This window comes from Drosophila sulfurigaster, chromosome 3 (genome assembly GCF_023558435.1).
Source record: "Drosophila sulfurigaster albostrigata strain 15112-1811.04 chromosome 3, ASM2355843v2, whole genome shotgun sequence".
NCBI classification, from domain to species: Eukaryota; Metazoa; Arthropoda; class Insecta; order Diptera; family Drosophilidae; genus Drosophila; species Drosophila sulfurigaster.
The window spans coordinates 19,896,163-20,018,058 of record NC_084883.1 but is presented as its reverse complement, the minus strand read 5'-3'; the positions used below and the strand labels follow the sequence as shown (position 1 = coordinate 20,018,058).

Genomic DNA, 121,896 nt, shown 5'->3' with positions numbered 1-121,896 from the left:
GCATGCACACTTTTCTGTAGGTTCTTGAGACACTGGAATGCATATCATGATCATATTTAGTATAATTAATATTCTTTTCTTCGAAATATGATCGAGTAAAATTCACTTATAAAACTGTCTGTGCTCTACATATTATAATCGAGTGTGTGTTTTAGTGTGTGTGTATGTGTGTGAGTGTGAGTGTGGCTAGGTACTTTGTATAGGCTAATTAATAAATTTCCTTGTATTATTGGGACGTGTCTGGGTTCAGCTTAGTTAGGTGCCTCCTTTAATACTTCTTACTACAATTACAAATACAATACAATTAGTTAGGTGTGAGTTATACATAAAAGTATACATCGTTACTATATATACATTTATTTGGGGAGGTGCTGGGTTCTTCTTCTTCTTCGTCTTCTGTGTATAGCTCATGGGGATCTTGGTACAGTTTTTTTTCGTATAGCTATTAGGCTTAGGCTTTGAGCACGGCCCTCAACCGAACTAAGTGCTTATCTACTAAATACTCGTACATATTTCATTTACTATATTCATAATTTATAGAACTAGTTTCGTTTGTTTTGCGCATTTTTTTGTAGTTTAAGTTCTAATAGTTTGTTTTGCAGCAGTTCCTTGAAATGCTTCGATCTTAAACATTACTCTACTATATACAGCAACTACATAGTATAGTTTTTGTTTTCTTTTCGATTTTATAATTTTTTAAATTTGTTTTTTTTTTATATACTTTGTTGTTGTTTCGTAAAGCATTAGAGTATACCAAAGCCGTTCTGAAAACCGTTTTTCTCGACACATTTTCAAGTTATACATATTATATTCCAAAAAAAAAGAACAGAATTTTGGTGATGTGTGGTACGAAAACATTGATAGCACCTTTCTTAAAAGTAATAAAGGGAAAATATCAAACTGTGATAACTGTGCAACATATGAAACCTAAGGAAGTTGCTGTGAGAATTGTATTTAATAAATATTGCATAATAATCTTAAATAAAGTCAATAACAAATGGATCAATATAATAATATGCCTATAACTAAGTTATATACATAGTATAATATAATCTTATTTTTTTTTTAGCTAAAAAGCCTTTCTTTTTTTTTTAAATTTATTTAATGCCCTTGAATTTAATGTTGAGCCTATTTTGTTCAGGGGGCAGCTAATTGTCATTAGAGATATGCTAGAAATGAATCGACTTTTGATTAAAAACTATTTTGAATGCATTATCAACTAAATACACATACATACATGGGTGATGTATGTGCATATGTACAGCTAGCTAATTGGTTAATACCTCATTCATATGCCAATAGTTTAACTACTTTGTTGTTCCCAAAAACACAATTGCCTCATTTGAATATAAAGCATACCGAACGAATTTCGAATACAATTTATTGCTACTCATATACTTATTAGGCATAGTTTTGTAATAAGCAAAATGATAATCATCATCTTTATCATTATCATTATTGTTATTATTATCGTCTCGAGACCACACCCTATGGATATTGTATTATAAAGGCTACGCTTCACTTGGCTATTTACGCAAAATAAATAAATGGGAAATTGGTGGAGCGGGGGTGCGGGGACACGCCTCTACAGGCGTAGATACTAGAATTAACACATTAGCTGAGACACACACCACAGACACTGACAGGCTACACTGACTGCTATCGGGTGGGTTGGATAGGTAAATATATCATATTAGCTCATTAGCTTAGAGATGGAAGCGTGACACGATAAAAGGGTAATTAATGGATAAATGAATAAAAATCTGACTGAATGATTTGAATTAACATTAAATTTGATTTTCCTTTCGTTTCGTGTTTGTATCAATTCCTAAGTCGAGTCACGCAACCATCGCTAGCTCGTTCATACAATGTTTATAATCTAATTAGCATTGAGATGGAAGCGTGACACGATAAAAGGGTAATTAGTGGATAAATGAAAAAAAATCTGACTGAATGATTTGAATTAAAATTCAACTTGATTTTCCTTTCGTTTCGTGTTTGTATCAATTCCTAAGTCGTGTCACGCAACCATCGTTAGCTCGTTCATAGAATATTTTGAATCTAATTAGCATTGGACTGGGGGTTGTACAGCAGTTAGCCCTAACATTATACAAGTTGCCACCTAGAACTTATCTCTACGTCTGTGTGTGCTGGCCGTATTCTATATCCACTTGTTCTTCGACATCGATGAGCGGAGTCGGCGACCCCACATAAGGTTGTATCATACAATTGTGCCCTGCAGATGCTGCGGCGACGACACCTGCGACGACTGCGGCAGCGAATCCTGCGCCTGCAGCGTGGCACCCGACGACGTGCTCGGTCCCGGTCCAAGATCTGCGGTGTTGATGGCCAGCGATGAGCTGGCACCCAGCATGCCGCCGCTTGAGCTGCCGCCCAGCGCTGAGGGATTGATGCCACCGACACCGCCGCCTCCCAGGACACAGGGGACACCCAACATGGGCGTGGGCTCCTCTGGCGGCGTGACCTGCAATGAAATTTGATTCTAAACGGGGGAATTAGTTGGAAAGATGATGCAAGAATGAATATAATGGGATTTAGTTTACCTCCATGCCGATGCTGCCGTTGAGGGAAATCTTGATGGGATTACTGTGATTCGTTGCCTGCATGAGCGTTGTGAAGTGACTGATGCCGATCTCCTCCAGCGATGACTTGCGTCTGCCATGACTAACCCCAACACTGGGCAATCCCTGACGCAGCGAGGAGGAGCGACGCAACAGAATGTCGTTGTCGATCTGCAAGAGACAAGAATGGAGAAGGGATTCCGACCAGAAATGGCGGATATTAGCCAACGTTTTGTGGCAGCTTAACAAATGGCCCAAAACTCAAGACACACACAAAAAATTACACATACAAATTTAGCAAATTGGCTACAATAACATTTGTTTCTTTTTTGTTGACTTTATATTTTTGCAAACAATGTGGCAAGACACATATTCGAACTCAATTGCGTGCTGCACGCTTCTTCTTGCGGTAATATTTATTTTCTTTCATTTTTTTTTTGTGGGGTGCAACCAACACGATTAACGGAAACGGAAACGTGATGTGGATTTATCCGCTGCGTGCGTGCTTTATGGTTATGAATGCTTGCTGAACTTGTTGCTGAGTTGTTGTTCTTGTTGTTCTGGTTGTTGTTGTAGTTCATCGCATGGCTGTTGTTGTTGGAATGGTTGTTGTTGTTGTAGAGTTGCTCTTGCGGCTGTCGAGTGCTGCGGCTTTCGAACGCGACTTTTCGTTTTCGATATTCGATTGTGAAATGGATTTGCGAGACTTTTACAAAAAACAGAATGCAACCAAATTTTGATGTATTGCTTTGGTATGTGTTTTTGCATATGTGTGTGTGTGTGAGTTGAGTGATTGAGAGCGATTGTTGCCATTGTGCCAATGTGCTGCGACATACAACAATTCTGTCTAAGTGTCCGTGTTAGCCAATTGGTTTTTCGAAAAGAGTCAAACAATAAGTTCACTTCGACAGGCCGAAGCTAGTAAATGAACCTTTGCAGACATAAGAGAGCGATCGTAGTTAAGTTGATGTGGGTTCTAAATTAATCTTTTAAGTTCTCCATGTGGTTTTAAATTGATTATTTTTGTTCCTTTGTTCTTATTATTTTCCCATTAATAATTTGATTTATAAGTCCTTATAATTTGAAAAATCTAAAAATTACCCCTTACGTATACTTAATTTTGCAACTTTCATATTTTGTGATCTGATATTCTAGAAAATTTAAAATTGATTATTTTCCTTTTTCCTTTTCGCTGACCCCTTTCCCATTAATAATATAATTTATAAGTCCTTAAAATTTGAAAAACTAGAAATTTCCACAAATGTTAAACATTAATTAATAAATTTTTCAACTCTAATTTTTCTATAAACTTATATATTTTCTGATCTTGTTCTAGACGATTTAAAATTGATTGTTATTAGGCTGTTCGCTGACCCATTTAATTTATAAGTCATTAAGATTTGAAAATACTAGAAATTTCCCCTAACTTAGACTTTAATTACTCAATTTCGAAACTAAAATCTTTCTAGATTCTTCTATATTTGATCTGACCTTCCTTTAGATGAATTTAAAATGATTTTGTATGTAGAAAAATCTCATTATTTTGTATTCCTTATATTCTCGGAAAATATTCATAATCAATCACTTTAATTCGTTCTTTTAGTTTCTGCAAAGGCTGTAAAAAAATGATAACAGTATGTAAGGAGTTTTTGTTATTGCTGCTGATAGCTGTGCATCTATTGGGCGCCAGAGTTGCTAGAGAGTGAGCATGCTTGAACATTGAGAACGTTGGCAACTCTGGCGAATGATAAATACATTCACAGTTATCGGCTCGATGTGAACACAAAGTGAACGTTAAAAGTGTCAATCAAACGTGAACAGAAACCGGAAAGAGGTTAAAGGCGAACCGAACGTGTCATAAATTGTGGGGATAGGTATAGAGATCGATAGTGATAGAGATAGAGATAGATAGAGAGAGAGAGAGAGAGGGAGATAGAGAATAATAGCCAACCCGCAATGAGTTACTCCTGCCGCGCTGTGAGCCAACCACCGTCGGACTGTCGGGTAGAGAAAGAGAATTCGATTTAATTTGCTGCATCGGGGGCGTACAGCGCTGCGATGATCCATACCCGGCCAATGTCTGAACGCTCTGCATTTGCATGGGGTTCAAACCGGCGATGCCGGAGCCGCGACGCGAACCAGCTCCGACGGCGGTGTTGGGCATATTTGGCATTTGTGGACCGCATGTGGCTCCCAAGTTGATGTTCGAACAGAACGAGATGTTCGACTTGCGCCTCGAATTGTGGCGTTCGAATGTCTTTTGGGCCGAAAACGGTGAAGGTCGCACCAAATAGCTGTGAAATGAATTTAAGCAACGATTAATATCGAATTAAATGAAATTTAAGATATATTTCAAATTTAATTAAAAAGTATTTATGCTTGTAGAGAAAGGAAATTACTTAAATACATAATTCAAAAAATGACTATACAAACTAAAAAAAATATAAAAATAAATATTAAATTAAATAAAATAAACTAAATAAATGAAATTCATAAAATAAAAAAATGAATAAACTGATTAACATTAATAAAGTAAATAATATATAATAATTAAAGTAAAGTATTATAATTAGCGATTTTATTGCCTCTGCAACTCACATGAGATCGCCCTCCTCCAGCTTCAGATCACAGCTCGGATTGATTATCACATAGGACAGATGATTGCGCTTCTCGCTGACATCGTCGTAATCGATGGTGGGCAGATTCAATGACTCCATGCGACTGCGCACCAGATTCGCGATTTCCGCTCGCTCGATCTGCTGGGCATGATTATCGCGTGCCTCGTCGGCCAAATTGATCGAGTACTGCAAGAGATGTTGATGATGATTTCAATGCAAAGCAGCTTCAAAACAATATAAAATACGAATTCAAATAATTGCTATTCACACTTGTTGATGTGTCTCTATGTATGTGTTCGACTGTGTGTGTGTGAGTGTGCGATTGTGTGTGTGTAGAGGATAATATATGTTTGTGCAACTAATGAGACGATCTCGTTGTTATTGTTATTGGGGGTAGAGTCAGGCATCCATATCCAAGAGCATGCTGAAAGAAGCGTTCAAGAACCCAAAACCAAAATCCAAAATCCAAACCATAATCGTAACCAAATCGAACCTACCTCACGGATGTGGCAGACAGACAGAGAGAGAGCATTTCAGCTATGGGATGGGATGAAGAGATGGGGCATGAGTGATACTTACGGATGATCCCTTCCGCTCCGAGCAGCCACCGAGACAGTTGACCGACTTCTGACGGGGACGGTAACTGCCTGTGCCTGTGGCGCCACCTGACGACGGCGGTCGATACGTAACACCTCGCAGCATTTCCGTGCTGTCCTTTGTCGAATCTGGGGTGCCAGTCTCCTCATCATACTGTGCACAACACCCCAACACCATATATAATCGAGATTGTTGTTGTTGTTGTTGTTGTTGTTTGTTGTGGTATGCAAATTTGATGAAATTTCGGTTAAACACAAAATGATTTACATATTTAATTGATTTTTAATTGAAATGGCAGATTGTTAAAACTTCATTTATGCATGATGGATTTTTCGTGTGTTCGTGTGTGTTGGTTTTTTTTTCTTCTTTTCTTTTTTTTGTTGTTAAAGTATAATTCGGGCGCTGCTTTTATGTTCATTTAATGTAAACGATGTTTTCATTAATATTATTTTTTTGCATTGTTTCGTGTGCGGCCAAACAATGTAACATTTAATGTGTGTGAAACTGCAAACATGCCAGTTGCGAGTCAAGTTTAAACAATTACAACTAAAAGCCATAAACATGTCAAACAAAGTTTTGTATTTAGCTCACTTCTCAAATAAAATCCAATTAAAATACAAATTAATCCCAAAAGCATTTTCACTTTCTGTATAAAAAGCAATGCACAACAAAAATGAATAATGTAATTGAAATTAAATTCATATTGAATTAAAGGTGCCTGCAAAAGCGCATATTAAATTTATTTTGTTTTTTGTTTTTGCTACTATCACTAAACTCTACACTAAATTAATCTATAGATAGATTCAACTAATTCGAATATATTACCAATTAGCTCTTAATGAAACAGTTCTCTAAGCTTTTGCTAAACTTTGCTAATTACTATTGATTTTTTTTTTGTGTTCAGTATTTTCAACTGCACAATTTGCAAAGTTTGTGGAACAAATTGCACGCAAAGTGATTAAAGGCGAAAAAGTTTGGTGCAAATTGCAATGAAAATGGAAAATTTCTGTTGTTATACAAAATGAGCAACAATGTTGGCGAATCGATCATCAAATTTGTTGCCGAAAATTATATTTTGAGGTTATTTTAATTAGAGAACATAATTATTCAAATTAAGACAGGAGTTTGAGGAGAAACTGGCTAGCAAAATTGATTTCGTTCGAAAATCTTAACGGTGCCACAGGACCTCAAATATTTTCAGTACTTTTTCTTTAGCAGTTACATCAAAATTTTAGAACTTGGCTGCTCTGGGTTGAGTATTTGCTAGTTAAACCTACCCAAGTGTTCAATTTTCATATTTGAAATTGTATTTGCAATTTTACGGCCAGAATCTAAATATAGACATCTTTTTAAGCCTAACATGAAGCCAATTGCTATGGTTGAAGAATCTGTGGCTATGAAGAACGCATTATATCGAATTATATTTGGCATTATTGGGAATTATTTTTGACAATTTCGCTGTCTAGTCTGCAAAAGCTGATGAGGTTTATATGAATGCAACAGGTTTTGCATTAAACCGACTTTAAAATGTAGACCAACATGGGAAGTATCGATTAACAACCTGTTTGTTAAAAACTGGGGAAATTCACAACAGAAAAGCGGAAAAAGAGAACTTAAAATATTTTTATATTCGGACCTGGACGGTGGAATGTGAAATTCGCCATGCGGCAGGTCACGTAAACTAAACACAGACACGAGATTACAACAGCATGGGACACGAGGGCAACGGTCAAAGATAGAGTCTGAGTGAGGGAAACAGCGAGAAGGAGGGAAGTGTTGTGTTTGATGGTATCAAAAGCACCTATTGGTAATGCTTTCTCTATATTGTGTGCTGTATGTGAATGAATATGTCCGAGAGTGTGTATGTTAGTGTGTGTGAGCGTGGCCAGCTTTTATCCTGTGGTGCAGGAGACACAACAAGCAAATGCAATCAACTAATTAAGGGGCGCATGCAAAACTAAACTTAACAAACAGAAGCAACAAAAAATAGAAGAACTGAAAAATTGAACTAAACAAACAGTAAGGAACAAGAAGTAGAGAGAGAGAGAGAAAGAGAGAAAGTCATGCAAGCGCTCCTAACAAACTGTAACTAGGAACTATAGAGAACACTCATACACATGCACACACACACACATGCACGCACACATGCGAGCGTTCAACACTCGTACGATAAGCAAAATGCATTCAACACACAAATATTGGCCATAGAGATAGATAGCTAAGCTAAACTAATGTAGCACTAAGAGTTGTGGACTAATGACTAATGAGGCAGGCAAGTGACAAGAAGTATTGCATGATATGTTTTTTTTTTTTTAGATATTTAGTTTCCATATTAATTTGTTTGTTTTGTTTTGTTTGTTGTTGTTTTTGTTTTTTTTTCTAGTCTATAAAAAATACATGTTTTTTCATCACTCACTGCGTGCGCGTGTGCGTTTTTCATTTTCAAGATTGTTTTTCTTTTTTTCAAGTTTCAGTTTTTTCTTTTTGATTTTAATAGCTGGTCAAGTCCAATACAAACGCAAATCAATTAGTTTAGTTTAGTCGCTTGAGACATTTGTAAAAAATGTTAACGGGGCGTATGCGTAATTTGTTATCTCAGTCAATTTGATTCATTTTTTTTTTGCTCACACAAAATCAATTGTTTTTGGAGGGGTTCAGTGAATTTTCAGGGGTAGGTTCAGTGTTAATTTGTGGGCCACTTCGATAATCATATCATTAGCTAATGCATTGATGGGAGAAGGGGGGTTGGCAGGGGGGAGGGGTGGAGAAAGGTAACGCCAAGTTCTGAGAGTATGTTCATGTAAAAGAAAAACAACTATTTCGACAATATTTTTTTTGTTTTGGGTTGGTTGATTGATAGATATATGTACAAAAATTGATACTAAATCAGCACGCTATGCTTTGGATTAATGATTGATTCATATAATATGTATATAGAATATTTGGGGGTACTTGGGTGTGGGGATCTTTCGTCTAGGTACTTGGAATAAAAATTCTAGAAATCTTTCAAAAGCAATTTTAAACTTTACGTTAATCGAAAATTAGTTTGTATATGTTTTTTTTCTTTTATTTTTTACGAGTACGTTTCGAGTATTAGTTTGAAAAAGAGTTTGTATATATATATATATTAGCTGAGTAGTAGTATAGTATAAGAGTACTTATAATAGAAGTATATATTTATATTTATATATATATTGTATAATTATGCAAATGAAGTTAAGTTAAGTTAAGTTAAGTTAAGGATTGTTAAGGCGCAGACTCGTCTCAAATGCAGTTAGTATCGAAGCGTAAGCGTGTGATTTAAAAATAAGTGGAAAAAAACTAAAGTGAAATTAAGTAAAAATATAATTTTTATGCCTGTTGAATTGGAAATGATAACAAATATTTTAAAATGAAACGCTAACACAAATTAATTAAGATTTGTGTACCTAATTTGTTAAGGCGAATCAAACAAGTTTCGATTAGAAATCAATCGAAATTATGTGAGCAAGAGAGGTAGAGACAGAGATAGAGAGTTAGAGAGAGAGAGAAAGAGACAGGCTGTGTGTGTGTGAGAGAGAGATATAGAGAGTGGGAGTGAGTAAGAGTAGTAGATTGTGTATGTGTGTGTGATTGGATTTGTTTAGTTTAGTTTGTGCTGCCAAAGATATTTGGCTAAATGGAAAATTCTTTTTCTGTTCTACTTTCTTTCTTTGTTTTTATTTATTTTTTGTTTTGAGGGCCCAAAAGTTGAAAATTTGTTGTTAGTTTAAACTGATTTGATAATCTCTTTATTTAGCAGCTATTGCTGCTGCTGTTGTTGTTGTAGTTGTTGTTGTTATTGCATTTGTTTTGGACTCACCGATGGACGCAAGCGCACACAATGCCTGCTGAAGGCGGAGAAGGGTCCCCATCTTTCGACCGGCGAGTTACTCACATGTGATGTGTCCGCATTCGAGGTGTCCTGTGTGCGATAAATGCCAATGGGTATTTCGCAGGTGGTCGAACAGAGTTTCTGATACAATCGCCCATAGGTGCGTATCCACATATCGTCTTTCGTGATGCGCATCTACAGAAAGAAACAGAGCAACTCGATTAAGTCATCCAATTCCATTAGGCAAATTAGGCAAATTCAGACTCCTCAGCTTACCGAGGTGAGAAATCCGCTGCCTGGAGCCTGATCAATGCCCAGCAGCAGGCGCACAAAGGTAATCACATAATCCTTGACAAACGCCTGATAGAGCAGAGTGTCCAGCATCGAGGCACTGAAGACCGCACCGGCGGCGAAGGGGAGACGAAACATGTACGAGATGTGTGAACCGCGCTCCTTCTCGCGCTGCAATTAAGTGAGCGACAAATTAACCAATGACAACTGCAGCGAACGCAGCTCTGGGCCACCTCTCTACCGACCTTCTCCATTTTGCTCAGATGCAGCGCGTATTTGTCGTGCGCCCGGAACTGCATGAATCTCATGTTCGAGCTCTGCGACAGCTCCGTGATGCTCTTGATGCTCGGAAAGAATCTGCAGAGGAATTGGATTGAAGTTCGAATTAGTTTTAAAAGTGTTTGATATATTTGAAAGACTTAAACTGCAAGAAGTCTCTTTACGTATCCCGAAGAGACTAAGAACTTGTTCTAATTTAAAATTGTAATTTTTATAATATATATATATTTGTTTTTCATTTAATACGATAATAGCCAAGAATAAAGAATACAATTATAACACATAATTTCAATTGTATTTCACAAAAAGAAGTTCTTGATGCTCGGAAAGAATCTACAGAGAAGTTCGATTCAAGTTCCAATTCGTTGTAAAAGTGTTTGATATATTTGAAAGACAACTTAATAGTCACATCATACAAATACTTTCAAAAGTAAATAGCAAATATAAATAACAATAAATATAAATTGTAAATAGGCAAAAAGTCTCCTGAAGTATCTTGAATAGACTTAGAAATTGTTCTAATTCAGATTAAGACTTTTTTATTAACTTAATAAGACAAAAGCTAAGAAAAAAGAATTAAATTATAATTCTTAGTTCACATTTTAGTTAATTTAATTTCAAAGAAATTTAATTTAGTAAAAGAAGTTGATCTTGATGCTCAGTAAAAATCACCTTAAGAGTTTGGTTAGTGTTCGACTTAATTTCTGTAATGCAAAAATCAACTCGATAGAGAAAAAATGTCACAATGTCATGAGTAATAAAGTGACTAATTTTATTGGCTCTTTTTGAGCTGTTGAATATTCGAAATATATTGAATTGTATTGAAATGGACAATGAACGTTTCTGATAACCCAATACTTTAATACTTTCTTTATCATAAGAATTATTTTGGAAATAATTATTCAATAATTTGAAATGAAATTGGCTTTTATACTACGAATAATATTAAAAAAATATCAATTGCAATTACTAATTTAAATTCTATATGCAATCACTTTCATTGAATTGTTTTTTTTCCCACTTACTTGAACATATTCTGCACTGCCACAATTGTGTTGCAGTCGGAAAGGGGAATCCTCCTCGGCGGAATTGGAAAGCTCCTTGTTGACCACAACGACGCTCTCGGCCAGCGTGATTCCGGCTCGCAGCAGATCGTCAAGGCAGTCGATGGAACCAAGCATCCAGTAAACCTGCAAAAGGACACTTTGACTTACACAGCTGCTCCTCGAAGGAGCTTCAGCTTAAAACTTACCAGCGGGAAGTAGGAAAGGGCATCGAGAAAGGCGACATCGGGACGACGCTCGAGCAGCAAGATGATGGGATTCAATGAGGTCTTCGAACGGAAGTGAGCACGCAGTGGAATGATGAAGTTGTAGATGCCATTCGAGGCATAGTCAGCGGCCAGAATGATGGTCTTGTTCTGCCACTGATACTCCTTGGCATTGCGATAGCTGCAGTGCTCGCAGACCTGTCCAGAAAGAAAGTGAAAGGGGGAAAGCAGAACGAGGAATTAAGAATTGAAGTGTGGTTAAGTGATTGGACTGCCACTCACCTGGGCCAACTGCAGGCAGCAGAGTGGTTTCTTCTCTTTGAGCAGGTAGCAGAGAGTCGGACTGACACCGATGAAGGGCGACACTGGGGGAAATCCTTTGACAATACTGCAATGGACAATCGGAGCGAATACGAGTGTGAAAAGTGTCCCCGATTGCAGATGGGAAAAGCGCTTTTCGTGTTAGCCCAAAACCAAACCAAAATCAAAAGAAGGTGCAGGGAATGAGCATTGACAGGCGACAGGCGACAGGCAACACTTGGAGGCAAGGAATATAGTGTCTGGGAACAACTTGCAACAAACTACGACAACAACAACAAATAACAACAAGAGCTTGCAACTTATTCTCTATGTTATTTTTTCTGTACAATGTTTCTTGTTTTTTTTTTTGTTTGAGGTATGTAACATGCAATTAATGTGGGGCAACGTAGTGTTTGTCTTCTCTGGACCCTTTGTTGAGACTTTGGCCTATCCTCGAGTTGCGTTCTTATTGTGGCAAACAACCTAAATGCACAACCAGAACAAGAAGAACAGCAACAACAGCAGCAACAACAACAACAACTACAGCTGCCTACAATAGATAACATGAACTGAGGGAAGCGACAACTTTTTGGTATGAATGCAAAATGCAACTCAGGCAAAGTAAACAAAAACCAACAACAACAAAAAAGGAAGCTTGAGTTGCAGTCAAAGCAGAAGCGTGGAAAGAAGCAGAGGAAGAAGCAGATGCAGATGCAGAAGCAGAAGCAGTTAAAGCGGTAACAGCAACAACAACAATAACAAGCGCAACAATATAGTTAAAGTATGGTGGTTGCTGCTCGACTACGTGATACGCTGCAAAATGTAGTTGAGATAAAATCTATGCAAATGTTTGAACAAATTCACTAAGATAAATGTTGCCATTTTCCATATATCTTAATCTGTTTGATGATTTATTGATTTATTTGTGCTATTAAGAATAATAGCATTTGACATTTAATTCTGATTTAAAAAAGAAATATATCACAATCTTTAAATTCTCTCAAATATTTCTTTCTAAATTAACGTTTAATTTTAGTTTAGACATATACTTGTTGCAAGGTTCTTCTTCTATCTTATAGCTGCTAAATTTTAAGCTTTGAATTAAACATTCTCAAGTTGACAATTAATCTTACTATGTCGATGCTGATTGTAAATTATATTAAATTTGACAATAATGACGTGTTCACTAAGATAAATGTTACTTTTTTCTACGACTCTTAATTTGATTTGATGATTCTGAAGTGCATTTAATTATAGTAATAAGAATAAAAGCACTTAATACTTAATGCTGATTGAAATGATCAGAAAATCGCGAAGTTATATTTTCAATAATGAATTTCTTTAATTATGTTTTGCATAATATTTATACAAACCTATAGATAAGACTATTATGTGATGAATATTCCTGCTATTATTTTAAAGATTAAGATTACAATCTAGAATACAACTTTCTTGAATCAAGATTTTAATCTTAAAATACGATTTTGATCTTTAAATGCAAATTTAGTATTTAAAGGTTGTTCCAAGCTATAAATCTTATTTTAAGATCGGTCTTGTAAGTATGAAAAAATTTTAAATCAAAATATTTTTTAAATCTATATTTTTCTCTCTCTGTGTATAGATGAGTTTCGTTATACTGAATTTGACTATAATAATAATAGCACATGATGGAAACCTAATAATAACAATATGTTAGATTTGCTTTCGTTAAAACGAATATTTGTTTTAATTATAAAATCCCTAAAGTTGAAATTGAACAGCTAAATCAAAGGATTAATAATTCATAAATTATTAAGTGTTTTGGGTGCTCTTCTCAAAATATTCCTTTTTATAAATGTTAGATGTTGTATTCAAATCGATTTCAGATCTGTCTTGGCTATTTATGAAAAAGCTAATCATATCAGATTTGTATATAACATTTATGGAAGAACAACCATCAAATTAAACGAAATGAAAATATTTATAATCTAACCTGAAACCATTGTTGGTTAAGAAAATGTTTTCAATTTTGATTTAATTTAAATAACATACTAATGTTAGTATTATATAGAAATAATAGTTTAAGCTACCCACTATCAACACTCGTCCCTTTTGCAGGGTATGTGGACAAACAAGACCAAGAGAAACTTAGATAGAGAAGAGCGTCGTCAGCAAATCTCAAGTTGTTGAGGGGGCCACGTTCAAGGTAAACGTTGCAAGTCATTAAAAAATAGCCAGCGGCAGCCAACTAGCAACTGTCGCAACTGGCAAACAAAACAGCGACAGCGACAAACTAACTGCAATAGCAATAGCAAAAACGAAAGAACAACAATGAGGCAGCGAGACAACGGTAAAGGCAAAACGGATAACAACTCTTCAACAATGGAACATTTGAATAAAAAAAACTGTCCAGCTGCCACAGAGATACACACACGCACACATACTGATACAGACTGGCACGTTTTGCCTTCACTACTTGCCACAAAACGGCGGCAACTTACCCGGAATAGTCGGCGGCCCACACGGGACGCGCCAGACGCCGCGTCTCAATCGAGCTGCTTGACGTGAATGAAAATGCTGGCGGCTGGCCGAGCATTGAGGCGACACCGCCACCGCCAACGCCACCACCACCACCAACAGCTGTGGCCATTGCAGCCGCTGCGGTGCTGGTGGTGGTGGTTGTGATGTTGCTGCCACAGCTATCGTGCGAGCAACTGCAGCAGGCGCGTTGCAACTGACGTCGTCGTGCCGCCAGCACAGCCAACGTGCAGGTGCCACCACCGAGGCCACCGAGACCACCGAGACCGAGGCCAAGACCGAGATTGAGACCCACATTCAGCCGCTGGCTGGTGGGCAATGCGCACTCGCTGTCGCAGCTGTAGCTCTTCTTCATGGCGCGTCTGCGCAGCGGTGCTGGCCACTCGTAATGCGGTGGTGCTGCTGCTGGTTGTGGTTGAAGTGGCTGTGATAGTGGTTGTGATTGTGGTGCTGATGCTTGCCCCACCATGGTGGTGGCATTGCAATGGCCACAGGAGCCAGCACCGCGCTGATACGAGTCCTCCGAGGAGCTCATGATGAGCGAATAGGTGCGCGATTGTGGAAAGTGCCCGCCCAAGCAACTGCGAGGAGTTCTTGGAGAGTTAGTTGGGGGTTCGTTTCTAAGCTACACTTCAGTTTAGTTTAGTATGGGGATCGGGGTTAAAGGTTTTGCTAAACATCTTCGGGTACATCGAATACGACATTTACAAGTACATTCAAGGGAAGAGAGTTCGAGAGCAATACTTTCAGCAAATTTTTGGTAGAAAAAGGTTTAAGTCTAAATTTAGTTTAAATTGGAGAATCCATACTATCACAATAGAATAGTATTTTGGAAATACTTGTTTCAAATGAGAATCTGATTTTTAAATAAAATAATATTTAATTTAAATTTGAATGTTATTTATCTGATATTTTGCCAACCAGATTTTAAAAATTATGTGTATGTTAAATTCAAAATTAAAATATATTTTATAAGGAAATATTACTAAAGTAGTTCATAAGTTTAGTTATAATTGGAGTGTTTGCTTGCTGAAAATATCACTCAATTTCAAGGCTGCAAACTCTATTCAGAAATTTTTTTGAATTTGTTATGCTATTATTCAAAATAAATTCAATTTCTAAGCCGAAGGCCAGTTCTTTAGAAATACGTTAACTTTTATTGCACTTCAAGCTAACCTTTTTAAGAATAAATTTATTTTCTGTGCATTTCATTGACTCAACTGATGTCCTCAAATATTCAATTCAATTTTCAAAAGAATGAAAGTTGATATTAAAAGCACAACCTAATTTTAGCAAATCTAAATATGCGAAATATATTTATTAAAAGTTTTCGTTATTGAATTTATACGACTACCAAGTTCAACCCTTGCATAAATTATGATAATAAAATATTTATTGAAAATAGTTTCATCAAAAGTAAGGTAAGAGATAAAAGAAATTTTTAACTTTTTATGACAATTTTCCAGAGTGAGGGAAAAGATCAAAGAAATTTTAAACCGTTTAGGAAAATCAGTTCAGAAAGTTCTAAAGAGGAACATTTAAAGAGCAATGGAAATTTTACAGGTTTGCAGCCTTGATGGATAGAGTTATGTACAAAAAGTAGCTAAACTAAGTTTAGTTTTTAGGGGACAGCTAGAGTAACATTTTGGAATACACTTAAAGGGTTTCGAGCTAGATAGTTGTTAACTATGTGAGTTGCACAATTGGATTGTTGGGTGTACACAATACAGTTATGTATATTTTAAGTTAGTTACAAGAATGTTAGCTATACATAAGGAGGAAAGGGGAGGAGAAAGTGCCTCGATTATCAATTAGTTAAATTCAAAAAGTTTAAATGAAAATTCCGATTTAGACTTTTAGACGCGCGACACACACAGAAAAACACAGACTGAGTAGAGTTTATTCAGAGTTGGAAATTTGGATTCTGGGGTTGACTTACGCAATCTTCTCGGAAGGCGAACGCCAGGGCATTTCATCATCGATTTCATCGTCGCTCTCGTCACCCTCCTCGCCATCATCGTTGCCGGCAATGCTGAACGACGACGATGTAAACATATCGGGGACAGGCAAAATCGAGGGTCGTCTGCTGCCTGTGGCCAAAGAGAACGAGAAGTAAAGGAAGAAGCTAAGTTAATCAGAGTTCCCCCAATTTTTCTTACCTCTACGCTGATTGAGCACATCGGGACTGAGCAGATTGGGATTGTTGGCATACGGCACGTCCAGATGATTGCCCGTTGTGGTCAGTGTGGCAGGTGTTACGCTCAGCGAGGTGCCCATGTTGAGGCCGACCCCTAGGCCACCGGATGTGGGTCCTGCTCCGCTGGCTCCACTGCTGCTGGATCCACCTTGTCCCATACCTGAGCCACTTGCTCCGCCCATTGTCAGCGGGAGCGTTGTTGTTGTTATCGCTGTCGTTGTTGTGGCCGCCGTCGTTGCCAGTTGCGTTGTACTGACCGTTGTGTCCTTTAGATTTTGCCTTGAGTCCGATATTATCACAGCCGTTGGGTTGTCGCTGGCTACGCACAGCACAGAAAAAGTTTGCAAGTAAAAGTAATGAATTTTTAGTTTCGCTTTTGGTTTAAGTGTTTTTTCGCGGTCGATTTGACTTCAGTGCACTAAAACGCAAGGAGTTATTATGTTAAGCACAAAATATTTAACGCTACTTGAATAAAGTCTTGCTTGCTTAGTACAACAAAATTTAAAAATTCTCTAAAATATCAACCGAAATAACAACAACAACACGACGGTAAAAGAAGCAGAAGCAATCGACGTATACGTAATCGGAAGCAAGAGAGAGCGAGACCAAAACAGAGAGTAAGAGAAAGAGAGAGAGAGAATGAGGACTTGTAACGATGTGCAAAAGAAAAAGGACCTGTCGAACTCATTAAAAGTCCTTGCGAAATGCGACCGAAATGTTCAGTTGGCAAACTTTGCTTACTGCCAAGTAAGTTAACCGGCATCCTTGTCAGCTTGCTTGAGCCAATGACATTAGCTGAAAGTGGCACTGAAATGCCTCAACGGCAATCGGAAGAGAATAAAATTTTGGTAGCTTTGAATTTAAATTGAATGCTTTCTATTATAAAAGACTTTAATCTTTAATTTGCAGTGAAAACTATTCAATTTATATTTAAGATACTAAAACATTAAAAGCGATTATTAATTGTTGTATACAAAGAATTTAATACTTTTAAATAGTGAATGCATTAATATGACTTGAATTTGCATAAAAAACTATTTAGTTTTTATTAAGCTGCTGATAAATTGAAAGCAAATCGTTGCTTCATTTAAATTTGTTTAAGTTGTGAGAGCTTAAATGTATTCAGTGGTGAATTCTATATTATATATTAATTTAAAGGAATTTAAACAAAGGAAATTAGAAATCTATTCAATTTGTATTGCAGCTGCTCGAAACAATGAAAACTGAATATTAAATCTTCATGAATTATGTACATTTGAACTAACTCCTTCCTGAAAACCTAAATATGACCTAAATTTGCAACAAGAATAATTTGGCTTGTATTGAGATGCTGTAAAATGGAAAGCAAATATACCATAATAATATTCTGTACATTTGAATTAATTGCTTAAAGCTGTGAGAGCAGTAATGTATGTATACATTTTTAAATCAAATATTAAATTTGTTATATTTCTAAAATAAATCAATATTAATTTAAGAATTCCTTGTTTAATGGCATTTGTTATGTACAAAGTCCGGAGAATTCAAAATTACTGACTTATTTGAACAATACTTCAGTTTTTCGTTCGAAAAGGCTTCAAACTAAATTTTGTTTTAAGTGGAGAGCATGTAAAACAGATTTTTAAATAATAACAATTAATAATAATAATAATAAAAACTAGGACATTATTTATCTGAAGCAGAGACAGTTACTTTTCAGGTCTTTAGGATGGCAGTATAAATTATTTTATAATTCAAATGATTTGCTGAAAAATCACTTAATTTCAAGTTGAGGAATATGTTATAAAATATTTTTTAAAAATAAACTAAATTTATACGTCGAATGCCTTTGAAGCCAATGCTGTATATGGTGGCATTTATCAGCTAATAATGAAATATATTTAATTGAAAAGACAAATATATTTCAATTAAAACACCAACTGCTGATTTGCTTCCATTATACATTAAGTTCAAAGCACCATATTAGAATTTTACATTGCCAGCAAATTTTAATTAAATGCATTACATTTAAAATGAATATATTTTAATTAAAATATTTCACAGTTAAGTTCTCAGCCATAAGCCTGCTTCATATTAGCATTTTACATTCCCTAGCTGGCATTTATCAGCTAATGTCATTAGTGCTTTTGGTGTGGCAAAAGTTTTTGCGAAAATATTGACTTTCAGTTAACGCTAGTTTTCGGCTTGTAGTTGGAGCTGAACTTAATTACGGCTGTCCACACACACACACACTCACACAAAATAGAGACCGAGACCAACTAAGGCAACAAGCAAAAGAAGAAGAAGCAGCAGCAGAAACCGAAGCGCGAAGAGAGAAGTTTTTTGGCTTGCTTAATGAGTTGGACCCAGGCTCATTTGTCGTCGCTTGTTGTGCCTTAATTATACTTACACGAACAGCGACAGCGACAGCAAACTAAATATATTTGAAGCATTATTGTGACACGCAACAGTTGGCGTATGCGGCGTATACGCATTATTATTATTATTGGTGAGGCAACAAATTGTTGCGTGCGCGGTGCGTATAATTTACAATTGACAGGGGACTGGACAAAGGGGACATCAAGAGAGCAATAACTACCATCCAATAAGAGACGCAGGCAAACACAAATAACCCGAAAGTAAAATAAAGAACGATAAGAAGAAGAAGACAACGGAGTGCAATATGAGAACATGCGATAAAAGCGAAAAAGTACAAAAATGTAACAACGAGTGCAAAAGCAAAATGAAGCAAAGACAAAAATAGCATCGCGGAAGTAACTGAAAAAATATAAAATTTGTGTGTTGTTCGGCCGGATGTGTAATCACAAGGTGTGTTTGCTGTGTGTGTGAGAGTGTGTATTTGTGTGTGTGAGTGTAAAGCGCAAGTGTATGTGTGTGTGTGTAACGCTAATGGCTTTTGAATGGCGGAAATGGAGTCGGGTCTAGACTCTAGAGGCATTTACAGGCGCAAAACTAAACATAAAGACAGAAATAGAGAGCGAGAGAGAGACAACAAGAGAGAGCGAAGAAGAGTTTTGCGGGATCGAAAAGAAAAGTTAGTGTATGCTGTAGTCGGTGTGATGGTGTATGTATATAGTAGGGCATGTGTGTTGTTGTGTTAGGTGTGAAGTTTAATAAAAGGGCTGATTATATTTTTGTTTTTTGCTTCATTTATGTTTTGAGTTTCTTTCGAATTCATTCCTTTTGGTTTTTTTTTGGGATGGGTTCGGGGGAAGATTCTTGGAGTCACACTCACGCACAAATAGTGTTGTAAAGTCACTGTCACTTGTTTGTTGTTGTTGTTGTTGTTGTAGCAGTTGTTGCGGATACGAATACGGTGACGGTGACGGTGGCGGATACGAATACGGATACGGTTGCAAGTGTTGCCGCTCGGTTAGGGGCGTGCCTCCGGCAGACTCATAACTGGGACTGTGGGGCACACGAACACAAACAGACGGCACTGGTGCAATTGCCGCTTGGTTCAAAGCGGTTGCTGTTGTTGCTATTGTTGTTGCTGTTGCTGTTGTTGATGCTGATGCTGATGCTGATAATAATGTTGATGATGTGAAAGTCGTGCTAATTGTTGTTGTTACTGTTGTTGTTGTTGATGTTGTTGTACTGGTTGTTGCTTGTATTGTTGTTGATGTTATTGTTGTTGGTATTGTTGTATTGGCTACACATACATTATACGATATATGATCATTTATATACTTTATATATGTGTATCTCTATATTTGATATTTTATATATTGTATATGCAACAACTAAGCTGAGTGCAAGTGTCTAAGTATGTGTGTGTGTTGATGTGTGTGTGTGTTGGTTGTGTTATGTTTTTATATATTTTCTAGTTCATTGTCGCTCAAATGCTCACAAACAATTACCCAGCAAATGGTTTTTCATAGAACAATTTCAGCTATTTCTAAATGCTTTTTTAGTTTTACTCTTGCGTGAGTTTCTTTATTTGAGTTTTTATTACTTTTTACGATAAAATTATTATTATTGTACATACAATAATAGTTTTTATCACTCTTTTTGTTATGTTAATGTGCAGTCACTAAAAATTTTGAACCTTTTTATTTCATTAGCCATTTTCCGTTCTTGGATTCAAGAACTAATTTATTTGACTTCAATTTGAGTTATTGTATCAAATATTGAAATCATAGGAAATGAAAATAATTACTAATAAACAATTCTTTTTTAATTTTGACTTCATAATTTTAAATGAACTTTTTGATTTTAAGAATTGATCAGAAAATGGCTCCAATATTGAATGTATTAAGCTTTATTATATTATATATTTTATGTATTATATTTAGCTATATCTCGCTAAGATCTATCAGGAATGTAATATGTACTTTATTAGTTTAAAATAAGAAAGAAATAGAAAAAATTGTTGAGTAAAGCTCAACAGGCAATTGAAAGTAGAAATTTTAAATTATAACAAAAGTTAGAGAAATTCAGAGAGGCAGAAAGAGAGATAAAGACAGATTCATAAAGATAAAGAAAGAGAGAGAGAGAGGTAGAGAGCAAGAGAGTGGATCCAGAAAATTGTACAAACATAACAAAGCTGTGTTTTTTATTTTTGTGGTTTTCTTATTCGATTTAGTCAGTTTTGTCTTCGAGACGAGTTTTCAGCACAAGATAATTAATTAATGGAAATAATAATAACAATAATAGAATGCCAAACCTTCAAGACTAAATGAATAATATTAATTAGAGACGGGCACGCGCACACACATTGAAAGCATTTTGTTATATATTTTTGTTGGTATTTTGTTTTGGATTTGCTTGCCAGACAAATTGACAAAAACGCGCAACGAGAACAACAAAATGAAGAAGAAGAAATAATTGAATAACGAAACGAAAGAGACAGATCAAATTGTTTGGTATGTTTTTTTCATCGACAGATTTAAAGGCAGCCTTAAAGAAATTGAACTGAATGAAACTGAAAATGGAGAGCAAAAAACTTGTTGCTAAATAATATGAGTAATGTTCACATTTTGCACAAGAGAGACCATTCAGCATTCAAACTCATTCGTTCGTGTTCGCTTTAGTTTGTAATTTCATTTGATGGCACACACACACTTACGCACACACACACACACACACACATACACTTAGAGAGTGTGTCATTGTACCCACCAGTTGCTGGGCCACCGCCTCCTCCGATGGCAGAGCTGCTTGTGGCGCCTCCATCTCTGTTGCTGGCTGCCGTTGTATCCGTAGTTTGATTTTGATTAACGACAAATGCCGAATTCTCCTCCTTGGTAATGCTCATATAATAGCACGTGTCATCCTTTTTCATAATGTGCCTGGGTCCCGGATTCAGCAGTATGGTGTCCTCATAGAATTCCGGCAGCTCAGCCGGACGCACGCCCACCAAGGCCACGCCATACCTTAAGTAGTTGTAGTTGTAGTTGTTGTTCGTTGTTCGTTGTTCATTCGAGTTGTTGTTGCGTGCAAATAAATAAATATGAAAATATGAAAATGTAAAGCAATTTTGGCATTTTACATAAATTTGTATTTCAATGGGCGTCTAAATAAATATGAAAGAAAGAGAGAGAGCTGCAAGTTTTTCGTTGTATTATTTATGCCCAGCAAAGCATTGACTCCCACTCTCTGGGAGTCCCATTCAAACGTCAAGCTATTCAACACAAATGTTAAAGAGGAGTTTTCACTTACTTGCGATGCGAATGAAAGCTGGCATAGGTGAAACTTTTACCCTCGTACTCCCCAAAGAAGCGACTGTCGCCGAGCACAATGTGATAGATCTCATTGCCCGAACACTTGCCATAGAGTCGATGCCATTCCTCCGGCGATTGTTGTCCCTCTCTGTGTGTCAAAACGAATTAAAGTCGAGGAATTAAATGTGTATTAAGTTTACAGATTTAACTGTGTTCTCCCTCACTCTCTCTTAAGTTCAAATACTAATTAGAAATTCCCTACTTAACTAATGCGTCAAGTTTTACGCGGCGTATGATTAATCTGGCTTGCGTGTTGAGCGCCCCACAAGCCTCACATTCGAAGCCACAAAAGAACTCGCATTATCGTGAGCATTTTATTTATTTATTTACCTTTTCGCCACCCTGCCTGCCTTACAGTATTATTTTTAATTTGCGCACTCGACGACAAGCGAAATTTGCATAAAACACAGTTTGATGTTAGAAACATTTGCGCATTAAATTTAATTAAAACTCTCGCACTTCATACAGACGCAACGCAACGCAACACAACGCGACGCCTCCCCATTTTCATTTTCATGTTCGTTTTCATTTCCTTCGTCCTTGTGGCACACACACACACAGCTCTCTATCGTCTATAGTTGGAATACCCTAAGCTAATTGTTCAGCTAATCTGCATAAATCATTTTCTGTTAAACTCAAGTTTAAATTGGGAATATTTTGTAGAATTGAAAGAAGTATTTGTTTACGTTTACAATTTTTGGAAAAGTAAATCAATTGATAAATATGTATTTACTTTAGAAAACAAATCACAAAAACTTTTTTCATGCTGTGAAAGTTGACCTAAATTTAGAGTGTAATATCATAAATTAATTCCACTTTTAATCATAAAAAATTAAATTTTTTGCTGATTTAAAGAATTTGTTTTTTCACACTGGCTCCAGATTATTAAGGAATTAAGAATCAATGGAAAATATATTTTTTTGTTATGCATTTACCTATAATTAAAAGATATTCATCGATTTTCATATTTTGCTCTATTACCAGATTAAATTTGCTCTGCTCCTATTGAAAAGGAATACTCTAGTATACATATTGAAGATCATAAACACTGAGATTGCTTAAGCTTGTAGATATTTATTCTCCAACTAGAAAGTTTAACAAAGATGCTTGAATCAACTGTAGCTGGATACAAATTATAAAATATATTACAGCTCTCAAATTTGATGGTTTAGTTAGTTTCTAGTTTTATATCTAACCTTCTAAAACTATAAATGAAACTACTAGACTGTAGTTGTATCCTTTAGTTTATTCTTTCCTTATTAAAAATGAATAGTGTGAATAGTAAAATAATACTAGATGTTAGTTTTCAAAAGCTAGTTGTTGCTTTAGTTTGTTTACTCAACACGAAGCTTCAAGCTATATACTCAACTTTTGCCCAAGTGTAACTAAATCCCAATTAGGTTAGCGGTAATTAAAAAATTGTGGCTTAGATGGAGCAACTATCGTGTGTCTGCTGATTAAGTCATTGCGACCATCTTAACCTAAATACTCGCTAAGCAGTAAATACGCTCTACACTAAAAATGGCACATAGCAATGTGTGTGTGTATGTGTAGATAACAGTTGACAGCAGTTGCCAGTTGCCGTGAACTGTGACGCATCGTGGGGACAAAGTTTGCTGACGCATGTGAAGAACTAAATGTTATACTCTGTGTTTTTTATTGTAGTTAATTTTTTACGTTTCTTTTTTTGTGCTGCCCATTAACAGTTGACTGGACATTACGCGGCTCTTGGGTGGATTTCTGTGTATATTTGTATATGTGTGTGGGTAAATACGTACTGTCCCCGTGACGTATGGAGCAGGAGGGTGACCAAGGTGCTGGCGCCGGGACAGGTGCAGTTGTTGGCCAACAGCGCGTACTTGAACTCATCCTCGCAGACCACGTGTTCGGCGAACTTCACATGCAGCTTGTGCTCCGGCCTGGCCACAGCGAATTTCCGCAGGATATGCAGTCGATAAACACAATATATATATGCATATATATGTATATATAGATGTATGCATGTTGGTTGTGTGGCACGCACAGAGCGAACACGAGCAAATAATGAAAGAAATGGAAATCGAATTAACTGAGGCGTGACAAAGTGTGTTCGACATCGCGCTGACATCGAGTAGACGAAACTCACCGAAATATTTGAACATACTGCGGCACATTCGGCGCAAAGTCCTTGACGGCCCACGACCGAAGTATAGTGTGCTCATCGGCCGCCGTTTTATCCGCATAGTTGCGAGCAGCCAATATGAAGCATGCCTCCGCTTCGTTCATGCGTGCTCGCGCCAAATCGCCGTCCTTCAAACACGAGCCCTGCACACAATCCCCACAGAAAACAGTTGCAAAATTCAAATGGTGAAATGTCAATGCCAATCTCGGAAATTGTGGAGACGCAGCTCCAAAGCAAAAGCCGAAGCCAAAGCCAAATCAAATCAGAGGCTTGTCAAATATTTGACTGTGCGACAAACCAAGCAACCAACCTGTATGTAGATGACACGCTGCGCCCAAATGGGCACCTGCAATATCATACGCATCGTTGTGTCCAGTTCCATGGGGCTAAGCAGCACCACATAGAAGTCCTGCAGCAGGGGATGTGCATAGAACTCGTTGAGAAAGTCCATTATTGTGTCCGCATGCAGCGTTGTCGAGCACACCACAACATGTTTCTCGCTCTGCGCTCGATGCGATGAGTAGCTGCCTCCCAACTTCTGTCGCTCCATCCACGTGAATGCCAATTGCTCAAACTGCCGAAAAGATTGAGAGAGAGAGAGAGAGAGTGAAGATAGTCCAAGAAAACAGTTAATAACACAGCCAAGAACTTTAACATGTAAAAAATAAAAATATACCAAATGCCATATTTGATATAACGAAAGAATGAAAGAAAGACCAAGTTCTTCTAAATAGGAGAAACATGAAAGAAAGTTGCAGTTCGGTGAGTTCGTTACCCGTAATACACTTTCAGTAAAAGCAGAACATAAAGTTATATTGTTCTTAAAATATACCGAATTAACATAACAAGAAATACTTAAATATCCTGATAGCTTCATTTGGTATAAAGATATACTATTAATATTAATACTTTATGGTCTGTTCCCTACATTTCTTGTTGGCACAAAGAAATAATATACCTTAACCTTTTATATAGACTGATAGTGATATATTGCGTTATCTTTTTATTTGTTCTGAATATGCGAATCGTTTATTAATGGCTGTTTATTATAACTATCATTTAATTAGCATACAATCAATTAGTGAGTTATGTATATTTGCTGAACGCTCTACCTTTCGATATAATTATAATCGCATCGCAAAGCGTCTTAACCCAGAACCTGCTCGGACCATAATGAATAATGGTTCATGACAGCTTTACTAGCTGAGCTAGACAATAATTTTTCAGTGATATCGATTGATATGAGAATGTTGTAAGCTAAATCTAGTATTTTTTATTTTATTTTCAGAAATTTCGAGTGATATGAGGATTATGTACTCTAAATCTAGTATTTGAGAACTTGTCATTTTTCAGATTAATGATCTTAGTATACTATAATATTATAATTACGTACTAAAGTTATCTTATATATATGTATATATATCTCATAGTTAAAAACTTGTTTTTTGTTCAGTGTATTCGACTGTTGATTTTCTAACTTCAGTTTAGGTTGCAGTTTTGCCTCTGTCAAATGTTTGTCGCCTAGGATGATTCATCACCCAAAACGATTGACAACAGCAAGCGTTGTATTGATATTGATTGATATATTGAGGAGAATGCAACATGACAGCATTTTGCACAACGCAATTGCATTTTGGAATTGCAGCATTAATAATTTCAATTAAATTTAAGTGCTTTCCGTTCAGGGCACTAAACACGCCTCTCAACAATTTGCTTACATTGTAGCCGATGCTGCTGCTGTTGTTGCAGTTGTTGTTGTTCATGGCTGGTCATAAATTTTTGGTGCGCGACTCGCGTACATTGACATGCAGCATGTTTTGCTTGCTGCTTGCTGCCTTCTGGTTGCAAACCCCTAAAAGTATGCTACGCAAAAGTCGCAAAAAGCGTTTGATTGATGCTCTTGTTTTGGGGCGGCAGCCATATTGACTGCTGTATAGAACTTTTGAGCTGCTGAGAGTACTAACACAATTGCTCCTTAATTGTGGAAGCTACTCGATGTTGACCATGACTCATATTTATACAGATTGATGACCAGAGAACTTGTCTCAGTCTCATCTGTTAATAGTCGAATTGATTGATGAACATGAAACATGGCAGCTCTAAGCAGCTTAAAGTTCGTGTGTTTATCTAACAAACAAACGAACGCACACACAAATATTGTTATCGTTATAGCCAGACATGACTGTACTCATAACACAGCTCAGCTAAGCCTGCAGGCTTCGACTGGAGTCGACAGACTCCAGTGAGGCATTAAATGCATTCACTCACCTGCGTGGGCAGCACAATCAGCGCCACACAAATCATGATGACCATATAGAGCTGGGATGGCCAAATATCTGGCACTAAATCGCCGTAACCAACCGTGGAGAAGGTCACAACCACGTAATAGGTGCTCTGAAACAGATTCAAATGACGATGTCCGGCGCGCTGAAAATGCTGAATGCCGCAAACACTAAAACGAGATGGACATGGAGAGAGAGAGATGAAAATAGTTTGTGGAACAGAGAGCTATTATTAGATTCAATGGAAGGGTCGCTTACCTGGTGAAGACAAGGCACAACAACGTTGCCGACAATATTGTCAACTGTTGCGACAAAGCCGATTGTGATTTTTGCATGGCTCGATGCAAATCGTTCTGCAAAACATATTTTGTAATTTATAGAAAACAAGTAGGTCGAGCGTGCTCGACTCTGAGATACCCGCTACCCATTTTGAATAAAGGCAAAGATGTGCATTATACCAAATTAATATATCCCTAAAAATACTGGAATATGTTGAAGGCTATATATTGTATATTTACATAGAACTACACTCAAATTATACTGTAGAGTAAGAAGTATACCAGGTATTGATAAAGAATTACACTCAAATTATACTGTAGAGTACAACTACACTAAAATTATACTGAACAGTACAAAATATGTATACCAGATTGTAAGCCAAAGCTACTAGGTAGGCGTTTTTTTTTCATACTTCACATAAGTATTTCTTAACTAACTTTTTATCTGATCGCAACCAAATTCTCAGTAATCATTAATACTGTAGTTATTTTTGTATGTACCAAAAATAATGAGTCTAGCTTCAAAATGACGCTTGTTATTCGACTTTAGTCGATGTGTGGGAGCGGACGTGGGTGTGGCAAAAATTTGATCTGCGAGCAAACACAACAAGTACTGTCAAAAAAATTATAACTCTATCTCTAATAGTCTCTGAGATCTAGGTGTTCATATGGACGGACAGACAGACAGGCGGACACGGCTATATCGTCTCGGCTGTTGACGCTTATCAAGAAAATATATACTTTATAAGGTCGTAGATGCTTTGTACGTATGTTTCCTGTAGTTATAATACCCTTGTACCCAATTGGCTAGCGGGTATAAAGATAAAGAAAAACTTACAAACATGTTCTCCAGCGAACGTTTGGCCAGCCAACAGTTCAGGAAAATAGGTATGAAAAGATTGCGCAGCGGCGGATGCACAATCTGCATAATAATTAATCATTAATTTACAAATTTAAAATTGCAATTAGCGGCTCACTTACCGTTAGTGCAAAGGGTATTGTCGTTACTAATTCTAGTATAAAGTGAAATGAGAGTATTTGCTGCCATATGTTGCCCTAAAGAAGTCATTAGAATCATTTATGTATTTGAATATAATATGTTCATAAGTTGAATTACCTTATAACCTAGATATGTTAGAACCAAAGATTGAGTTAATGACACCATGGCCAGCAGTAATTGTAGCACCCAGAGCACCGTGGGTCGATTCACCCAGAGTATTGCATCCCAGTTGATAATTGGATTCTCCTGGAACTCCTCCTCCGTCAGCTTGGCAGAGATGATAAACTCTGTCTTATTGGCCACTTCGCAGCCATAGCTGAAAGCGCATTGAAAATCAAGCATAATCCATAATGTTTTTAGCTTACCTTTTTAGCTTACCATGTTATAAATGTTGGATTTTTATCCAATATCACACGTATTATGTAGAGAACACACGACAGTAACTTAAGGAATAAATCGGCAATTCGTATGCGTAAGCCTTGAAAGAGAGCGAAAGAGAAAAAAAGTGGCACATAGAATGATATTTGGGTCAAATGACTAAATTACGAGTATGTTGCAAGGTTGCCTCCATTTCTATTTCCACTTCCATTTTCCCCAATTTCTTTTCCTCAAGGTTCTTGCTAACTAACCCCAAAACTCAATGTTGTATTTACCTACGCATACATACATCGAAATTACATATATTTACCTGTCCACCTTTATCCAAGTTTATGCTTATATCAACCCATATCTACCCCACGTCTCTGTCTCAGTGTTTACTCCTACAATTATTTCCTGTGCTCGAATCAATATTTACTCAACTATATTGCGTCTGCTTTGTAATGTCATTCGCTTTCTTTCTGGCCTTCTTCTTACACCTGTTATTCCAATTGATTCATTTGTTGTTCTTGCTCTTGCTCTTGTTGCTGTTGCTGTTGTGGGCAGCCAAACAAAAACTTTAATCGGTTTGACATAGGTTTATGTACAGCAGAGACAACTGCGACCAGCATGAAGTTCTTCTTCTCTCTCTGGTTTTGTTCAACTTGAGGGCAATTCAATTAACTGCTTGTAATTAAGTTAAATAATTGTACAGTCAAGCTTATCTAAGATAAAACTATCTATACTCCATTATAAAGCTATTCTAGGTGACATGAACTATTATTGCAGTTGACGATGAAGAAATTACAAATAATATTATTGATATTGGATGGAAAAAGTTCGAAATAGTCAAGCAACAAGAGAAGTTATTATTTATGAAGAAATTACAAATAATATTATCTTATTGGATGGGAGAAGTTTCCAATAGGTAAGCAACAAGAACTGATTCGCAAATTAAAGGTGAAAGTACAATAAATATTATTTCTATTAGATGAAATAAGTTTTCAATAGATGTTCTAGCAATTGAAGCAGTTTCCCAAGAAGTTGTCCCTGAAAATAAATTCCATTAAGCAACAATCTGTTTTTCCAAGTAGTTTCTTTTTGTATTTTCACCATTTAGTAACAGCAACTTGCACTTTGCTAATGAGTTTAATAATAAGTTGTTTAATGAAACATTGTCTAGACAAGTCAATTGAACATAAACAAAATGCTTAAAATAATTGCATATAATTAAGTAAACATTACAATAGAAATACTCACTTGAACGCTGATTCTTAATGAAATAGAGTTGCAGTCTTTCTTTGAATGTGTTTTCATTCACATAGTACTCCACACGCACTCTGAAAATGATAAAAGACAAAAGCGAATCGTATTAGAGTCTGCTATAAATGTAATTCAATCGGAAAGCCGCTTACACAATGTACATTGGCTTGGCGCTTTGTGTAACACAAAAAAAAAAGAAAATATAAATTGATGCATTGTAAAAATGCTTTTCCATTGATTGAACAGCGATAAAATGGCAATTGAATTGACGCATCTTCTGCACTCGACAATTGATGCGCTTACTTATCACATTATATGGAGCATAAAACCAGGTTGCCAATAGCAACAGCAGCAACAGCTACAACACGGAGGCATGCCTCTTAGAAGGTGCGTGCAACGAGCATCAGCCAAGTACATATTAAAATGTCAGTCTAGATGCGAATGCACACACACACACACACCCACACTCGAGCATGTGTCTGTTGCAGCACGTGGCAGCTGGCTGATGTGGCATGCAGCAGGAAAATCAAATATGATACTAGCATAAAAATGATACATAAAACTCACAAGAAAAGAATTTAGTTTTGCTGAGCGCATGAAAGAGTAGAATATAATATCAACACATAAGTCTTGGCTTATATTAAGCATCTGAATAGTTGAAAATGACAAAAAAAAAAAATTAAATCGTAATTGCTTTTTATAGAGATTTAGTTTTATGTGTTGGTCTTCAAACATTTTTCGAAAATTAAGCTTATTATTAAATAAAAATTTTTTGTACAAAATAACGTTCTACATTTTTCACTTTTATCGACTTTTTATTATACTAAGTAAGAATGAGAATAGCTGAAATAGACAATAATTGAAACTGTAATTGTTTTTTATACAAATTTGATTTAATATGTTGGCTTTCAAAATTTTTTAAATATATAGTTTATCATTCAACGAAAAATTCTTGTATAATATGATGTTCTACATTTTTTTCCCTCGATTGCAGTAGGCGTCATTGCCATGCAGAAGTATTTCTTAAATAACTTATACAATTTTTTATCCGATCGCAATCAAATTTAAATCAGGAATAAATAACTGAAATTGGAAGATTCCTTTTAATATATTGTTGCTTATATTTTTAGGTAATGCAGTTTATGTTAAATTGTTCAGTTGTTCAATCGATTAAAGAGTATGAAATTAAATTTATAATTCGTTATTTTTCGTAAAAACTGAACAGCTAAAATAAATAATAACTGAACCCAGTCTAAATATTTTTAGTTAATTTCGTTTATTTTAAATTTAAAATCATTAAACGATTTAATATTTTGTGCTGAATTAAATTATTTTTGGAGAAATGTTTATTATGCGCTTATTATTAAACGAGATGTATTTAAAGCGTGTTTTAAACTTAGCAACTCAAACATCGAGAGTGGTTTTAAAGCAAAGATCAAGCCAATGATATTTGTAAACAAATTGGATTGCAGCACGTTCTACGGCAACTCGAAATTTGTTTGAAAACTCTTTTTGTTTGCTGCTTGTTGCCGCACAGTTGTTTCTTTATTTATTGGCGCAGCTGTTGCTAAAGCAATTTAAACATTGCGTTGCGCGTGCAACGTGGCGTATGGGTAACGAAATAAAAATGTTTTTCAAGCAATTGCACTGCAGCTGACAAGTTGAAGGCTAAAATGCACTGAGTACAACACGCTCTCGTATATAGACCGCAGAATACTTGTAAGTTTATTCAAGCCAAGAGACGCACTCGTTTATTTGACCATAACTCGAGTCGAGCTGCGTCGAGTGCTGCGTAAAGACAAAAAAGCCATTTAAGCGGACTGCAAATGAAAACACTTGACTGCTCGTGACAGGATTTGGTTGTCCGCCTGTCTGTCTGTCGTGTCTCGAGATGAAAGTAGTCGGACTCGACTGGACTCGACTCGCCTCGCCTCGAGTTGAGTTAGGACTCGAGTAATTAAAGGTGACGCATTTGCCTGTTTTTGTTCGAGACAAAAGAGCATTCAATTTGGCACCTTTCTGTGTGTGTTGTTTCATGGTTGTTGCTGTTTCTGTTTCTGTTTAACCACTCAAAGATATTAAGGCTGAGAACTAGACAAACAAACAAGTACTCTGTGAATATTCATGTCAAGGTTAACGCACGCTCAGATAAAGCGTGGGTTCGGTCAGCTTCTTCCAGCTCCAGCTCCTTCTTTCTGTATGCCGGAATAAATGACACCCATGGGGAGCTGAGCAAGTGGCAATGACTGCAGTGCGTGGCAAAATTAACAGCTCGCTCGCAAGTGACCAATCAGTTATGGCACACAGCCACACTAAGAAGAAAGAGAGAAACCGCACTGCATACAATCAACTCTGACCTTGCCAGACGGAAATTCGCTGACGCTTTTGGCGGGTTCATTCCACTTCCAGTTTGGCCATTGAACGCGGCAAAATAATTTCGTTGCAGCTGGTTATAAATTTTCGGTTTGTGTTCAGTTTGCAACGCTTCGCACACTCGCAATGCCAATCAAAGGGCAACAAGCTGATCCCAGCTGACAACACAACATGCAACATGGCATCTTAAGCATTTGATGCTGCCACCCTTTGGGGGTGCCACAAACAATGCCAAAGTTCAGCAACATTCACAGCATTCAGTTGAACTCAAGTCGGAGACTTTGTTGTGGCCCGCAGCTTTAATTTCAGCAACTAACCAAAATGTGTAAGCTTACAATAATATTTGATGGTCCAATGACATTTGTCTTGAATATGATTGCACATAAGAGCACATAAAAGGCTTTAAGCAGCCGAGGAAGCGCAGAGTTGATTGTGCTGCCAGCTCGAGAAGTTGATGTCTTCTTAAGTCTTTAAGTTGCCTTTCAACTTTCAACGCAGTACAATGACACTGCTCACAAGTGGTTGATTACAATTTCGACAGAGAAGTGTAAACATAAGCTTGTTAGTTTCCAAAAAAGAAAGTGCTCTTTATTATGATATGTCTTGAGGGTATATCCTAAGTAGATGGAAAGAAAATATAAAAAAAGGTTATTTTTCCTCAAAGAGTTGCTCGCTTAATTGATTAACTTTTGGTGACTTTTATAAAAATAAGAATAAAGTATTAGTGCTGCCTTTTTTTTATACACCAAGTGACTTGGCAAAAGTTTGCAATCCGATGAGGAAAAGCTTTGAAAGAGTTATTTATTTAAATGTTTAAAGCAGGGCTTTATTTGCGCTTCGTTTTCCGTATTTCAATCGATGGCAGGCAACTCGAAATATTTGTTTGGTAAATAATTGAGTAAAATAAAGTTTTGCTGCCAAAGTTTGTGGGCAAACGATATGTGCAAAATTTGATATTTGCCAACAGTGCGTATGCGTAATGTGAGTTTGGCCACAGCATTTGAAACTCATCGCAATAATTACATACACTTGTTTGCCTTATCAAGTGTTTTTTGTTGGCGACTGAAAACATTTTTGCCTCGCGCTTTTTTGACTGCGATTTTTTCGTTGAGGCTCATTTTCGAGCACTTATCGTAATGTTTTGCCTTGCGGCTCTGCAAATTGCGTGCTAATGTGTTTTTGTTGTTTCATCATTTGATTATGGCGACCAAATTTAATGTTGATATTGAGTTTAAAGCTGAATCTGCCCAGAGAACTCCGCTGCCTAAGGTCCTTTTTTCTTCGCACTCTCTCTCTCTCTCTCTCTTGTTGTATTGTTTTACCTTTATTGATTTTTAAATGTGATTTACTTTTCGTCTTTTTTTGGCGTCTTTGGCATTTAGGGATAGATAGATTGAGAGGCCGTGGGCTCACATTTCTATTAGCAACAGCATCATGTTTACGGCCGCATAGATTTGATTACAAAACTTGATTAAATTTCACTCAAAACGCAATTTCTTTTTTTAAAGCACCCGGGTACCGAAAAATCAAAGCATAACAAAAGCGTTTCCTCTATGAAATACCTGACATAACAAAGGAGAGGCTCCGTTTTTCTCTGTGTGTGTGTTGTTCACCTCGTAGGCAGCACAAAAGGTCCACGCAACACAAAAGCCTAACCAGAGCTCAGGCAAAAAAAAAGGAGTTTTTGCAGCTTGTTTCGTTGCTTGTTCAATGGGTCAAAATCCAATTGAGATGCGTCCGCCTGTTTGGCGGTCTCAGCTGGTTTATTACGTCGCCAACAACTCTCGTTGAATATGATATGCTTACGGACACGGACTTGCTTGCAACGCTCGTTGGACTTGTGTGTGGATCATTAAACAGTCTCTCGAATGAGCTCAGCAAGGATATAAAACAAAAAGCGCGTGCCTCTTAAAAACATCCTGAAACGAAACTCAACTCAACTCAGCCGAACTGAACTGAACTGTTTCGGTTTTGCGTTAAGTGCCCAGCGTGCAGCCATTGCCCAAAGACATTCGCATTGAATGTGGCTCATAAAAAGTTAAGAGCTCTCTCTTATAGTAAAGACGCCTCAGCGAGCACATAATTACCGCAGTCGAAACTGCAGCTAAAGATGGACGGAGAGTGAAGAAAGAAAGAAAGTCAAGCAATGAAATATTTTTAATGTGCTGCTTAACAAATGCTTCCCCGCCTCCCCCCTCCAAAAGTGCTTTAAACAAACTGAACGATATTTAATTAACCTTCCAGGCAACATTGAATTCGCATTAGATTTAATTTGTAAAAATGTTTTGTAAATGAAACGGGGAAATGTGATTAGTTTTTGTTGATGAACTAAAAATAGACTTTTGTTCTCGAGGCGTCAGACACTTAGCTCACTATTGACGTTCTAACAACGCTGTGAGTGATGTGAGCGCTTTTAGTTGGCATTTTATTAGATTTGATTGCTAATGGCAATCGAGTTATGATTGCTACTTAAATGCTTTTCTATTTTCTATTACATTTAGTTGACGCGTCGCGCTCTGCTTTAAAATCAATAGAACAACCAATTGAATTAGCTCCAACGCAGCGTATACGTAATTCGATTTACAGCAACAGCAGCAGCAGCAGCAGCAACGAGGGAGGAAAGACTGCTCTGCTGTTCACTCTGGAATATACGTACCTGGGTATACGATCATAGGAGTCCCATGAGGATAGACAATTGTAGGACGAGTTGCGACTGTTGCCGGCCATATTGCATAATAGATGATCCATTGGCCAGTCGTTTTCAATTAGATATCACACGCACTCAACTCGCACTCACACACATATGGACTATCACATTCACCCAGTCGTATGCGTGATATTAATTCAATATTTTAAGTTTATAACTTTTTCGCGCTGGTTTGTTTTTTTTTTTTTTTGTTTAGTTACAAATTTTTGCATGTGGCAAATGGAGCTTTTAGTTTAATTGCCATTTGAAAGGGCCGGGGGGGTGGAGAGGGGAGGGAATATATATTTTAAGTGCAGTTCGCTGTTAGCGATATTTGATTGATGTGACTTGATGTATTTGTGCGCATTTGTTATGCATGTGTAGCGCGCATGAAAGCGCGCCGAGTTGAGTTGATTCGAGTCTAATGACTCCCTTAGCTCAACTAACACTTAACTCAGTTGGTTGTTGTTTCAGTTGTTTCTCTGTTGTTTTAGCCAATTCTTAAATAATTGATCAGTCGACGCGCGTTTAAGCCTTAAGTTGCAATAACTACACACAATACATCGATTGGGTCTTTAAGGCAAGCTATGTTGGCTGTCTGTTACTTCAGATGCTTCAAGTTTAATCAAAATTGATTGCTTGCCTGCAATTAATTTCTTGTTTGAGCACGCAATTCAGAACGCAGTGTGACGCCTTCACCCAAACACACACACGCACACAGATTTTGTGTGTGTGTGTGTGTGCGTGTTTACCAACACTTGTTTGTGCTTTGGCCATTTAATAAATTTATTGGCGTCACAGCCTTGAAACGAAATGGAAGCAAATGGGGAACACTCCACTTCAATGACATTTGCTGAATGTTAAACACGAGCTTAAGCTTAGCAAGATTCTCTTCTTTAAAATGTTAATGAAAATCCTTTTTATTGCTATTTTGCTGTCCTTGATATTTCTGATAATATTTTGCCATTTATAATAATCAATTTATTTTTTGTTCACTTTATATTATTGCACTTGTTAATTGCTCGTGCTTCGGTCACGTACGTACTTAATTTGTTAAATTAATGGCATTAACACATGTTTTTTAATTACTTGTTAAAGCAGTTTTCCATAAATACTTTTTTTGTCGGTTTCATAAATCAACGTGTCACATTTATATTTAATTTTGTTTTAATTGCAATTTAATTGCTTGGCTTTTATAAAGTGATTTAACAGCCAACTATGAAAGAGATAAATTCACAATTTATGTAGCATACTTTTCAAGTGTGACATTTAATAAATTGACGGCAGCAAAAGACTCATGATTTGCCTTGGCGAATGTCTTTGCAGACGACAAATTTGTTGTCGAGATGACAATGCAAATTATATGATTTCTCTTGATTTTTGACACTCAACAGCAACGCAACCACAAAGCGAATTTGGTGTCAAAGTGGAAGTCATCAGACGTGATCCACGGCCACTTAGAGCTGCTGTGAAACAATAGGCGACTAAGTGACATATTGACAAATGACTAAAGCACTGTCAAAGTCAACGCAAATCAAAACGCAAATGCTGAGCCAAACAACGCAACAGACGGCTTTCAATTTGTCCATAGACCCCGGACACGGACCGAAGCAGATGACGAGAAGTATATTAAGGACATTTGGCGTTGAGCTGAAACCATGTTTTGTGGTCGCTTCCATAATGGTTTTTTCGAGTTGACTGTTTAAGAAGCATCAAGCAGCAAACAGAAAACAGCAAACAGCAAAGCAACAGCAGGGAGCTTTAATATCGTCGGTATTTCCAATTTACATTTGCTGTCTCAAGCAGCTGCAGTTTACGACCAAGACTTGAGTTGGTTTTTCAATTAAAAAATTCTAATCACTGCGTCTTAAGACTTTTTTTTTGGAGAGGAACGGGAGCTGCAAGGTCGATATGCAATGGCCAATGGACTCATGCATATTTAAAGCAAAAAGCGAAACCGACAAACCGACAAACCAAACCCAACCAAAGCAAACTGAATTGCAATTTGCATACTGTGTACACTTTGCGACATGGCAGCGTACATATTTCTTTGTCATTGTCAATGACTGAATAATTGATGAATTTCCTGTGATTAATTGAAGTGCTTTTTTGGTTTTGATAACTCAGGCATGACACAAGCCGACGCAGCCACAGAAACACACACCACACTCAACACACACACACACACTCACCCATACACGTGCTTGTCGCACTTCCACGCATGAATATCACGTATACGCAGCGTGTGCTTATGTTTTATATTGATGTTAAAAAGTTGTTTGTATTTTTTTGCACATATTTTTATTGTTATTCTTCCGCAACACAAACAATGTGTCAATTATTCAACATTTTATACAATACTCTCTATATATGACCCTGAAAAGGTAGCATGAAAATTACGAAAGATCCTTTCAATCATAGCTCAACTTCCACTCTACAAAATTGCAGTCCCATTGCGAGTAGTCGAAAATGATAACTTAAATGAAAAAACTTGTGTATTTTTTTTGTAGTTGAGATTGACCCACATGGCGTATGAGCTATTTGTGGATCAGCTCTGGGTTGACAGTTAATTTTAGAACAAATATTTGTCTATGCGCTGTGGAACTCTGTGCATAGCTCATTAGGCATATCGATTGGTAGACAGACAAACAGACAGGTGTTGTAGTAAATGTATGCAAACATTTTAAATTGCTGTAGAAAATGCTTTTGTGAAGAGCGGAGCATTGAACTGATACAGAAAAGTCCCTAGATTATCTGCCACAAAAGGGAGCAGAAAACTACAAAGCAAACAAATCAATTTGCTGGCTAGCTTTTGATTGCTACGCATAAAATTTAAATATATACATATGTATGCGAGAGCTTGTTACGCTTTTCATTGTGTCCAGACACTGAGGGCCTTTGTTTCGCCTGCCATTTGCATACATCCAAAGCGAGAGAGAGCAGCAGAAAATGTCTTAATTCTGCTGTACGGTCTAAGCCGCTGACCTTTGGTTGCAAGTTGCCATTTGCCATTTGTCTCGGACTGAAGAGAAGCGAAGAGAAAACGCACGGAAGTGCACAACAGACGTCACAGTTCGTAGACCCGCATTTCGTTTTGCTTTTGCCTTTTTATCTATGCATAAATGTATCCAAGTAAGCGATACACATAAAGCTGATAAAGTTATCTTCAAGAGTATTTGTCAGTCGCTTTTGGGAGTTTATTTTTCTTCTGTTTTTGTGCTTAATGTTTTATGATTTGTGCAGCTTTTATGAGTTGACTTTGTTTTATGTGCAGCACATAAATTTCTTCATTTAATATGCTTATAAATTTCTCCGTCTCACTCTAAATTCATATTCAACTTAATGGGTTTACATCTGCTTCCGTTTTTGCCTACATACTGCTGCACATTTCTCCTTTGCCTTTGATGTGGATTGCTCATTGAACTGCGCAGCTGCATTTTGCCAGTGAATTTCCAAATGTCCAAATTAGCATTACTAATAGTTAGCTGGAAATGCGAAGGCTAGAAAGAGCAACAGACACACGTTGGCATTTCCCACGCGCAGTTAGCCAACAAATATGACCAAGTTGGCCAAAGTTGCGTGTTGCCAGTGTCAAAGTGAAAAACACTTGGCAGGCGGCCAATAAAAAGGCAGACAGACGACTGGCGGCACGCCCAGGCGCAACAGTTTAAAGTGGGAGGAAATACCCTCAACAAAAAAAAAGCGAAAAGAACAGCAGAAAATAACAAACAGAAAAAGTTGCGCCCTCAACCCACAGTCAACTGTTGCTGCTTAGCATATACTTGCGAGTCGTCGTATTTAATCGTGCGGAAGCAATCGATGCCCGTCAAATGGGCAATTTGTACAAATGACGTCATTATGTGAAACGACAAAACTGTTTAAAGCGAAACGAGGACCACGACCACGAGCACGACCACGACCCCGTCGGGCCACAAGGAGCAACAGACCCTTAAGTCCCACACACATAAATCAATGCTGTAAACTTGGCCGAAACCGCACGCGACCTTTCACAAAAGGAGCGCAACAAAAATGATGAGGCCAAAAACAGAAAAAACAAGTAGGAAAGCTACAGTCGTGCTCGACTCTGAAACACCCGCTATCCATTTCGAATAAGAGTATAACAGTGCTGTATTATTCGTAAAATATACCATATAATATTTCGCAAAGGTACTAAAAACTATATATATAAACGAAGGCTATATTTGTTATATCTTTGAAATACTACATTCAAAAGTGCTATCGAAAAAGAATAACTCTATTTCTATCTCTAATGGTCTCTGAGGTCTTGCTGTTCATTCGGACGAACATAATAATAGAGATAATAATATATCTTCTGTTAACGCTGATCAAAAATATATATTCTTTATAAATTTCGGAGATGCGTTCTTCTGACTGTTACATACATTTCCAACACGCACAAAGCTATAATACCCTTCTACCCTAGAGGTAGCAGGTATAAAAAAAGAGAAACAAGAGAAAAGTATGTGTAAACTCGAGTAGTCGCAAAACTGAAGTAAGCAGCGAATTTATCACTTGAGCAGCTTAATGGCACTTGGCAAACAACAACAATAACAACAACAAAAGGGGCGAACATACAAAAGCGCATTACAAAGCGTTTAGCAGGCTTTTTCTTGTCTCTCGCTTCTCGTGTTGCCTGTTGGCATCTCTTTTGTTTCGCTTTCAGTTTATTGCCGCTGTGCGTGCATCTGAATGTATGTTAAAATAAAATGGACAACAGCTTTACTAGCCAAATAGAGACAGAGACAGAGAGCGAGAGCGAGAGAGCTACTCAAGCAACCTGTGAGCCATAAGTGATTGTTTATGTGCTTGGCCAAATGAAGTCATAAGTGAAGGAGCACTGAACCCATTTAGACATTACACGCAACGCAATGAATTGGCCAACATGCAACACACAGCTTCATCTTGAGTTTCATTTAGTTATTTATGAGCATTAAGTTCTACGCATTTTAGTGATGTTCTCTCCTTAAATCATGAACTCAGCTTGAGGGCATCCAAATAATTTCCGAGCAAATGCGTTTGATAGTTAGCCAAAGCTCTTTGATGAGCAACAAAATTTATCTTGCCATTTGCATAAATTGTGAATTAATTGCAATTTGCATATTAGTTACAAATTATGTAGTTCCATAAACGACCTTTGAAGAGGCTGCAAATGGCAGAAGTCGTATCTGAACCACTGCACAAATATTTGATTAAACAATTGTGGTAGTTACGCACTGATTAAAGTGATTCCTTTGTATTACTTAATAATTGATTGACTTTGAAAATGATCCAACATTAATTAATTCTGGTATATTGAAAGATAATTTAAGTAAAACTTCTGGAAAATCAAGTTCAGCTTTAAGGAAGATAATTTTAAAAAAAGTTAGTAGAGTCATTAAATCGAAATTCTCTGTTTATGTTTAAGTAAAATTGTGCCAGTTTAGCCATATACAGTTTTGATTATTCCCAACTGATAATTTATATAGCTTTATTTATATAGCTTTAGCAATTTTTTAACAAATTTGCAGTAAAGTTTGAAAATATAAATTCTTTCTAAGGATTTGCTGTTTTGAATACTCTGTCAAAAATAATTTCACTATTAACTAAACAATTTATTTTCAAATAAAATTGAGTAAAACAACCAATGTTCAGCTTTAGCAAACTTTGCTTTAAGGCAATTAAAGGTGATTTGAATTGAGTGTGGTTCGATTGGCAGCGAACTGTGACAAGCGTGTGTCAAGTGTGGTTCGCTCGACCAAAATATATGTTAATATAAATGCGCACATTTTGAATATTTGTTGTTTTTTTTTGCGCTTCTTTATTTTTTTTTTTTGTGGTTCACATGCGAAAAAGCAATTTGCAATTTGCATGTGCAAAATTTGGCCAAAGTTCATTGTCATTGTTGTTGTTTTATTGTTGTTGTGTTTATCTACATATGAAATTCGTGGTGGGGAGGAAAGAGGCGTTGAAGGAGGCGGAGAATTATGTGCCAAATTAGCTTATTTGACATTTCAATGAGCAAATATTTGCACAAAAATGAAGACGTGTAAAGTGTGTTACGCGCTTAAAGCTGAACGCAAGAGCGAGTGGGAGAAAAAAAAAGTATGCATGTGTGTGTGTATGTGTGTGAGTGCGTGTCCTTGAGTGCCAGAAATGGCGAGCTGTCAAAGCAAAAACAAAAATGGCTCTTTAAGCACTCCCTTTTTGCCGCACTCGCATTTATTTATCTGCGCTTGTCAGTTAATTTCCGTTCAAGTAGCCATTAAAACAATCATTGCGGCGCTTAGGCACACACACATACACACACACACACGACTTACACCCACACACACACACTCACATACGCGAGTTGATATTGATGTGACAAGCGTCATTTTTATGGGACGCCATTAACAGCTTGAGCTCTGTTGTCACAACGCAGCCATTTAATAATAATAAAATGACTGAATCCAAGTAAAATAACTCAATTACATGGCCTCGACATCGACATCGACATCAGACGTGGACGTGGACCGCGCTTTTGGTCTGTCAACAGTCTGGCTCTGGCTCTGGCTCTGACTTTGGCTCCGGGTCTGACTCTGATGTGGTCTGTTCTTTTTCACCCTTAGCTAATTTGTGACTTCAACAGAATTCAATTATCCTGCATTTTGCTCTGCGTTTAATCATTGTTGATTTGCCCTTAAAACGAGCAAAGAGACCAAAATGACTTTTGGTAGCATTTTTACTTATTAATATGCCATCCAATTATGTGTGAATATGTGGCGAGTGTGCTTACCACACTTATATAACTTCTAGAGCTCTAAGTATCTGTGTCGCATATGGCACGTGGCAATTGTTCAATTGTCAAAAGTTGAGACAAGTTTTCACAACTTTTAATTCAACGCTAAGTGAATTTAGTCAGTGAGACACATAACTCGAAATGGCAGCAAGATAAGAATTGGCTTAAACTGTAACTGAAACAAGCAACCAACAAACAACCAAACCAACTGACTAGTTGACTGGCTAATAAAGCGTTAAGGTGATTCGTATCTCAACTCAAAAACTTTGTTTTTACCCGACATTTTCACAACGTTTACTTGGCTGTAGTTTTGCCAGTTGACAATTTAAATCAACTCAGCCTGAGAAACTTTTGCCAGGAAATCCCTTTTAAACACTTTTAAATTTAAAATTTTACATTGATTGTTAAGTAAAATATAAATGCTTAGTTTAAATGGAGATTGTGATTTAAATATTTATTATTGTTATTCATTTATTTTATATTTTAATTTCATATTTTTGTATTTATTGCTTTAATTCAATGTATTGCTTTTTAGGATTAGCTTTCTAATACTTATTTTCCAATTTATGAATTATTTTTATATTTTTAATTTTGTTTGTTTTTAGTCGCAGTTAAGAATCGAGATTATTTTTATTTCATTTATATTTTATTAATTATTTTTATGTTAATTGGCTTGTTTCTTTTTGATTTTTAAGATTTACTTTTAATTGCATTTTTTATTGTTTCCGTTTATTATTAATATAATATTATTAATTTAATTGATATTTTTTTATAATTTTGAATGTGTGGTTTATTATGCTTTACTTTAAGTTTCACTTAAACAAAAATGCGATTATTATTTTAATCACAATAATTAACACTTTTCGAATACCTTTCACAACCGTTACACACACACTCACACACAACTACACACACACACAGCCAAAAAGGATATAGCTTAATGAGGACCCTCTTCGAGAGATTTGATCAATTGTTCAAGACGAGGACGAGGTCTGGGTATTTTCTTGTTGAATTGCTTTCGTACGCGTCGGCACAGGAATAACGACTGAGGCGAACACGAACTTGGCCCACTGACTTGGCCCCGATGTCGACGAAAGAAAATTCACCACAGGCCTCAGTGTGGTAGGATAATAACAGCTGACTGCTTGATTGGCGCCAAAAGCCGGCAAAGGTAGATGTTTACGTTTGGTCAAACTGAAGAGAAATTGTGCGAGAGAGTGAATGAGAGAGAGCCAAAGTCTGAGCGAAAGCTCATCAGCTAAGAGCGAAGGTTAACAGCTTAAGAGCGAGGCTGCTGTTAGCCGAAAGCTTCTCATTTGGCCGACAATTAAGCGACTGTAAAACGAAATGCACGAGTGTTGGCTTAAATGCAATGGCAACGGCAATAGAATTTGAAAAATTAAGTATACGCAGTGAGGTTTATTAGAGAACTTTAAGCTTTGCCAAGTAAATTGTTGAACAAAAGTTGCTTCATAAATCTTACGAGTATGCTTTCGAAATTGTTACAAATTAATCCCTTGGAGAAACAAAAGGTTGGACGCTAATCAATATGGTTTCAATTTGCGGTTTGGCAGGAACTAGCAGCTGACAGCATAAAGTGGAGGCTGGGTTAGCTGTACCTGTTGTCGGGGGCTTTATAAATGTGTGTATATTACGCATACCTGACTTCAAGCATGGGCAAACAATTTAACCTTTGCCACGGCTTGACAATGCCATCAATCATTTTGGCCTCAGCAGCGTCAGACATCATTTCATTTTGTAGGCAATCTCACGAAGCGTCGCTTATCCTTTAACCTGGTACCACAAGCCGAAAGGCCTTAAGCCCACAAACTACCAACTCATTCAATTACCCGACCAGCAGCAGCAGTGGCAGACTTTTGGATTGGTTTGGACTCTGGGTTCAGTTCGAGTTGAGTTGAGTTGAGTTCGCCTTTGTTTGTTTGCTGATAAAAACCCATCGCAAGTTATTCAGAAACGCATTCGAGCATCTCCAGGGCGAAATCATGAAATATTTATGCGGATGTGTGAGAATAAGCCTAAAACCAACTGATTAAAATGCGGCAGTGCCGACAGCCCAACAACAACAACTGAAACTACCTCATTTGTATTTCTATTTGATGGCGGAGAAGTCTTCTCCCTCACCTCTCTCGCTCTGCTCATTTGTTAAACGATGCGTGGGCGGGTTATCATATCACTTTCCATAGCATCGATAATCAATCATACGCGTAAAAGGTGGAGACCCGACCGAGTGTGTGTTTGTGCTCAAATTTCTGCTCTATTATTTTACACAAATTTTATGGCAAACAAAACTAACGCAACTAATTAACGCACGTACCAAGAGTTGGCTTTATATGCATATATAATTAAGCCAAGGCTAATTGACTTGGTCATTAGTCGCACGGCACCTTAAAGTTTACTCTTCCCCAACTCAAAAATGTTTGCCATATATCTTTCAAGTTATTCTTGTGGCAGCGGCCATAAATGAAAGTTTTGGCCAAGAGTTTTTGGCAGCATCTTAGGGAAATCAACTTGCAAAAGTTTTTCATTTTCTTTTTTCTTTTTTTTTTGTTGCAGCCACCTCTGGTACATATTTTATTGGCCTGTTCTCAAAGATCGATTCACATTTGGCCACAACAGCCAAAAACTTGTTGATAAGGGTTAGCAACAGTCGGTCCATGGGGGATATAAGAGGAGTATGTGGAGAATGCCAATTCCAAATGCATTAAAGCCATCGATACACAGCATCAACTTTATGCTCAATTTTAATGAATTAAGAGACTGGAATTAGCTTTGTGGCAAAGTTAGTAGTTTTCCATTTTCATTTAAGTATCTTACAACATTATTAAATTTTGTTCATTTCGATTATGGATTGCATCTTCTCGAGAACATCATACCAACTACAATGCCTAGGGCAAAGGATATAAGATGCGACATTTTTTCTGGTACTTCAACTCCAACTTCTCAAATCTATCTGCAGACGCTGCGTAAATACCTTAAGAAACAGCTTTGCAAATTATGTTTTCTTTCCACTTACATCAATGTTTTTAGCAATCAGAAAACCAACAACACCGCCGATAAGAAATATTATAACTCCATGCATTTTTTTAAAACAATTATTCCGAGAAATGTTTAGGTTTCTTGATTCAAATTTTAAATGAGAATTATTCAAAACAAGTATGCGACTTAACGAAAAAGACGAGGCGAACTAGATTAAAAAAGGCAAGGGATATTTTAATTTTCTCATATATTCCGTGAATTGTTCTTTAAATTTATTCATCTGATTTTTTTTAAGTACATGACTTTATTTTAAAAATAAAATAAGCTTGTATTGTAAGAAACCATTGAATTTTAACAGCCACAATAAGAGACTTAAATCAACTTTGTGGCAACGTTAATAATTTTCCATTTTCGTTGAAGCATCTTACAATATGATTAAATTTTGTGCATTTGTTTTATGGATTGCATCTTTTTGAGACCATCATGCCAACTACAATGCCAAGAGCAAAACTTATGAGATGCGTCATATCTTCTGATACTTCAACTTCAACTCCAACTTCTCCAATCTATTTGCTGCAGAAATACCTCAAGAAATAGCTTTGCAAATTATATTTGCTTTCGACTTACATCAATATTTTTAGCAATTAGAAAACCAACAACACCACCGATAATAAATATTAGAACTCCATGCATTTTTCAAAACAGTTATTCCGAGATATGTTTAGGTTTCTTTTTTAAAATTTTAAATGAGAATTATTCAAAAATAGTATGATGAAGAAAACAAGGCGAGCTAGATTGAAAAAGGTAAGGGATATTTTCATTTTCTCATAGATTTAGATAATTTTACTTTAAATTCATTCTTTTTTTATTTTAAGTACGTGACTTGATTTTAAAAATGTGGTAAACATGTATTTAAAGAAATCATTGAATTAGCTTTGCCGCAAAGTTAGTAAAGTTATATTTTCATTCAAGTGTTTTACATGATTACATTTTGTTCATTTCGATTATGGATTGCAACTTCTCGAGACCATCATACCAACTACAATGCCAAGAGTAAAACTAATGATATGAGACATTTCTTCTGGTACTTCAGTTTCAACAACTCCAATCTATTTCAATCAGGCGCTGCGGAAATATCTTAAAAAAAAGCTTGGCGAATTATATTAACTTTCGACTTACATCGATATTTTTGGCAATTAGAAAACCAACAATACCGCCAATAATAAATATGAACACTCCATGCATTTTTTTAATACATATATTACGAGAAATGTTTTAGTTTCTTGATTAAAATTTGAAATGAGAATTATTCCAAAAAGTGTGCGACTTGACGAAGAAAACTAGGCGAACTAGATAAAAAAGGCAATGAATATTTCCATTTTCTCATAAACTTATATAATCTCACAATAAATTCGGTTAGAAATATTTTTTTGGTTTTTTTATTTTAAGGACACAGTAAACTAGATATTTAAGAAATCTTTAAATTTTAACAGCCACAACTTAAGTCTTAATGCGGTTTAGAATAGAGAACATATAAAAAATATTTCATTGTTTTTTTATTTTCTATTATTTACAATTTTATTTGGATGGCTTTTCTTCTCTTATATCAAATCTTGAATTTAAGTCCATTTTGTGATTACCATGGTCAGCAACGCCGTTTGCACAACAATAAGCCGGTAATCAAGCCAAGTGCATAAGATATAACGTGACTCATGGTTGTATGGGATGTATTCGTATGATTAGCCTTTTGCTTGATATGGATAAATACATTTAGATAACGATTATAAACGAGGTGATTAACCTTTAGAGACTTACTCAAGTTACAGGTTAATTTATTGCACAATTGTAGAGCTTGTCTACAAAATAGACTAAATTTTGATCGAATAAATTGCTTTTATTCGATGAAGGCAAAGTCTATGTGACTTGTTGTGCTTTCTCTTTACCTTGTTGTCAATCTTCATTAATCGCACCTATTGGCCATCAATATTGACCTATGAGTTGTAGCCAACCAAATAACCAAGAATACAGCCCAATACAAATGTGCACAGCCAGTCCAAGTCCATGATAAGTAATAAACACTGTGGAATTTCTTAAAATATTGATAACAAAAATTTGAAATATGAGAAAAGGGGTTTTTAATGTTTGAGTAAAATTGAAGTTATTATAATTCAGTGGCCTACTACGATATGAAAAGTGACATTAGAGCTCGACTGACATTACAGAGATACCCGCTTCCCATTTTGAATAAAAGCAGATTTTAAATATACCAAATTAATACAGCCAACAAATTATAGTATAATAATATTGCCAATGGCTATATTTGATATATTGATATAGTACTATATTCAAAATATGCTGTGAAGTGCAAAAATATCAACAGCTATATTTGGTATATTGATATAGTCCCACATTTAAAATTTACTATAAACTGCAAAGCACTTTGTCAGCCAATGCAACTAAGACCCTTAATAAGTAAGTACCAATAAAATCATTGATAAAAAGAAATGCAATTTGTACTATTAGAAATACAATGATGTAAAATCAGGAACTTTTGAAGAATTTTGATAACATATTTGGTTTGAGATTGACATAGATTGGAGAGAAAACAAGCAGCAAAGTTGTACCTTTATATGATTCAGAAATACGCCTACGTTTATGCAGCTGTATGTATACTACGTATACTTACTTTTTAATCTGTTTAATTAACAATTTTTCTCTAAAAATTGCTCCATAATATTCAGTGATATTAAATCTTTAATGTTAGAAATTGACGTAGCAAATCGCTGAATTTACTATGCAGTCAATCTTCATTATAAGTGATTCTTTGCCTCAAATGCTGTTGAATGAGTTGTGACCGGCATAGTATCCAAGAATGCAGCCTAAAATAAATGTGCATAACCACGCCATGATTGAAAACCTGCAGAATTGAATTTAGATTGCCTAAATGAAACTTAAAATTTTGCTCGAAATATGTTTAAAAATGAATTAAAAAGATTTCAAGAGCTTGCTATGTTGTGGAAAGTATGTTGGATAGAAGATTCGCTGACAGGTGAAGATTTAAGACTGCAGTTTGAATATTGAAACAATTTTAAATTTTATAATGATAAAGTGGTGACAGAGATGGAAGTTTCAGTAGCTCAAACATGAAAGCATCCTTTTCCATTGCTTAATGCATTTCTTTAGTTAAAATAAACTTTTCATATTCAACGCAAACAAAGCTGTTGGTAAACAATGCATTTGGGTCTCTTCACTATAAATGCGATGCGATAAACTATATCACACTTTTATGAAGCATAATTTCTAGCCAACTGTGATATGGGGATTTAAATATTTCAGCTTGCTGGGAAAATACGTCGGGCTCATTAGACTTTCACATTTTCGTTAGTTCAGACACGCACAAAACTTTTACGGTCTGCTACAGATTTTTATTTTTCGGCAATTTAAAATTTGAAATCTTAATTTTTTTTGTTGATTTATTCTTGTATATCGAAATTCTTGTTAGTCGCAGGCCGGCTCTCTGATGTCGAAAGAAGGCTCTGGATCATGCGGTTGCCCCAATCCCTCATGCAGGCCGCCGCAAACACAGCGGCCAACTTGTCGCCCACCACCGACGCTCTTCTCGAGGCTCAACTGTACTGCCTGCAATCGCTTGTTCTTCTTCATTGTCGGGGCAGGAGTCGCGATTTACTATGACAAACTGAAGGAAGCGGCACGTAAGGCCGAAGAGGAGGCGAACAAAGACCCCAAGCAGAAAGAGAAGGAGCGCAAGGAGAAAGAAAAGCAGGAGAAGGCAGAGAAAGATAGAAAAGAGAAAGAGCGTAAGGAGCAGGAGAAGAAAGACAAGGAGCGTAAGGCGAAAGAGCAAAAGGAGAGGGAGAAGAAAGAAAAGGAGGAAAAGGCAGCGAAGAAGTGAAATAAATTTTTCATAATGTGCGAAAATGAAGCCATCGATCATAAAATGCAAAATTTACAAAATGTTTAAAGCGTTATAAAACGTATTACCAAAAATTACCAATTAAAATTATTACAATTCAATTAGTTCGACTGATTTAATAATGTTGCAATACTAAAATTTTAAATTTACAGATTAGCGAGAAAAAGAGAGATTCAAATAGTGGTTTTGACTGTCCAGAGGTGTTCGGGTGTTACACGCATTGAAGGCCGTTCTATAAAGCCGGAGGCTGACACATACTAAATCATATGTTGTCATCTTCCGGTTGAATTAGCTCGTCATTCAATTCCAGTAGTAAGATCCGCACATTGCAATCCAGACTCCCCATCGATATTCTCAACTTAGTCCTTGGGCTTTGATTTCTTATCGCTGCTGGCATTCTGTAGTTCCTCTTTGATCCGATCCTTTTGACGCACTATAAGTACGCCAAGTCCCACGCCAATCGAGAAGAACAGAACACGATTGCATGGCCCGCAATTGAGTCGCGATAGGATCGATGGACGTGGTCTGCACGATCTTCGCATATCGATGATTTAGTTTTTTTCTCAATTTCTCGCGCGCCGAGAATATTGTTATTCAGGGTTTTAAAGCAACTGAATTTCTCGTCGCTTGGCTTTTTTGAAATGTCATTTCATTATCTTGACATTTCTTGCGGAGCTTATGTGATGAAAATGAAAAAGTTAAATCAATATCTTACAGACTATCTAAGTCCTAAGAAGATTATTTCATAGCGCGCCCTCAATTCCGAATATGTAAGCGAATCTAGCGAATTGAGAACGATTCGATTAATTATCGAAATGCATACCTTAGATGGATGGAAGGCATCTCTACGGGGTCCTACTACTTCTTTTTATTGTCCTTGCCTTTGTTGTCCTTGCTGTCCTTGCCATCTTCGGCGGGGAATGTCTTTGCATACCAAAGCCCCACGATGACACCAGCAAAGGTCGCCGAAATGCGCTCACACCACATAAACATCTTGGAGAGGGAACCTTTTTGACCTTACCAAAACCTAAAATAATATGTAAACTGTGCGGTTTCGCTTTGGGGAAATGCCTGAATATATTTTTGTGTACTTTATGTTTATTTTTTTCGAACGTTATCTGAAAGGGCCAAAAAGGTAAACTAAATTATTTGATGAAACCAATCTCAAAACCAAACCGAAAATCAACAGCCTACTGCGATGAACTTTAATCCCATTGCAGCGTATTCATTTCATAATTTTTGGTGGCAATCTCATTAACAACTAAAGCCCCTAACGCTTTAAGCTGAGTGGCAGGCAAATTGATGTCGAGTACAACAACGAATCGACCCATAAAACTTGGTACTTCAACCTAAAATCTGTCGGCTCATCGAGTGAGAGTATGAGGAAGAGTACTTGAAATGATATCAAGCTGCTGCCATCAGCCACGTTTTTTGGTAGGGCAACAGCATTATAATTTCATTTGACAATTGTGGCACGTCAAAATGTCACAAGTCGCGATTCACGAGGCACAATTCACGAGTCGGCGACTGAAGTCGCATACGTGCCACACACAAAGCACATTTGCCAGAGCAAAAAAAAAAATTAAACCGAAATTAAATATTTATGCGTAAAGACGCAACTGCAAATACACTAAAAACATTGGAGTTGTATTGGTTGTATAGGTAAGAAGAAAGTGATTAGGAGATTTAAAATAAGTAAGAAAGTTTGTAGTCAGAAAAGGGTTGTAAGAAACGAATTTCCAACTTTTTAAATTTTTGTAAGTAATAAGCAAGCAATCTTTGCTTAAACCTTCATTCACAAAATATGTTGATTATAAAATTAATACATAAGTCTCTCTCACCTTGAAGTTTTTAAAAAAAAATAATATATTAAAAGAGAATATTAATATCCCTTTACTTTTAAATTGCAAAGATAGGTTTATTTTAATGTAAACCTATCGCAAACACAACTATTTTTTTAAATAAAATGGAACAGTTTGCTCCACTAGAACTGTAAGTAGCAAATAAAATCTTCAAATAAGAAGATAGCTTTATTACAATATTATTATTATAATATATGTTTTACTTAAATCGAAAAATGTGTTAGTAAGGAACTTTTGTATTTTAGTTACATCTGAAATTTATTGCTTAAATACAAAAACCTAAGCTTATACTTAGACAGTCCTTACTTAAAGCTAACTTATGCTATAGATTCTCTGTGCAAAACTCTGCGATAAAGTGTATTAAAGTTTCGTTTCGCAGATGTTTGGCTTTTCATGCTTGTTGTGTAACAAATCAAGTTGAGATTGTACATTATAAGTTGGAAGCTTGCTGCGTCCTCGTATAATAATACACAAAAGAATAATGGCAAAGTTATACGTCGTGTGTGTGTGTGTTACATAAGCAAGGGGTACAAATAAAGCAAAAAGAGAAAGCATTATTCCATATCCCACAAATGTGAATGTGAAGAGGTTGCATTTCTAAACTGACTTTTTGGTTATTGTGTTTGTACTCGCGTCGTCGTTGTAGAATGTTAGCTGCAGCTTTAGCTGCCCCCAGGAGTTCAGCTCAGGTAAAGAAAAACAATTCGTGTTGATACTGGCAAAAGTTGTTCAATGGCGAGAGGTTGTGACTTTTCTTTCTCTCTTCTCTCGTTTTGTTGTTCAACAAAGTAATCGTAACACACACACACTCACACGTTGCCTTTAGGGGCAACACTCGAAGAACACAGACTCACCTTGGTATTTGGAGCGCAATCTCGTCCAGGCTGTCGGATGGACTCATTGGCGTGCGCTCGAAGAGTCGAGATGGCGCCAGCGTCAGGTGGCCAGTTGAGTCGCTGACACATTTGAAGACCTTGGCGCCTCGACGCTGGCGCTGCTGTTGACGCTGTTGCTCCACGCGCTTCTTGCGCTTGTTCTCCTCGGCGCGCTGGAGATTATGCAAGCGAAAGAAGAACATTGACATTCTGCTCGTGGGTGAAGTGAAGTGAGTCGAATAGTAGCGGGAATTGTGAATGCAAACAGGAATTGTGTGGAGAAGCGAACGGATTTTGTCCAAAATACATTTCAGCAGCGCACGTTGTTGTCGTTGTTGTTGTAATTGCATTTGATATTTGTTGTTGTTGTTGTTATTGTTGATTTGATTGATGTTGCGAGTCAATTTAGTAAAGCAATTCATTGCCATTTTTGTTGTAGTTGTTGTTGTTGTTGTTCGATGGTTATTGTAAGCAGCATGAATTATGCAAAACGAATCATATTTTCGATTTAAGTGTGTGTGTGCTTGTGTGTGTGTATGTATTTGTAATTTTTGGGAGCAGAGAAAGCATGCAAAAAGCCAAGTGAAATCATAAATCGAAAAGCAAATCTAAATGACATGTCCCGGGGGCAAGAGCAAGAGCAGCAAAGCAAAACCAAGCAACTTCCGGCAGCATCAATCACTTTTAAGCGCCACACAAAATGAGCGAACGAATGAATGAGAGGAACAGTTGGAGTTTGAGGGTGGAAGGTGGAAGCGGGACAACTGCATAGCTGGACAGCTGCTTGCAAGTTTCAAATCGCTTGTGTGTGTGTGTTAGTGCGGACCGGAAATTGAAATACGAAGAGCATTTTACAGAGCGGGTTTTTCGTCTTTAAAGCGATATCTTTGCCAAAAAAAAAAAGAAAAACAGAATGTACAGCGGAAATGAGGGGAAATTCTCTCCATCAGTACATTCTCTATCTCTCTCTCTCTCTCATTATATGCCAGCTGTGGGAGGAAAATCAATTGGAAAATGCCATAGGATATTTTTGGTAGCATTGATTGATTACGCATTGATCAGCCTGCAATCAGGCGTTAAGTAAATATCAAATACTTCGCTTGTCATCAGCAGTAGCAACAGACTTCCGTTCAATTAGACAACAGTTATTTATCCTAATGACAGAGCCAGCTTTGTCTATCTCTCTCTTTCTCTCTCTGTCACACTCATTACTTAATGAGCAGGCGCTTGGTTGGGGGAGAACTTGGACTTGTGTCAAAAAATAAATTAATCGAAATTTACATAAATTTACCCAAGGACATTGTCACAACGTCTGCACCAATACCAATACCAATCGAAATACAATAGCGTCCACAAAACTTAATTACACGTGCGCTAAGCGAGAGCGAGATAGCCACAGTTGGAGACAGTAAAAGAAAGGGAGAGAAACTCAAAGTCAATAAAACAATTTGGAATAGAACAAAAGCAAAGTGAGAGACTATTGGATGGCCTGCAATATCATTGATTATTTTAACTATATTTTAAAGTTTTAAAAAATTTTTTAAGAAATTTACTGTAGAGCTTAAGTCTTCTTAATTTCTAACTACTTTATCTATGTGGTCATGTTAAAAAATTCAAAATATAAGGTCTATTTAGGGAATCAAATCCCTACTTTATTTTTTTTTAAATATATGAACACAATCTTTCGTGGAAGCTTTAACTTAATGCAACCTTTATAGAGCCTTTTAAACTACTCGGAATTTTCAAGCTTTAAAAAAATCGGTCATGTACGCTTAAACTTAATCCAACCAATTATGTTTAATAAAGCTTTTCGAAGTACCCGGCATTTTAAAGTATTAATTATCTTTTTAATTTCTTTGAAATAAGTGATTATAAATCTCTTGCAACAACTTGGCATTCATTGGAAACTAACTTCTATTACAGGGTATTCGAAAACAAACACTTTGCATCGTCATTAGCTCGCCAAGGGCGTCAGACACTCTGTACACTTTGTTAATTAGGCAAACTCTGACAGTCTTTAATAGCTTTATAATTTCAGCAAAGCTACGTTTGCATGGCCATTCACTTCACTTTTGGGTGCCGCACAACCCAAAATCGCTTCAAGTTAATCAAGGCTCAATATTTATCCAAGTTGCTTAAAAAGCGATTCAAAAATGGTCAGTCGGGACTGCTGTGCTGATAAATTTAAATACATTAAATGACTTAAAGCGTCCACAGCTTGTTGAAAACTAAATTTGTGGAAGCTGTCAACTGTAGCAAATGAATTTCACGCCTTGAAATGCGGCTAAAGTTCAACAGTCTGATGAAGTTATTGCAATGTTTTAGTTTCAGTTTTAGTTGCAGTTCAGGTGATGAGATCTTTGTGGCTTGTATGCGGGTTCTTGGCATTGCTTTCTCTTAAAGTAATAAATGCTGAGGATGCAGACGCAGTGAGTGAGTCAATCGCAACACTATTAAATTTCAGTTTGAATAGAAATTAATGTTTCCTTTTACAGTGGAGAAATGTGAAATGCGAGTCATGGTATTTGAGGGATATCAACGCACAATGTGCGCTCCACTTCAAGTGGTGTGGGTACTGTCAAACGGTGTATGCCGCAAAGGATTCACTTGTGCCAAGGGCTATAGTGAACGGGAATGTAAAGAAAAGTGCCTGAAACTGGTCTTAGCCTGAATTCGGAGCCAACTTGAAGATCTACAACTGAAACTAAGCCGTCTCCATGACTTTTTATAAAATTGTGTTATTAGTTTACGTCAAGTAAATAGCGATTGAAACAAAAAGTTTGCGAGATTTAGTTACCCCAAAGTAGTTGATAAAATGATAAACCTTTGCTGCTCTTGTGCAAATTAAAGTTTAATACTGCTGCAGTCAGTGCAATCGCAACAAGGTGAAAGTCACACGCAACTTTCAATAGAGTTTTCTTTTAGAGCAGTTTCTTTTCTTTTGTAGAGGATAAGAGTGCTTGCAGTCAAAGATGGAATCTTTTGTAGTACAATAGACATGAGTTAAATGCCTTACAGATCAGGTGACGTTTCACATTGAGCTGTTATGAAGGATACTTGGAAAGGGATTTCCGAAGGCATTGCTTAGCGCCAAGTCAATGCATAGGTGTATAACATACTTTGCTACCTTTAGCAACTTACAACTGCTACTAGAACTTCTACAGTAACTTATACATCAACTTTTTAAGCAACTCCTACATTAGCTCTTACATCATTTTACACTACAATTCCTACAACAATTAATACTCCAACTTTTGCAGGAGTTGATACTGCAATTGAAACAGCTTCTAACAGCACTATTAATTTAATTTATCTATATAACAATTTATATCACCAACTCCAGCAGTCGATATGGAAATCAAATTAGATTTTAGGAGACCTAGTAATTTAAATATAATCATTGATCACACTTTTACAATGACAAAAATTTCAACTAAAACTCTTAGTCCGACTTACTAACGAATAAAAAACTCCTTCGCCAACTTTTAAAACAGCTTCTCCACCAACTTCTAAAACAACTCCTATATCAACTACCATAAAAACTACTTCACGAACCTATACAACAATTTCTACAGCATCGTCTTCAACAACTTCTATACGAACTTTTAAAACAACTACTACACCAACTTCTACATCACTTAATACTACAACAAAAATAGCTACTAGGAGAACCGCAAATTCTATTGATATTGATATAAATTCAACCATTAATCAACCTTCTACGCCAATATCAACAACAACTTCTACACCAAAGTCTATAATAGCTTCTCCAACAACTTCTAAGCATACTATTGCAATAACTCCTAGACCAGCTTCTACACTAACTTCAGCCACTCTAACATCAGTTTGTACACCAAGATTTACACCAACTAGTACATCAACTTCTATAGTAATTGATATAGCAATAGAAAGAGCTTCGAGCAGAATTTCGAATTCAATTGATGATTTTGTAACAAATTGAACCACTAATCTCACTTTTACACTAAAAATAACAAAATCACAACCACAATTCCAACATCGACATCGAAACCCGCATAACCAATAAAAAGTCTAAAACCACGAGGAGCCTATGGAATGTGTAAAATTAGCAGAAACAGTTAAACAAACCCCACTAAATGCAGGCTTATCAAGCCCACAGCAGGCGAGACAGCCGATGGCGATGTCCTTAAATGATTTCACGCCCACTGCAAAATCATAAAAAAAGAAGAAAAACAAACAATGGCAACATTTTTAGCATTCCAACGACATGCCTCAAAAAGCGAAAAATACACGCACAATGGCCTGAAAAGAAATCAGCCCAATAATCATTAGGGCACAAAAACTTGTGAGAAGTGGCGACCAAAGCAAAGTCCAGCCGAGGGCTGGCTTTTGTCTTGGCTTGGGTTAAGTGCGTTCGTTGGAGCACACACAAGTGCTGACCAGGCAGCAGGCACAACACACAGAGAGCATTAGAGCACACAGAAAACAACACAGAATGTAGAGTGTTATTTTGAAGAGGGATGTTGCGAGGTGGGAGGCATATAAAGCAAAATGCCGAAATAAACACTTGTACTCCCACTGTGCGGTGCTGCTGCTGATGTTGGCATACCACAAAAGGGCATATTTTCCAGCTCAACGAAGGCGTTTAGGCCACGTTCTTCGTCTCTCTGTGTGTGTGTGTGTGTGTTCGATGAGGACACGCTTATTTCATTGTCCTTTGGCCAGGCATTCTTCCAGGAGGCGTGTGCCGTAAAAATGCGCCCTTTCTGGCCAACACAAAAAAAAGAAGAATTTATATGTGTGTACGTAATAAAAATGTAGACAATTTTTACGACACAGCACAACACGAAAATGGCCACTTTATTTCTTCATTAAAAACCAGTATTGATTGTCCCGCCAGGCCACCTGCCTTCTCCTCCTCATCACTCTTAGCATCGTCATCTTGTGATGCTGCTGCTGCCGCTGACAATCATCACTCCCGCCGCAGGAGGGAATCACTTTAATTGAAGTCTGGCAAAAGTTCTGGTGATTTACTTGGCCACACACCGTCAAGTGTTAAGCGCTTGAATGCCAAAAATGGAGGAAGTGCAAAGCGAGTGAGTGACAGACGAGTAGTTACCCTGTAAATGGACTAAATATTTAAGGCTGATTAACTGAAACTAATTCGTTCAAAAGTGCCTTTAACTAGCTAACTAGCATTTGATTTACAATTATTTTGCGACTTAATTTCAGCTTCTTTATACTCTTTATACTCGCATTTTTTAAACCTTAGCTAAAATTAACTAAATCTTCTTCACTTTAGACTGTCAATATAAACACTTGATTTACAATTATTTTGCGACTTCATTCCATTCTTAATAGTCTTTTCTTAACATTTAACATTTCTCAATGTCTCTTATCCTTATCTTAAACTACAACTACTTCATTCTAAAGTACATTTCATTAGCTAATAAAAGCAAATTGTTTTGCGACTTTATTCAAACTTTTCAATATTCTTTTTTTAAATCACACTTTCCACTCTCACCCTTAGTTACAGACCATTTTAATCGCAGTCCATGTTGCGCATTTAGCATGCCGCAGTGAATGCTGTCAATAATCAAATTTCATTGTGTAATCATTCTCTCTCATTGATCGCAATTGTCAAGCGTTGTCTATTGAAGTGTGCAAAAGCCAGACGACTTTTTTATTGACGCATTTTCATTTGATTTAAAACGCAAAATTGAAAGGTTTGTTTTGTTTTATTTTGTTCTGATTTTGTTTTCCTCTTTGCACTGGCCTTTTGCCATGGTTTCGCATTCTCCTCTCGCTTTATTATTTTTGCTGCCTTTTATCTGTTTTGTATTTCAATATGTTTGATTTTGACATATCACAGAGTGTTGCTTTACATTATTGTCTTAGATACCAACAATTCAATAGTTGCAGCTATATACATATCTATTCAATGTGACAATAGAAATATTGTTGTTACAGTTGTTAAATTGATGAATTTAAAGATAGGATTGAAACTTGAAATGTTGAAAGTTAGAAAAGAAAACTATTTTATTTTTTTTTGGTATCATTTTAATTTAATATTTTACTAGTTTTACAGTAAGATTTTAAGCACAAAAGATAATTTTTTAATCTCCTAACAATGCAATTCCTTTTAGGAATTAAAGTTTCATTTATTTCCACCTACGCTTGCTTATATTGTTTTGTTCTCAATTTAAGTCAGCTTTATTTCTTTGCTTTAATCAGTTGCTAAACTTGAAGTCAAACTTAATGCCAGCCGGAACACATCAATATTTCAATCGCAATGCAAAAGTTTTGAAAGCGGAATAATGCACACACTTTCACGACAGCTTAAATATGTATGAATAATCTGTGAAACTTAAGGAAAACTTGAAGCTAATTAAGATACACATAAGATGCCAAGAAAGCCAAAGTCTAGAGAGAGGAAAAACTGAAGTGGCAAAGCATAAGAGTCAACTCGAATGTAAGTAAGGTAACAAACTACAATGAAGCCACTGTTAAAGGGATGACAAAGATGATGATGATGATGATGCCAGGTCAGAGCAACGACAACAATGGCTGAATTGTGCAAGTGTGTGTGTGCGTGTGTGTGTGTGCACTTCAATATGTTGCAAGTTGTACTGCGTGTGTGTGTGTGTGTGTGGCAAAAGGATTGGCATTTTAATTTGATTTCGCATTGATAGAGAGCAAAAAGGAAAGTAACTTGTGACATTTTACACAGTTCACGCTGGTTGCGCAATGCGTGCAAAATTGTCGTGAATCGTGTTTTTTAAATGTGTCAATAAAGATGAGGTAATTTTTTTCCAAACAAATGCGAGAGAGAGAAATAGAGAGAGAGTCTAAAAAAATAAAACTTACTTGTGAAAACCAACCAACTAACTTGTAGTTGTGCTTAACACTTATAGGACTATTATTATTGTTATTGTTGTTGTTATTATTGTTGCTGTTGTTGTCGTTGATGTTATTGATGTTGTTATTGTTATTGTTGTTGTTGCTGTTGCTATAGCTGCTCATGTTGGCAATAGGAGAGAAACTCTGAACGGCCAGAGGGAAAGTGATGATAGATGATTACAGATAGAGATAGACAGATTTACGACAGACTAGGAGATGCAATAACTTTAAATTACATTCAATATTTAATACACACAACACAAGCACATTAATTTTTCAAACATTTAATCGAAAAAATGCTCCCAAAAATTATTGGTTATATTTTCTGTAGTTGATTGCAAACGTGTTGTTTACCTGACGTTTTAGATTTATTTAAATGCTGTTCAAAATTCTTGAATAGTTTATGTATATAGTTAGTTAAATAGTTTTGTATGTTTTAAGCACAGTCTAGAGTTACACTTTCAGTTGTTATAGATTGTGTGTGTATGTGTTTGATATTTACATGAATCCTTGGTCAATTGACACTAAAAGTGAGCCTCGATTTACACTCTTACACTTAAGCACTAATTAAAGCTTTTACCAAACTGTGTACCATTTATTTGGTCATATGTACACTTAAATATATAAATGTTCTATTAAGTTCTATATTTGATATAGTTAGTTTAACTAGTTGTTGTTCTATTGTTGTTTAAGTTTATGCACAAGTCTCACATTGATGTTGCACAGCAGCTTAGAAAGTTTTATACAAAATTCAATTAACTTTCCTTGTTATATTTATATTATTATTTTTTGTTTTGTGTGTAGTTGGATATCTTTTTCCTGTTTTTGTTTTTTGTTGGTCCTCAGTTTAAGTTAAGCACACTAAATTCAACATTTATTTACATTTAATTAACAATTCATTTATTTACTTTTTGTTTTCATTTATTTTTATACACAGCACACATTTATAGCATTTTATTTGGTCAGTTTGTTTTGGGTTTCCGTTTCTTGGTTCTGTTGTGGAGAATTTTTTTAAAGCTGTTTAATTGGTTTCCTCTTTTTTTTTATTTATTTTTATTTGCTTGGTTATTTTCTATGGAAATTCATTATTTTCTTTGTTGGTCCTGCAAATAAAGCAAAGAGTTCTCATTTCTCGTGCCAATGTTCGCCATCTTCTTGGCCACCGCATCGACTCAACTTTGCAACGCAACTGAATCCGCACTGAAATGCCACTTCAACTCGGTCAAATGAGATTATTGCCATAACGTTTTCCCCCACCAAAAAAATAAAATTAAATAAAATGAAGTACCATTTGCACTGAAAATAAATAAATACGCGCGAAAGTAGGTGGAAAAAGTTGTTGATCAAGAAATACACTGCAAAACATTTTTTAAAAATGTGGTACATTTTTTCGATGGTTTATATTAAAAATGTAAAAATTTAATTACTTAATAGAAAGTTACTATTTCTCTATACAAAAATATGAATGTTTTCATAAGGGTATCTAAGTAAAGAATTCTACTTGATTTCAAAGTGTAAGAAATACATTTCTCTGGCAAAGACAGCGCCAACTTCTGTGTACATCAAATTGACGCCCGCTGCGTCTTCTGAATGCAATAAATGCCCAGCAGCATAAACAGCTGGAGCTGGAGCTGGAGCTGAATATGCAGCTGCAAACGAAGTCCAAGTCCAAGTCACAGTGGCAGCCATTGCTTGAATTGAAGTGCGTGCCGAGCAAACATTTCGCCAGCTGCCATTTGCCTTGCAAAATGTCTGCCACTTGAGTAACGGCCATAACGGTCAGGACTAAAACTAATGCAATTGTTTCAGTTTCTTTGGGCAGTCATAAAAATGACTTAATTAGTCCCGTTTGTTGCTCTGCCAATTAGCCATAAATATGATTTAAAATATATATATATTTGAATTTAATTCAAATATATTTCAGTTGCTCTTGACTTCCAGCAATGCATGCAGAATATTTAGGTAGCCATAAATATAACTTAATCAGACCACTACACATAAGTCTGACTTAAAATAAATCTGAATTTAATTCAAAGTGATATATGCCCAACATTTTACACTAATTCAATTGTTTAGTGACCTTTGAGCAGTCATAATAATAAATTAATTTGTCCATTTTGTTTAGAACAATATTCAAAATATATTTAAGTTAAATTCTTCTTGGCTTCTCGGCTTAGTCTTGCATGGTCATCAAAATATGTTAAGAACTTCTTTTTATATAAATATTATTTAAAATATAATTGAATTTAATTCAAAGTGATATATGCTCAAAATGTCACAAATGCTTTGTTAAACAAATTAATAAATTTCAAAACGAATTCATAGATATTTTCTTGCCCTTAACTAATTCAATTGCTTAGTGAATTTTGGGCAGACATAGTAATATCTCAATTTGTTTATTTTGTTAGCACATAATTCAAAATATATTTCAACTTTATTTCAAAGTAATATATGCACAAATATTTTTGATATAAAGGATCAAGAAATATCAAAGTAAAAGCAATTTTTTTGACTTCTAGTCAACCACAAATTTAATTGTTATCAGTCTTTGGCCAGTCATAATTTATCCAAATACTCTGTCGATTAACTATAAATAGAACTTGAGATATTTGAATTTAATTGAAATAAATTTCTGCTATACTTAAGCGACAATCAAGTTAGATTTCAAAGTGTAAACTGCAATTTATAGCAATTTTCTTGCTTTTTCTTTTTCCTTTAATTGCTTAGAGACTTTGGGAAGTCAAAAAGAAAACTTAATTAGTTCTCTTTTAGTGTTATATAAATATGATGTAAAATACATATTTAAATTTAACTCAAAGAATGATATGCGCTAATTTATTTCTGCTGCTCTTAAGTGACAATCAAATTGAATGAATAAATAAATATCAAAATGTGCGCAGCCGTTCATAGCAATTTTCTTGGTTTTTGTTGAGTAGCTAAAAATAATGGTTGTAGTCGAAAGTGCAAAAGACAATTAATGACAGTCTCACAAGCTTTGACACAATTTCCAAGGCAAACAAGCTGAAAAATCTTCCCCGAAAAAAACAACACGAAAATAAATTTATTAATGAATAATCGATGTTGTGCAGCAGCAGCAACAGAAGCAGCAGCAACCGATGTCTATATATAGAATTTGTATTTTATTGTTGTTGTATGTAAAGCGAAAGAAAAATCAATAAATACAAGAGATTACACATACGCGACGTGTGACCAACCCTGCAGTAAGCATAATACCAAAGTGGATAGTGGACAAAGTTTTCTTGTTCTTCGTCTCCTTTTTGAATGGCAGCAGTCAAATCGGCAAACTTATTATATAGTTGACATGACATGGCATCCGCCGCAGGGGCACAATAAACCAGCACACCGGACTGCCTTTTCACACACACACACACCCATACACACATGAAGAAACACATGAACATACTTTGGCATTGTGTGTCGTCACAAATATTGAGAGCACAGTTGCACTTTGAGCATTGCACGTTGCACGCTGAACGTTGAACGTTGCATGTGCTGCAAGTGACAAAACGCGACAGAGCGTTTGCTCTGTATCCATTTACGAAATTGAATTTATGACCCCCCGACATACACACACACACATTCATAAGAGCAGCTGCTATGACAGTTAAATATAAAAAAAAAAAAAAACTCTTTCCCAGCTGCATTTCAACTATTAATCGACTGGGAAATATCCTGTGAATATTAAGAGGAGAACGAAGTTTGCTTTAACATTAATTGACGACTTCAGTTTATTTATTAGACTTGTAATCTTTCTAAACAACTGTTTAATATCTAGTGAATAAACTGTTGGCTCATACGAAAAGTTTAGTTAAATTTAAAGTTAATTATACGCAACTTCAGTTTGATAACTAATCTGTATGTCGAATGGAAAATAAGGTATGATTCTTAACATCAAATCAAAGAGAAGCATTATGTTAACTTACACTTACATTCGAAATATTTAGTAGCGACTTTGGTGTGCTATTAATCTTTGGTAATCTTTAAAAAGTGTTAAAAATATCTTATGAAACTTAACTGCAAAATAAAACAGGCTTTGAAGAAACATTATGTTAAATCTCACGTTTATTTTAAACACTTAATCGACACATTAGTTTGATTATTGCTCATCTAGCCATCGACTAAGCAGAAGAATGATGCTTACCAAGGCATCAATTGTAAACAGCAGTTCAGTTTGCCGATTAGTCCTGTTGAAATCTCTAAAACGTTGCTGTTACTCCTTGCTTGGATACAATAAAATACCCGATCTGCGTCTGCGTCTGCGTTTGACAACTGGCATCGCTACAATGCTGACTGACAATCCGGACGCTTTTTGGCTTTTGCCATTTGGTTTAGGTTTTTCGGTTTCAGTTTTCGGTTTCGCTTCATGCACAGCAAAAAGTTCAAAGCCATTTTTAAAGATACACTTTTGTACGACAGGCAGAATGGAGAAAAGTGGAAAAGGAGTTTTGCGGATGCGGTCGAAATACCACAAGGGACAGCTCAGCAGCTCAGCAAGCAGCTAAGGCAACAACAGAAATCACTTCAATTTATTTTTCGATTTTTGGACAGACAATGATTTGTTGTGGTTCTTCTCAATGCAATTGCAAAAGCTAAGAAAATGTTTTTCTATTTTTCACACCAAAGCCACAAAACAATTTTCACCCCTACACACACATCGAATGGAATTTTTGTGGCTTATTTTGCTGTGCAAGCAGAGAAAAATCACACATACGCCTAGTATGCTCTGTAATAAAGTGCTAATGAAGTGAGAGAGAGACTTGTTAGAGCTGCTCAATTTGAAAATTTCAAGACTTATGACAAAATTTGCTTACACAATTGGCCAATGAAGTGATGCTAATTGAATTAGATGAGTGGAAAAAGCTTTGACCGTGCATGGATCAAAGCCAACAAAGCGCAAATTACATACAGAATTACGAACATCATGTTGTATAAGTATTTATTTATTCTACCAAACATTCTCGCTTTTTGGGGAGAACAAAGTAAAGCAAATAAATAAATACGATTGCTCGGATTTCACTAGATGTTGAAAAGTTAAGCGTATTGAATGTGACGACAAGGACTTTAACATGTCAATGCTGCCAATGAAGAGACCGAGAGATAGAAAGAGGGAGAGAAAAAATAACACTCAAGTGAATGAGCATTGAAGAGGAATAGAAGAAGGCTAAGAAAATAAATAAAACTCCAAGAGAAATCAAAGCAAGTAAAACAAGTAATTAAAGGCGAGTGAAAGACGTGATTAAATTAAAAGTGTTGAGATAATAAGAATGATTTGAAAATCCATTACACAAATTTAACGTTGAATTTCGCTTTAGCAAAAGTCAAATCTAAGCTCGAATAATGACTGATTTAACTAGTTGTAAACTCATTTCAAGCCACTTGTAACATAGCCCAGCACAATGCACACTCCATTTACGTTCGGCCAGCATACAAAAAGTAATTTCAAACACATACACACACACACTCACAAATTGTATCAGCTAGCCAGCATTTGCATGGCCAGGCAGAAAGTTGTGTCCATTACGCATACGCCACGTTCGTCCGAGGACTCAAAAGCAAACTTTTCGTTAACAATATTCCAGTGCATCGAATCGATAGCATTTCCGTTTGTTGAATATTAATTAAAGTTTCTAATGAATTTACATCATGAGCAGGAAGTAGCAGTAGAAAAGTGTAACAAGTTTTTCTCTGCGAGCTATTTAAACATTTATGATGAGCTCAAGTTGCTGTTTGCTGTTGAAGTCACTCTTGAAGTCCATGTGAAAGTCACTCACTAAATGTAGAAGTTGTTAAATGCTCTTGTCCGCCGCTCGCCTTGGCAATTATGTAATGAAAGCAGCCACAACAGCAGCAGCCGCAGTAGCAGCAACATGTGCCGCAGCACATTTTGTGGCTGCGCACGAAAATGTGAAATTTGAGGCGACGTGAAGCAAGTGTGAGCGAGGCAATCAATATGGTGTGGTCGCAGGTTGCCGCTTTTGAGTTAATGTGTTCAATTAAGTGCAAAACCCAAGGAGAGCAAGAAAAGTGCCAGCTGCCATTTGGCAGTTGTTGAGCGTGAAAATGTTTTACAGCCCACACTTTTTCGGGGGCATCTTGGTCGAGTTACAAAGCCAGGCTTTGTTGCTGCACACACACCAACACACACAATGAGCAGCTAGCGAACTTAACGGCTGTCGCAGTCGCATTGTTGCAGTGAAAGCGACGCTTTAATTACATGAACCTCGCGAACGAACTTTCCAAGCTCAAAGCAACAATGCGTTTGCCTCAGTTGGCCAACTGCTTTTGTGTATTGCATGACCAAGTGAGCAGCAACGAGGGCCAGCAATTAAAGTAAGTGGCACCATTTTCATTTTCATTTTGCAACGCGTTCACGTTCCCAGCAGGCAATGGAAGCTGCTTCTTCACGAGGCTTTGCATTGCTCCGACTGACTGATGAACTGTCTGACAAACTGCCTGGATCTTTGTTTTATACTTTCTTGCATATTTTTCATAATTTTTTATACTTGAACTTCGAGTGTGGCATTTGGAAATGTCAAGGGGCAGCAGCAACGCCATGATTAATGAGTTTATCTCAAGGCAGTGTTCACAGTTTTGTAATTTGTAGCCGGATTTTGCCATTGAATTAAGCAAAGCGCAATGCTCGATTTATGTGCAGCGTTTAGCATTTAGCACGAAACTTCATTAAGCATAAAACTAAGTGCAAACTATAGCGGGAGCAGCTTCGAAATATATTTCTTGTATGGCTATTAAATTGGGCTATAAATTGTATCTGTTAGATATTTAAGAATACTTATAAATGCCTAATTTTAATACTGAAATATTGCTTAAAATGCATTAATATAAATGTCAAAATCTACATATATATTTAGGTATGAAAATAATTGTAAAATATTCATGAATTGACTGTCAATAAGCGGATTAGATGCACAACGTTTCGCAATATATATTATTTTCCATGCTAATACCATTACAATAACCATGGCAGTGACATTTAAAGGATAACGCACGGCAATTGCTTCAATTGAGTGAACAAGAAATCGCAGAATACTTTCTCAAAACAAATCGAATTGCATTTGCGAGGCAAAGTGAAGGCTCTGCGATAGAGCGCAGTTAGTTTTCCCCCTTTTCTTTTTTTGTTCTGTTTTCTTTGCACTGCAGAGTGACATTTTAAGCGTAGACCGGAAATTGAAACTCGATTGGAATATCAACTAACAAAACGCCAGTGCAGAAAAGAAGATGCAGCATCAAGAGAAAAACTCGAGCACGGTGTTTGCAATGCGACTCTCGGCGATTAGCAAACAAGGAGCAGCAGGAACAGCATCCAAATGCCTGACTGGGATTTCGACTATGCCAAAAGACGGGGGGAAAACGCGCATAAAAATGCAATGCGTAGGGGATGCGACAATCTAAAAAGTGGCTTGCCCTTGTTGGAGTTGAAGCAAAAAGGGAAAATCGTTGCGCTCATTGCAATGCATTTGGCTTTCCCAGATACGTGTGTCGCACAGTTATCTGCAGTCAGCCAGGCAAGCACACAACGGAGAGGGGATAATGAAGTTATGCAGCGCTTTTCATTGATTTATTTTGATGGCATTTTCGAAGCGAAAGAGAGAGATAGAGTGAGAGCAGTAAGCAGAATGTACTGTGTGCAGACTGTTGGCACTCAGTTTGTGCTAAGCGTGACACAAGATGCGCCAATTAAGTGCACTGTGAATCCGTAGGGAATGACAGCGCTGAAAAGTAGGCAACACTTCTCTAACATTTTCCCTCTCTCACATTCTCTGTGTACTTACACAAATTAGACGCATACACACTGACACACACTCTGCGATGCAAACACTTAAGCGGCAAAAGTTGAAGTCACCTTGCAGCACTTTAGAGCCCCAAACAACTGACGACACTTCAGCTTCAGCTGCGTCAACCAAATGCAACCAGATGACTCACAACTCAAGCTACTCTTAGTTCTCGCCCTCCGCTCTCTCTGCTCTCGTCCCTGCTCTCGTCTGACTTTGCCGAATAAGTGCACTTGTTGTCGCAGTCAGGCCTGCTTGTGTGGTTTTTACGGGTGATTTGTTTATAGATCGGATTTAAAGGCATTTCCTCTGGCAAATTGTGCATTACGCATACGCCATGTTGGCATTTCAAGTGTGTGAGTTTTCACCAATTTTAAATGCGCACTCAATAGTCAACCTGCAAGCGCAGTGCTCATTAAATATTTACAAATTTATGAGCAAATGAAAAAGGCAAACATTAGACCACACTCGCCTGCAATTTGAACTTTTTATACCCTATACCGGCTGGGTAGAAAGGTATAATAGTTTTGTGACTGCAGGAAATTTTTGTAACAGGCAGGAGAAGGCATTTCCTGCTTTGCTTTGGCTGACAATCTGGTATATTTTACACTCTATGATATATTCTTAATGTAGTACTATATTAATATACCAAATATATGCGTTATTATATTTTCAGTATTTTTGTGGTATATTTTGTACTCTATGATATATTCTGAATGTAGTACTATATCAATATACAAAATATATGCGTTAGTATATTTTCAGTATTTTTGCGGTATATTTTGCATTCATGGTATTCTTTTAATAATACAATGCTATATATAGATATTATTATATATTATATATATATATATATATATTTTTGGTATATTAATTTAGTATATTTTTAGAATATGGTTTTAAGGAAAGTAGTTAGCAGGTATCTCACAGTCAATCTCACTCGATTGTAGCTCTCTTACTTGTTTTTTTTTCGCCCTTTCGCTCCCCACGGCATAAAAATGCTCACAGGCTACAATCAATTTGTGTTTGCTGCTACACTTTTTTAAGTGGGTATATGCACAAATTGTTTATATTTGAAAGAAAGTACTGCTATACTAGAAAATATGTTTCTATTAAATTTCTATTGAAGATGATTTTACCACAATATAAATTTAAACTGTGTAAAATTGTCGCAGGGCTAAAAACTCTCGGCTTCCGGCGGGTACAAAAGTTGGTGCAATTCTCAAATGAATTGCTTTTCTTGTTCAGTCTGCTCAAAACATAAAGGTTTTGCTGCCTATGCAAGACGCAGACAAAGCAGCAGCTCAACAATTGTTCTATGCTCTGGGCCGTGACAAAAGTTTCTAATGTATGTGCATAATTTACAAACTTGTTGAGATTTTAATTTTTTAAAGGTCTAAATTACAAGACGAAAAAACGTATTTAATAGCCTGACAAAGTGTGTGAAAAGTTCAGTGCTTGTCCCATTTGCATTTCGCAGAAGAAAATAATAGGAAAAATATATGCCATCAAGTAAAGAGTTTATTAATGAAAATATTTGTCAAAACTCGACGAACAATTTTTATTTACATGCATAAATTCAATCAAAGTTGTGCGAAATAAAAGCAGAACAAAAATGTATGCTCTCTCACACACACTTACAAAATATTGGAAAGCAAATTGAATCTCTGGGGCCTGAAATGTCAGCCGCATATCGTTTGTAATAAATTCAATTTATTAGCAACATCGAAGCTTTTGCTCGACAGCTCACTTGGTCGCTCTTTGTCTTGGCCCCCCGAAAATGGACGGGACGAACCCCTAATTGTGTCGGCAACAGGAGCAGTAAATGTGAAATGGAATACAATTAATATTAATTTTGTGCATGGTCGCAGCAGCATTTAATGCAAAAGTTTGTTATGTTTTTTTTTTTTCTTTTGTGTGTGTAGGTAGCGAACGTTGACGTGCCAATTAATTGTCACTTAAAAGCATTCACATGCTCTTGTCTCAATCTATACATTTTTTTGTTTTGTTTTGGCATTATTTAATTTTCATTTATTAGCAGCTGTCCGTTCAAATAACAGACAAGAAGCCACTGACCCATGCCAACACAGTCTGCTCGCTAAAAAACTTTGCCATGAATTGAAAAATTATATGACCCCACAAAAAGTAAATGCATGAGATTTACCAATAAAAACAATATAAGATCAAGAGTAAAAGCTTTAATTGCAGAGTTCAATTAAGAGTTTTAAGTTAACTTGCTCAATCAAATGGTGATACCTAAATGTTTAATTGAGAAAAGTGTCAGAGTTAAATGGCAATAGATGTAAGGAAAAGTTCTGAAGTAGAATTCAATATGAAAGAACTTATTACTGCCACTTTGCTACATCACATACTATTGATTAAAGCTTTAAGTTGTGATAAAATTGTGCAATAAAGTGATAAATTAAAATCAAGGGAAATATGCCAAAGTTGAACACGAATAGAATTCCATATGAACCCATATTTTATTCATCAAAGAATTTAATAAATCACAGTCTTTTGACTAAGGTCTAAAATTGTGTAAGAAAGTGATAAGTGGAAGAAAACGGAAATATGCTAGAGTTTAATCAGAATTGCATTTAAATTAAATACATGAATGTTGCATTAAAAATGTATAAGGTAAAGTAGAAAAAATATGCTAAAGTTAAATAAGAATTGAATTCTATATGATAGCACCTTTAATTCGGAAAACAATTCACTACATCACAAACTATTGATTAGGGCTTAAAATGAGCTGCTGCCATAAGCTCGTGTGTTCACAAAATGTGCTTACACTTGTGGGCCACTTTCAGCTGCTTGTGAGTAAAAGAAATTAACTAATTCCAGCATGCAGAATATCAAATTACTTGAGCATAGCAACAAGTCATTAAATACGTTCAGCTAAATATATACTTTTTCTTTTAGCTGCTGCAAAGCTTCTTGTTGCTTGTTGTCTACTTAGCGCATTAAACACACACACACACACTCACACACTCGGGAAAGCGACACATTTTAATGCCAATTAATCGTTTTAATTACCGAGTTACGCAGCGTACATTTGTTGCCCCTTTTGTAAGCCGCTTAATTTATTAACAAGAACATACATTATTAGAAATTCAAACCAGCTGAAAATGTTCCACCAAATCTTGGCTTAAACGCTGAACAGCAATGTTGAACAGCAACGCTGCTGTTGACACTAGAGACACTGGCAAACAAAGTGGGCCAAGTGCGAATCTCCTCCCTGTTAGGCCTTAAGGCTCGAAGGTCTCTCTGTGTGGAGAGTGAGAAGAAGAAGGCCGTGTCAACAGTTTTGCACCGTCAAGAATATGACACAATTAATTTTCGAAAATTTATGCAAGAATAATTACCACCTCAAGTTGAACGCACGAAAAACAGGCGCGAAAACAGCCAAGCGAACGAAACTTTTTCTGGAGGAATATTTTTGCAGGCGTGTCATAAAGCAAAAAAAAAAAACAGAAGAAATATATGGAAAATAACAACACACTCACACATAAAACTAATTCAATTTATGCTGTGAAAATATTATGCGCTTAAATTATGCATGCAAACGTTGCCTTGGCTTATCTTAAAGATACAAAAATATCTACATAATATATGCCAATAGATAGGCACACAACAAGGAAGCAAAAGAAAGTCAGAGAAAGAGCGACTGTTTCTTATTTGCATTTTGTTTATTTCAAGTTATGCAGCTCACAGTGAAACTATTTGACAGATGGCATAAGTTAATAGAGATCAAAGTAAAAAGATTTTAGTTCGAGTGCCTTTTCATCATTCTATTAATGATTTATTCCGCCCGCACACACTTTAATAAATTGCTGCAAATTTGTATCGTTTATTGTTGCTCAACACGCTCCGCTTTGTTTTCGATTGATTAACTCCTTTTGATCAGCTCTCTAATTGCAGGGTATTACTATAGATTGCCAGGCACGTGTTGGCAGATGTTCATAGGTGTTTGCTTGTGTATAGTATGTATATATTTAGTTGGGTAAACTTTGCCACCTAAACTTGTTTGACAAAGGGAAAAGCAAACGCAGCCAGCTTGCGATATTTGCTGCGATGAGTTGGGCATTTTATTATGTTATATGGCTTTAAGCAACAGGCTGCCATCCCTCTCTCTCCCTCTCCCTACCTTCCGCCTAAAGTTGTTTTATTAGCACAGCAAGGAGCAGCAGGACAACCAAAATGAATTACCTAACACTGGGCAAGGCAAATGTATTTTGCTTGTACGCAATACGTATGAAGCACAGTCACAGTCACACAAAGCTAACACAAACTTTCATTATGAACAGGACGAAAGCGAGGACAACGATGAAGCTCGAGCTCGAGCTCTAGCAATGGCAGCTGCCGTTTTCTTTTTATACCCGCTACCCTTGGCGTAGAAGGGTATTATAACTTTGTGCCTGCAGGAAATGTATGTAAAAGGAAGAAGAAGGCTTTCTTGAGCAGAGTCAACGTTAGCCTATCAGATAAATTGTAGATGTTATTTGAGAAAGACTTTTGTATGGGCAACAACGAGTCTTTGGTATATTTTTAGTATTCGTGCGGTACATTTTGCATGCTATGGTATATTTTGAATGAATTATTATTAAAAAATATATTAAATATAGAATTAGGTATATTTTTGCGGTATATTTACTTGGAATATTTTAAAATTAACACCGCACTGTTTTGCTGTTATTCAAAATGGGTAGCGGGTATCTCACAGTCAAGCACACTCGTCTGAAGCTTTCTTGTTATCAATGTTGTTGAGCTTCTCGTTCGCTGTTTGCACAGCAAATGCCGGGCAACAATGACGACGATGCCATTTATTCAATGTCCGTTTGCAAGTTGATTGTTTGCTTACTTTTATCATCGATTTCGTGTCGCTACGGAAATAATCGACAAAAGTTTTTAATCAACCTCATACACAGTCACACGCATACATATACATATACACACATATAGAGTATACCTTTTACCTGCGTTCAATATGAGCATTACAATCATTAAACGCCCACCGCGCGCATCGAGCGAAACACGTCAGCAGTGTTTCCCCGACGCTTTGGTCGCTTGGATTATGAGGGACGCTTAATGCAAATTGGCAAAATTAATTATTAAATTACACGAAAAAGGCATTTGCGGTTTTCTTATAACAATTTCGATTTGTGGCAAATATGTGTGTGTGTGTTCGAGTTCTGTGCTGCCACAGCTGTTGGCCAATGTGTAAATTTTCCATTCGAAAGTTAATTAAAAATTTCTCCTTTGCAAGATTGCCTTCAATTGCCGGCCGCGCTTTAAAGAAGAGCCTCCGTAAACTTGGCAACATAAATGTTGAGAACGCTTTTCAATTGCCTAAGTAACCGCAGACACTTGTTTCTATGATTAGCAATAAAGCTTAGTGCGCTATTTGCTAGACTTGCTCATAAAAGTCAGCAACCAGATGTTCAAAAGTTTCGCCCAAAAAAAAGTAGGTTGCACATTTGTGTAACAAACTTGTTGTAAAAACTGAACATAAAAAAAATAGGCAGCACATTTGCGCAAATAGCAACAGAAGTAGGCGAAAAAACTGTGCTCGTTTATAAAAAGAAGAAAAAACAGAAATATTTGCAAATTAGATTTGGTTTTTCAAGTCTTCGAATAACAATAATTTATGGAATTTAATACTGAAGAAATATTTCAAGTTAAAATTGGTTTTTCTTGTAACTAATTTGTATATCTTGAAGTGGTAGAATATAAATACTTTTCTGAATTTAATAGAAATATAAATTATACAGAAATATAGCAAATTCTATTTGGACTTTTTTATAACAAAGTTGTTTATTTTAAGGTGTAAAAATAACAATAAATTTAATTTATTTTCATTTAAAAATTTATATATTTTAAAGAGCTAAAAAAGCAAAAGAGCTAAATGAAATGAAAAAGAAGAAACCAGAAAAGAGTGAATTCAAATTTGGTTATTATTATTCTATTAAATAAACTGATAATTTTCATAGAAGTTATAAATTAAATTAAATAAATAATATTACTAATAAAATAGGAAACTATTTTTATGGCATAATAAATAACTTTGGATTTCTTGTCATAATAAATGTGTGTGTGTTTTATAAGCGTCAAAATAGCAATAACATTTTGACTTTAATGCGTATTATAAATTAGATTTAATAAAGCCAAGTTTTGTTTTTCTGGTATCAAATTTGTATATTTTGCTATTTTAGAATGCCAAGAAATAATTTCCTTCAACACAAGTTATACATTTAATTATATATGTTATCAAAGAAACACTCAAACATAATTTATGATAAAATGCCGTAATCAAACAATGTTCAGCTTCTGATGGCAGATAAATGAATTTGTATTTAAAAGTGAGGTAAATGGTAAAACATATTTTGCACTCAATCTTAAATAAAATTGATAGCCGTGGCGTGGCGCACACATTAAATGGGCGTGGCCTTCGATTGCAGGCGGTAGACGACGATGTCGACGCCGACGCTGACGCGGATACGCATAAATTATGCACGCACTGTTGATGCCGCATATCGATGGCATTTTTAATTGAAGTATATGTTTCCCGCTCTTGTGCCACGGACAAAGTCGAAGGACTGCTTGCCACCAACGACCGACCACGCACCGACAACCATGCAACGATTCGGGGCATGTCAGAACAACGCTTTTATGCCGAAAAGCGGCTGAAATTTAATTAAATCAATGTGTTGTTGATTTAATTGAATGGCATTCGCGACGCGTAGCGTTGCCTCACAAAACTAACGTAAACTCAATATGCTCGCAAGATCTATTTGCATGCAAATGCGTCGCAGAGAGCACAGAAGAGCTACCACAAAAACCCAAAAACGCAAAGAGCACTTTTGCTTCAGCTTGTTAAAATATTTAAGGCGCAAAAGGATTTCTATCAGACTGCGTTGCGTTGACAGACTGTCTGTCTCTCTGTCTGTCCATCACATTGTTTGTTTGCCCTCCCATATATGCAAAAGTGTCAGACAGACGAGCAAATGCAGTTGGCTGCGCTTGTTTTGCTGTCTGACTGTCAATCTGTTTTGTCAGAGAGCGTTTGTCATGCACTTAGCCAAGTTTACCAGCTGCTACATTGTTTCAGCTCCTCTTCGCAGCTGTAAAGCTGTAAAACATTTATGATTTTATATTGCAGTCAGCGTCGGCTGACACTTGATACATGGCAAATTCAATTTTTATATACGTTACTCATAAGGCGTACGGGTATTTTAAAATGTAGTTGCTCTAGTTGACAATCTGCTATATTTGGGACACTATCGTATATTTTGAATGTAATAGTATATGCATATACCAAATGTATCATTCAGTATATTTAATTAATATTTTTAATTTTCAGTATTTTGTTGTTTAGTATATTTTATTATTTTTATTTTTTTAGTATTTTAGTATTTTAAAGGTAATAGTATATCCATGTACCAAATACTCAGTATTTTTTTCCATTTTATAAACGTAATATTTTTATTAATATACCAAATGTATGATTCAGTATATTTTTAGTATTTTTAGTATATTAATTTAGTATATTTGAGATTATTACCGCAACGTTTTGTTTTTATTGAAAATGGTTAGCGGGTATTTCAGAGTCGAGCACACTTGACTCTCTCTCTCTCTCACTCTCTTTCTTCGCCAGCTTCTTCAATAACTTTTATTTTCGATAAATGACTGTCGAAAGTTATTTGGTAACTATTAAAATACGTGAATTACTTTTGATAAATGATCAGCGGACGCGAGACAATCGCGAAAGTTCGCCATGAGTTTTCATTTGGTGGGAATTGTGTCAGAAATGCCATAATTTGCCATACAATGAAATGAAGTGCCCCAAGCGCAATTGCCGCACGTAATGCTCTCGTACATTTGCCTCATATTGCTGCACAAATCCTCCTCGACTTGCAGCAGCTTCCTTTATTGCAGCCAGGAATCGCTTATTCTTGCGCTGTTAAGTTTTAATATTCTACTTGGCTTACTTACTTTTTTTGCTTTTGCTCGCTCTCTTTTACTTTTTTACTTTTTTTGCATTTTTTCTTTTACTTCTTGGAGCTGCTCACAAGGCAAATATTTGCCGCACTAAACTCAACTCAAAGTGAACTTTTTACAGCAAAGCAAACACTCACACACACACACACACACATCAGCCTGCGGCATTTTTCACACTCACTTGCAGCACTCATAGAGGAAGGAGAAAACAGAGAAAGAGGAGTAAAAGGAGGCGGGACAGGAACTGGCAAGTGAGCTGTTGCATCTATTAGATGTGCAACTTCTCAATGTTTTAAATGGCATGCCACATTTTTGCATAAAATGAGATCTTTTTGGCCCAACTGCGTTTGGCTTTAATGCGGTCAAGTGTCCAGACTTTATTAGTTTCTGCGGCTTCTGACCCAAAGCATTATTTGAGTGAATTGTGTGTCAAGTATTTTATTGCTGCAGCTGTTGCTGTTGCTGTTGCTTTGCTGCTGCCGTTGGCAAAATATTCTTGTGTGGTTACTCTTAATTAAATAAATATATTTACATAAATGTTGCAAATATTTTGGCAATTTTAATAAAATAATCTTTTGTTTCGATTTGGGTCAACAAAGTTAGATTTGACTTGAAAATACCACAGATTTGTGAAAGCTTCGTTTCTTAATTAAATCAATATGCTTCGAGGAACAAACAAATAAATGAATGTTATTTGTTCTTTGCCAATTTTCACTTTAAATGCTTTTTGTGAGAATTACATTAAAATAAATGATATGCCCAATAAACATATATTTTCTTTTTTAAATAAATTTATACGTTCTGCGCAAATGAGCTGCAAAAGTTAATTATATTAATGATTGCAAAATTATGCCTGGAATTTATAAATACCTCTCATACTCGCACATTATTTTAAAATTTCTACGAAATGTGCAATAAAATTCATATGGAACTCCCACGCATTTAAAATTGCCAAAAATGTTGTAAATTTTGAAAACATTACTAGGAATTTGTAAAACATAAATGTTGCATGGCAAAATTTGTTGGGTTTATACATTAATTTATTGTGGGCAATTTAGAAGCTTTTAGTCGAATCAAATTCCCTTGCTAATCATTTTAGCTCACAATGAAAATCGTATTTACCATGCAAGCCTGTAATTTGTGCGAGGCAGAAAGAGAGAGAGAAGGAAAAAGAGATGTACACACATTTCGCAGTTAGACACACACATGTATGTATGTAGTACATTAGGTTGACACAACCACAACATTGATTTGCCGCAGCCCAATCAGAAAATATTTCAATAATATTCAAAGCACACACACACGGGGCAATCAACAAACAATCCGACAAAATGCAAATAGTCCCAACAATAATCAAGTGCAAAAAGAACTCGCAAATGCAAAAATAAATTATTCAGTTCGAAATGTTACATGGACTCTTAGAATCTGATGATAAAGTAAATGTAAAAGTTGAAAACGATATTCAACGCATTTAAATTTAAGCATTTTCAATTGTCTTTCGCATTATTTGCTCAGCAGTTAAGTTTTAATTAAATGATATAAAGCGAATAACAACGAAAGGCAGCCATGCGAAATCAGCTGCAAAATTGAAATGAAATACGCGTTAAAGCGAAGGCGGAGGCATCAAAGGGCTTTTGATGCCACGCCCCCTCCACATGATGTGGCCTGCATTAGTTTTTGATGTGTGAAATATGAAGCTGCTGCTGTGACGTTTTAAAGCCAAAAGCAACAATAAAAAACACACACTCACGCAAAAAAAAAAAGAGAAAAAGGGGGCGGAAAGGAAAAACTGGCAGCTTGGTTAATTTCATAAGGCACATGACGCATACGAACCGTAAGCCCTATGTATAAGTGTGTGCGGTTGTTTGTGTGTTAGTGTGTGTGTGTGTGTGTTGAGCAGCCATGCATGCCAACACATAACGAGCAACGCTGCATGTGTGAGTTTTGTATGTTTTTTTTTCTTTCCTTTTTTTTGGTTCACAGTTGGCCGTTGCGGCACTTGAACAGTTTTTGTTACCTGACGTCAATCGATTGATTTACTCGTGATATACGTCTCTGGAGCCCTTTGTTTACTTTTGCCTTACTTTCCCTACTCTGGCATACATATTCCTACATACCAGACGATTCCTAATTGTGTCTCATCAATATCGTATATATGCTTTGATTTAATATGCAATAATTAAGTACCTTAGCCTTTGGCAAGGCCAACAAAGTCTGAAGGTTAACCCAAACACTTTTCATAACATATGCCCCCCAAAAACATATGTTCTCGTCTGTCATTATACCATTTTGATTCCCATTCTTTTGATTAATGCATCGTCTATCTGTCTGTCTCAATTACGCGCACAACATTAACTGACAGACTTTTACCAGTTGATGTTCTCGTTGTTTTTGTGCTCTTCTCTTTTTTTTCGGGGTCAGGGATTGTCAGCACTTGGTTCTATTATGTCGTGCTGGGTCGTCATAAATACCGGGCATATCGTCACATATGTCATTTGCTTTTTATGGCCAGTGATAGCGTTTTATTGTCCATGCCAGATGAAAATTTAATAGCTGCAGCAAACGGAAGCCGGACCTTGAACATTTAGCAGCAAATTTTATATATACATAATTGAAGTAGAGTTCATCAATTGCTTAAATTTTCGCAGAAGCTGTCACCTTCAGAGTGCCTTTATTTTATCAATTGGTTACATTTTTGCAGAAGCTGTCACCTTCAGAGTGTCTTTATTTTATGTCCTCCAAAGAGAAGATTTTATATGGTTTTCTTGAATATTGATCTCAGACAAATTGTATAAGTCTTGTGATTGCACAATAGCATAAGCAACTTAATCTACAAAAGTATAAAGTTATATATAAATTATTATTTTAATTTTCCAACATGCCAAGCTCATTTAATTGTGTTAAATATTTGATTGAAAAAATGTTGAATAGTTATTTTAAAGTAGTGCTTATGACGTACATTTAATTTTTGCTCTTTCTCTGCGACTTATTTTATTAAAATTATTAAATTTTAATTAATTAGTCTTGAATAATTTTATGAGCTTCACCAACTTATTTAGATTGCAAATTAATATAGGCAGCTTAATCTATAATAATATAAAATAAAGTATACAAAAGAATTATTTTTGATTGAATAAATATTGATTACTTATTGTAGTATAGGTCACAATTAAGTTAATTACTGTTCATGAAATAAATTTAATTTGTCGCTCTATTTCATCAAATGGTTCAATATTTTAAGGAATTTCCTGTGCTTCCCTCACACGTCTTTGCTGCCACCAACCCATAATTAACTCGATTACAAATACCAACAGGCTTAATCCCAATCCAGCACATAATATCTCCCACAGCCAGTTCAATTCAACAACTGATTGAGTTAGATCATCATCTAAATGATCGAATTTCGTGGGTTTGCTGTAGAATAGCTCAGAATAAGCTCTGACTTTCCAATACAAATCTAGTCCTCCACTTTGGGCGTTTAAAATAAACCTATTAAAAGCATAGCCATAAACAGAATTATTCTGTATCATTGTACTCATTGGAACATCTCTGGCAATATGCAACTTTTTCGGATTACACAGATTATGACGATTACTAAGCTCTTGTATCATAATAACGGTATTCCAAAAATATGAATAGGACTGGTAAGCAAAACTTCTATTCAATGAGAGCAATAAGTGAAACTGATCCCGAACTGGAACGAACACAGCATTTGGCATATTTTTTTTGAAAAACTCTCTATCGTATTGATTCTCTATGAATTCCTTAGTGCCCCAATCAAATAGAACCGGAATTTTACTTTCCGTTAGTTGTTCAAACGTTTCAATATGCTGGTAATGCGGATGACTAGTGAGTAAAGTGCTCAGAGCGGCATTGAAATAACTGGTCATCATCATTCCAAAAACACTTAAAGTAATAAGGCATTGCCTCAATGAGATCCGATTCAAGAATCCAGTTGGCACTGCATATCCCAAAATGCCGCGAATAACTCGTATATTAAACAAAACATTTAGAATGTGAAAGTTAAGTGGACGTCCACTAATAAAATTATTTAAGGATGTCACAAGAGATTCCAGTAAAGTTAGACTCACATAATATGCGAGCATTTTGTAACCACAATCGGGAAAAACAATTCTAAAGACTTGCTTGAAAGTCAACTCATGTCCACAAGGCACAATTATAATTAAATTGGATATAGCCACACTAACAGTGGATTGAATGCCCTTCACTTTGGGAACAATTCCAATTGAATATGCCAAAGTAGACAAGTCCAATTCTCCAGACGCAATCATTAAAATTACAGTTTCAGGGGAAAGGTATTCATGAACCGATCCACGCAATGTAAGAGTGACATTATATCGTTCAGAAAAGCACTTTGTAATGGTATTCGTAAATCCACTGAATTTGTGTTGACCGGTTTTGTGATTAATAATAGTTGCGCTTTCAGTAGGTACAAAACTTGGCTGTATGAATGCCTTTTTACTCTGGAAATTGCGCCAATGTTCGACAAATATGCGATCTGATTTTAAACCTTGTTGACTGAATGAGGCAACAGGAAATGGCTGCATTTGATGTATAACAATTGAGTTTCCTTTTGGCCGCAGAGCAAGCACATTATAAAAGCGATGACGATCTGCTTGCTTCGCAATAATCTCAAGTAATTCCTCATCATTCAGCCACACAATTATCCTGGCTTCTCGCATCCCATTAAAGTTGGCTGCCAGCGATGAAAGCAGCTCCACTGCATTATTCTTGGACAAACAAAGCAGAGCTAGAGCTTCCCTACTGACCTCTGAACTCATGCTGATCCTTAGCGTCTCATTGAAGCGTAGAACTGGCCAATCAGGCAGATACAGTTGCTCCAATAGACAATTGTTGTCCTGACTATGTTTCATTACCAGAATCGCAGCAACTGGCTGCTCTTCATGCACTTTGGACAACAAATCATGCAGATAACTCAGGTGACCCTCTTCAGGTGAAGTTTCTGTCCAGTTCAGGCTGAGACTTGTCTGAAGTAGACACAAAATTAATCCCAGAGCGACCATTTCAACACGCGTATGCTGTGTTTGAATAACTGAACTACAGGTGAATCCTGGTCAGTTGTTTTAACCTGTTATCTAACATCATTATAATTGCGTTAAAAGCACATTTCAAAAACTAAAGCACTTTGGCAACTGACACTGAGGACACTCTTTGACATTAACAAACCATTCCAGGTAGAATGCATTCTATCATTCTATCATTCGAATGATAAGAATCCAAAAAGGTTTATATTTCCTGTCCGCCAAGGTTTAAAGATATATCTTTAATGTGGTTGACTGTGTAGTTAATTTGCAGTCTTCTATTTATAGTAATCTAAAAGCCACCTTTTGAAAGAAGCTTAATAAAACGGGAATGCTGATTTTCCGATTAAGGATAATAACACTGAGCAAACCATGATCATTGTCGATAATTTCATATTGCTAGTATTACTAATCTGAATGAATTTAAATAAACAAAAGAAAAACAAGATAAACTACTAAGAACATGAACTTCAAAGCTGGAATGCTACATCACGTACATTAAGTTGTCTACAATATATTTGAATTGTTACCAGAAACACGATTTAATATAGTTCAGTATACATATATATATATTTTTGTTAGCTCTAAAGATGTTCTCGCTACTTCGTTTTTCGTAAAAATGGGATTATTTGCACTTCTTTTAAGCTATTGTTCCTTAAATTAATTTAATAAAGCCATTTGGTTATATATTTTATTGAATAAATACCAAATATACATTGAAATATATGTCACAATTAAATTTATTAGTTATCATATGAGTTATGCTACTTTTTTCCTTATTTTTCAATCCATTTATTTATTTTCATTCTTTAATTTTTTAAATGAAATATTCAAGTAAAATTTTTATACAATTTCTTGTGCTTCCCCCAAACGTCTTTTTTGACACCAGGCAACAATTAACTCTATACAAAAAACCAACATGCTTAATCCCAATCCAGTATATAGCACTTTCCACAACCAGTTAAATTCAAAAACCGATTGGGTTCGTGCATCATCTATACGACTCATTTGTCTTTTTCTGCTGTAGAACATATCAATAAAAAATCGTTCTTTCCAAATCAAATCTAGGCCGGAACTTTGGACGGTTAAAATAAATCTATCCAAAGGATAGCCGTAAACAGAATTATTCTGAACAATTGGACCCATTGGAACATCTTTAGCAAAATGCAAATCTTTTGACCTACACAAATATTCAACATTTCTCGACATTTGTATCATATTTAGTGGGCGCCAAAAATATGAATACGATTGATAGACAAAACTTCTATTTAAGGAGAACAACAAATCGAGCTGATTGCCAATCTCCATAAAATTGGCATTTGGTATATGATTTTTAAAGAAGTCTGGACCGTTTTGTTCTTCTACGAGATGTTTAGTGCTCCAGTCAAATAGAACCGGAAGTTTACTATCCAATAACTGTTCAAAAGTTTCAATATGTTTGTAATCAGGATGTTTAGTCAGTAAAGTTCTCAGAGCGGCATTGAAGTAAGTAGTTATTAAAAGTCCAAAAACGGATATGGTGATAAGACATTGCCTCAACGATGTACGATTTAAGTATCTAGTTGGTATTGCATATCCCAAAGTACCTCGAAAAACTCGCAAATTGATCAAAAAATTTATAATGTGAAAGTTCAATGGCCGTTCATTTAAGTAATTATTCAAAGATGTTACAAAAGAATCAAGCAAAGTGAGACTCAAATAACATGCGAGCATTTTGTATTCGCAATCCTGAAATACAAATCTAAAGACTTGCCTTAAAGTGAACTCCTGTTCACAAGGCACAATCAGATCTATATTTGATATAGCTACACTAACTGTAGATTGGATGCCGTCCACTTTTGATACACTTCCCATTGAAAATGCCAAAGTAGAAATGTCCAATTCTCCAGATGCAACCAATTGAATCATATTTTGAGAGGAGAGTGTATCATTTTTCGTTTCCACAGCTATAAGACTGACGTTATACCGCTCAGCAAAGGCTGTCAAAATTGAAGGTGTGAGTCCGATGAGTTTTTCTTGTTCCGTTTTATGAACTCGCGTATTTTTGTTTTCGGGCGTTCCAATACTTTGCTTTACAAACACTTTTTTAAGCTGAAAATTGCGCCAGTGCTCGATGAAGATGCTTTCCGAACTTAAATTATCTCGCTTAGTAAAGGAGGCAAATGGGAATGGCTGCATTTGATGAATAATAACATAGTTTCCTTTTGGCTGAAGGGCGAGCACATTATAAAAACGATGACGATCTGCTTGCTCCGCGATAATTTCAAGTAATTCCTCATCATTCAGCCACGCAATTATCCTGGCTTCTCGCATCCCATTAAAGTTGTCTGCCAGAGAAGAAAGCAGCTCCACAGCGTTACCCATAGACAAACAAATCATTGCAAGAGCTTGTCTGCTGATCTGTGAACTTATATTAATCCCGGCCTTCTCATTGAAGCGTAGAACTGGCCAATCTGGCAGATGCAGTTGCTCCAATAGACAATTGTTGTCCTGACTGTGTTTCATTACCAGAATCGCAGTAACTGGCTGCTCTTCATGCACTTTGGACAACAAATCATGCAGATAACTCAGGTGACCCTCTTCAGGTGAAGTTGCTGTCCAGTTCAGGCTGAGACTTGTCTGAAGGAGACACAAAATTAATCCCAGAGCGACCATTTCAACACGCGTATGCTGTGCTTGAATAACTAAACTTCAGGTTAATCCTGACCAGTTGTTTTGAGGTCTTATCTAACATCATGATAATTGCGTTAAAAGCACATTTCAGAAATCAAAGTGTTTTGTCAATCGACGCCAGCACTTTATGACATTATGACTATTCAAGCTTGATAGATAAGTATCCACAAAAGGTTTATAATATCAGAACATTATATTTATTAAGGTTTTAAAATGTAGCGCGGCCTTTTATTTATAGAACATTAAAAGTCAACTATCTCTATTATGCATTTAAAATGTCAGTACATTTCAATCGATGCCCACTTTTATTTACCAATTACTTATGCATATATCCCCCAATGAGAGTTTTACATAAAATTTATAGATATTAATTTTAATTAATTTTTGAGCATTTATTCAATGATTTCCATAATATGTTGTGACAAATATTTCAATCAGATTTTATAAAGAATTACAAATAAATGTTTTAAAATTTCAAAGCACTAAACAGAATTTTGCTATACTGTCAAGCGACGTTTCCGCCAATAGTTGACAACTAACTCCACAATAAAAACAATTGAGCTGCCTCCCAGTCCAGTAAATAACAATTTCCACTGCCATGCCCAAAGGGAACAATCACTTTTTTTATCAACGATCAGCTTTCTCATTATGTGAGCTCTATGTAGGAAAATATCCTCGTAAGTCTTACGCTTCCAATACAAATTTAGACCTGAACTTTGGGCGTTTATTATGAATCTATCTAAGGCAAGACCAAAGACAGAATTTTGTTGCACTATTGAAGCCAATGGAATGTAATTGCCAAAATCCTCAGCGGTTGCCTTGCAGAGAATCTTGCGCCCAATGACTTGTTGCATGTAAAAAACTGAATTCCACATAAACGAAAATGTTAAATAGGCATAGCTAGTGTTCAACGATAAAATCAAATCAGTTTGTGTTCTCGGTGATATGAATACGGCGTTTGGAATTTTCTTGTTAAGGAAATCCTTGTCTTTTTCGATATGATATTTGATACTCCAATCAATGAGCACAGGCAGTTGGCTTTCTGCTAACTGCTCGAATGTCTCAATGTTTTGATAGTCTGGGAGTTTGGTGAACAAAGTGCTAAATACAGCGTTCATCCAACTCGTGAGTAAAAGGCCAAAAAATGTAAGCATTATCAGCACTAATCGCAGCGATGCACTATTTACACGTCCTTCTGGCGATGCATATCCCAAACAGCCGCGAATCACTCGCAAATTGAGCCACAGTCCAGAGAATCTAAAGCGAAATCCGCGGCCACCCAAATAATTTGTGGTCGATGTGACAAATGTCTCCAGTAATGCCAGCACCAAATAGAATAACAACATGAAGACTCCTCTGCCGGGGAATATTTTCACAAGAATTTGCCCTGAATTCAATTCCTGTCCACAGGGAACAAGTAAATCGTAGCTTACCACAGCCAAGACAGAGGTACTTTGTACTTTTGGGAATTCCGACCTTATATGCAAAGTTTGCAGTAAACTTGAAAAATCAATTTTTCCCTCACTGAGCAATCGTATTACATCTGTATTTGTGCAATTAGAAAACTTCTTGGAATTACGCAAAGTACGAAGGTTTATATTATATCTCTGACAAAATCGCCGCATTAACAGTATAGTATAACCTCGCATTATCCTTTGCCCCGTCGTAGGATCCGTCACATAAAAACTACTTGGCGGCTCTAGAGTCGGAATAGTTACAGCTTTTTTGCCCTGGAAATTGCGCCAGTGCTCGATAAAGATGCGATCTGAATTTAAATTCCCTCGCAGAATAAAGGAGGCAAATGGAAATGGATCCATTTGATGAATAGTAACTGAGTTTCCCTTTGCCTGAAGGGCCAGTACATTATAGAATCGATGACGATCTGCTTGCTTCGCAATTATAGCAAGTAATTCCTCTGCATGTTCCTCAGGTATCCGCACAATAATCCTTGCCTCCCTCATCTCATTAAAGTTGTCAGCCAGCGAAGAAAGCAGCTCCACAGCATTATTAATCGACAGACATATTAGAGCAAGAGCTTGTCTGCTAACTTCTGTGCTCATGTTGATCCTAGTCGCCTCATTGATACGGAGAACTGGCCAATCTGGCAGATGCAGTTGCTCCACTAGACAATTGTTGTCCTCACTATGTTTCATTACCAGAATCGCAGTAACTGGCTGCTCTTCATGCACTTTGGGCAACAAATCATGCAGATAACTCAGGTGACCCTCTTCAGGTGAAGTTGCTGTCCAGTTCAGGCTTAGACTTGTCTGAAGTAGACACAAAATTAATCCCAGAGCGACCATTTCAACACGCGTATGCTGTGCTCGAATAACTGAACTACAGGTGAATCCTGCTCAGTTGTTTTATGTGTTTATCTACCATAATCATAATTGCGTTAAAAGCTCCTTTCAGAAACTAAAAATTAACAAAGCTCATTTTTGCTGGACTGTGAGATACCTGCTTTCAAAGCGATGGTGGTAGTTTTGTAAATTAGGTATATTTTATAGACCGAAAAATACCACACATATCTACCAAAAACTAAATGTGGTATAAGGGCATACGACTACATTTAAAATGTACCGTGGAGTATACTATTTTGTAGCTTGTTTTTGCCAGATTAAATTATTTCTGATCGCTTTTGTATTTTCGGATATTCTGTGTACATAAATCGACACTTAAGCTTTAATGGACATATCGTCGTATACATATTTATGTACATATACTTTATTCGGTCGAAGATGGCTTCTTCTGCATATTACATATATTTCCTATTGTCCCATTGCTATAATATCCCTCTACACTACGAGTATCGGGTATAAACACATTGAAAACTGATGAAGTATCGCACACTTTATGCCATTAGCAGACAATTCCCAGGTAGAATGATAAGATCCAAAAAAGGTTTTTAATTTCAGCTATACAGTAAAGTTTTAAGATATATCTTTAATGTTGTTTTACGTACTGTTAATGACTGGTCTTCCATTCTGAACAATTTTAAAGCCAACATTCAGGAATCCTTTCCAATTATCAATAATTTTAATTATTGTTTATTTCTTTATTTGCCAATAATTTAGATATTTTATCAAATATTACATATCAATTAAAAGAGTTTCTCAAACTATGTATTTCTATATATAAGCATTTTAATATGAGCAAATGTGTATATATATAAAGCTTAGAAAGCTGGTGTCAAGCGAAATTTTTGCCAATAGTAGACAACTAGCTCGCCAATAAAAACAATTAAGCTGCTACCCAGTCCAATAAATAATAATTTCCACTGCAATTTCCATAGATCCCAATTATTGTTCGATTCTTCGACTCGACTTTTCATTATATGAGCATAATTATAGAGAATATCCTCATAGGTTTTACGCTTCCAATGCATTTCCAAGCCTGAACTTTGAGCGTTTAATATGAATCTATCTAAGGAAGGGCCAAAGACAGAGTTCGTTTGCACAATTGTACCCAACGGAAAACGGTTGTCAAGATCCACACCGTTTGCCTTGCAGAGAATTCTACGCTCCATGATTTCTTGCATCTGGTAAACTGTGTTCCATGTATAGGAAAAAGTTATATAGGCAAAGCTAGAGTTCAGCGAAAACATTGTATCTATTTGCGCTCTCGGTGGCATGAAGTGAGTATGAGGAATTTTCTTGTTCGCCTTTTCAATATGATATCGAATACTCCAATCCATAAGAACAGGCAGTTTACTCTCCTCTAACTGTTCGAATGTCTCAATATGCTGACAGTCTAGGTGTTTGGTGAATAATGTGCTAAAGGCGGCATTGAACCAGCTCGTGAGTATAAGCCCAGATAGTGTCAGCACTACCACCATTTGACGCATCGATGCACTATTCGCACGTCCTTCTGGCGATGCATATCCCAAAAAGCCGCGAATCACTCGCAAATTCAGCAACAATCCCGAGTATCTAAAGCGAAATCCACGTCCACCCACATAATTTGTAATTGATGTGACAAATGATTCCAGCAATGCCAGCGAAAAATAAGTGCATATAAAGATGAATCCTTTTCCGAGGAACAGTTTCTCGATCACTTGCCGGGAAGTCAATTCCCGTCCACAAGGCACAACTAATTCGATGCCCGTAACTCCCAAACTAACCGTGTTTTGTATGCCTGGGAACTTCAACTTTACTCCCAATGGTTGCACTGCGCTTGAAAAGTCTATGCTTCTCTCACTTATCAAGCGTATCATATCTATGGTCGAAATTTCAGACATCTCGTTAAAAGGATTCAATATAAGAAGGTTGATATTATATCTCTGAGCAAATCGTCGCATCAACTGTATAGTAAAGCTTCGTAATTTCCTTTGTCCCGTTATACGATTTGTCACATAAAAACTACTTGGTGGTTCAAGAGTCGGAATAGTTACAGCTTTTTTGCCCTGGAAATTACGCCAGTGCTCGATAAAGATACGATCCGAGCTCAAATTTCCTTGATGAGGAAAGGAGGCAAATGGAAATGGACGCATTCGATGAATTATAACTGAATTCCCTTTTGCCTTAAGAACTAGAACATTATAGAATCGATGACGATCTGCTTGCTTCGCAATTATATCAAATAATTTCTCATCATTCAACCATAAAATTATTCTGGCTTCTCGCATGCCATGAAAATTGTCAGCCAGTAAAGAAAGCAGCTTCACAGCATTATTCATCGACAGATAAATCAGAGCAAGAGCTTGTCTGCTGACTTCTGTGCTTATGTTGATCCTGGCCAGCTCATTAAGACGGAACACTGGCCAATTTGGCAGATGCAGTTGCTCCAACAGACAATTGTTGTCCTGACTGTGTTTCATTACCAGAATCGCAGTAACTGGCTGCTCTTTATGTACTTTGGGCAACAAATCATGCAGATAATTCAGGTGACCCTCTTCAGGTGAAGTTGCTGTCCAGTTCAGACTTAGGCTGGTCTGAAGTAGACACAAAATTAATCCCAGAGCGACCATTTCAATACGCGTATGCTGTGCTTGAATAACTGAACTACAGGTGAATCCTGCTCAGTTATTTTAACCTGTTATCTAACATCATTATAATTGCGTTAAAAGCACATTTCAAAAACTAAAGCACTTTGCCCACTGATGCGAACACTCTATGACATTAGCAGACGCCCACAGGCCGAATGATAAGCATTCACAAAAGGTTTACAAATCGCGTAAATATAAAATATCAATAGCTATGCTCGACTAAGAGATATCTTTTATGTATATATATCATTACTACCAAAATTATGCATTAATAATAATATCATTTACTCACTACTGTTTAGTGAAATCTTTGCAGCTTTAGAGCGTTTTCATTTATTCTGCGTGAAAAACACTCTAATGGAACAACTAATCCCAAAATAATCTAAAATCTTTATGTATGAATCAGCTGGGACAAGTGTAGCATATTTTTGGTGAATTAGTAATGTCATTTGCAAGTGAAATGCTCAGTAATTAACAACAGATTGCGACACCGCGCGTAAATAAAGGTACAAATTGCGTATACGCACCGTGTGCCGTGTGTCGCGTATGCATTTTGTTATTAAAAGCAGCATGAATTTAAAGTGCTACTTGCCCGGTTCTTGCTCGCCTTCTTTTTTTTGTGTGCGGTATTTGTTTTTTTTGTTTTGGGCATGGCGAAACACACGCATGTGCTCTTGTATTTAGATAAATATTTAATTAAAGGCCCAACATGCGACGACGATGCTAATTATGGGCGAAACAAAGGATAAGACCAAAAGCCGAGTGCCTGCCAGCATAACAGTTGTGCTCGACAGCGGTTCACCCTTTTCCGGAGGGAAACACGACGGGGAAGGACAAACGGGATGGATGGAAGTGAACATTAGAGTCAGTCGAGTTGAACTCAACGACATAATTCAGTAAAGCGCTTTGGCTGGCCACAAGGCATCCGGCTTTCGGCTTTCGACTGACGGGCAACGTCCGGCAAGTGTCAGTATCCGTATCAGTTGCACTGGCAGTGGCAGTTAAAGGGTGCCACAGTGGCAGCTGCAGCATTTGAAGCGCACTTAATGCGCATAATGTCAACTGCAATGTCAAGTTGGAGAGAAAACCACAGTCGAGAGTCGAGCGTACAGCTCTCTGTTCAGTTCGTTGCAGTTCACATAACATTTTGTTTACTGTACTTGCGGTTATGTTTGTGCAGCCCTGGCTAACTGTAGTCCTGCTGCTGCCTGGTTGCATTATTGTTGCACATTTTATGGCACACCTCAAGTCACATAAATGCTTTGGTAGCAGCATACAACAATAGCAGCTTGTATGCTACAAAGCAGGTAAACAAACTCAGAGAGAGGAGCAAGGAAGACAACAGATTGTTTTCCGGTTTTGTTTATGCCACACACAGAGAGAGAAAGAGATAGAGATCCGGGGGGAATTGTGTGGTGTTGCAGTTTGTTCTTTGAATTGTGGCACTAATTTAATAAACGAGCAGACACATGATTCCAATTGTAGATTGCACGAGTAGAGTAAAATTTGAACCAAGCGACACAAATTGGATTATCAGGAATATAATGAAAAATAGTCGAAAAATGCCAGAAATAGGCTTTAAATAATTAGATAACATTTAGTATATGCTTATACATGTGAAAACTATTCAGAAAACATAATTGTTGTTTATAAAAATATTAGGAATTAATAATAATGAAATATAATCTACATATGTATACGCAACTTCCTTTAAATATTATGGATATCGATTATTGCGACAATGGCTAAACTCACATTATCATTTTTTGGTTTTTTTAAATAAAATAAAGTATTATAACAATACATTCTAAGAAAAACTCATTCAGATTAAACCGCATACTCATATTATAAGGACGCATTTATTCTAGTTCATGTTTGGATAAACGTTTTGGCAACACCTTGACGCTTTAAGAGCCTCAGTGGTCTAGCAGGTAGGAGTCTCCTAGCGAGTCTACTTCTGTGGTTTAACAACCAATTGAACTAATATTAAGTATACGACATGTTAAAGCTCAAATTTGCAGGACAATGACACGACTTGTTGATGCTATATTTTTTTATTCTCAAGATCTAATTGCTGACATTGAAAATGCAACAAGCTAAAAATAAAGAAATATGTGAAAATAAAGCATACACAAAATTCTTCACTTCACTTAAATTTACTGGACCATGAGTATTGTGAAAATATATAAGCACAAATTAATTGACATACTCCTAGTAATATTAAGTAGATATTAAATGACACGAATAGTGAATAAAATACAAAGTCTGAAGCTATTATTAAATTACAGCAGCAACTTTAAACTTGCAACGAACATACTATAAAGTTAAAAATTAAAGAAATATGGTCTGAGCTCATAAATAAGGAGATTCAAAATTCTATTCAAATTATTGTAAGTTAAGTTTTAATTCAAATTTGTGCTTAACACAAATTTATTGTACTGTTTCTAGTAATATTAAGTATACGACAAGCAAGATTAAAGGTATTATTAGGTGACAGCTGCAACTCCAACGAGCACAAACTCAAATTACTCTAATTAGAGAAATAATGTACAACTTTCTAGATAAGAAAACTTCATTCCAAAAACATAGTTCTATGCACCAAAATCATTTAAAATATTTTACAATTAAGAAACTGAAATTTATTAGACTTTGAGTATTTCGAAAATGTTTAATTTAAATTCATACAAGATAGAGATTAAATTTGTAGGACAATGACACGACTAGTTGACATTATGCAAAGCCTGCAGGTATTATTGGATTACAGCTGCAACTCTAGTGAGCATAAACTCAAACTCCAACAGAGCGGAAAATGTCTTGCATAAATGAAATGCAATAATTGAGACTAATTACACATGTGAGTGCATTGCAATGTCTGATGCAGACAGCGCCATGAATAATGCATTACATTCAGCCCAAAAATGTTTCCAACACCTTTAAGTGTGAGTAGAGGGACGAGGCAGCGGCGCAATATTAAATTGTTGTTGACTAAAGTGGGGACAAAGGCCAAACCAATGCAAACATAGCAAAAGTTTAGCCTTTATTGATATAAAATTTACGCACGTAAAGCAAACAGCGAAGCAATGAAAATGAAAATAGAAATAAAAATAAACGGCAGAAAGACACGGATAACGTTTGGCTAAAATTCAAAGTCGATGCGGATGTGGTTGCGGATCCGGATGCGGATGCGGATACGGATTCATAGTCGAGTGCACACACTTGAGTCTCGAGAATGGCGGCAACACCTCGATGGGAAAAGAAAAGAACAAGCAGCAAAATTGCGATTACATACCATTGCAGCTACTCTTCGCATACACTCACGACGTGTGTGCCGGCCTGCGTGTGTAGATGTGTATGTAAGTGTTATATGTGTGTGTGTGTGTGCGCGCACGGGAGCGGAAGCAGTAGCATCGTTTGTATTGGCTTTTATGAGCGCTTTTCCTCCGTATGCTCTTTTATTTTACTTCCACTTTTTTTTTGAGATTTTCCCTTTTTATTTGTTGCCCGTTATATTTTGTGTGTGTTGCAAACGATGCCCGCAGGACTCGAGAGTACACGAGCTGCGAAGGATTGCGCGAGCGCGACGGCGATGCGCCAAAACATTTACAAAAGGTTAAACGAGGAGGGCCAGATGGCAATAAATTTGTGTGCAAAAGTTTTGCGCTTGAACTTGAATCGCTTTGCGACTTCGTTTAGGTCCGGCTATTTCCTTTTGTTTTTTTCTGTCTCATAAATAAAGGACATACACACGCGGCGGCAGCGGTCTACGATACGAGTTGGTCACACCGAAACAACAAACATAACATATCTGTCTGTCTGTTCGCAGTTTACTTATTTATTTATACACATGCACACGCAGAGTGAGAGCGCAAAAAATTTTATTGCCACTTATGTGTTTAGGCCAGGCTAAAACCAAATTAAATATTTAAGCCCGACTGCTACAGCGGAGTTTTGCTCTTATTGATTTATATGCACAATATATATTCATACAAGCACACACACTCACAAAACACTTTTTCTTCTTTTTTTGTTGTTCACTTCCATTTAAATTTACGACTATTATGAGTATTTTATGCAAGTTTCTAATTAATATTTGATTTATTTGTTTGCAATTTTCTTTGCAACTACAATATATAATTAGTCTACTTATTTATGCAATTTTAATTAGTGGTTTTTGTTAATTTAATCGGTTAATTGTGTTGTGTTGATCAGTTGCGACTTTGGCGATTTCCGTTCCGTTCAATTCAATTCAATTTTTTAGAGCCTCGCGCATTTTGACATTTTACAGCGCGATGAAACACACGAAAGAAATGTCAGCATAGCGACAAAAACACGAGCACGATACCGCACAGCACACACACACACACACACATACAGGCAGACAGACACACAAACAGTCACGCACACACACACACACACGCGCACACAGTCCGAACGGGAATGCTCGGGAAGAATTGTCTGAAGGAAAATTGCTTGAAACAGGCGGCGGCGCACAGTTCGAATTCGGGGGGAAAATCACATGTTTCATGTGCAGAGTGTAAAAGCAAACTGAAATCCCGATTGTACATCGCATCACCTTCGCATCCACTTGCTTCGCATTGTGTAATTGGGCCCGAACAGAGCGCTGTTAAGCCGGAGCCGAACTCCTGTTAGACGCGGCGTATGCGTAACTTTTTCACTAAACAGCCACAACACACGCTGTGTTGTGAAGCTTTCGCCTGAGAGGCAAAGAGAGAGAGAGAAAAGCTCGCTCTGTTATTCAGTCGCTGTTAATGTTTTATTAACAGGAATCGGCTGCAATGCAGATAACATCTATTGAAGTGTCCGTCGTTAGTTATATGACCAACGAGCTCAACGAGCTGACTAAATTTTAAATAAAACCAAATAAAATGAGTGAAATAAGACTAAATGACTAAAACTTATACGTTTTATTGAAATTACGGTTAATATGTATTAGACTACTTTACTTTGAAAGTTAAGAACTACAGAAGATGCTCTCAAATATTAATAATTTTATTCAACATTATAACTTAAATAGTGAAATAGAACCCTCAACGAACTTTACATGATTGTAGAACTAAAAGATTACAGAAGATGAATCTAGAATTTTTACAAAATTGAATACTCTGCAAAATACCTAATTTCTTAACATCTAATAAAAAGCAAGTTCATTAGATTTTTGTTTTATTTTTCTTTATTAAACAAAGTTTGAAAGTCACTGTCGACTGTGCTCGAGTGTAAGATATCCGCATCCAATAAAAGCAAAACAATACGTTTCTATTCTTAAAATATACCAAATAATATACCACAAAATACTCAAATATACCGATCGGCATATTTAACATTCCGTTGTATTTATATATTCCAAATATACCATAAAGGTCAAAATATATCAGATTGTCAATAAAATCATTCATCACAGAAGTATTTATTAAATAACTTCTTACCCAGCGCAATATATTTAAAGTTTTTCATATTAATGTTCACAAATCAAAAATATTCACTTAAATGACTTCAAAAATATCAATTCTAGTTAACGGACGATTCGAATTTCAGGTAAGTATCAGTTACTAGCTTTTACCGTATTTGCAAGTAACCAATCTTAAATTTAAAATTATACAATATGTAAACAATATTGGCATTTTTTAAAAATGTTATTAGATTAGAAATATAAAAAGCCTACACTAAAAAAAACAGTTTTTAAAAACAAGCCCATTGGTCTTATAAATTGTGTTCTTAAAATAAGACCACTTTAAAATGAATTCTTAAAACAAAGAACATTATTCTTCAAAGTGTAATTTTCACAAAATAAAACTAAAAATATAGATATTGGTTACACAATTTTGTAATCCATAGAAATTCCTATAATGGTTTTATCTATTATAAATTTGAGTTTTTGTGTTAATAGCTCAAATGCTGAGTAAATCGATGATATATAAGATAATATTTGTGTTTATCTTATTATACAATTTTTGGGTTTAGGACTCTAATAGTTGTTCTTTTATTAATAAGAGCTTGGCTCTCATTTTAAATATCCATAATATAAAGATGTGTTTTCTATCTTTAAAATTTGCATTTGGATTTTATAACCTTTTTATACACTTTAATAACGTGCTCTAAAATAGAATATATTCGGTGTTTATTTATTTGAAACGATGCTATGCCAATGCTTTTAAAATTTTATTGAAAATTTGTAGAATCAGTAAATGAATTCATAATTGATTTAAAAGTTAAAATTCAGCTTGCGGAAAATCTGTTAGGCGAACGAATATAATAAATGCATTTTAAACACATTATTCCTTCTCTTTGCCACAAATTCCATTAAAATATGATTTATTAAATAATGCATGTTCATAAAACAACACCAGTTTTTTTTTTTATAATGCTAAACTATCATTAAATTATCCACGCTAATAAAACATTATAAACGAGAAACTAAATTGTCTGATTCATAATTGTAAGAGAGTCGTAGGCTAGTCGATAGAAAGTATAGGTATCGGTTGACATTGGCATGTCGATAGGCACGAAGCTATCGGTATTATCAGTAGTAGATTATTAGTTGTAAAAAGTTTGGCAGAAGCAGCAGCAGTCGTCAGTCGTAACGAAATCAGTCGACAGCAGAAATCTGTATTATTTAAGTTAATCAAACTGTACTCTTACACATATTATTAATCATCTTTATACTAAATAATCAAAGTTTATCCTTATAACCAGCATTATATAAATATGTATATCTAACCAATTATAATTTTCATATGTATTTCTCATCATGATATCTTTTAGTCTCGTTAATCCTCCCCAAATAATACACATCAAGCGATTTAAATAGACACTGCTTTATGTTTGCACATCTTGTAATTTTCAAACCATTTAACTTTACAAATTGCTAACCAAAGCCGCAACAATAACTAGAGCAACGGAGCAGTAAAGTGAGCAACATAAACAAAAATGACAACATCAGCAATGTGAAGTTGTTAACAAGCTCAATGTCTAATTAACGCTAGAGCTCGTCATATTTATGACCGCAGCTAGGCATTTATTTCAGTGTCATGTGGAGAGGCAGACAACAGCCAGCCAAGAGCACAATGAAATAGAGAAAGAGAGAGACAGCGAATGCCGCAGAGCCGCAGAGGCGACCACAAATCATTTAAGACTCTAATTAAATTTAAAACGCCAAACACACACACACGAACACACGAGGCTTTTGGCTGTGCAACAGGTGCTGCCACACCCACAGACATGTTGCAAAATATATGTGCATGCAAATATTGCTTTCATTTGCCATACGCATACAGAGCGACCGCATTTTAAATAGCAAAATGCTCATACGCACTGTAGGTCAAAATATGAATATGATTTAGTATTGGGAATAAGTCAGTGCATATTGTGTTAGTCAATAGAAGTGTTATTAAGTGGGCTGGGTGAGAAAAACGCCCCTTCGCAACAACCAACCAAATACAACGCCCCCCTGCCACGCCCCAGTCAAATGACAAATGTAAACAACGATAAATGTCATAATGCCAAAGCAAAACAAAAACAGTGAGGAGGCGAAATGAAAGCGGCAAATAAAACAAAAATAATGTCGTTTTGGCTTAGACCAGTTTGAACTACAAGCAACTGGGCCAATAAATCAATTCCAACAGACAAACCGAAAGGGCAACTTCTTCTAGCCAAAGGCAATCGCACACCCAAACACACAAACACACACACACACACACAGACGAGTGAACTGCTGATATACGAGAGCAAGTTAAGCGTGCCCCCCCGCCCAGCCTCTGAATAGCATTTCAGATGCCAAACACAGCAAGAGGATAGGATAGGCAGGATAGCCACTCAAGCAGACGGGACAGGATAGACAGGACACAGCAGCTTGCTAAAGTCAAGTCAAGTGTAACACACAGAGACAGAGACAGAGATAGAGACAGAGGCATGCAACACACACAGGGACAGTTAGAACATTGACAATGCCCCGTGCCGAGTGTTAACATACTAATATACACACTTTGCATCTTAATCGTCCTTGCTGTTAGAGCCTGTTAGCACGCCACCATGCGCCTCACTCTCAACGCTTAATGTTGATGTTGATGACGATGATGCTGATAATGATAATGATAATGATAATAATATGAAAGCAACTGGCAACGAGCTTCTTCTGTTTTGATTGCGGCTTGAAGTCGTTTCTACATAGTTTGCCTGCCTTGTTTATGTCATCATTATTATTGACATATTTATGCCATAATTTGCTGGTTATTTTGGCTTGTTATTGAAAACACTTCATGCATGAATAATCCAAAATGCTGCCAAGATTATTCAATATTAAAGTGGAATAGACTGCATAAATTGTCATATTAGTTAAAGGAAAACGTAACCTCTGCAAATTCAATTAAAATGGCGCACGCACTTTTGTAATTATAATTGTTCGTACAATTAATTTTGACCAATTGTTTGTGCAATTAAATGCGATTACAATTGCCTAGCCAAAAATGTGCATCATTTATTTTAATTTCATAAAATGAGTTTTCATTTTCCACAGAAAATTGTTGAAATTTAGATGTGCATATAATAGAAATTTAATGAGAAATTCTTTGATACAAATTTGCGTATTAAAAATGTTTGCCAACTTCCTAGAAGATATTTCACTGCCGAATATTTGTAGCATACTTTTGGGCTGTCGTATACGTACAACGCCATCTGTTGCACATTGAAGGCAACTCGACAGCAAAGGAAAGAAGTGAAACTCTACAAAAAGCTCTTGCTGCTTACGCACGAAAATCGACGCAGCGCAGACAGTTAACTGAAATTGTGTGTGTTTGGCGATCTGGCAACACTGGCCAACACGATGCCACCTCGTGGCTCGCTCACAGCGAATAACAAGCACAAAGCAAAGTCAACAGAAACAGAAAACACGTGGCTGGCCAGCAAAGAGCAAGCGTCCAGCTGCCAAAGAGAGAGCGAGCGAAAGCGAGAGAGAGTCGACGTCGCTGTCGCTGTCGCTGCTGGCAGCGCAGTTAACAGTTGGTAATAAAAAAAGCAGCAGCAGAATAAAAGAATATACGGGGTATCATGGTGAGCACAAAGTCAAATACGACAAAACAGAGGAGCTCATGTGCGTGTCTGCAGCGTGATGCGTAAAACATATTTGGCGAAACCGGCGCCACACCCCAACACGCCCCGAAAAACATTGCCCAAGGTCAGTCAAATATATACGAGAGAGTGTGTGTGTGTGTGTGTGTGTGTGCGTTGTGCATTGGCTGCAAATAGTGTCCTCTGTTGAACTGTTGACTGTGTGTCCTTCACCTGCTCTGCAGTCATTTGCATCCAGGCTACGACTACGACGACTGTGGCAACATAATTGGCTGTCATTTGGTTTCATTAAAGGTGCGCCGTTCTGTTAACTTCACTTCTCTGGCTTTGCGCGTTAATTAATGGCGAGCACGCAAAACGCTAGCTGTAAAACGGCAACAAAACGCACCCACACACTAATATCGGGGATGAAAACATTTAATTTAAAAAACATTTTGCCATTTAATTCTCGCTCCTCTTACGTTTTAATACTTGTTGCTCGCTGACATTGAGCCATTAAAACCTATTAATTATTTAATCAATTCTTATGATGCAATTCGCGTAGCAACGCGTTGCGTATACTTAATGTTTGAGAGCATCAGGGCAGCGCCTGAAAGCAGGCAACACAATTTTTCACTTTACAGCAGCCGCATGAAATGATTGCTTTCAAACGGTTGAGTGGGCTATGAATGTGTGCGAGTGTATGTTTGTGTATGTGTGTGTGTGGGTGTGTAGATGATGGCTTTTCTCTGATGTGCGTGATGATTGCGGGCGGAAAATACTTGTACATTTACGAGTGTATTGATCAGCATTTTAGCTGATTTTCAGATTGAGAGATATAAGGGACAGCTGACAGCAGCAAACAATCGCATCTAAACGGGTTTCGTTGATTGCTTGTGTGCAAGAAGCAAGGATACATATCCTAGCCAATTACATTTAAATATATAAAGCGCTTGAAGGCTTTTCTTTTCCTTTATTTATATTGCCACTTCCAGGCGCTTTCAACATAAATTTCCAATCAATAACAAACTATAAACAAAAAGACGAAAGTAGCTGCAAATTTCAGGATTGTGGAATGTAACTTTATACGATTACACTCCAAGGAATTCACTACTTATTCAATACACACGCATTCTACAGGGAATTAAGTAAATTCCCCGTGGGCGGCACATCCTAAAAATATATTTCACGCTGTTGCAGGTTCTGATGAAAAAGGAGACGCTTTTTGTGTTTGTCTTCATTTTTTGGGTTTGGTTTGAAGAACTTTACATAAACAATGCCAAACCCTGACAGCCCCATTTAAGCACAACACATGGCGCTCGGCGCTCGACGCTTGGCGGATGTTGTCCCACATATCATTATGAAAGGCAAGCGAGCGAAACAGGTAAAAAGAAAACACACACACTCACATACATAGATGGTGGCAAAAATGGTATGCCACATGTCGTAAAGTCAGCCACGCCCATTTTAGGAGGCGGGTTACACATACTTGCGATGCCTTGCCTAGCAAATTATACGCAACAAATTTTCTTTTTATTGTTTTTTAAATGCATCAAAAACCAGAAGCGTGTTTTACCCGGTAACAAAAAAAAAATAACTTTCCCGGCTCGGAAGTTTATGTAAATTTAATGTTGCTTCACCGTTTTTGCTTGATGTTATGCACAATTTAAGATACTTATAATTAATGCCGTCTTGCCGGCACACAGCAGCCATCTCCATATTAAATGGTCGTAAATGACGCATATTACTCATACGTACCGTAGCACATAAATTTTGTATACATGGTAGAGTAGAGAAAGGCACAGCTTACGGTCAAAGCACTTACCTGCAAAGAAGAAAAAAAACGAATATATATTAGAAAACTTGAGTTAGATATTTAGTTGTCCAAACAGAGAGACAGAGACAGAGAGAGAAGGGGCGTGGTCAAGAGGTAGGGCTAGGCAGCTTAACTGAAGCATGCTGATAATGTTTTTCAATAGCTCTTGATATATGAGCCTCAAGTGTGTGTGTGTGCGTGGGCTTCTTAAGTGTTGTGTTTTGCCCTTCTCTACGATTTTCTTGTTGTTGTTGTTGTTGTTGTCTTGCTTTGACAGAAGGGAAAATATCCCACGTATCTTATGAATTTAAGCTGCAAATTGAGTAAAAGAATTCCAGCTAAAAGAAAACGTTCTGCTTTGTGTGATACCAAACGCTCTGTGCTCAGCTTATTTTTTACGATGAAAGCTGTCAGCACTTTTTTTATTTGCTAAATATCAAAGCAACTTCATTTTTATTAATTTTACTGCAGTTCAATCTACTTTATTTATCTTGTTGCTGCCCGCATTGATCAATCACTGCAGTTAATTATTTCATATTGTATTTCATAAGTGAAATTAATGTGTGCTCACTTCGTATTAAAGTCAAGCAGCATGTTTAAAGCGATGCTAAAGCATTTTCCAGCACACAAACGAGACTATAATTAATGTTTATAGCTGCAATCAAGGCCAGATGCTGACACTCAACGTAGATAGAGAATGTGCAGAGACTGAGAGACTGAGAGGTGGAGAGACTGAGAGACTGGCAGAAGCCACAGATACCATAAGCTGGAGTCTGACAAGCCAATTAGCTGCCGGCGCACATAATCACCAATCAAAAGGTGTCGATGCAGTGGCATATACAATAACAATAACAACAACAATAGCAACAGCATTGGCGACACCGCCAGCAAAAAGCGAGCATAATTGAGTTATTTGTGCTAATTGACACTCACTCACATACGAACACACACACACACTCATGCATTCGCACATTCACTCACGCTTACTTATAAATATTGGCAAGGAGTCGAGGCAGAGAGAGAGACAGGAAGTGAGCTCAGCGCTTGACGCAAATTGTCAGCGCGGTGGACCACACGATTTACACAGAGCACGTGACGCGTCAAACTGGCAAACAAACTGACTTACTCAATGTCTGACTACCTCACTGACTGACTCACTGAGTGACTGTCTGCCTAGATGACTAAATGAGAGCCTGGCCAACAAACTGTTCGCTCGAGTGTGTAGCAAACCCGATGACAGAGCTGGCAAAAGGACTGTCTAAAAGAATGACTAAACAACAGTTTGGACGCCACTCTGATTATCTGATTGGCTCACTCATTTACTAACTGACTGACTGACTGCCCAACTGACTGTCTAACAGACTAACTAACAGATTGCGTGAATATATAACAACAAACTAACTGACTAAATTCCCATACAGACTAAGCTGTCTGACTAGATGACTAAGCAACAGAATATTCATTTAATCTCGTTATTAGCCGACTGAGTGACTGAATGCCCGACTAACTTACTGACCGTCTGCCTGACTTACGACTTCACTCGACGGTCAAACTGTCTAACAGACTCATTAACAGATTTCTCGCTTGGAAGTGTACCAAACTAACTGAGTGAATTTCCAAACAGACTCGGTTGTCTAACTACATGACTATACAACGAATATTCTGTTGTCCTCGATACTGGTAAAGAAACTGTTTTAATCAACGTCTGACTTACTGACTGACTTACTGAATGGCTGACTGAATATCTAACTTACTTGCTTACTGACTGACTTACTGTTTGACTTACTGACTTACTGACTGACTGACCGCCTTTGCAGGTTATAGGCTGACAAACTGACTGACTGCTCGATTTACTGACTGACCAACTACTTGATTGACTGACAGACTAACTGACTATCTAACAGAATGTTCGGTTTTGAGTGAACTGATTAAAATTTCCTTTGACTGACTGACGAGATGCCTAGCAGTGAAACATTGACGTGTCCACGACAAACTGAATTACCGAATGACTGGCCGCTTTACTGACTGACTATTCGACTTACTGACTGACTCCACGTACTCTCTGACTAACACGTTGCTCCATTCATTGACTGCCTGCCTGACTCACAAGCTGCTCGTTTAGCTAAGTCACGACGTGAATTACTTGCTCACTGACTGCCTGCTTGCACTGCGACTATGTCGCAAACTTGATGACTGACGGAGCGAATAACTGACTGACCCAATGTCGCAACGACCAACTGCTTGAGCTGCTGACAACCCACCAAACACACACATTGTTTGCTTGCATGTTTGGTTGAGTCACAAACTCAACACGTCAGGCCACAGCGTCGTCAAGTGTCTGTGCCCAAAATTCATATTTTATTCAAAGAGCCAAACGAAAAACCCCTCGAAAGGAAACGTTGTTAGTTTCCTGTTGCAGCACGATGCATTTCCTCCTTGCCAGCCACACACACACACACACACATATTTCTGGGTGTGTTTGCTTGTTGTGCACATGCAAACAAGACTTAGATATACTCTATATATAGACTACACTCAACCGCAATGCAAAATGCAATTACAAATATTCAATTTGCAAGCATTCCACAAATTGACCCATTTCCGTCTAAAAGGCCGCCGCCTCTCTTGTTGCATGCGGCAACTAATTTGATTTGTGTGCGAGCAATTTAGTGAGGTCACGACAATGCGCGCCTAATATTAGCATTGAAATTGAATACATTGAATTAGCCACAGCTCAGTCGGCTGCATAATTTATTGCTTTTTTGCCCAAAGAAAATTCAATAAAAACAAATTCCACACAGCTTTAGCTCGACTAGACGTTAAATTAGGCAGTGTTATTCTATTAAGACAGCAAATTATTTTTGACCGGCACTTTGTGTATTTTTATATTTGATTATCCAATGTATAAATTTAATGCAGCCAACTTCAAGGCTTTAAGAATTTGACTAAAATTGTTTGGAAATTGTTATTAAAATTATAAAAAAAACTACTCAAATAAAGCAGTGTTAATTTTATTCTCTATGACAGTATTTTAAGTATTATTATATTTATTATATTAATGTATACATTTAACATAAAAGCAACTGGAATGCGGACAACTTTAAGGCTTTGGGAATTAGCCAAAATTTATTTTTATGCTGTTATTAAAATTCTTCAACAAGCTAAAGCGCTTCATAAGCTTAACTAGATAAGAAATAATTTTTGACAGAATTTTGTGTATTATTATTAATTTTATTAATATATTAATCTAGCACAGAAGTAAGTATGATGCAGACAACCTTAGGGCTTTAAGATTGCCAAATTACTTGCAAACTGCTATTTTAATTATTAAAATTATTCCGCACCCCTAAGCGCTTTACAATCTAGACAAATGTCATTATTTGACAGCAGAGTTAACATATTCTCTTTGACAGCATTTTATGTATTATTATATTTATTATAGTAATGTATACATTTATCACAAAAGCAACTGTAATGTGAATAACTTTAAGGCTTTAAGAATTAGACTAAATTTATTTTTATACTGTTGTTAAAATTATTCCACAAGATAAAGCGCTTCATAAGCTAAACTAGATAAGAAATAATTTTTGGCATCATTTTGTGTATTTTTATTAATTTTATTAATACATAAATCAAACACAGAAGTTAGTGTGATGCAGACAACCTTAAGGTTTTAAGAATTTAGCCAAATTACTTGCAAACTGCTATTAAAATTATTCCGCACCCCTAAGCGCTTTATAATCTAGACAAATCTCATTATTTGACAGCAATTAACTCGGCTGTATATATTCTCTTTGACAACATTTTATGTATTATTATATTTATTATAATAATGTATACATTTATCACAAAAGAAACTGCTGACAGTTTTAATTATTTAAGAATTATTAAAATTAAATTTCAAACTATAATTAAACATTTTTTTTACAAGCTAAAGCGCTTTAATTATTATTATGCTGTGGTAAAAAAGATGCTTTACATCTTTAAGAGTTTTAATTTTATATTTATTCTGTAAGCTTAAACAGTGTTATTCTATGTAGATAGAAAATTATTTTAGACAGCAATTTGTGTATTATTATATTAATTTGTAATGTATAAATTCATAGATGACTGTAAAATTATTTGTAAATTGATGTTAAAAATACTATTAATATTCCGCACGCTAAGCTGTTTTATCTCATAAGGATTAAGAAAATATTTTTGACAGCACGAATTTGACTATATAATAAAAAAAAAAATAATTGTTTTAACAGTAATTATCAGTTAAATTCTACAAGCTTGAGCGCTTTATGTTGTATTTTTAATATAAGCCAAGAAAATCTCCTTGACATCACTTTATATATTATTATTTAAAGCTTCAAGAATTATGTGCAAAATACTATTAAAATTATTATTAATATCAACATCAAATAATCTGCTGCCAAGCACAAAATTTATGAAATATAAAGTGTTAAAGTTTTCATCATTTGATTCAATTTATTTGACAAGCAGTTCTCAAAAGTGTTATTGACGCCATCGTTAAGTAATCCAGATGCATTCACAATTTATCTGCTGTCAGACGAACAGCAGACAAAAGGCCTTTAATGCCACACACACAGCCGAAAATAAGTTGACGCCAAAGTTGGCAGAGATTTGCGTCAGAAAAGAGGGAATTAAAGGCAGCGACGCCATTAAATGCTGCCATAATCACAGCCACAGCCAGAGCCCAAAGCCCACAGACAAAACAGGATAACAGGATAATAAACTTCAAGTGGCATAAGCAAATTCAAATAGCCAATGATTATGGCTAATGGTGGATGACATACTTGTACTTAAATCACCGACATTCTGGCGCGAGATGCCCATAAAAGCTGATTTGACTATCGTTCCACATGGCGTATGCTTGATTTGTGGATTCAGCTCGTTAAGCCCGTTACAAGGTAATTAACAAATAAATGTGTTGGCTAAGGCTGCAACCAATATAAATAACGCATACGCAGTGTGACAGCTAGATCAAATAAATTTTGTGAAATTATTACCATAATAAAAAGACGAAAATGAAAGAATTTATAGCTTGTCGGAAAGTAGATACAACGAAAATATTTTAGATAAATATTTACAAATTCGATACAGCTGATGATTGATAAGCACGCTGACTTAAAGGTCAATGCAGAAAGTCTTGAATGTGCCACATTCAAGAATGCCACACCAAGATGATTATGTATATATGTACATATATACGAACGAGTATATATGAAATCTCCCCTAGGATATGTTTTGTGCACAGCGTTGGCATTGTCAGGCAGCTGTGCGAAATAAAAGCAAATGTTTATTCAACCTTTTTTTTCTCATTCTTTTGTTCTCATTTCTTTCCTTTCCCAAACACGCACGCAATCAGAGCGCGGGAATACGCATAATAACGAGCGAGGCGCGCTTGCGGTTGCCTAGATAGCTGCCCGGCATTACGTATACGCCCAGTAGATGCCCCAGAGAATGGCGTGTGTCCCGCTTACCTTTCATCCAGACGCATGCTGCTGCGACTTATGTCACTCCAGACGGACATGGAGCGTGGCCTTTGGAAAAAGGATTTGGAGAATCGCCGCACCGTTGGCAATTGCTGCGGCGGATAACCGGCCAGATCGTTGAGGTCATCATTGAAGTTGACATTGCGTTGCGTATTGCTGCTGCTGCCGCCACCGCGGGTTGGCGATGCCATCGATGGCATCGAATAGCTGTTCGTGTTCGTTTGATTATCGTCCGACATGCCCAATGCTGTGTAGCTCACTTCTAGATTGTGTGTGGACATCTCTTAGATATGTTTCGCGATACTCGAATATCTCTCGGGCACTTGCACAAAATTGTGTTTAACGCATTTTCACTACTCAGAGATACACATATTGCGAATAAGAATTTGCATTAACTGCTCGAGTGCATAGCTCGATTTATACTAATTGTTGCATTCACAAATGACTCGAGACTCGACATCTCGCTCTATCGGGCGTCGCGGGACAGTTCATTAAACACAATCAACTGGCAACTCAGCGCGAAATGAACTCAGACAACACACAACACACAAGACAACAATTGACCCACTGACCAAAGTGACAATGATGAATCGATGTGCACGTGATCTTTGACGCTTTATACATTTTCCTGTTGTCTCTGCTATTGTTTATTGCATAATTTAAAGCAAATTGTCTGATGACTCGAATCCATCAAATTGACACACGAAAAGAAAAACAAATCCCACAAAATTAGCCAAGTCTTCTCTCTCTTTTTGTCACAGCTTTGTCGTGGATTTATCCCTGTGGATTTCTCTTCCTCTTTTCGCCCAGGAAACAGGTAAAAAAACACCACGTCGCACCAAAGTTTGTTGGCAAATATTTTGTGAAATGAAAAGCATTCGAAATGCTCATGAATTCTTAATGAGTTTCGCTTTGAGTGTTTGTCGTATTCATTTTCATGGCTGCGACGTCGCCTATCTGCGCGCATTTTCATATGCATAATGAAAAACAATATCAAAATATTCACACAGTGAAAAGGAAAGAGAAAGCGAAACCGAAACAGAGAAAGACACACCCACAGACAGTGTATGCTGCAGTTTGGCTAGAAGCAGACAGCAGCGACAGCTCGAAATTAAAGCATTGCCCTGCTTCTGCTGCTTTACAGCTCCCACTCTAGTTGCCCTTGATGATGATGACGCTGACTATGCACACCCTGCAATAACTGGCATTCTATGGGGTACATTCGACTAGAGAAACATTTCGGTTTAAGCATTCTTAAGTTCTTTATATAGAAAGGGGGATAATAACTATTCATTAAAATAGAAAACATTTTTTTTTTTTAAAAAAAATTCAAATATATATTATTTAAAAATTCAGAATAATAATAACAAATTACAATATAGGGAATTGCATAGTAAGCGGTATATACTACATAATAAATATATATAAAATATATATTATAAAGTAAAATATGAGAAGAAATATTAATTTGAAAAGCAATACAGTATATTGCGGCGATAGAATTACAATATAGTATATTGCACAGTATACAGTATATAGTATATGGTATAGTATTTAAAATAAATTTTAATTAATAACTTTAAAAGCAAAACAGTAATTTAAAATTATATTGGAAATAAATAAATTATAATAAAGTATATTGCATAGTATATAGTATATTATTTAGTATATTTTAAAGAGCCTACTCCATACTGAACACTTTATAATATAGAGTATTTCCTCGCCTGCCACAACACTCAATTTGGCTGCCATTTGTTAAGTGTTTCAACTGTACCATTTCGTTTTTTGTATTATTTTGGCACATTTTATGCAATGGCCACATAAAAAATGTTATTATACGAGCACTTTTTTAGCTACTCGGCTTTCATTCAGCTTTTGCCGGTCTCAAAAAGGACTCTCGAGTTATTCAAGATCTATGAAGTTGCCTTACTCGCAAAATGGACACAAAAAGTCGGGCATATTAAATAGGATTAATTTAGTAACTCGATTAAAAATATAAAATATAATATTAATGGCAACAAGCAGCGGCGCCTAAGCGAGGACACGCCTCCCAGCAAAACCTTTTGTCGTCTTCCTTTCTTCTTAACTTCTTTTCTGTTTTCGAGGGTAAAAATAAACTGAAGTCAAGCACGCGATTCGCTTTTCGATTCTTGGCACGCGTGCATAAGTGAAAAATGCTGGACACAAGAGAAAGAGAGAGAGAGAGTGAAAATCCAAGGGTTTAAATGTCTCCATCGAGTGAGTGGGCGAGACTTTCAACTTGATGGAAAACAGATGATTATATATCGTGTGTGTTGTTTCCCGCTTTGGCTGCTTGCCCGAAACTACTCAAAGCAGTGTTTAATAATGATTGAAAGAGAATGTGAAATAATGCATTTGCATTAATCTTCATTGCAATGGACCTTGGCATATGCGAAACGCAATTCACTCGATGCAAATCGATGTCCTTGATCGAGAACAAAGTGTTTTAACAGTCGCCCTCCTCAATCCAATGACCCATAAACCTGAACAATTAATGAACCTGTCGCACAACAGAATTTCCCTTTGCGATACAGTTCGATTTTAGAATCATGTTAAACCTGTCGCAAATGCCGTGACTTCCGTCATTTGTGGGCCAAATGTGACATTTGAACTCAGCCATTGTTGTAATTGTCCTACACCTTCGAGCATAGCAAATGACAGTTGTTGGCATTGCGGAAACGCCATTTTTGTTGTGTAACTAAATAAACAGCCCCACTGTCGGCAAGTTTTATGCTCATCACCTGGCCACATAGACCTCATAAAAGGCACAACAATTGTCACTGGCTTTCTCTGTGGCTTAACCCACATTAATAATGCGAACCTAGGAGGAAATAACATGGCAAGAAATAAATCACAGTAGCTGTTAGACCCTGGCATCGCTCGTGACCCGAGTAACCAAGGGATGCCACATAAATATTTAATATTCAAATAAATATTTAAGACAATTCCTGTTTCGCACATTTTTTTAATGTGAGGTAAACATTTTATATTACTCTTTTATTTCGGCTCTGAGTGAAAGAACCTCCGCATGGAGCTTATAACTTTGTGCCAACAAGAAATGTGGAACTCATAAAGTATGATCAACGTCTAGAGCTATGTTTATCCATCTGTGTGTCTATATATCCATATGAATACGGTGAGATTATAAGCGACTATAAGAGACAATAATGCATACAGGCGCTATGAATCCAAAAACAAATTTTGAATTTAAAAATAATTTTGTATTCGACATCTATCGCGTCTTAATAAATCTTCAGTTCACAATATGGTATATTTTGTGCTATTTGGTATATTGTCCTTCTACCATGTACATGTATCTATTGTTGTATTTTAGTACTATTCGGTATATTAATTTGGAATATTTTCAATGCAGTAGTCCGCCCTTCTATATCTTTTTGTTGTGTTGCAGTAGTTTTCAGTATATTAATTTGGTATATTTTATCCAGAATACAGCAAAACACACTGAATCAATAAAAGATTAACCTTTCCTGCTGTCACCAACTGAACATAAATAAAACTTGAACGGATTCGGATTTTGGCATTTGCTTCGCTATCCTTGTGGTATTTGATATGTGTTCTTGAAAATTTATCACATTCATGACTAATACCATTAACAGACAGTAATCCAAACGCGTTTCATTTTGCACTTATCTGCAGCTTTTGGGTTTTCAAATTGGAAATGGAGAATTCTTATGAGTACTCGTTTGAGATACGCGTATACAGCTGAGCTCAGGGTGCATATAAATAAAGAGAGCAGACAGTCAGAGTGCGACACGTTTTCGGTATTTATGTGCATGTATTATAGCAAATGCCATATATCAAGGCAACGTTGCGTGCTTTAGTATGCATGACAATACACAACAACAACAACAACAACAACAACAACGAAGGCATTGAAATGGCGAAAAAAGTAAAGCATATGCACATAATCCTGAGATGACATTCTGCGTAAGACCATCAAAAAGTTGAGGCAAGCCTTTGCAGCTCTCTGAAAACATAGCAAAGCCACCTCTGGTGGTCAACATTGAATGTGCGTAGTATAAGCGCTTAAATGTGGGGCTGTCAGTGCTTTATTACCCTCATCAACACTGTGTGTGAACGCGGTGAACTATGCCACACAATGAACCACAGCTGCCATTAATAAACGACCTTTTCGCAGCTTTATCAAAAGGCGCTTCAAGAAATGGAGAGAGAGAGAGGCAGCATTTACAGCTTGTTAGGCACTTTTAAATATCTTTTCTGCATTTCATTTAAGCCAATTTCATTTAGACTTTCAGTGTTTTCCAAATTTCCGCGGCCTTCAATTTCATTTCATTTCAATTCTGAGGTCGTTGCTAAGGTGTCAAATTGATTTGTGGCCCAGTGAACTTTATGCGGCTGCTGAAATTGAAATTTTATTTCGACTTAAGCGCGGAAATATCATGAAATTTACACCTGTCTGTGTGTGTGTATGTGTGCCACAAGAAATTAGCAATTCAAACAATGGCAACTTTTTTAATCTAACAAAAGTCGAAGGCGGATTTTGCGTGTTTTTGTTTGCTCGACTTTGCTGCAGCTCTCAGCTCCCAGCTTTCGTCTTAAGCTTACGAAAATATTGTAACTGCCTTTTTGATCCCATATAGATATGCTTGCATCTATTTATAGCCAACGGAAAAGGTATCGGAAACAAATGCAAGTTGTTTTCTTTTTGGCATTGATTCAAAGTTTCTGAGGTAAAACTTTGTTCGATGAATGGGTTTTGCTGTTGCTGTTGCTGCTCTCATAAATTCGCAAGCTCTTAAGGCATTCAGGGATCGCCAAAACTTTGAGACAAAGGCCAAAAATACATGAATAGATTATAGAAGCATAATCATGCTTATCCACTACAAAATAAAACTTTGTTCCACATTTTTGTCAGACTTTAAGCTATTTAAATCAGTTTGCTGTGCAGCATTTAAATTACAGCTGCATTGAAATTTCCCATTTGCCACTTTTGGTTGCCATTTCCATTTTGGCAACCAACTGCGAATTTGCTAGCAAACAGAAAAGTTTGCCAAGTTTGCCAGCTCTTAAATTACATAAATGGCCTCTGATATCAGCAGCACTGAGTAGATAAAGAGCGAGAGAGAGTAGCCAGGAATCACTTAACTGTCTGCGCCCAGCTCATAGAACTAAAGGCAGACAACAAAAACAAACATTCACGAATACAAAATCTCAACAAACACACTCACAACAAGAATCACACAGATCATCCCACACACAGAGAGAGGCAAGCAAGAAAAATGTACAGACAAATCGTTGCTGGCAGGGCAAACTGACCCAGCAACAAGATAGAGTCATCGCTGATTGGCTTTAAGATACTGTGTAGATGAAATAAAAGCCACTGTTGATAACTATTTTTACTATAATTTTTATATTTCACAGAAATCTGATTAAAAATAAATGTATGACATTCTCTAACATGAAGAATAAATACTTGTTTATAGACATTTGTATTCTAACAATTATTTAAATAGAATTAATAGAACTTATTTTTCAAATAAAATGCTTCAATAAATATCTATAACAAACTGTGAAATACATTAATTTCGTTTATTTCCTTAAACAAATTTGAATCCATTTTTAATAAAAGCGAAGGGGTAAAAAAGAACTTATTTTTCAAATAAAATATATCCTAAGAACAATCATTTTATATTTTCCCTATTAATAGATTTGTTATATTAAATAAAAACTCTGTTATGAAGGTCAAATTCTTGTTCAAATTAATTCAGATCCTAACAACTATAAAGAACTAATACAAATTCTGAAATAAATTCTACACATAATCACTCCTCATATATGTATACAATATACCCTTTAATTCTCTATGTATAAAAAAATTGCCAAGATAGATTTCAGCTGAATTCGAATCCAATTTTGCTTGGCTGCAAATCTTTCAACGTCAAAGTTATTTTATAAAATCAATAAACAAAACAGAATAGTTCTTTTGCCTGTTGCGTACACAAAGCAACAAAACAAACGCATTCTGTTAAACAAATGTACAGGGTATAAACATACAAGATGGCAGATTACAGATTACAAGCAGGAGTTAAGACAGCGTGTTAAGTTGTGTATTCTGGACTACGACAACTATATATATAACACACATATATGTGGGTAATACATTTAGCTACAACAATAAACAAACTCACATCTGTATTACACAATGGGAAAAAAGAGGCGTGGCAGCAACACGCACAACACACTCACAAGCCACAAATGTTATAAAGGGCAGTCGCCACACGTAGCAAACGGCAGACACATGTGGCAATGGCAAATGACATATATAGAGAACATAATATGACAGAGTCAATAGAATGAAAATATCAAATATTACGCATACGCAACTTTAAGAAAATACCAATATTTGTTAAAGAAAGAAGTGTAGAGGAAATTGTAAATATTACAAAATATCAAATATTACGCATACGCATCCTACAGAACAATAACAATATTTGTTAAAGAAAAGAACGTATACAAAGATGTAAATATTACGCATACGCAACATAAACAAAATAACAACATTTGTTAAAGAAATGAAAGTATATGAAATTGTAAATATTACAAAATATTAAATATTACGCATACGCAACTTAAAGAAAAATAACAACATTTGTTAAAGAAAGAAATATACAGAAAGTATCTGATTGAGATGCGCAGAGCAGCAGCAGAAAGTAATCCTCGATGGCAGCAAGTCAAAGGGCATTAAAAGTTGTGCTTAGCGTTAGCCCTGAAAGCCCAGCAATTTCCTTGAACAGTTTGCGTCATTAGACAATTTGTCACATCAACACAAATACAATTTAAGCAGCAATCAATCCAATTCTTCGGGTCAAACTGCCCTCATCCGTGGCATTTATCAACGCGTATACGCAGTGTGGGACCCAAGGAGCAGACACAGATAATTACGGATGTTGTGTGTGCTGTGAGTTGTTTGGGTTCACATTGGATTGATTAAAATGCTCTACAGAAATGCGACTTGATTTGCGGTTTAACTTTCGCAGAAGAGCAAACTTATCTTTCGATTAACATTCACCCACATTACTCAAAGGAAGTGCGAGTGTGTCTTTTAGCCGGAAACAGCAACTGACAGCTGGCTGTACACGTAAATTTGGTTTGTTGGGACCTCAAAAATGTATTAATAATAAGCTAAAGTTGAACTTTAATTAAGATTTGTGCTGGGTCTTGAATAAACTAAAGTGCAATTCGGCAAAACTAAACTTTGTGTCTGATATGTGTGTGTTGTTGCCTTTTCGCTCACTTTTCAAACTGTGGGAATAGGCAATTTGCCTTGTGTACCATATCCATAGATTAACTCGACCTCTGGTCGACTTTATGCCCTTTTTCAGGCACTTTCTTTCACATTTTGCTTTCCCCACTCTCTTTGCTATCTCTCGCTCTCTGCTGGGATTAGCTTAGCAGTATTACATGCTGTCATTTCTCGCTGTTACATTCCTTTTGCCTCAGCTAAAGCCTTCACGTAGCCACAAAAAAACTTTTCCGGCCGCATTTTCCTTTTCGTTTAGACCTTCATTTTTTTGGCTTTTAGCCTTTAAAGGTATTTCCTGCCTTTGCTTGGACGCCCGCCGGGCATTGACCAACTCAAAAGGAAATGCATTGAAGCAGCAGAAGATTTTTCATATTTTTGCCAACACGATTCGCAGCACAATTCCGTAGTTTCATATTAGGCTTTAAAGCGAATTTAATATTGAAGAAAATAACAATATTAGAATACAGTAAAAATTGCACATACAACCCGTATGTTCGTTCTCTTTTATGTTTCGTCCTCCTCTTTTTTAGCTTTGTTCTTTGTGCGCTGCTGCCTCCTCGTTTTGCGGCCTGTCTTTGATCAGTCCAGCTTGACTCGTTGGCATTATTATGTACATCATAAAAATAACTTTTTATATTATTTTTATGTGCCACATGAAACACTGCACGAATCGCTTTTTTCGATAACAATAATTTGGATAACTTTCTGCCTTAATGGGAAAGTGCATACATACAAATGCTTTGAAACAAATTTGAAAAAGAAAAAACAATACGAAAATATATTTACATTTATGATGGAGCAAGTCAACTGCATAATCCGTTCTCTGCAAAATTTACGCAAAACTCTTGCATTAAAAAATAGTTTAAAATTCCATCAATTCTGATTTGATTTAACAACGATTAGCATAAATTATTTCATTGCAGCTTTTCTGGTTTTAAATTTATTATATTTTTGACTTAATTAAAATATTATCAATTATGTCTTGTCAAAACTTTTTTGCCTGATATTTAATAACATTTTGTTTTTGATTGCACAAAACGAAACTTTAAAACAGTTTTTTGCATAAAGTTGCGTCTAACAATTGTGTTCATTCCCAACCGCAGCAAATCTAATTAAATTTGTCCCCAAACTTGTTTCATGTCTCTATCCTAGAATTAACCACAGGGGGGCGAAGGCAAGGACAATCAGGCAGTCAGGTTTCGACTATATATACGAGTATACTGCTAGCAAACAGCTAATGCGCCATTTAGAGCAACAAAATGTGCACAGATTTATATCACAAAATGGAGGCTAACCAACAGCAGCAACAACAGCGTCTAACAAAAGAGCCGAACACATAGAATGCTGACACTAGGTACATGTATAATGAGCAAACGAAAGGGAATGCAAATATATAATAAAGTTAATTGGTATGTAAATTTTGTTTGGGCCAATTTGGCGAACTCACGTACATAACTGCAAAAGGGAAATGGTCAAAAGCACGACTTTGGAGTACTTCCCCTAACCAAATAAAATTCTAGCATTTATTTGTGAAGAGAATGAAAATTTACTAAATTCTTAAGAGAAGATTTAAGAAAGACTTGAAGAAAAGTCAAAAATGGGGCAAACGTTTGAATACAAAAATATATTAGGAATATTATTCTTTAACTATTGTTTTAGACTACCAAATTTCATAATTTATTTCTTTAAAACATATTTGGAAATATTTTAAAAATAATTCAGAACAAATAAAGAATTTCGACAGGCAAATTTAAATAAGCTCTTCTCTAATATTGAATCTGTGAAATTCTATTCTTTTTCCCTCATTACTCTTTTATACTTTTCGTATGCACTTTACTAAACGATGCACAAGGAAGAACTCTAACTCCACAGCTAAACTAAAAGTGCAAATAATCGTATGCAACGAAAAGAGCATCGTTAAGCTAAATACTCTTTTAGTTAGTAAGTGAAATAAAGTGATTGTGACAGTCACTTAGCCATAAAGGCGAAATAAGTACTATATTTCACTTTGCATGGGCACTAAAGGAAATCACACAGCATCCAACAGAAAACTGAATACAGATGGCTGGCAATTCTCCGAGAGAGTTGCAAATCAAATGACCTACAGCGATTGCACAGAGACACATAGAGAGGAGACTCTGAATGGCACCAGGGAGATGTGTCATAAAGCCTAAATGAAAAAATACTGCTTGTCATTCATTGCTGGTCTATGTGTGTGTGTGTGTGTGTGTGTGCATGTTATCTGTGTGTTGAATGATACAAGTTGGGGTTTACTTAGTATCGCACGTGGGCAAAACTAACGAGAAACTGTGGCGAAAGCGAGAGAGAAGCGAAAGCAACTAACAAGAAGGAACAGCCGTGCATAGCCCACAAATACCATACGCCGGGACCCAAACAACGAAATGTGTCAAGGCAAGATACAACACTCACACTCACACACACACACACACACACTTGCACACACATACACACTTCCACGCTGTGGCATCATGGCTGCGAGGCATTTTGCGTAAACATTAGAAACTTTGTCATATATATTTTTTTTACTCATTTTTTTTTGCATATAGAAAACTGATGCTACAGCAAATTTTTGTGCCCCAGAAATATGCAAGGGAAACTCTTGCTGAAAAATTTCAACAAACTGCTGCTCGACAGCCACAAATAAAAAAACAAATCGATTTCGTTGTATATAGTATGTAGTTTGTGTGTACTTATTTTCGTTTACTTTCATATCATTAAATTGCATTTTTACGCAGCCAGCGAGTGAGTGTGTAGTAAGAAAAACAAAAGCAGAGCAATTGAAATTCACAAAAGCTAAACAAGCAGCAGGCGACAACACTTCTTGCAAAGGTTATTTCAAAGTCCGCGCACAAAAGTATGCTGTAAAAAAATTCACTCTCGCTAAACAGAAAGTGCCACAAGGAAGCTGTTGTTGTTGTGTGTGTGCACTTTGCTTTTTATTTGCGCTGTTGTTTTTCCTTTCTGCATATATTTGAATAAAATAAAATACAGTTGATTAAGTTGCCAGTTGTTAACTGTCGCCACATTTGAAGGCAGCGCGATGTCGATGTCGATGTCGAAACCGAAGCCGAAGTCGACTGTCGAATGTCGAAGACAGACTCAACCCATTTACCATTTGGGGATTATTCACATTATTCGTAGAAATTGCAACACAACATTTCGCCACGACTTTTGCAAAACGGTTTGTGCACCCTTTTTTTCACGCTCAAGGACATGCTCGCGTACAATTCTGATTTTTCTTCAACATTTCGGTTTATTTTTTGCTGGCTTTTCTTTTCTCGCTCGCTAATTAACAAATCCCCGCAATACACGACGGACCCATTGTGTGGCCAATGGGAGACGGAGGGATTTCAAGATTGTTGGCTGCTGTTCGCGATGGCGATAAATTAAATGCCAAATTTTTGTTCGCTAATTTCGATTAATGTACGCGTCGTGCACATAAGTAGGCAACAAAGCGTGCACAACACCTCTCCGACTATGAGTGTGTGTGTGTTAAGTGTGTGCGACTGTGTGTGTGTGTGTGTGTAAAGCGCGCTGCGAACGAACAAACAGCGATTGACGACGATGAGAACGTTGCGCTGCTCAGCACCAAACTGAAACGCCACACAGCACATTCAAAGCGAAGCCAAGCGACGCTGCTGTTGCCGCCGCCTCTGCCGCTGCCCGCTGCGACGCTGACTGCGCTGCAACTGCTGCTGCTGCTGTCTGACTTTCAATCTTGGACTGTGACACTAGGCAAGCCGAGGCAGGCAGCAGCTGTCACGCAACTTAGCGCACCAAGCACGTTGAACGCACACCAAGTACACACACACACACACACTTACAGACACACTCCTACACACACTCACACTCAATAACTGAGTGTCCAATGATATTTTTTGTATGTTGGCTTCAACTTCCTTGTTGTGTCTGCTGCTGCTGCTCTTCGAGCCAAGCTCTCTTAAATTTGCCGCTTGTTTCACGTTAATGAAGCATTGCCAACAGCGTTGCCAGACTGTTCACATATTAGAGTGGAATTTGTGTGCAAATAATTTTAATAAAATGCAATATCTCTTTTTTATGATTAGAGAGTTGTAAAAAAAATCAAATTTATACACTTATTGAAAGTTTAAACTTATGCAATTTAAAATCTTACTTAAAGAAATATTTAAAATCTAAACCAAATTAATTAATTTCAAATTGAAAACTTGATCATTAAATTGTCCAGCTATTGGTAAAAATGAGAGCAAGGTTTAGATTAAAAATATTTAAAGCTTCAGTCAAGTGTGCTCGACTGTGAGATACCCGATATCCACTTTGCATAGAAACAAAACAGTACGACATTTTTAAATATACCGAATTAATATACCAAAAAATAAAAATATACTAAACGCTTTGATTGGTATATTGAACACAAAATACTAAGACTCGTAGTAATAGCCGTTTGTTCCCCCAAATAAACATATGAAATTATTTCGTAAATAGCATTTGAAGCTAATGCAGTCTTAAATTATCATAAAACCAGATTGCATTGCATTCACTGTGTACAACAATTTCAATTCCCTAATAATCAAAGCCATTGTAAATTTTGTTTCCATTAAATCATTACATTATTTTAAAACTTGTTAATATTGCATCTATTGCCTGACATTCATTTAATTTGCCAGTTTTTAATTCATTGCGCTTGTAAATTATTTCACTACCAGAAGACTGAATTGGATTAATGAATAATTGACGGCAATCAGATGAATTTTTATCAGTGCAGCGAGCACGTGTTATATAACAATATAAAAACACACGCTCTCCCATTCTCACAATCACGCTCTGCCGATGCCTCTCATGCGCTGTGCTCCGCTCTCTTTAAGCTTGGCCAAAGAGAGAGAGCTCTGCTAACGGCCGCGTAACCTAGAAAATGGCAACAAAACAAAATGACGAAAAGTTCTCCGTAATCAACAAATTTGGCGCCAAAGCGAAGCACGTGCTTAACGAAATACGTTTCGATTCCATTCCGTTGCGTTTCGCATGCGTAAACATTGCAAGCTTTTCTGTGACGTCATCTGTGTCCTTATGACGTCAGATGCCACAAAAGTCTACACAAGCCAAAAGGGGAAGCGTACAATGACGACAAACAAAGTTTATCGAGAGAGAGGGATAGTATGAGTGATGTGTGTGTGGCGCCATCTGTTGTTTTAGTTGGGCAAACAAATTGTTATTCCACATTTTGTTCGCATTGCACAGAAGCTAAACTGTATAAAATAAACATTATTTGAAGCGATAAAATGAAAGTTTAGCAAATATTTAAATGCACGCAGACTTTGCTGTAATCTCAATTATTTATGCACATTTAATGCCTGTTCGCACATTGTCCACACACACACACAAACACACACATACAGCATTCACGCCATATGCAAATTACAAGTGCATGGCATTAGCAGTTATTTATTTAAACAATTGTTGTGCAAATTGAAACAGCAGACCGCAAAACGAAAGCGAATTATTCATGGACATACATATGTACATATGGAAATTACACTTGGATGTCTTTTTGGGCTGCCTACGAGAATCCTTTTTTTAAGGCCAAGTCTTCAGAGTTCTAGCTGAATGTGATATTGAAGGCAAACAACTTGTGGGACAGAATGAATAAGAAATGAAATCAATAGACGCCACAAATTGTTGACTACAAAAAAAGGCACTCGACTTGTGGCATGCAACATGCAAATGGCAATACAACACTCTCTCTCTGAAAGAACAAACACATTGCATTACACTTTCCGAGTTTAAACAGCCAAGTGAAATGTGCAATTTAATGCCGTCAAGTCGCGTACTCGGAAGAGCTTTGGCAACACGAAGCCCAAAAAGGAAATGGCATTCACGTCTGGCGACAATCTGCCTGAATTTGAGTGGAGTCACGCCAAGCCAAAGCCAAAACCAAATGCCAAATGAAAAGACCAAATCCGGCTAGGCAAGCCAAGTGAAGTCAACTTGGGCTAGGCTCAATATCCTGTGAGTGGACAGCAAAGGGTAAGCTAAAAATAAAAGGCAACAAAAACATTTAAAATAATAAATGTAAGCAAACGCCAAACTAAAATCAATATAATTTCAGTTACGAACAATAATTACTATTGTAAATATTACTAAAAATTCCTTTTGAAGCAAAAGATTGCTATAAAACTATATCAACTAAAATTCGAAATTATATCATTTTCAAGAATGTATATTAGTGTTATTAAAGCTGAATTCTAATTGCATTCTTCAGCTTTAAGGCAGCCCAAAAATTAATTCACGTATTTAAAGCCATTTTAGACTTAAAGCCAACCGCATTCCAATCCAAAAATAATATATATATTTTACATATATATTATTAAAAATGAATTTGGGTCCCAGCATCCAAATCCTTTTTTTATTGAATTTAAAGATCAAAGAAGAAAAGTAAATAAAAATAAAATGAAACCATTAAAGCCGTCCAAATTACATTTACAAAGCTAATATTTGGTATTTGCCAGTGGAATGTTTATTAAAGGTGCATGAATTGAAGCTGATATATAAAATTTATAAATAAATTACTTTATCTTTATATATACACGTAACATAATTCTTTGTTTCTTTTTTAATAAAAATAGGTAGGAAAGCTACAGTCGAGTGTGCGCGACTGCTATCCATTTTGAATAAAAGCAGCGCGGTATTATTATTGCAATAAACCAAATAAATATACTGCAAAAATGCCAGAATAAACCAAATTAAGGTACCGCTAAGTACTAAATATATAAAATATACTACCAGATCTTCAGCCAATACCACGAAGACCCGTAGTAAGTAGGTGTTTTTTCCCATACAAAAGATATTCTTAAAGAACTTCGAGATATTTTATTTTATCGTAACTAGGATTTAATAATAGCTATAGCTATTATTCTATGTACCAAAATTCGACTTTTATCGATAATTATTCGACATAAATTGATCAATTTTATATATTTTATATTTCTTTAATTTAAGACAATATTCATTATTCATGTATGTTAAGTGGTAATTCTGATTTAACTATTTATATACATATCATAAATCCATAATTATTTTATAGCATTAAGATTGCATAACAAACAAAAAAGTTTGAGTATCGAAGTTACTTTTTAAGAAAATATTTCCTCGATTAAAGGGTATATCTAGTCAAGCATTGCCACAGTGCAATTGGTCATTGATATGCTTAGCATTTGACACAGCAAAATTGCATAGCACAAAAGTCGCCCAATCTCAGGCGAACAATGAGTGCAAATAAATTAAAAGGCACTAAACGTCGATGGCACAGCATGAGTTTTGTAGTATGTGTGAGTAAGATCATCCCAGTGTGTGTGTATGTGTGTTGATTAGTAAGACAGCTCGGGGATGTGTGTGTGTGTGCCAAGTGAATTTGTAGTCAATTTCCTGCAATTTGTCGTTGGCAGCAACAAAAGCAGCAGCATCCTTCGTAGCAGAGAGATCTCTCCTGCCAACATCCTGTAATGATACGCATCGCACAATCAGGACAACATAATACACTTTAACATTGACGTAACTGTAGTCACCCACACACTCACACACACACATTCTTGTGTGTGCGATAAATATAAAAACAAATTAGAATGTGAGAAAATATGCCCCGAAAATGAATTTGTTGCCCCGATGCTGCTGGTAAGCAATTTGTCGACGCGTTAATGGAAACAACTTTTGTTGGGAAAGAGGGAAAAAGCAGCAAACTAAATAGAGAACAGAAGGGAAGACAACAATGCTTGGCATGCACATGCCTGATAAGTGCGTCATGTTGTTGTTGTTGCTATTGTCTTGCTGCCAAATTGAGTGTTTGACATGCCACCTAGAAGAGACACAGCCAAAGGGAGCGACATCTTCATCAGCGACTGGTGTGTCATGCATTTCGACTCTTCCAATTTCCAATTAGAGATGCCCACGTCTCGCGTCTCGCGTTCTGACTGCCTAATCTCATTGACACGCATTAACATGTCTGCAGCCAACAAATTGAACAGCCTAATGGGGCCATATCCCCAACTCCACTTCACTCTAGTACTATTGTGATTAAAATGTCAGCACAAAGGAAGCCTTAATATGCCACTTACTTGGCCAGAGGCATCATCATCGTGTGGCCGTCTTTCCAAGCTTATCAATTTAGATTGCCTGTCCGCAGACAAGCCTCAACTCACAAATGCAAAAAGCTCTAAATGAAAATCAAAATCAAAATCAAAATGAAAATGAAAACGAGAATGAAAATGAAAATGAAAACAAGCAAAAATAACTGTCAACCACACAAGGACAGACAACAAACGAAGGGAGCGCAACAAACGGACGCATCGCATCGCCTGGCAACATATCAAATGAAATAACTGGGCAAAACAGCAAAGATCTCAGACCCATTGCTATCTAAGCTTTGCTACACATTGCTCTCAGCCTAGACCGTGAACCTAACCCTAGACCCAGACCCAGACCCAGACCCTGATCCCTTGAGCACCCTTGGGCAATGAAGCAAATATTTTTGATATACTCTAAGCAAGAATTTTTAAATAAATTGGGTATTTAAAAACCATGTGTGGAGGAGCTCTAAATTCATTGAATTTTATGCATGATTCTTAATTTAAAATTCAATTTCTAACCGGAAACAAAGTTAAATAACAATAAAATCTTTTTGAGTTCATTTAAATTTTAAAGAAAACAAAAATTGAAATTTTAATTGTTGAATAAAATACAATTTGCACATTGAGTAACAATTTTTATATATTATTTTAAAATCAACTATACAAATACTTTAGCGATATGCATAAAGAATCCCACATTACTTTTGAAAGAGTATCTTCAAAGAACATTTCCCCCTATAATAGTTTCTCTTTGAGATTCCGTTTTACTTTTTTGTTAAATACAAAAAGCAGACAAAGCCCCACAACACATGAGAACTTGCGGTCACAACTCGGTGTTTTTCACAATCAGCAAGAGAACAGAAAAAAATGGTGATGATAATCATCATCAGAGAACTCGCATCGAATGCAAAGAACCACAATCCACTTGGGACATTATATAAGTTGTATGCGAATAATGCAAAAGTATATAAATAAATTGCCAATCAAGTGGTGAAAGTCAGCTGGTCGCTTTTTATTCTGTGTGTGTGTGTGTTTTTGCGTAGAAAGGAAGCGCGTGCTTCATTTTAATAAAAAACATATTTAAAAGTTGCGCAAAAAAACAAAAGGAAAAAAAAACAGTTGACAAATGCCCCAAGCACTAGGATTAAACTCTTGGACAAACAATATTAGCCACTCGGCTTGACCGAAATGAAAAAGTTTTGGACAGGTGTATCAACAAAATTTTTATGAAATTGTTTTGGCAGCGAGGTCAGGTTTTGATAAAGGAAACATTCAAATGTTTTCATTTCTCTTTATTATTTTTTTCCTGTCTCTTCAAAAGTCTAGCTAAATCTGTTGATTTAAAATGTAGACTGAAAATAAACATTCGAGCGCGGAGACAAAGAGAAGAAATGCACTGAATAGCTTTGTAAATATTTTCGTTTTAATAACTAACAGATATTTTTTCTAATAATAGAACTATAGAATGTATAATTTTGTAAATCATTTTATTTTAAGCTTATTTTATTATACAAAATATATTTTTTAAAAGTAAAATTATAAAAAAGGTATTGTTAAATCTTGAATCACATCTGTTCCTTAAATCAAGAATCTTTAATGCTTTGAATAGGCAGGCTCAGGTTATCAAATATAATAATGAAAATTATGGAAATATACTTTATTTAAAATTATTCAAATTTTCTCGCAGTTAAGCTGAATCCGAGAATTCCTAATCCCCCAATGCGGCAACTTTGGAGCCACCCTCGCATGTTGTACGTTGCCAAATAACACTCAAGGTTGAGAGCATTGTCTGGGGTACAGTCTGTAAATTTTGAAAAGTTTCACTAGTCAAATAAACGCATGCAAATTGAAATAAAGTGCAAAAGACGTCAGCTTGCATTTCAGTTTTCAACTCGTCTGTAATACAATACAAGTACATCAAGCAACCAAGCTGCCATCGCCACACGTCTTCACAATCAATCCCCTCTGTGCCTCGGCTGTACTCTGTACTCGCATATATTGGGCACAGGGCGCGAAAAACACGCGCTTGGGAAATACATACATCTCCATTATACCGAGTATTCCATGCCATACAATATTCGTGTATGTGCACGTACCTTCACACTACTATTCGAATGTGTAAATGTATTTCAAACAACAGCGAAAAAATCCGCCGTATTTGACTTAACACAATACTCTCAAAGAGGACCCCCGCGACACGAGGAGTACAGAGACCTGCATACATTTACAATCTAACACGGCTGCTCCGCGTATACACTTCTCTTCGCGTTCACCAAACTGGGGTCCCTTAATTTATTAATACACGTTTCCTGACTGTCGACTGCGACTGCGACTGCTACTGGCCAAAAGGTGGCAATCAGACGCGATGGTTAGTTGTACAGCGTGTACAGCGTACAGTAATCAATATTTACACGACTAGCCAGCTTGACCTGCTATCGCATTGTGTTGAACTTGAATACACATCGGAAAATTCTTCCAATTACCAACGCATTTAACAAAATATTCAAAATCCAATAAAGGGCTAAAAGCAAGTGTGCTCGATTGGGAGTTTATACCAAATTGATATATCGATAAATTACTGAAATATTTAAAAAGTTACAATTTTAAAAAATACCATAGAGTACACAATATACCAAATGTCAAACCAATTAAAATCCCCAAGCTGCAGCTGGTCTGTGTCATAAATCATGCATTATACATATATTAAGAGTCAAAAATTAAGACTCTAGATTTGCAATTCATTAATTTTTCTTGGAGGATAATAATAAGTGTTGTCAAATAAAATTGTAGGTTAATTTTTAATAATCTCTGACGCAGATCTAGATATGGATATAAAATTATAATACCTTTCAACCGAATAAATAACGAGCCAAATACAATTTGTACCATTTTGTTTAAATAGATCTGTGGTAATCATAACACCAAACCAGAATTTTTGATTCGTTTCACATTTCACGTTACATATGCAAAAAAAATGTGATTTTCACACTTATTGGAATGCCACCCTAAAAAGAAAATTTCTCTTCTCTTTCAAAATAAAAAGGTAAAATAATTACGAAAATATTTTATGTGGCTAATAAAGAATTTCTGTGAAAACCATTATTACAATTCTTAGGAATCCACTGAGGCATTGAAGGAAACATTCACATAGGTGATCTAAATTGTGAAAGTGGTACATAAAGTGTATTCTTCTAAGTGTCCTCTAGTTCTAGGCAATGGAGAGTCACTCGCTAGTGAACAATTCACAGAAATGCATAAGAAATAAATGTAGGCTCGAAATTTTTAATACACGGTGGCCGCAAATAATTAACGATCAGATAAAAAGAACAGGTCATGCAACCAAAAATAGCAAACTTTAAAATGAGCTTAGGAGGCCTTCTAGTCTTTGCAAAAATAATTCGAGACTGAATCCTATCTGAATCCTGAATTGTTACCTGAGAACTGGTTACTGATATAGACAAATCGAGATATATTTATATCTTCTGAGAGATTCTCTTCACTCCATTCATTAGATTAAATTATTAAATCCCTTACTTGCTTTCATATATGAGGGTTTCATATATATGAGGGTCGTATAAAATTATTTACGATTAAGGTTTTCAACAAAAT

At 36.3% G+C, this 121,896-nt stretch overlaps 3 protein-coding genes and 4 long non-coding RNA genes across 15 annotated transcripts in view; 3 read left to right on the top strand and 4 right to left on the bottom strand.

The window, feature by feature from the left end:
* Window positions 1–701: 701 nt before the first annotated feature.
* Window positions 702–51,405, bottom strand: LOC133845401 (potassium channel subfamily T member 2). The gene is given in 29 exon segments (XM_062279862.1): window positions 702–2,503; window positions 2,565–2,753; window positions 4,534–4,876; window positions 5,181–5,386; window positions 5,780–5,950; window positions 9,714–9,845; window positions 9,927–10,112; window positions 10,187–10,298; window positions 11,246–11,289; window positions 11,291–11,410; window positions 11,473–11,688; window positions 11,773–11,878; window positions 14,271–14,888; window positions 16,247–16,397; window positions 16,467–16,823; window positions 19,740–20,156; window positions 21,626–21,879; window positions 22,166–22,315; window positions 24,006–24,146; window positions 24,353–24,531; window positions 24,699–24,962; window positions 26,657–26,840; window positions 26,929–27,023; window positions 27,787–27,870; window positions 27,930–28,004; window positions 28,066–28,264; window positions 28,327–28,426; window positions 29,566–29,645; window positions 51,053–51,405. Coding segments are annotated over 29 exon segments (5,685 nt in total). The 5' UTR covers window positions 51,283–51,405; the 3' UTR covers window positions 702–2,221.
* Window positions 44,133–45,740, bottom strand: LOC133845406 (uncharacterized). Of its 4 annotated transcripts, none has more exons than XR_009894753.1 (4): window positions 45,582–45,740; window positions 45,030–45,527; window positions 44,440–44,975; window positions 44,133–44,385 (listed from the first exon to the last, which is right to left on the bottom strand). It is a non-coding gene; the product is annotated as an uncharacterized LOC133845406 (long non-coding RNA). The 4 variants fall into 4 exon arrangements; XR_009894754.1 differs by having other exon boundaries at window positions 45,030–45,539; window positions 45,582–45,739; XR_009894755.1 differs by having other exon boundaries at window positions 45,030–45,539; window positions 45,617–45,730.
* LOC133845408 (uncharacterized) lies at window positions 45,944–47,406 on the bottom strand. Of its 2 annotated transcripts, none has more exons than XR_009894757.1 (3): window positions 47,089–47,406; window positions 46,218–46,491; window positions 45,944–46,152 (listed from the first exon to the last, which is right to left on the bottom strand). It is a non-coding gene; the product is annotated as an uncharacterized LOC133845408 (long non-coding RNA). The 2 variants fall into 2 exon arrangements; XR_009894758.1 differs by having other exon boundaries at window positions 46,218–46,480; window positions 47,089–47,405.
* On the top strand, window positions 47,923–49,460 carry LOC133845403 (merozoite surface protein 9). Its single transcript, XM_062279865.1, has 2 exons — window positions 47,923–49,016; window positions 49,165–49,460. Exon 1 carries the CDS (start codon window positions 47,923–47,925, stop codon window positions 48,313–48,315), a length of 393 nt encoding a protein of 130 aa, XP_062135849.1. The 3' UTR covers window positions 48,316–49,016; window positions 49,165–49,460.
* Window positions 48,073–49,329, bottom strand: LOC133845405 (uncharacterized). Of its 3 annotated transcripts, none has more exons than XM_062279869.1 (2): window positions 49,160–49,329; window positions 48,073–49,065 (listed from the first exon to the last, which is right to left on the bottom strand). In XM_062279869.1, the coding sequence occupies exon 1, from the start codon at window positions 49,327–49,329 to the stop codon at window positions 49,195–49,197; it is 135 nt and encodes a 44-aa protein (XP_062135853.1). In that variant the 3' UTR covers window positions 48,073–49,065; window positions 49,160–49,194. The 3 variants fall into 3 exon arrangements, with proteins under 3 accessions (XP_062135853.1, XP_062135852.1, XP_062135851.1); XM_062279868.1 differs by having other exon boundaries at window positions 48,073–49,011; XM_062279867.1 differs by having other exon boundaries at window positions 48,073–49,016; window positions 49,165–49,329.
* On the top strand, window positions 50,234–53,728 carry LOC133845409 (uncharacterized). 3 transcript variants are annotated; one of them, XR_009894761.1, is made up of 4 exons: window positions 50,234–50,328; window positions 53,112–53,229; window positions 53,282–53,506; window positions 53,569–53,728. It is a non-coding gene; the product is annotated as an uncharacterized LOC133845409 (long non-coding RNA). The 3 variants fall into 3 exon arrangements; XR_009894759.1 differs by having other exon boundaries at window positions 50,314–50,328; window positions 53,291–53,506; XR_009894760.1 differs by having other exon boundaries at window positions 50,314–50,328; window positions 53,098–53,229; window positions 53,291–53,506.
* A 68,117-nt stretch (window positions 53,729–121,845) lies between these two features.
* The window catches only part of LOC133843221 (uncharacterized), a 384-nt gene continuing 333 nt past the window's right edge, over window positions 121,846–121,896 (top strand). Inside the window, exon 1 of the long non-coding RNA XR_009894486.1 lies at window positions 121,846–121,896. This exon is cut by the window's right edge and continues 152 nt beyond it. This is a non-coding gene — a long non-coding RNA (uncharacterized LOC133843221).

Bases quoted from the DNA above. Each gene is read 5' to 3' on its own strand.
- LOC133845403 (XM_062279865.1), top strand. From the start codon at position 47,923: ATGTCGAAAGAAGGCTCTGGATCATGCGGTTGCCCCAATCCCTCATGC.
- LOC133845405 (XM_062279869.1), bottom strand. From the start codon at position 49,329: ATGTTTATGTGGTGTGAGCGCATTTCGGCGACCTTTGCTGGTGTCATC.